The following is a 128,692-nucleotide window of genomic DNA, read 5'->3' as shown; positions in this document are numbered from 1 at the left end:
TTTTTTTCTATTTTTAGAAATTGCGTCATTTGTTGCTATTTTTAGAAATTGCGTCATTTTTTCTATTTTTAGAAATTGCGTCATTTTTTTCTGTTTTTAAAGAAATTGCGGCATTGTTGCTATTTTTAGAAATTGCGTCATTTTTTTTCTATTTTTAGAAATTGCGTCATTGTTGCTATTTTTAGAAATTGCGTCATTTTTTTCTATTTTTAGAAATTGCGTCATTGTTGCTATTTTTAGAAATTGCGTCATTTTTTTCTATTTTTAGAAATTGCGTCATTGTTGCTATTTTTAGAAATTGCGTCATTTTTTCTATTTTTAGAAAATTGCGTCATTGTTGCTATTTTAGAAATTGCGTCATTTTTTTTCCATTTTAGAAATTGCGTCATTTTTTCTATTTTTAGAAATTGTGTCATTTTTTTCTATTTTTTAGAAATTGCGTCATTGTTGCTATTTTTAGAAATTGCGTCATTTTTTTCTATTTTTAGAAATTGCGTCATGTTGCTATTTTAAGAAATTGCGTACTGTTGCTATTTTTAGAAAAATGCTTAATGTTTCTATTCATATATATACAAAATATATAAACAAAACTAATGTGACAAGACAGACCAACTAAATTTATAAAAAGGAAACGTCAATATATGTTCAAACCTTTCTATGTTTGCGTTTAGAAAAAGTAAAAAGTCGAGCGTTGCCCCCGCCCGGCGGTGGCTCTTGTTTTGACATCTTACGACTCTTTGGGTTTATATAAGTTCCCGAATTCTCTTAGAAGTCCCGTTGATGACAACTTTATTACAATACCAATAAGATAGGCACTGGCCAACTATAATAGATATATTTATCTCTTTAATGCGGTGATGTATGAATCCATGAAGGCATTTCTCAAATTCGCTACAATTTTGTCTAAGACATATTCTTTTATGTATGAGAAGTATGACTGCTACCGTGTATACAGCCTAAAAATCAAAGAGTTGGACCTAATTTTAGTTTTAATTAACATTAAAAATCCGATTGATTAAACATTAATTGAATGTTTGCAAACTTACCTGTCTTTGTAGTTTTACATCAAAGCTATGCACGTGCGCTTAGATAAAGATCATTAAAATTTTACGTAAAAAAGACGTTATTTTATTGATATTTCGATATCAATCAAATTCATTATTAATTTTACATAAAAGAACTATTAAAAGACATTGGTTTACAACATAATAGTGACGAATAGATCGAAAGTAGGGGACGTGTTGACCATATTAGGGACAAGTTGACTCTTTGAGGACGAGTTGACCAAAAGTAGGGGACGAGTTGACCAAAAAGGTGACGAGTTGACCAGAGGACGAGTTGACCAGGGGACGAGTTGACCAGATTGCAATGAAGACACAGATAGGTGAAATAAAAAATACTTAATACAATAACACTCAGTGAAAAAGATTTAAATGAGCACATATGTAAAATTTATGAAGAAAAACTAAAATTAAAAGTGTTCTTTGCAAGGCAAATTTGAAAAGACTGTTGTAACAAAATAATCTAAATAACTTACTATTATTCCATTGAAATGGTAAGTTTGCAAGCTTGCAGAATTCTGTACGAAACTACTGGCAAGCATAAATAGCCATTGTAAGCTTGTGACAAGCTTGCAGCAAGCTTGCCGCAAGCTTTCCTTTTGGTTTGGGTTCAAACTTAAAATATATGTTTCTTACCATCACCAACATCATATGCGGCAAGTGTTCATAATTCTAGCACCTATGTTAATTTATCAGAATTATCGTCCTTGAAATTTGTCATGAAAAAATCTTGTTTTCTATAACGTCTTTCTTTCTGAAGGTATGTACTTCAAACTTCAAGTATATTTTTCTTATTATCACTGAAATCATATGTGAGAAGATTCAATACTCTAGCTTGAGCCTTGACTATTTCCAAAATTATGCCACCCTTGAACTTACATTCATGTCTTCCACAATAGTATAATTGATTGACCATGGCCCTTCAGAATGTTGTTGGTGTTCTAACAGGATGGGGACTTTTGTATTGCTTGCAATAGTTATACTTAGATAATTGCTTGTTACTTTTGTGTTGGAAGTACTACGTCTTATTTACCTAATGATCAGAATATTGACCTTGAGAGAACATTGACCTGAGCACCTGTATCAATTTTCATATTCAGTATGTTTAACAGACTGTACATTCGTGTCATCATCAGAGGGTAGATACCAATCTATAGCATTTGTGTTAAAATGTGTTACCTCATTTAATATTCGCTTCCAAAATCTCTTTCTCTTTCAATCCTACATACTTCTGCAGAATACAAAATGATTGAATTGTGTACAGTAGTTTAACACGTTTGATCCCATACTAGCGAGTAACTTGCTTGATAGTAATAGTAGTTGAAGTAGTAGTTGACTGATTCTAGTGGCATATTTGTTGCAGTATATCATCGAAACTGCTTAAATTGTGGTGGTGCTGCTGCTAAAATCAAACAAATATCTCTTGAAGATTCAAAATATCAGCAATGCAATTGTGGGCATTAAATGACTAATCTGTAAACATATTAATTGTGACACGCTTTTAGACTCCACGTCCGGTCTTCTACATTATACAAAACTATCAAACTACAATGTTCCCAAAACTCGTGAATTATATGACCAGGGAGGATTAACTAAATATTTTGCAGTCTACATGTTTTCTGTTTGTTTGTTTTGTTGTTTGTTACAGGAAAATGATGTCAACGGAAGTGAAAGTATAAATACATGACGAATATCACATGGGAATGTCGTCATCATCACAATTTAATTCGAAATCAAGTGCGACTAGATAAAATTTCAAATTCATGTTTGTTTGTTGTTTTTTCTTGAAAACGCATAGATCTCAAATAATTTTTTTTATTATAAACAACTTCAAAGAACACAAGCCCATTTATATGGAATTGCTAAAACTTGGTTAGTTACCGTTAAATTATTGCGGACATGGGGAAACGAGATGACAATGATGATATGATAATAGTTGCTCTTGTTCATTGTTTTCATCCGAGCTATTTTTCTTTCCTCAGTCTTTCAAAAAATACGTTTGTCCTTATATTCTGGAAAGATATTGTTAGTGTATTGTGATACTTTCCCACTATATCGATACATCGGGAGGTGAAATATGTATTGCATCGCAATATATTGGAATTTGTAATTTCATTACGATGCAGACATCGAGGACAGGGCAGATCGCGATGAAGCGTTACACCTCTACCTGTGACCCAGAACTTTGAACTAGTGACCCAAAATCAATAGGGGTCATCTAATAGTTATGACCAATCAATATTAGAAATATGAAGACTTTGTGATAAAAAATCTTAAAGATTTTATGTGGAAACCATTCTGACACTTAAGGCCCCTGTGACCTTGACCTTTGATCTAGTGACCCCAAAAGCAATATGGATCATCTGTTGTTTATGACCAATCACTTTATGAAATATGAAGACTTTGTGATAATTATCTTTCAAGATAATGAGCTGAAACCATTCTACCATTTAACATACCTGTGACCTTGACCTTTGACCTGGTGACCCCAAAATTTATAGGGGTCATCTACTAGTTATGACCAATTAATATGTGAAATACATGGCTTTGTGACTCACATAATTGGTAATTTTGTTGTAGAAACTTGCGTTAAATGGGTACATGGGAGTGTTCAATTATGGAAAAAAGAAAAATAATGAAGACTTTGTGATAAATAGTTTTCAAGATTATGAGACATTTAAGGCCCCTGTGACCTAGAACATTGACCTAGTGACCCCAAAATATCAGGGGTCATCTACTAGTTTTGACCAATCAATATGTGAAATATGAAGACTTTGCCATGAATTGTTACCAAGATAATGAGCAGACACCATTCTGACATTTGAGGCCCCTGTGACTTTGACCTTGTGACCCCAAAATCAATAGTGGTCATCTACTTGTTTTGACCAATCAATATTATAAACTATTCTTGAACATATAGTAGTGTCACAAATAATGAACCATCTTGATCTCAAAGTATTTTACATGAAAATCAGCACGGATTTCGCTCAAAAAGATCTTGTGAATCACAACTATTAATGATGAACGATGACATCATAAAAACACTAAATTCCAGTACACAAGTAGACTTTTCTAAAACATTTGATAAAGTTTCTCTTGGTCGTTTATCTCACAAACTAGAGTATTACGGTATTTCCGGCAATACTAGGCATTGGATTGATTCCTTTATATCTAATAGAACAAGCAAGTAGTTAAGTGGACAACACATCATCTGATTTAGCTTCTGTAATATCTGGTGTTTCCTCAAGGAACCAACACTCTTTTTGTGTCGCCTCTACGGAGTAGTGGCGACATATAGGGATCACTTCTCCGTCGTCTGTCCGTCCGTCTGTCCATCACAAAACTTGTCCGGACTACTCCTCATAAACTACTAGTGCAATTTCATCCAAACTTTACAGGAATGATCAGTACCAAGTCTAGTTGTGCATATTGTCAGCATTTTCCGGTTCAATGATTTTTAGCTCACCTGTCACAAAGTGACAGGATGAGCTTTTGTGATCGCTTTTCGTCTGGCGACTCCGTCCGTCCGTCCGTCGCATGCAGAACTCTGGTTGCCATGGCAACCGAAAGAAAAAACTTTAAATATCTTCTTTTAAAAAACCATAAGAGCTAGAGCTTAGATATTTGGCATGAAACATCTTCTAGTGAGTGTCTACCAAGTTTGTTCAAATAAAAGCCCTGGGGTCAAAATTGGCCCCGCCCCGGGGGGGGTCATTGATTTTCCCTATATGCATATAGTAAAAACTTAAAAAATCTTCTTTTAAAGAACCCAAAGAGCTAGAGCTTAAGATATTTAGCATGAAACATGTTGTAATGGGTGTCTACCAAGTTTGTTCAAATAAAAGCCCAGGGGTCAAAATTGGCGCCCCGGGGGGTCATTGATTTTCCCTATATGCATATAGTAAAAACTTAAAAAATCTTCTTTTAAAGAACTCAAAGAGCTATGGCTAAGATATTGAGCTTTAAACATGTTCTAATAGGTCGTCGCTTGAAAACTGTAATGTTCTATCTCCAAATTTTCCAAAATCAAGTTAAATACACAATTTTGTCCGTAATGGACTGTTCTATCTCCTTGGCATGTTATATTAGTGCTTCACAGCTTCATAAATAAATTATAACGAAACCATCCTGTTCTATCTCCACAAATTTACTATTTCTTGATAAATAGACTGTTCTAACTTAGTGGACTAATCATATCATCGATAAATATCACGTGACCTGTGGGATATATGCAACATACTGTTCTAATCCAAAATTATCGTATCAAAACATAGCATCAAATCACGTGATAGCAGGACACCCGCCATGTTGTACGAAACATTTGAGTTAGATGGTTTGTTGTTTATTTAATATATTAATACTAAATATAAGTATTGAATGATATTATGTATTTATTTATTTCCTCCAATCATTGACATTTTAGTATTAAGTCCTGTAAATTCACTGCATGTAATTAAACAACAAGCAAAACTGATCATGATTTGAAAGTAATTTCGGATGTGTTTTTTCGGATAGAAACAACTGTGATTATACAATTTCATCAAACAAATTCGTAAAAAAGAAAATGTGTTATATGTTCTAACGTTTCTTTAACATAAGGTACATTCTGTCTCAGAAACCAATTATTTATCTTTATAACACACACATATTAGTTAAAAAAATTGACTGTACTCATTGCCAATATGAAACAAAAGCATAAGATGGTTTAGGTTACTGACCAATGTGGAATATTTTGGAAACCATAACAGAACTCCAAATACAAGGCTTTGGAGAGATTAAGATTAAAGCATTTCTGGGACAAAAAAGGCCTTTAAGAAAATTTATAGATATTATACGTTTACATATAATACTAAGTATATGTTTTCGAATGCGTTAATGTTATATAACTTACAGATTGCTTTAAAGTAAACACATTTTATACCAAAGACAGAAGGAAGAAAAATATTCTTATACGTATATTTTGTTTGTCTTGTAATTTGACTTTGAATTTCTAAATGAATTATGTTTGTTGTAATGTTTTTGTACACGAACAATCTTTGAATAAGACATTTTTCAAATGTAAGACATGCCTGCTTCACCTTTAAGGTATTTTCTATTAGATATGTTTTCATTGCCTATTTAAGTTATAGAAACATTTTTTTAACATACCTTCAATTATGAGAACTTCTTACCAACACAAACAGAATGTGTAAAGAGCATAACAAAATAATTACTATTATTTCATACTTTTGGAAGGAATTTGAATTTGACCATCTTTTGAATTTTCATTAAAAAAAATCTTGAAAGATTTTCCCAGCATTCTAGAAAATTTGAAAGTTTTCTTTTCCCGTTTGCGGCTATAACTTTCTTTTCACTTTGAATGTGGCCAAAGTTATAAAAATAGATAAAATGTCTACAAAAATTATGTGGGTATTTTATCTTTATTTGTTTAAATTATCTGTTTAAATGTCATTTAATAATGTAATGGATTTAGGGATTTTAATAAGATTTCGAATGTCATAGTTCATGAAGTTAGATACATATGGTCTAAGAAATAGTGTAGTGTCAAAGGGATAATAATATTATTAGCCGAGAGCATTTTTGGTAGCCTTTTAAAGATAAAACATACTGTTTTATATGATATAAATCAATTTAACTTAAAAGACATAATGTTCTAAGTCACATTGAACACTCTGGTTTTAACAATTTTTGAAAAAAGTTACAAGGACTGTTCAGCAAGGAAATATTAAAATCCACATATCTTTAACGATATTGAGATGTTCTCTCGACATCACGTTTAGTAGTTTTTAAATTTTCAAAATCCGACATTAAATAAAAAAGTTATGCAATACTAAATCTTTACATGCTTTTTTCTCAAAAACAACAAATTGGCACTTAGAACAAAACGTTTTTCAAGCGACGAGGTGTCTACCAAGTTTGTTCAAATAAAAGCCCTGGAATCAAAATTGGCCCCGCCCCAGGGGGTCATTGATTTTCCCTATATGCATATAGTAAAAACTTAAAAAATCTTCTTTTAAAGAACCAAAAGAGTTAGAGCTAAGATATTTAGCATGAAACATGTTCTAATAAGTGTCTACCAAGTTTGTTCAAATTAAAGCCCTTGGGTCAAAATTGGCCCCGCCCCGGGGGGTCATTGATTTTCCCTATATGCATATAGTAAAAACTTAAAAAATCTTCTTTTAAAGAACTCAAAGAGCTATAGCTAAGATATTTAGCATCAAACATGTTCTAATGGGTGTCTACCAAGTTTGTTCAAATAAAAGACCTGGGGTCAAAATTGGCCCCGCCCCGGGGGTCATTGAATTTCTTTATATATGTATAGCAAAAACTTAAAATCTTCTTTGAAAAAACCCAAATAGCTAGAGTTTAGATATTAAGCATGAAACATCTTCTAGTAAGTGTCTACAAAGTTTGTTCAAATAAAAGCCCTGGGGTCAAAACTGGCCCGGCCCCAGGGGTGTCATTGTTTTTAACTATATGTGTATAGTACAGTAAAAACTTTAAAAAAATCTTCTTTTAAAAAGCCCAATGAGCTAGAGCTTAGATGTTTAGCATGAAACATCTTCTTATGGGTGTCTACCAAGTTTGTGCAAATAAAAGCCCTTGGGTTAAATTGGCCCTGCAACGTTGGGGGTTGGGGGGGGGGGCCTTTATACAGGTGAGCGACCTCAGGGCCATCATTGCCCTCTTGTTTATGCTATAGAATGATATCTGCCATGTGTTGTAGTTCAGATAGAAATTTCTGGCATATCAGACGGGATTTTCTGTCATTTACACCAGCGCTAGAAAACCCTGACTTACACCCCCATGTAAGGCAATTCTCATGGTTTAAATGACATCATTGCTGTGCGCCTTTTATGAATGAATTGCGCTCTTAGGATGACGTCATTTTATTGTTATGAATGAAGTTGTAAGATTATATGCTACTTTAAGAAAAAAAGTGCGTAATGAATATCAGTTTTCGTAATTTCTGTCCTGAAAATAATTGATATGTAATATTATGGTTAGCGGAAACTCAAAAGAGCCTCATTACCGCCTTAAACATTACCCTCAAGCTAGATATTCCAGTCTGTACCGGCAGCCAGTGATTCTTCCATCCCTTGTGTACCCTCAAACATGTCAGATATTTTTACAGGGGGGTAAAATGCTTAATCGGCCATCAAATAATCTGTATATACAGATGTGAATTTTGTCATTAGGGCATGCAATTACTAAGAAGAAAAATATGGGACCATATACAGCCTGCGATATTTAAATAGTTTCGATTTTCTCGGCGTTCGTGTTTTTTTTTGTTTGTTTTTTTTTCAGCTTTCACTGTTTATGTATAAAAATAATCCTGACCTACCTACCCTCTTGAACATAATTTATATTTTTTGTCCTGTGCTTCTACATGGTTGCATAATATGATGTACATAGGGTCATCTTTCACCAGAAGAGATAGAAAGTTACAATGTGACGATCCCAACCAAATTAATAACCTTATCCATGTTTGTAATTCTGTATTAAATATTCTGCAGCAATGGGTAACTTCCCTCCACAGATGGCTTCTAACAAACAACAACAGGTAGGCATGAGCTTAATGTTGGCTGTATATGCACATATAGTTTTGATAAACCCTAGTCAAAATATTGTCCTTAATTATATATATAAGGACTGAATATTTCAAGAAATGAAGTTGGTTATTTTGTTGTTTTTTTAGGTCACCTGTCACAAAGTGACATGGTGAGCTTTTGTGATGGCTTTTCGTCCGGCATCCATCCGTCCATAAACTTTTCTTTAAAAGACATCTCATAAACGGCTAAGCCAATTTCATCCAAAATTCACAGGAAGGTTTCTTTGGTAGTGAACTTTAAAAATTGTTCAAAGAATTTAATTCCATGCAGAACTCTGGTTGCCATGGCAACCGAGAGAAAGAACTTAAAAAATCTTCTTTAAAAAAGCGAAAGAGCTAGAGCTTAAATATTTGGCATAAAACCTCATCTTGTCAGAGTCTACCAAGTTTGTTCAAATAATAGCCCAGGGGTCAAAATTGGCCCCGCCCCAGGGGTCATTGATTTCCTTATTTGTATATAGTAAAAACTTAAAAAATCTTCTGTTAAAAAATTCAAATAGCTATAGCTTAGATTTTTGGCATGAAACATCTTTTGGTGGGTGTCTGCCAAGTTTGTTCAAATAAAAGCCCTTTTTTTTAAAAACCCCAAATAGCTAGAGCTTAGATAATAAGCATGAAACATCTTCTGGTGGGTGTCTACCAAGTTTGTTCAAATAAAAGCCCTACAGTCAAAATTGGCCCCGCCCCAGGGGTCATTGTTTCCCCTATATGTATATAATGAAAACTTAAAAAATCCTCTTTTAAAAAACCTAAATAGCTAGACATTAGATATTAAGCATGAAACATCTTCTTGTGGGTGTCTACCAAGTTTGTTCAAATAAAAGCCCTAGGGTCAAAATTGGCCCGGCCTGGGAGGGTGGATTATTGTTTTTCCCTATATGTGTATAGTAAAAACTTAAAAAATCTTTTAAAATCCTCAAAGCGCTGGAGCTTAGATATTTATCATGAAAAATCTTCTTATTGGTGTCTACCAAAATTGTTCAAATAAAAGCCCATGGGTTAAAATGGGCCATACCCCAGGGGCCTATATATAGGTGAGCGTTTTCAGGGCCATCATGGCCCTCTTGTTGTCAGAGTTTTGGCCCTTTAATAATTTTTATTTTTAAAGTTTGTCCGGACTACTTCTCTTATACCACTGATGCAATTTCAGTGAAACTTTACAGGATTGATCTGTAGCTCAAGTCCTTGCGCATATTGCACGGGTTTTCCGGTTGAATGATTTTTGGCTGAGTTATGGCCCTTTGATAAAAAAGGTGTTTTTTTCTGTGTGTTGCCAGATACACAAAAGCTTGTCCGGACTACTCCTCATAAACTACTGGTGCAATTTCATCCAAACTTTACAGGAATGATCAGTACCAAGTCTTGTTGTGCATGTTGTCAGAATTTTCCGGTTCAATGATTTTTGTAAGAGTTATGGCCCTTTAATAATTTTTATTTTTAAAGTTTGTCCGGACTACTTCTCTTATACCACTAATGCAATTTCAATGAAACTTTACAGGATTGATCTGTAGCTCAAGTCCTTGCGCATATTGCACGGGTTTTCCGGTTGAATGATTTGTGGCTGAGTTATGGCCCTTTGATAAAAAGGTGTTTTTTTTCTGTGTGTTGCCAGATACACAAAAGCTTGTCCCCACTATTTCTCATAAACTACTGGTGCAATTTCATCCAAACTTTACAGGAATGATCAGTACCAAATCTAGTTGTGCACTGTCCGTCTGTCTGTCACAAAACTTGTCCCAACATGAAATTGGCCATTATGAGGCGACACATGTGATCACTGATCGCTCTTGTTAATCTATATAAATGACATCGCAGATAATAATCAAATATACCTTTATTCGCTGATGATAAATGTGTGATAGGCCAATAAGTAATCATGACAACTTAGCTCTGAAAAAATGTGAAAAAATGCGTAATTATGCAATTTTCATCTTCTCCACATAAAAAGAAGTATGTCTACAAAATGAAAGGCTAAAGCTTGGAAATAGTCAAACGGCATTCGTATAGATTTAGGAGTTGAATTCAGTGATAATTTGAAATTCAACGACCATATTTAAACATCACAAACATTTTTCCCTCAATCATCATCAAACTTTGTCAGGAAGTTTGTCTAGGTAATTGCTCGAATGAGTTAGAACATGGGTCATCTTGGAGGAGCTAAAAATAGATAAATCTTTTTAACACTGTAGTTTCTACTGTTTTGATCCAAATATCATGGAAATTGGTCTGAAAGTACGTTTTTATGATTTCTAGCTCAAGATTGAATATGGGTCACCTGGGGTCAAAAATAAGGTCCCACTGCCAAAATATGGAAAAACCATGTTAACACTAGTGGTCACATTTTGACTCAATTGTCACCAAACTTGGTCAGGATGCTTGTCTAGTTAAATGCTCTAATAAGTTCCAACAATGGTCATCTTGGATGAAAAACTAAGTCACAGAAGCTAAAAAAGAAATATCTTGTTAACACTCTAGTGGCTACTGCTTTAATCCAAATATCCTGGATATTGGTCTGCAAGTATGTGTCAATGATTTTTAGGTCAAGATTGAATATGGGTTACCTGGGGTCAACACTAGGTCACACTTAACCCAAATATGAAAAAAACCTTGTTAACGCTCTTATGGTCACATTTTTGAATCAGTTGTCATCAAACATGGTCAGGATGCTTGTCTAAGTAATTGCTCAGATGAGATGGGTCAGGTGAGCAATCTAGAACCATCTTGGCCCTCTTTTTGTTTCTCCCATCTACCCATGGATGCCCTGTTTGTTCTTAGCTCACCTGAGCTAGCTCAGCGTGAGCTTTTAGGATTGTTGAATGTATGTAGTCTGTCGTCCGTCCACACTTGTTCGTTAACACTCTAGCTGTCACATTTTTGCCTCAATCATCATCAAACTTTATCAGGATGCTATATAGGTAATAGCTCGGATGAGTTCGAACATGGGTAATCTCGGATGATAAACTAGGTCACAGGAGCTAAAAATAGAAAAACCTTGTTAACACTCTAGCAGTCACATTTTTGCCTCAATTGTCATGAAACTTTGTCAGGATGCTTGTCTTGGTAAAAGCTCGGATGGGTTCGAACATGGGTCATCTCAGATGAAAAACTAGGTCACAGGAGCTAAAAATAGAGAAACCTTGTTAACACTCTAGTAGTCACATTTGACTCAATCATCATCAAACTTGGTCAGGATGCTTGTCTAGGTAATTGCTTGGATGAGTTCGAACATGTGTCATCTCGGATGAAAAACAAGGTCACAGGAGCTAAAAATACCTTGTTAATACTCTAGTGGTCACATTTTTGACTCAATTAATACACTTAATGCTAATTATCTTAGATGATCTGTAGCATTGCCGGTTTTCCTTATATCCTTTAGACACCTTGTCAAATACTCAAGGTGAGCTTTTTTCATCACAATTTGTCCATCCTCTGAGTCAGTAAATGGATTGTCAACTTTTTTTTACAAACAACTTCTTATCAGAAACCATGGGACAAATTTAATGAAATTTACCTGAGTTGTTCCTAGCATGAAGCTCTACTAAAATTGTTCAAATGGTTCTGCTCCATTGGACATGTGGGACAAAAGGCCTTAGAAATAATTTTTTGAAATGAAATCTTTAAAACTCTTTTTTTGAAAGTGCAAGGACACCGCGCTAAGATATTTTGTGTATAGCATCATCTAATGAAACTACAAAAATTATTCAAATTATAGCCCTGGGGTCATTGATTTTCCTTATAAGTATATAGTAAAAACTTAAAAAATCATCTTTTTTGAATTGTCAGAGGTTAGACATGAAACAGTGTGTAGTAGACTTCTACCAACATTGTTCAAATTACATTCCTGGGGTCAAAATTGGCCCCAATCTGGGGGGTCATTGATTTTCACTATAAACATAGTGAAAACTTAAAAATTCTTCTTTTCAGAAGATATAAGGCTTAGAACTTTGATATTTGGAAGATGGTATCATCTATATGTCCTCAAAACTTGTTCAAAGTTTCCACTAGTCTCAAAATTGGCCCTTACACAAATATAGTCTTTTTTCAGGTGAGCGCTTTTGAGCCAATGGCCCTTTGTTTACAAATAGTTAAGGTGGCGGGTGTGGATTTGAATCACCTTCAAAGGTGACCTTGACATTTTACTGACATTGAATGTAAATGTCAAATATGAAATTTGAGTTATATTTTGTACAAGAAAATGATACGTATTCTTACTCTGATGACAATTTGTTTGGCTATAGAAATATGAAAAAGTAGAACCAGAAGTAGGGCCCCACTAGGCGATGGCTCTTATTGTAATTGTTAAATTCACTTAAACTTGATAATTTCATAAATTTTTATGTATTATTTTACATTTTCAGGTAAAAAGAACTTACAGCAACATAATAAAGACTTGTAATGCATAAAGAAAAAGGAAACCCATGCATTAGAATGTTAGATAATTCTGTGACAAGATTTTTGCTGTCTTTCTTTATTTGTTTTGCTCTCCGTTGTGGACAATACACCAGTTTCATAAACTTTTCAATATAAAGTACATTCTTTAAGTCATGGATAAAACTGGAAAGACTTGTGAAATGAATTCGAGTGATGAGAGTGAAAATAAGAACCCTAAAGAAGTTGAGGAAAGTAAAACTACACCAGAGCAGCAAACTGAAAGACCTCTTAATCATTTAGAAAGTTCAAATTTACCGGAATGCAGTGGTGAAAGTAAGATAAATGAAAAAAAAGAGGAGTTGGATGCAACAGGTGTTTGCCCTCATAGTCAGTCAAAGCAACAGGAAGAGACTGGTCATGTATCTAGGAACTTGGAACATTCTGAAGGTATTCCATCATTTCAATGCTGTCAGCCTGTATGTTCCATATTGAAGGGTGAGAATGACAGCCAGACAGAGCAAATGAATGACAATGTGGAAGAACCCGAAATGGATGTTCAGAAAGGTGAAGATTCAGATGAAGTTTTTGATCTTACTGATAATGAGCCTGAAAATGAGTCAGATCTGGGAGCTTTTTATGAACAAGATCAGAGTGTTTTAAGTATAAATGAGGTAGATGCAGATGACAGCAAAGGGAATATTGAAAATCTGAAAAACACTGAAATAAGAAGTGATGAAGTTTTAGTTAGACAGCCGAAGGTAAACATATATGATATAATTTTTGATATTTGTATAAGATTTCATATGTTTTTATTTTTCAAAAAGAACACTAAATGTTTAGAGAAAAGTGACACATTTGCATCTATTTATAAATGCTCCCAACCAACACAAACGATATATGATCTTTGGGCAGTAAGAATAAGTGTTTCATTCATACCAGCAGGAGCAAGGGAAGAAGCTTACAGATTTGGTACATTCTGCTTGAGAGTTGATCTAGAAAGAGGTATCAGTATTTTATTGGCCAGAGAAGGGTTTTTCTGTAACAATAATTCAGATATAATTTGTGCTTTCTGTGGACGCTCATTACAGCAGTATCATCTACGTCTTGGAGACAGACATTTGAATGTCTTCCTGGAAAGGCATAGACATATCTGTAATTTAGCTCATAACATTTCAATGGCTATCTATGGAATTAACCTTGCACATCATGTGCAAGTTATGCAAGGAAACCATGATAGTTTATGTGTCTCAGGAAGCCATTACCAACAGCAGGGAGTATGTTCATTTGCTCAACAGATGCGTGGACTTTTTCCAAATACATGTATTGTTCCTTCCGGAACAACTTACAATGAAGCTCAACGATTCCTTCCATGGCCAAACCTAGTTGAGCATCACAGAATGGATGGAAACAACAGCATACCAAGAAATGTAAATGATATGCAAATGGAAAATCAAGAGTCTAATCCACATCAGGACCCTCCAAGAGAAAATCAATCAACAACAGAACACTTGGCAAAGGTAAATATAGCAAGTCACTAGTGTAATTCAGTGTCTATTCTAGGAATTCAAAAATAGGGGTGATTTTCCCCCCTCTATTTCAAAAAAGGGGGCGATTTTCAAAATCAAGGGGTGCCAATATAAACTGCCAATGTTAAATCGTCTGCATTAAGTTTACACTGAGGCGTTCAACCGATGAAATATTTAAAACGAAAATATTCATTTAAGGCAGCAGAAGTTGTCCTCCCTTAATTTATGAACGAAAACAAATTATTATAGAACTGTCGCGATTGATTATCAAGGGATTGACAATACAAACAATCGACCTATCTTTTACGTCTAGATCGTAGCCAAGCTAGGATTTCTTGATTATTTACTACACTAAAATGGCGCCCAACTGTCAGACCTAGCACACTAGTTCCGGTAGGTGCGAAACATTCCGTTAATTTCCGTCAACTCACGTAACCAGTACCATACGGTACTAAATTATTATAATTAGCTTACAGTTACCTCCCTTCAGTTTCCAGTGTAAATGTAAACAAAACAACCAAATAAAATGCGAGATGGAATTATGCTTGCTAGGGATCACTTTATTTCCAGAATTTTTTACGATTTTATTAACTTTTTTTAGATGCGCGATTTTCACTCACATGATTTTGAATTGTGCGCAATCTTTGAAATATTAGCGTGAATCGCGCAATCGCGCGTCCTAGAATAGACACTGGTAATTACTGTCTTGGCAACATAATAAAAGCATTAACTATTTAATATTACCACCTAATTTTGATAGCCTGTCAAGCTGTCTTTAAAATTCACTGCCTGATTTTTTAGTGCCTATGATACATATTGTATATTGTGTAATTGATGCATAATTAGCTAACAGAAAGTTGTTAAATTAGTACCATTTTTCTGTCGTGGTAGACCTGTATTGTGTATGAATTTGATATGTTTACAGAATAGGATCCTGATTGATTATAAGTTAAAATTGTTACTGAGCTTTTAATATATAATTTTTTTTTCAGACAACAAAATCTGGTGCTCCAGCCACTACTGTTCAAAGATCAGCAACATTACAGGCAGATTGTTGTAAATATTCTACTTATGCTCTATAAATTTCTTTACTTACAAAAATGTTAAAAGTTGGCTATTCTTTTGATATTTGCCATGGGCCAGAATTTTATAAGCTACTTTATAGTGTGTTAACAAATTTAAGTGAAGATATTCGCTTGAAGCTTAATGTACAGCGATTTAAGATCATAGAGGTAAAGGTCAAAGAACACTAGCATAGTCATTGACTGAATTATAGCCCTTTTTTAGCTCACCTGAGCATATGCTCAGGGTGAGCTATTAGGATCACTCTTCGTCCGTCGCCTGTCGTCCGTCGTATGTCGTACGTCGTCCATTGTCCGTTCACACTTTTCAAACGACATCTCCTCTGAAACCATAAGGCAGATCATAATGAAACTTTACAGGGATGTTCCTTGTGTGAAGCCTTAACAAAGTTGTTCAAAGAATTCCATTCCATGCAGAACTCTAAAGAAAAAACTTTAAACATCTTCTTCTAAAAAACCCAAAGAGCTAGAGCTTAGATATTTGGCATGAAACATCTTCTAGTGAGTGTCTACCAAATAAATGCCCTGGGGTCAAAATTGGCCCCGCCCCAGGGGGTCATTGATTTTCCCTATATGCATATAGTAAAAACTTAAAAAATCTTCTTCTAAAAACCCAAAGAGCAAGAGCTTAGATATTTGGCATGAAACATGTTCTAATGGATGTCTACCAAGTTTGTTCAAATAAAAGTCCTAGGGTCAAAATTGGCCCCGCCCCAGGGGGTCATTGATTTTCCCTATATGCATATAGTAAAAACTTAAAAAAAATTCTCTTAAAGAACCCAAAGAGCTAGAGCTAAGATATTTAGCATGAAACATCTTCTAATCAGTGTCTACCAAGTTTGTTCAAATAAAAGCCCTGGGGTCAAAATTGGATCCGCCACAGGGGGTCTTTGATTTTCCCTATATGCATATAGTAAAAACTTAAAAAAATCTTCTTTTAAAGAACCCAAAGAGCTAGACCTAAGATATTAAGCATGAAACATCTTCTAATGAGTGTCTACCAAGTAAAAGCCCTGGGGTCAAAATTGGCCCCGCCCCAGGGGGTCATTGATTTTCCCTATATGCATATAGTAAAAACTTAAAAAATCTTCTTTTAAAAAACCAAAAGAGCTAGAGCTTAGATATTTGGCATAAAACATGTTCTAATGGATGTCTACCAAGTTTGTTCAAATAAAAGCCCTTGGGTCAAAATTGGCCCTGCCCCAGGGGGTCATTGATTTTCCCTAAATGCGTATATTAAAAACTTAAAAAATTTTCTCTTAAAGAACCCAAAGAGCTAGAGCTAAGATATTAAGCATGAAACATCTAATCAGTGTCTACCAAGTTTGTTCAAATAAAAGCCCTGGGGTCGAAATTGGCCCCGCCCCAGGGGGTCATTGATTTTCCCGATATGCATATAGTAAAAACTTAAAAATCTTCTGTTAAAGAACCCAAAGAGCTAGAGCTAAGATATTTAGCATGACACATCTTCTAATGGGTGTCTACCAAATTTGTTCAAATAAAAGCCCTGGGGTCAAAATTGGCACCGCTCCAGGGGTAATTGATTTTCAGTAAAAACTTAAAAATTTTCTTTTAAAGAACCCAAAGAGCTAGAGCTAAGATATTTAGCATGAAACATGTTCTAATGGATGTTTACCAAGTTTGTTCAAATAAAAGCCCTTGGGTCAAAATTGGCCCCGCCCTAGGGGGTCATTGATTTTCCCTATATTGCATATAGTAATTAAAAACTTAAAAATCTTCTTTTAAAGAACCCAAAGAGCTAGAGCTAAGATATTTAGCATGAAACATGTTCTAATGGGTGTCTACCAAGTTTGTTCAAATAAAAGCCCTTGGGTTAAATTGGCCCTGCCAGGGGGAGGGGGGCCAAAGTCATTGTTTTTCATTATTTGTGTATAGTAAAAACTTAACATCATGAAACATCTTCTAATGGGTGTCTTCCAAGTTTGTTCAAATAAAAGCCCTTTGGTTTAAACTAGCCCCGCCCTGGGGGCCTATGTACAGGTGAGCGACCCAAGGGCCATCATGGCCCTCTTGTAATTCAGAAAATTCTTGGATCAAGTCTTGCTGAAGGTATTGAAACTTAATACAAGTCTTTGGGGTCACTATCCAAAGCCTATAATTCTGACAGGAATTTTGACTTAATAATGGCCATTTTTGAATTAAGAAAATTTCTGGTTCATTTTTTTACCGGCAACATCAATCTTATTCACATAAAATTTACTATCTTTAGGATTCTAAGTGGAGGTCATTATTCAAAGATGATTCTGATTTGTCTGGTTTATAGCCCTTTGTGAATTACGAATCTTTTGTATCATACATGTATACTTATCTATGAATAAACATACTTATCTTCTCTTTAGTTTAACCTAATATAACCTAAAATTTTGTTTTTATCATGTACAAATGTAGTTTTTGGCTGCTAGTACTAAAATAAATAATTTACAACGATTAGACAGTTGTATTGCAAATCAGGCCTATTCTAATTCTTATTTGATAAAAAGTCAACGGAGTTATAAACGGCTATTAAAATAATTTTACTTTCTTTATACTTTAGTTATGACAGGAGCTACTGGTACTTCAGCTGATCTATCAAGAAGGTCTCATAATGAAAGGAATAGAGTTAGAAGAGAAAGCCGAAGATGCGTTAGATATGTTGACTTAGAACATGCTGATATGAATAGACGAATCGCATCTTTTAATGATCATAATGAATTCAGACAAAGACCGAGAGACATGGCCCTGGCTGGATTATATCACTCTGGTATGGACCTTGAATTTAGAATCTAATTGTATTTTTATGCCACCACATACTTTTCTCCTGTTCATTTTGGGATCTTGTTAAAGCTAGGTTTGATGCTTGTATTTATGGAGTAATTTGGTCAATACAATATTAAGTGATTGAGGCATAAATGATTTGAACACAGTGTATGTATTTCTTTTATTGAAGTATTCTGTTCTCATACTTAGTAACTTGCAGTGCTGGACAATGAATTGAAAACTCTAAATATAATAAATAAAACAAATATATTTTCTTGTTTAGCTGATAATTGTTCTCTTTTTTTTTCTAATAACTAATAGTACAATACTGCATGCTCATTTGCTATGTTCAGGTTAATAGCTAATAGCATAATACTACATGCTCATTTATTATGTTCAGTTAAATAGCAAATAGTACAATACTACATGCTCATTTGCTATGTTCAGGTTAATAGCTAATAGTACAATACTACATGCTCATTTGCTATGTTCAGGTTAATAGCTAATAGCATAATACTACATGCTCATTTGTTATGTTCAGGTTAATAGCTAATAGCACAATACTACATGCTCATTTGTTATGTTCAGGCGTTAATGGAAGCTAATAGCACAATAGCTACATGCTCATTTGTTATGTTCAGGTTAATAGCTAATAGTACAATACTATATGCTCATTTGTTATGTTCAGGTTAATAGCTAATAGTACAATACTACATGCTCATTTGTTATGTTCAGGTTAATAGCTAATAGTACAATATTACATGCTCATTTGTTATGTTCAGGTTAATAGCTAATAGTACAATACTACATGCTCATTTGTTATGTTCAGGTTAATAGCTAATAGTACAATACTACATGCTCATTTGTTATGTTCAGGTTAATAGCTAATAGTACAATACTATATGCTCATTTGTTATGTTCAGGTTAATAGCTAATAGTACAATACTACATGCTCATTTATTATGTTCAGGTTAATAGCTAATAGTACAATACTACATGCTCATTTGTTATGTTCAGGTTAAAAGCTAATAGTACAATACTACATGCTCATTAGTTATGTCCAGGTTAATAGCTAATAGTACAATACTACATGCTCATTTGTAATGTTCAAGTTAATAGCTAATTGCACACACTCATTTGTAATGTTCAAGTTTATAGCTAATTGCCCTTGTTGAATATTCGAACTTTCTAAAAATTTTGACCAGTGTAACATTTACTGCCACATGACAACTTGCATCTAGATTAGTAATAAGTCAATTTTAGAGATGATTAGTATAAAATATGTTATGTATTATACAACATGATATGGAGTTTTATTAATTTCTTCTTTTTCTTAAAGGTACACATGGGAATGTGAGATGTTTTAGCTGTGGTGTTGTACTTGGGGAGTGGAAAGATGGTAATATAAATTGTTTTCATTGATGTCTAATTTAAAGCTCACCTGAAAAAAACAAACAGTTTTGTGCTAATTGGATGAAACTGTTTGTGAGCATTGGACACAATTGCAGCTTCTCAGTCCTTTCCGTCAAATTTCGGATAAGGACCTCTCACTCAATAGTAAGAATACATAGGATGGTACTTACTCTAAGAAACTAAACATGTAAACATATAGTTATTTAATGCTAGGAGTTGATGACTAAGTTTATTGCAATATATCGGGGTAAAAGTCTGCCTAAATTTAGTAAATGTATTGATGTAAAAGTTACAAATTTTATATACTTAACGTTATTATATTTGTAGAAACTGAAAGTATAAAATGTCTACCCATTGACAATAATTCAGATTTGTTATAATTGTACATGAGCTGGCATTCTTAAATTGATTATGATTAATAATTATTATATGCATAATTATAATTGCTCGAACCAAAGTTTCATAATTATGTAGGGAATAAATTATTTGTTTACTTATCTAAAGGCTTGCAGTTTCCTACATTTTAATGTAAGGAATTTACAAACATGAAGACAGTAAGTCTATAAACAGATTGTATCAAAGAAAGGGCCTACAGTTTTATGCTTTAAACCCATTTTTTTGACATAAGGTGGCGGGCGGGGGTGAGGGGTTTAAAAGTCTAAATAGAAAATCCAGGATTACGGGCCAGGGTTTTTTTACACCCTTTATGGGGAAAGCATTGTTTTTTTGAGCAATAAATTTAACACACATTTCAGTTAGTTAAATTTTCCGGGAATTTAAATTTAGAGTTTGTCTAAATCTTATAGCCTTCAACAACAACAAAATAAAACGAACAATTCAACTAATTTCGTGAATTATTTTATTGAAATCATTCCTTTGTAGATGATGTTCCTCTCTTAGAGCATATTAGAGAGCAACCAGAATGTGATTTTATTCAGGAGCATGTTTTAGAGTTCATTAGAGATCATCCTCATTCTGTAAGTTATAATATCTGTGTACTACTTCTTAAACAAAATTGTATTGACAAAATCTTAAATTTGACTTCTATGTCAGAAAAACAAAGAATCTAACTCTGAAACTACTGCAAGTTTTTAGCTAGACCTTTTTTAGTCCCCTACCGGTTTAACCGGAGGGGACGTTATGTTTACCCTCCGTCCGTCCGTCTGTTAGTCCGTCCGTCCACAAAACTGGATCCCGCGATAACTTGAAAAGTACTGAAAATATTTTAATGAAACTTGATATATGGATAGATGGCAGTATGGAGATTATGCACGTCTTTTTTTTAACCAGGTTTTCCGAAGGAAAAAACTGGTTATTAGATTGAGGTATGTCGGCGGGCGGGCGGGCGGATGGGCGGGCGGGCGTAAACAATTTCTTTCTGTGCGCAAGCTCCTCCTACATTTCTCAACGGATTTGACCAAAGCTTTCACAGAAAAGCTTACTGTGCTCATCAAGTCTCGCCCTGGGCATATTGTCGGGGTTTTTAGCGATTGAGGATAATATTCTGACCTAATTATGGCCCTTTGTTTTTTTTCGTACTTATATAGAATATATAGTGAACAATTTCTTCTGTGCGCAACTCCTCCTACATTTCTCAACGGATTTTGACCAAACTTTCACAGAAGCTTTGTCATCAAGTGCCCTGGCACATATTGTCGGGGTTTTGCGATAGTAATATTTGACCCTAATTATGGCCCTTTGTTTTTTTCCTTATATAGAATATATAGTGAACAATTTCTTCTGTGCACAACTCCTCCTACATTTCTCAACGGATTTTGACCCAACTTTCTCAGAAAGCTTTGTCATCAGTGCCCTGACACATATTGTCAGGGTTTTTGCAATTGGTAATATTGGACCTAATTATGGGCCCTTGTTTTTTTCATTATAAAGAGAATATTATAGTGAACAATTTCTTCTGTGCGCAACTCCTCCTACATTTCCTCAACCGAGATTTTGACCAAACTTTCCTTAGAAGCCTTTGTTATCAAAGTGCCTGGCACATATTGTGGGGGTTTTGTGATTGGATAATATTTTACCGAATTATGGCCCTTTGTGTATTTTTTTCCTTATACAAGAATATAATAGTGAACAATTTTTCTACAGTGGCGCAACTTCTCCTACATTTCTCAAAAGGATTTTGACCAAACTTTCACAGAAGCTTGTTCATCAAGTGGCCATAGCAAACATATTCGGGGTTTTGTGATTAGATAATTTTTTACCTAATTATGGCCCTTTTTTTTTTTCCTAAATACAGAATATATATAGTGAACATTCTTCTCTGCGCAATTCTGTGCGCAACTCCTAATTCTCTAGGGATTTTTTTGACAAAACTCTCGCAGAAGCTTTGTCATCAATCTTTGCTGCATGTTGTCAGGGTTAATGAGATTTGATAATGTTTGACCTAATTTATTGCCATTTATTTTTTTTCCCTTTATACAGAAATATATTGTTTTTGTTCCATATATAGAATATAAAGTGAACAAATTCTTATTTGCACACCTCTTCCTACAAAACTATTTTGACAAACTTTCACAGAAAGCTTTCTCAATCAAGAGTCCTTGTGCATATCATCGGGTTTTGTGATTTTGGGGGGGGCGGGCGGGGATTTTGTGATTTTGGGTGGGCGGGCGGGGTGTTCACTTTAAAACAAATGCCCTGCATGACGAAGCTTCTGTGAAATATTTTGCTGAAAAAACCTGGTTGCATCGCATTGCGATGTTCCTTGTTTCTTCCTATGTTGAAAATTCTGGTTGCTATGGCAACAAATAGTCTGAAAATATGGCAAATTTAACACATAAACTGGATCCAGTGATAATAGCCTGAATTTCAAAATTTCTGAATTAAATTTTTCAGCTTTGTCACTATAAGTTCTTTATTTAGGTGTTTACTTCAAACTTTAAATATAAGTTTCTGGTCTTCAACCACATCATATGTGACAAGGTTTACAACTCTAGCACAAAAATTATCAGTATTACCCCCCTTGAATTTAGAATTTTTATGAAAAAAAAATATCTTTCAGGGTGTCCGTTTGACCCTTGAAATGACTCTTTGACCCTTCAAATTTCCAAAAGGCCTGATTTGACACTCAAAATTTTAACTGGAGGGTCAAATTTTGTTAAGTTCATGGGGATTTGGCCTTGTAGTCGGTTAAACTTAGTCAAATGACCCTCATGATTTCATGGCTAGTGAACACCCTGTCTTTTTTAAATAACTTCTTTATTTCCTAATGTATCTACTTCAAACTTCATATATATGTTTTTTATTATCACTCAACATTTTTGAGTGGGTTAAATACTCTAGCAAGACTATTTCCAGAATTATGTCCCCCTTGAACTTAGATTTTTTTTCGAGAAATTGGTATTTTTCACTCGCCAACGTCTTCATTTCCTTATAGGATTTACTTTAAAATCCCACATCGTAATAGTATGACAAGTTGTATAAACATAATTTCCTTACAAGGGCAGGGAAACTTCACACATTACTGTGATATAGACAAACTTAGAACTCAAAAGATTTAAGTTCATTCATGTTATTCATTCACTGGTTAAATTGAATGGCCAATGGCCCATCAGAATGTTGCTGGGGTTCTAACCGGTAGGGGACTTATGGATTGCTTGCAATACTATGATAATTGCTTGTTTTGCATGTTTTCACTAGAGCTGAATTTAAAATTGCATGTATAATTTTAGATACTAAGTTTCTTTTCTCAAGTGTGAATGCTTCTATTTGTAAATATTGTTCCTATTTTATACTGTTCAAATTTAGCTACTAAATGGGTACAAATGTTAAAATCATAATGTTGGAAAATGCCTTGATTATTGAAAAACACCTTATTGAACAAAAATCCCTTGAAATTTATTTTTATTTCTCATTTCTTTCAAGTCCTCGCGATTTGACAATTGTGAATTGACATTAAAAACTATATTGTTAAAATAGATCCTTTCTGTGTGAAAACAGACACTAATTCCACTCATATTCTGATGTGCAATAAGCTTCAATCGAACAACTTGTATCATGCCAGTATTCATATATTTGTTTCTATCAAGTTTGTTAGCTTTACTTTCCTAAAAAAAGGGCGGAGCTATTGTTAACCCTTGCATTAGTGTCAGCGTTGGTTGGCCTTTTTGTTGAAGTCTGTTTTTCTCAGAAACTATAGAAACTATTTATAAACTTGGTATACAAATATGAAAATTAAAATACCATTCAAAGGGGCAGATAATTCTTAAATTCATTTTACTATGTTAATTGCTTTATACTTTGAGCGTTTGTTCAATTTTTAGCTCACCTGTCACAAAGTGACAGGGTGAGCTTTTGTGATCGCTTTTCGTCCGGCGTCCGTCCGGCGTCCGTCCGTAAACTTTTACTTTAAATGACATCTCCTCATAAACCACTAAGCCAATTTCATCCAAACTTCACAGGAATGTTCCTTTGGTGGTCACCTTTAAAAATTGTTCAAAGAATTTAATTCCATGCAGAACTCTGGTTGCTCAGGCAACCGAAAAAAAAAACTTTAAATATCTTCTTTTAAAAAACCATAAGAGCTAGAGCTTTTTAATATTTGGCATGAAGCATCTTCTAGTGAGTGTCTACCCAAGAGTTTGTTCAAATAAAAGCCCTGGGGTCAAAATTGGCCCCCCGCCTCGGGGGGCATTGATTTTCCCCTATATGCAATATAGTAAAAAATTTGAAAAATCTTCTTTAAGACCCAAAGAGCTAGAGCTAAGATATTTTAGGCATAAAACATGTCTAAAAGGTGTCTACCAAGTTTGTTCAAATAAAAGCCCTGGGTCAAATTGCCCCGCCCCCAGGGGTCATTGATTTTTCCTATGGTGCATATAGTAAAAACTTAAAAAATCTTCTTTTTAAACGAACCAAAAGAGTTAGAGCTAAGATATTAAGCATGAAACATGTTCTAATAAGTGTCTACCAAGTTTTGGTTCAAATAAAAGCCCTTGGGTCAAAATTGGCCCCCCCCGGGGTCATTGATTTTCCCTATATGCATATAGTAAATACTAAAAAAATCTTTTTTAAAGAACTCAAAGAGCTATGGCTAAGATATTGAGATCAAACATGTTCTAAATAGGTGTCTACCAAGTTTGTTCAAATAAAAGCCCTGGGGTCAAATTGGCCCCGCCCCAGGAGGGTTCATTGATTTCCCCTATGCTGCATATATTAAAAACTTAAAAAATTCTTCTTTTAAAGAACCAAAAGAGTTAGAGCTAAGATAATTTAGCATGAAACATGTTCTAATAAGTGTCTACCAATTTGTTCAAATAAAAGCCCCTGGGGTCAAAATTGGCCCCGCCCCGGGGGGTCATTGATTTTCCCTATATGCAATATAGTAAAAAACTTAAAAATCTTCTTTTAAAGAACTCAAAGAGAGCTATGGCATAGATATTTGAGCATCAAACATGTTCTAATAGGTGTCTACCAAGTTGTTCAAATAAAAGCCCTGGGTCAAAATTGGCACCGTCCTGGGGGTCATTGATTTTCCCTTAATATGTGGTATAGCAAAACTTAAAAAATCTTCTTTGAAAAAACCCAAAATAGCTAGAGTTAAGATATTAAGCATGAAACATCTTTTAGTGAGTGTCTACAAAGTTTGTTCAAATAAAAGACCAGGGGTCAAAATTGCCCCGCCCCGGGGGTCCATTGATTTTCTTTATATGTGTATAGCAAAAATTAAAATCTTCTTTGGAAAAACCCAAATAGCTAGAAGTTTAGATATTAAGCATGAAACATCTTCTAGTAAGTGTCTACAAAGTTTGTTCAAATAAAAAGCCCTGGGTCAAAACTGGCCCGGCCCTCAGGGTGTCCATTGTTTTTAAAACTTATATGTGTATAGTAAAAACTAAAAAAAAAAAACTTTTTTTAAAAAGCCCAATGAGCTAGAGCTTAGATATTTAGCATGAAACATCTTCTTATGGGTGTCTACCAAGTTTGTGCAAATAAAAGCCCATGGGGTAAATTGGCCCTGCAACGTTTTGGGGGTTGGGGGGGCCTATATACAGGTGAGCGACCTCAGGGCCATCATGGCCCTCTTGTTTAAATTGGAATGCAATTCTAAATGGCATATACACATGTATTTTTATAATTTAGATTTTCTTAGTTATGTCTTTTCACAGGCATGTCTTGTTTTTATTTTTGTTTTTAATGTACTTATATTGGAATTAATGTGGTATAAATTAAGTTGTTCTTTACTGTAAATGTAAAATTTGTAAAATACTTCATGTAAATGTATATGGTCAGCAATGGAAATTTTTTTAGCCTACAACTTTAGTAAAGCATGCATAATTTTCAATTTGAACAATTGAGCAACCAATAAGATTTCTTTTTTGACTATTTTGATATTACCACAATCGTATTTTTACACAACAACATCTAAGTGAAGGTCTGTATTTATTAATTGTATTATTTTAGATGTTGTTTTTATATTACAGGTTGATGGTATTGTACAAGCTTTTGTAGGCTCTAGTATCGGGACAACGGTTATTGGTCGTGGATTTACAAGAGGAGATGTTGTAGATGGTATACGGAGACTACTTAGAAATGGAGGTAAATCATTTTTATTGTGTGTCAACATTAAAAAGTGCCTTTGTTACATACCAATATTTAACAGGGAGTCATTGGTTTTCCTATTATGTTATATACTGAAACATAATCTGAAAAAACTCTACCAAGAATGTTCAAATCAGGCCGATCATGGGGGGGGGGGGGCCCCGTCAAAAAAAAACAAAAAAAAATTGGGGGGATAAAAAAAAAAAAAAAAACATTAATCTTTTGGGCCAGAGTTGCTGAAATTACGGCCTTTGAAGTCAAAATTACATGGTCTTCCTTATTAAATTTGTATACTTATGTTGAAATGTTTGTATAAAGTTGAAATCACATGTGTAGGTATTTTACCGAAAAAAATGCGAGTTATGTAAAATCAAGCTCTTGAAGGTTAAAAAATTGGTCCCATTTTTTTCGGGAACAAAATTTACATAAACTTACAGCAAAAAAAACAACAACAAAAACAAATACAGCAAGAACAATTTTTAACCCCTTCCCTTTGTTCAATTTCCTGCAATGGCTTCAGCTGCCGTCATCTTACATCTCTGGCATGTTTTGCAATGCTAATAAAGAAATCTTTACACTGGCTGCTTGTTGGCCCGCCAGCAGAAGCTGGAATATCTAGCTTGAGGGTAAGCGTAACGAGGTTTCCCAAAATTTTCCGAAAAATTTTTTACCTGATAGCTAGATTTTCCCGGTCTGAAAAAAAAACAGCCAGTTTTTGTTTTTTTGGCCTTTTTGGCAGGGGCGGGGGGGGAAAAATATTTTCCAAACAGTTTCTCAAAATACTTATAAACACCCTCTTGATTTTTTGGGGTTTATAAGCAATAAACTGGTCCCTACCGGGGGAATTCAAGTTCAGGCCCGGTCGTCATCATTCCTTTTTATTGCCCTTATTTTAAATTTTTTGGGCTTTTAAAGGTGATGGAAAGGAAATTTGGGGATTTTTTGGGTTTACAGATTAAGAAGGGAAACAAAAGGTGGTTTCAATTTCGGGTCTTTTAAACCACCCACTTTATGTTTTAAAAATGATGACTAATTAACCTACTATTTTAATTCAAAGTATGTTCCATTTTAAATTTTTCAGTGTTTGAAATTAAATTTTTGCATCCATTGAATGGGAACATTTTGTTTCCCTTCTTGTTAAAGTAATAGCCTTTTTAATATACTTGCTTTGGCAGACACTTTTTGTAAATATTGAGGCATACAAAATGAAAAAACAGATGTAAGTTTTTTATATTTACAGAAAGATTAACCCGTCAACAATGTCATGTGTCCCATTTAAGGAGGATGTTAAACATGGTGTCCCTATGTTGAGGCCAATCTTTAAGACCTGGTGCTTACATAGATGTTTAAAAAATAGTGTAATAACCGTAATGGTTTTAACTGCCCTTGTTCGAGTAGGGCATGGATTTTTTACCTTTGTTATTTTACGGATAAAAATGTAAAAATAAAAAAGGAATTTTTAGTGACCATTTTGTTGATATTTGGGAACTATCTCTTTAATATAATCTCCATGCCAGCCGAAAAGAACAAAACAAAAAAAAAAAATAGTGGAAAAAGAAACGCAAGTTATTTTGCCTTTTTCCGGATTACATGTAATACACCATGTGTAAGTAACAGCTGAAATAAGAAGTCACGTTTGAAAGTAAACCCAAACCGTTTTTTTTGAACGGGTACTTAGCTCCAGCAAGATATCAACTTAGGTAAAAAGGGGGGGTCAAAGGATAAGTTCTGTTCCCCGAGTAATTTTTAACATTTGAAAGTTTCGCACACAGTTAAATATCAGCCCTGCAATGATTGATTTTAATGGTCAACAATACGAGCAGAACATCGGGCCAAGGGCCCTTTATGCAGGCTATGAGACGCCTTATTCCATCGCCCGCCAGACACAATTTTTAACAGCCGGTTTCCAATAAAAAATATACCCATTCCCCCCGGCAACCTCCATTAATGGAACGGAAACGTCAAAACATGGAATAATCTGCTTAAAATATCTGTGGCTAAAATTTTGGAATAAATGTCGAAAAAACAGTAAACTCTATTAATTATAAAGCTCACTGAAATTGGGAAATTAAAAGTTTGAAAAATATTTGAATGAAAGGGTGACGGACGTTTTGAAAAATCAACAAAGTTTGTAAGCAATAATTTGATTGAAAAAAGCCCAATAGACCATAAAAAATGCCAACAAGAATTAGAGTCGGCAGTTTAAAAAAATTTGTGAGAAAATGGAAAGTGATATTAAAAAGAATTGATGAAAAACAAAAAATGAAATTTATAAAATTTTGTTGATCTGGAAAATAGGTATGCCAAGAAATTCTCATTTTCTCTATGTATCCCCCAAAAGGACATTTCGAAAAAATCTGAAAGCAAAAAAATCGCATGATTTGGATACTGGACATTGCCCAAACAGAAGTGGAAATTGAAGCTGGTAGGTGAAAGCGTTTATAGAGGAAAAAATTTACAAATTGATTTGCAAATTAATAATCCTTTTTGACAGAAGCTCACCTGAAATTTGGAAATCCATTACAAATAAAAAAAAACCTTGCCCACATAATTGTCCAAATTTCATAGTTTATGTTGAAACGTAAACGTGTTTTGTACAGCAGCAATTAATTTAAAAATGAGCTTAAAAACAAAAAATTCTCGGGGTTGGGAGTTCAAGATTCCTGGAATGGCGTGAATGCCGCGTAAACCATTATATTTCGGACAGAAATGTGAAGGTTTTTGGATTAGCAAAATTAATCGATTTAGAAAACAAATTTCAAATATTTTTTACAGAGACATATGTAAGATAAAATCCCTTAGATTGTTACAAGGCCCAAACGGACTTAAATTGAAATTTTTATGCAAAACAACTCGCTTAGTGGGTTTTCCCGGAAACACAGGTTAAAAAATCCTACCGGCAAATTATTTGCAGGGAAAAAAGAAATGGGTTTTAATAAATAATGTTATAACGCGCGTAAAGCTGCCCTAAGAGCTAATGCAAATGGAAATTTTTTTTAAGAAAATAAGTCCCTGTTTTTGAAAATAAAAATGAGTTTTTTGAAAAAAAAAACGAAAGTCATATAAAAATAAAAGAACAAATGTAAACCCAAATATTTCAAAGCGCCGCATAAGGAAAACATAATCCTTTAAATTTATCAAAATCGAACCCAAAAGCAATTTTGAAAAAAAATATAAAATCGCAGTAAAAAAGATTCAAAAAGGAACAAAAAAATTATCAATTGAATCATTATTTACTCATTTTCAATAATCTTTTCGGCAAAAAACGAAGCCGGCCACTGACAAACAAACCCTCGCATTTTTAATTAGTTTTGTATATGATTAAAGAATTAGATTGCCTTTTTTTTTCTGAATTAGAAGTTTTTAAAAAAATGCATTTTTTGCTCAAAATAAATTCAAAAAGTCCGGGGGCAAAAACCGGATAGCCAAAATTTTTTTAAAAAACATCATTTGACAAAATTTCCCCATTTTTTTGTTAAGTTTTTTAAAATAAAATTTTAACAGGGAATTTTCCAAAGAAATTTGGGGACCCCAAGGCAAAAAAATCTTTTTCCCTTTAATTCCCAAGGGGGCAACCCCGGAACCCAAAAATTTTTAAAAGGAAATTTTTTTAAACCCCTTTTTAAACTTTATATAACCCCTTTTAACCCCTTTTTTTCCCCCCCCCCCCCCCTCTAATTTTTTTTGTCAAAAGGGGAAAAAAATGCTTATTTTAAGGCCCGCAAACTTTTTTTTTGTTGTTGTTTAAAAAAATGACCTTTTTTTCGGCGCGGCCCCAAACCAAAAAGTTACTCAGGGGGTTGCCAGAACGGGGAAAACCATCCCCCTTCCGTTTTCGGGGTTTTTTGAAGGGGGGCGGAGTCCCCTCATCGCCAAGAAAATTTTGGAAACCTTTGGAGAGGCTAACTTAAATAACCCGGATTGGGATCATTTGGTAACCCGTGTAACCCAACGCTGAAAAAGCATTTGACCTTATCTCAACCTTTTGAAAGTTGCCCAGCACTTTGAAATCATTTTTGGATGGAAAAAATCAAACAAAATAGTGAATTTTTTGGCAATTTTTGAGAATGTCCCCTCGTTGCCATGGTAACAGAAAAATTTAAGCCTGACATGTTTTGTTTGCAAGGGCAATGGCCGTCAATATTTTGCCAAGTTTGAAATTAGTGTTGAAGCATTTTTTTATATTTTATAACAATTTTGAACTTGTAACGGGAGACCTTTTTCAATGAAAAATCCATTTTTTCACAAAATGCCTCAATGAAGAAGGGTTAAATTAACATTATTTTCAAAAATATATCAAAACTAATTATAAACTCGACGCTTAAAATTTGGGGGCGATTTAGAAAAGAAAAGTTAATTGAGGCAAAAATTTTGGTTTATAAAAAGAATAAATTTCAACGATTGACTGGTATTTATATTTTACAAAGGCGCTGCTTTATTTCAAAAAATTCTTGCGAAAAGAAAAAAAATTTATATGCCAGCCCTTTCTGATTGGGAAGAAAAATGAATTTGACAGAAGATTGAATAGACCTTTATTGTGGCAAAAACTAATGAAAGCAAATGTTAGTAAACAAAATTTGTATTTGGCTATAAAGTCAATGTAAATCTCAACGGTTAAATCGTTTTGGTAAAGGGTATAATTCGACTAACTCTAACTTTATTCAAACATTGGAGTGAAGCAAGGTGACCCCGCCAGCAGCATTTTGTGTCTTTATTTTTTTAAACGATATTGTTAAAATGTAAAAGCAGATATTAATGGAATAATGAACATTGGCGACATTCAATTATTTTTATTACTTTTTTGGCCGATGACGCAGTTTTATTTGCTCACGATCCAAACTCCCTACAGTCCATGTTGAACGACATTGAAGAATATAGCAATACATGGGGCTTACGTCTTTAATGCCAGCAAAACAAAAACCATGATTTTTGAAAAAGGCTGACATACCAAATTTGATTTTTATCTTTATAACAATCATATAGAACTTAGTAGATTCTTTTAAATATTTGGGCGTTCATTTATATAAAAATGGCAATTGGAACCGAACACAAAAGCGAATAGCCCAGCACGGCTCGTACTCATTACACAATTTGTTTATTGTTTTTAACCAACTTGATTTAACCGTGTCCAAACAATGTGACTTATTCGATTCATTGGTAGCTTCTACGTTAAATTACGCGGCTGAAATCTGGGGTCATCATGTGGGACCTGATGTTGAACTCATTCACTCCAAATTCTGTAGAAAAGTATTATCTGTCAAAAGCTCTACAAATTTAGACACTCTTTACTGCGAATTAGCTAGAATCCCGATGAGCATTCGTAGGCAATTAATAATGGTAAAATATTGGATAAAATTATTGACATGTAAAAAAGAATCTCTTCTTTTTAGAACCTATAACATGCTTAAAGTCGATGTTGAAGGAAATAACACATAAAATAAATGTAATTGGGCTTATCAAATTAAAATTTTACTTGATATATTCGGACTTTCGTATATTTGGCAAAACCAATATAGCATGTTAATTGACTACAATATTATTGAACGACGCATATTAGATATTTATTATCAAAGTTGGTATTGTTCTATCAATAATTCTAGCCGTCTAGATACATACAGTTCTATAAAATATAAATTTGAATTTGAAAGTCATCTTGATTATATTAAGGACAAAATATTTCGAGTCGCGCTTACAAAATTTCGCACATCATCTCACGACTTGTTTATTGAAAAGGGAAGATATACCAACGTTTTCCCCAGCTCTTACATTTATAGAATGATAATTTGTCAAATAAGTGTCCTTTCTGTATTTCTAATGTTTATAGAGTTAAATGCCCTAGTATATTTTTATATTAGATGCTATGTTCTTGTTATTTTAACGTATACAAAGGTATGCAACTATTAGGCCTACATTGTAAGATATGATTACTAGGCCTACATTGTAAGATATGATTACTAGGCCTACATTGTAAGATATAATAACTAGGCCTACATTGTAAGATATGATTACTAGGCCTACATTGTAAGATAGGATCATAATTCTCATTGTATAGGAAAAATGCAAATGGTGCTAACAACAAAGCTTTTATTATTTCTTATATTCCATAGGATATTTTTGTTGTGTCAAAGGAAGAATGTTTAACATGAATAGTTATATATAGGTATAATGCAGTGATAAGTATTTATAAAACAAAGCATTTTAGTAAAACATATCTGAAAGTCATTATAATGTTCATTGTTAGAGGCCTTGTTTTAATTTAGCAGACATATCTGAAAGTCATAAAATGACTATAATAATGTACATATCATTGTTTATACAATCATGAATGTCCCATACAGATGGAAATATTATATATGTACTATAATATGTGAATTTTAATTCTCCATTATGTAAGTATAATGATTTTACTTGTAATTATGAACATATACAAAGTCTCTTATAACTCTCTAGAGAGTGACAATGTGTCTTCTTTTTAGTCCCCTACCGGTTTACCGGAGGGGACTTTAGGTTAACCCTCTGTCCGTCTGTCTGTCAGTCTGTCAGTCCGTCCGTCCACAAAACTGGATCCCGCGATAACTTGAAAAGTACTGAAAATATTTTTATGAAACTTGGTATATGGATAGATGGCAGTATGGAGATTATGCACGTCTTTTTCTTTTCTTCCTATGTTGAAAATTCTGGTTGCTATGGCAACAAATAGGATGAAATATGGCAAATTTTACACATAAACTGGATCCAGTGATAACGCAAAAAGTACTGGAAATATTATTATGAAACTTGACATATGGGTAGATGGCAGTCTTGGGATTATGCACGTCTTTTTCTTTTCTTCCTATGTTGAAAATTCTGGTTGCTATGGCAACAAATAGGCTGAAAATATGGCAAATTTTACACATAACTGGATCCAGTGATAAAGCAAAAAGTACTGGAAATATTTTTATGAAACTTGACATATGGGTAGATGGCAGTCTTGAGATTATGAACGTCTTTTTCTTTTCTTCCTATGTTGAGAATTCTGGTTGCTATGGCAACACATAGACTGAAAATATGGCAAATTTTACACATAAACTGAATCCAGTGATAACTCAAAAAGTACTGGAAATATTTTTATGAAACTTGACATAGGGTAGATAGCAGTCTTGAGATTATGCATGTCTTATCTGTTTTTCCTATTTTGAAAAAATATCGGTTGCCTTGGCAACAAATAGGCTTAAAACATGGCAAATATAACAATATTTGTGATTAGTCAAAAAGAGCTGAAAATTTTTATGAAATTGCATCTTTAATTCAAGAGTTATCTCCTCTTTAAGAATTTTGCTATTAAAATGTTATATTTTGGTAACAGGGATGTTTCAAATATTAACTTTAGAGTGTCCTTCAGTCCGTCTGTCTGTCTGTTCATAAAAACTGTTTCCTGTGATCACTTTTAAAGAACATTTCCAACAAGTTTTCTTAAAATAGAGAAAAATTGAAACATTAGTGAATGGCCAATGGCCCTTCAGAATGTTGATGGGGTTCTAACCGGTAGGGGACTTATGGATTGCTTGCAATACTATGATAATTGCTTGTTAATTATCCTTTTTATTTATGATATGTTGTATATACTGTATCAAATTGATGAGACTATAATAAAGAATAAAATAAATTGTTAAAGACGTGGTTTTAATTTAGCAGTCATAAGATGACTTTAGTTTTTGTTTTGAGTTTACATCATCTGAAGCACCACATGCTCAAGTTTAGCGATAATTGTCACTATCAATCTTTTCAAAGAAAACATTCCGAATTTCTTTTTATCAAAAACTGCTAGATCATCTTCAAAAATTTGGGGCTAGAGGGAGTGGTTTGCTTTCTCCTATAAATTTTGAGAATCAGTCAGTTAAAAATTATATGATTCTTAGATTCCTAAAGTTATATTGTCAAAAATAGCCAGTGATTTTTTTTGTTGGCTATTACTTTCCTCATTAAAACATGTTGTTGTTTTTTTCAGCTGAGCAATTTAATACCATCAAAAACCTTTACTTCATTCAGGCTATTGGTAAAAAATTTTGATCACTGACAAAAATCTGTAATTCTTTAAGACTCTTGTTTGTCAATCAAGTATGATAAGACACCTGTCTAACCCCTTGTTGCATTTAACATTTTTTGGATTGGAAAATATGCATTTTGACTTTCCTGATAACTTTATTGTTCAAAATTTGTGATGTCAAAAAAAATCAATTGTAACATTCCTTTATTATTATCTGCTTTTTTTTTTATAAAGTTATGTTTAATATACAGGTCAGGACTGTTCATTTTTATACAATGTATTTTTATGTAAAATATAAATGTTTTCATATACAAGCATTTTCTGTGATGACCATATTGTTATCTTTTTTGTTTGAGTTTAAAATCAAAATTAAAAAAAAAGAAATAAGGTTATAACAATAAGAATGTTGAAATATATGTTGTTGGTATATTAGCTTGTCTGTTTCAAAGAAAAAGTTGAGTTGAGGTGCTTCACGACAAAACCAACATAATGCGTTTGCGACCAGCATGGATCCAGACCAGCCTGCGCATCCGCGCAGTCTGATCAGGATCCATGCTGTTTGCTTACAAACCCTATTACAAGTGGAGAAACTGACAGCGAACAGCATGGATCCTGATCAGACTGCGCGGAGGCGCAGGCTGGTCTGGATCCATGCTGGTCGCAAACACACTATGTTGGTTTTGTCATGGCACGGCTCAGTTGTATTTTGTTTCTTTGTTTTAAATGACCCTAGTCATGTGAGGTAAATGGTAGAATATATATATTGTTTTAGAAGATTTGTTATAATTTATAGTTCTATAGATAAATAGTTGTAGAAATAAACAAAACATTGATTTGATATGAATTATACTCATACATCTTGATGATTATTAGTATATAGATTGTGTATAGGTTATATAACCCAGTATAGATTGCTGCTGTAAGCTTATTTCAGCTGAGACTTCAGGAAAATGTTATATAACAAGTGTTCATTTAACCATATAACCAATCAAAAGTCAACAACTTGATAGTACTGCATTTGTCCTTGCTTTAATTAGAAAAGAAAATTATGCTTTAATTTGTAGTAGGTGTGTATAGGCCCTTTGCATGTTATTGTTATGAAATCTATTAATAGTAACAAATTGCTGATAAGAGATACAGGTAACTTTCGGATGGTTGGCAAAAAATATGGTGGCTGATAAAATGCAAAATATAGTAATTTTATATTTATAATAAAAAACTTATTTTTCATGAAACAGCTTAGTATTTTATATCATTAGAAATTTCATTTTACTCATATTTTATATATTAAAAAATAAATTAACAAAGCGTTTTCATTTTTTCTTGGTAAGGAGTTAAACTTGGTGCTAGAAAACTATTGAAATAACAGTTGAAAAATAGCTGAGCTTTCTTTTTGAAAAGCAAAAAATGAAAATCCGCTTATATTTCAAAAATATGAATTTAAAGAACTTTCAAATGTATAAAAATCTAAAAAAATCGATCCACAAATAAAAAAGTTATTAGAATTGAAAAATTCTGCTGCTATAAAATGTTTATAAATATTGGTTCTTCTTGCCAACCGGTAAATCTGCTAAATTCTGGTAGCAGGTGCTTGTGATGTCATTGTGCAATGGGTCTATATAAGTAATAAAAACATCTGGGTTATCCAATGAAAACTGATGTAACATACATGTATGGGAAGTATTTTATCAATTCATTAATGACTGATGATTGCTGATGTTATTAGATTTGCAGTTGTGATCAGGTTTTATATAGAGGGTCTGACATGAGTTGTCATTTGATATTAGCTTATATGAAGCTAGTTTTCAGCAAATACTCTAGCAAGCTTGATAGCATTTTGTTTGGATGAGATTCATAAAGATTCATTTTAAATGACACCAAAGATCAGATATCTTTATTACATGATTAAATCTAACCAAACATTCCATTTACAACTTTATTTTCATTTATACAAAAGTCTTGTTGTATTACATGTGTGTAATATTTAAACAAATAGATGATACTTATATTACATAGAAAACAAGGGCAGTGTATATATGACACTATACAACTCTATGCAATAACTTTAATTCAGTGCAATAAGTTTTTATGCACGATTTTTTTTGTTTTTATTTGTTCTGCATATATGTTTTTAACCAGCACACTTTTGTATAACTTGTCTTTGTTTATTTATTTCAAAACCAATGAACATTTCAAAATAGGAAATTCCAAATTACAATATTTTATAAAAAGTTAAATTATTAGAGGGTATATTGGTTACGAAATTATTCAAAATTTACATCTTATTTCAGTCTATTCACTTCAAAGGAAATTTTGTTTATAGTTTGAAATATTCCTTGTTCCTAGTCATGGAGAGTTTTTTTAGCTCACCTGTCACAAAGTGACAGGGTGAGCTTTTGTGATCGCTTTTCGTCCGGCGTCCGTCCGTCCGTAAACTTTTACATTAAATGACATCTCCTTATAAACCACTAAGCCAATTTCATCCAAACTTCACAGGAATGTTTCTTTGGTGGTCACCTTTAAAAATTGTTCAAAGAATTTAATTCCATGCAGAACTCTGGTTGCCATGGCAACCGAAAGAAAAAACTTTAAATATCTTCTTTTAAAAAACCATAAGAGTTAGAGCTTAGATATTTGGCATGAAACATCTTCTAGTGAGTGTCTACCAAGTTTGTTAAAATAATAGCCCTGGGGCCAAAATTGGCCCCGCCCCGGGGGGTCATTGATTTTCCCTATATGCATATAGTAAAAACTTTAAAAATCTTCTTTTGAAGAACCCAAAGAGCTAGAGCTAAGATATTTAGCATGAAACATGTTCTAATGGATGTCTACCAAGTTTGTTCAAATAAAAGCCCTGGGGTCAAAATTGGTCCCGCCCCGGGGGGGTCATTGATTTTCCCTATATGCATATAGTAAAAACTTAAAAATTCTTCTTTTAAAGAACCAAAAGAGCTAGAGCTAAGATATTTAGCATGAAACATGTTCTAATGGATGTCTACCAAGTTTGTTCAAATAAAAGCCCGGGGGTCAAAATTGGCCCCGCCCCGGGGGGTCATTGATTTTCCCTATATGCATATAGTAAAAACTTAAAAAATCTTCTTTTAAAGAACTCAAAGAGCTATGGCTAAGATATTGAGCATCAAACATGTTCTAATGGGTGTCTACCAAGTTTGTTCAAATAAAAGCCCTGGGGTCAAAATTGGCCCGGCCCCAGGGGGTCATTGATTTTCCCTATATGCATATAGTAAAAACTTAAAAAATCTTCTTTTAAAGAACCAAAAGAGTTAGAGCTAAGATATTTAGCATGAAACATGTTCTAATAAGTGTCTACCAACATTGTTCAAATAAAAGCCCTGGGGTCAAAATTGGCCCCACCCCAGGGGGTCATTGATTTTCCCTACATGCATATAGTAAAAACTTAAAAAATCTTCTTTTAAAGAACTCAAAGAGCTATGGCTAAGATATTGAGCATCAAACATGTTCTAATAGGTGTCTACCAAGTTTGTTCAAATAAAAGCCCTGGGGTCAAAATTGGCACCGCCCCGGGGGTCATTGATTTTCCTTATATGTGAATAGCAAAAACTTAAAAAATCTTCTTTGAAAAAACCCAAATAGCTAGAGTTAAGATTTTAAGCATGAGACATCTTTTAGTGAGTGTCTACAAAGTTTGTTCAAATAAAAGATCTGGGGTCAAAATTGGCCCCGCCCCGGGGGTCATTGATTTTCTTTATATGTGTATAGCAAAAACTTAAAATCTTCTTTGAAAAAACCCAAATAGCTAGAGTTTAGATATTAAGCATGAAACATCTTCTAGTAAGTGTCTACAAAGTTTGTTCAAATAAAAGACCTGGGGTCAAAACTGGCCCGGCCCCAGGGGTGTCATTGTTTTTAACTATATGTGTATAAAATCTTCTTTTAAAAAGCCCAATGAGCTAGAGCTTAGATGTTTAGCATGAAACATCTTCTTATGGGTGTCTACCAAGTTTGTGCAAATAAAAGCCCTTGGGTTAAATTGACCCTGCAATGTGGGGGGGGGTGGTTGGGGGGCCTATATACAGGTGAGCGACCTCAGGGCCATCATGGCCCTCTTGTTTATTCAGGTGAGTGATTTCAAGACCATCATGACCCTCTTGTTTAAAGATTTGTCACAGATTGAAATAACATGGTCTGTTTAATGGCAAATTTACTTGAGATTGTATTAGTATTAAGAGATTCTTATTTTTTTTATCTCTGGAAAAACTTATTATTTAGATACTCTATTACAAGTAGAGAATTTGATAGCGAACAGCATGGATCCTGATCAGACTGCGCTGCATGCTGGTCGCAAACCCACTATGTTGGTTTTGTCATGACGCGGCTCATATTATTTTAGTAAAGGAGTTTAATTTATTTTTTTCATCATTATGGAGCAAGTGTCAAATAGAAATTGAAATATGTTTCTTTTGTAAAAATATCTATTTTCATTGAAATAAGAAAAAGTGGGTATTAACTCTTTATTTTAAAGTTTTCCAGTGTAAATAAAGAAAGTTAAATAGAGTTCATTCTTTCATGGTTTCAGAAAATTATTTTTATGTTGTTTATCTAATATAAGAAAAAAATCATGAAAAACTGTTTTCTTGTTAAGTTTAATGATATAGATAGATCTAGTCCCATACTTGTTAATATATTTATATTAATTATAAATCAATGGTCAACAGTTAAATAATGAAAAAATTTTGTGAACATGAAAAGTGCCATAATACTTGTATTTATTAACAAGCCTTTATATCTTATAGCGGGTATTTGTTATTTCGTTGTTTTTTGTTTTGTTTTTTTTTTTGCATGTAAGATTGTAATGTATTTCAGAGTGAACCCCAGATGTGTGTGAAAATATAAGAGTTGGTGTTAATGAGTGAAATATGGTTTGATTACACATTCAAAACAAACAAATTTTTTATTTGTTTCATGTGTTTTAGACATTTTTACTGATTTTGTAGCATAAATCATGGCAACACAATATGTATAATTCTGTAAAATTTTACGAATTTTGTTACCTTGTTATATTGATATAATTATGCTAATTTTACTCATGATGGAGTGTATTTCTGACAATATTTCCACTTATGTAAGATTTATTCTTTTCATCCATATTCAGATCTGACTGTGAAATTATCAAAATCAATATCACCAAAAAGCATGTAATAAACAAGCTTTCTTAATTTTGGGGAACTCATTATTTGAATGAGAGAAAGAAACATTATTGAACGATTAAACAAAAGGTGACAATTTTTCAGGAGATTATTTTAAGGTATCAATGTTAAGACAATTTATATAGTTATATTTATATACATTTATATGTTTGTACATTTGTATATAAGAATGTTAATTCTTTGCAGCTACACAAGATGGAAACAACACTTAATATTTCAAATGTCCAAACCATCATTAATTTTGTATTACACAAAAGAAATTTTTTCATTTGAATTCATGAAGTTATTCCAAGGTTTAAACTAAAACATTTATTGTATGAGTTTATGAAACACTTGGTTGTGACTTGGAATATTTCCAAGATTGTGAGAAAGGATGACTATTTAGTTAATGTTGGTGTATTTAAATAATGTATTATTTGTGCTTACACTAGTTTGTGTTGGAAAAATTATACACTTCATTTCTGTTTGGAAGGCGGTGTCATCGTGTCCAATTGTATAGGCTATCCATACATTATACTTTGATTTTAATATGGTTGTTAAGGACATTATTACATTATGCAAATGGTAGTGAGTTGCATTCATTACATATTTTGTTTTTAGATATGCATACAATCATTGAAGAGACCAAAGAATAAAAAAACCTGTTAATGCCATAATGTATTTATATTTTTGAATTGTGTTACATGTACTAAAAATATTATTTTGATGTGTATTTGTATGCATGACTGATGGAAGAATAAAACATAAAATGAGTATTTGAATCTTGTTTTTCTTGACTTTATGAATCACATATAGACAGCAATCCTCACTTCAGTGTCCTCGTTTAGATTTCTGGTTAAAAATTTTGTGCAGTAAAACATTTTTAAAATCATAATTGAAAATACTGATATTTTCATAATTGTGGTATCCCTATGCTCTTCAAATTAAATTCCCTTTTTCTTGCTTTGAAAAAAAATGAATGGTTCACCTTTAGCAAGTACATGCTGCCTTTCAATAAACATAAAGTAGTATAACTTAGTGTACTAATAAAGGGAATTAACCGTTGCTAGGAGTGGGCGCATATCCGATTTTCCAATATTTACACAATCGGGCATGTCATTTCTACACCGAAGAATTAAAGGAAGATCACAGCGAGGAGATTGAAAACTAAGATGATCTTGTCATGGATTGCAGCTTGTTAAATTTTTGTGTCGCTTACGGAGTAGGGGTGACGATAAGTAACACTACTCAGGAAGCTCAACCCAAAGAAGGCAGCAGGCCCAGACATGATCTCTGCGCGCATCCTTAAGGAGATGGCTGAACAGTGTTCATCATACCTGGTCGTCATCTACAAAAAGTGCCTCTCTTCTGGCAGCATACCTGAGGTGTGGATAACAGCCAACGTGTCAGCCATATTTAAGAAAGGGGAGCGCTTCAAAGCCAGCAACTATCGACCGGTATCCCTCACCTGCATAGCCTGCAAGATGCTGGAGCACATCATCGTTACTAACATAATGAATCATCTTGATAGTCACAAGATACTCACCGACAGCCAGCATGGATTTAGAAGAAGGCGGAGCTGCGAAACCCAGCTACTAACGCTGACAGACGAGCTCATCAAGTCCATGGACAGGCGTAAACAACATGACCTCGCTGTGCTGGACTTCAGCAAAGCCTTCGACCGCGTCCCACACAGTCGCTTGCTTGTCAAGCTCCATCATTATGGCATCAGAAACCATACCTTGAAGTGGATTGAGGCATTTCTCACCGGCCGCACTCAGCGCGTAGTTGTTGATGGAGCAACGTCCGACCCAGCACCCGTTATCAGCGGAGTCCCCCAGGGAAGTGTGCTCGGACCCATACTCTTCCTGGTCTTCATCAATGACCTGCCACTTCATGTCACGTCCAAAGCCAGACTCTTTGCTGACGACTGTGTGGTATACCGGGAAATCAACACTGAAGAGGACTGCCACGTTTTGCAGGATGACCTGAAGAAGTTGGCATTGTGGGAGAAACGCTGGGGCATGAGTTTTCACCCAGAGAAATGCAGTATAATCAGGGTCCACAGGAAGAGGAACCCCATCATATACCCATACTCCTTGAAGGGCCACACACTCGAGATAGACTCGATAACCAAGTACCTCGGAGTCCATATGTCTGGAAACCTCTCCTGGAATCAACATGTTGACAAGATCGTAAAGAAGGGCAACAGCACACTCGGCTTCCTTCGACGCAACCTGCGCATCAGCAATGAACAGGTCAAGAGCGCAGCCTACATGTCACTCGTGCGACCAGGCCTTGAATATTGCTCCACCATCTGGAACCCTTATACCAAGGACCTTACACGCAAGCTCGAGATGGTCCAGAGGAGAGCTGCAAGATATGTGACGAACCGTTACCACAACACAAGCAGCGTATCCTCAATGATCCAACACTTGGAGTGGGAGACATTAGAGTCACGACGGACCAAAGCCCAGCTGACCATGATGTTCAAGATCACCAATGACCTTGTGGACATACCAGTCAGCGATTATCTCACCCCTGCCCCGAGCCGCACTAGAAGTGACCACTCCAAGAAGTTCCATCTACCATCAACATCTACATCGTACTACAAGAACTCCTTCTTCCCTCGTACAGCCACGATATGGAACAGCTTACCTGCCTCCGTTGCAGAGGCTCCTGACTTGGTATCCTTCAAGCAGGGGCTATCAGCCCTCACATTCTAAGTCGCCTTAGGGGCCCAGCTACAAGTACCCACTAGTGATATCCAAGGCTGTGCCGGCAGCGGCCACCGTAACCGGAGAGGTTTGGGTTGAAGAGGCGAAATATAGCTGGCCATACTTTTTGTCTATATCTCTATCTTTGTACTATCCAACCTCTTCTTACTTTCTATCATTTCTTGTATATTTCTTTTTCTTGACCTAGCACCACCCGTCGCGTCATAATCAAGTGTGATTGCGCCGACGTACAATGTAGATGTAGATGTAACACTTCTCCGTTGTCTGTCCATCCGCCCACACTACCAAACAATTACGAAGCAACAGAAGAAGATATCATTCTGTAACAACAGAATAAGAGGCTAATAGCCCACTACTTGACAAAAGAAATGGCACCTCATCCTATTTTCAGTCGCCTGTCCATCTGTCACAAAACTTGTCCAGACTTGTCCTCAAATCTGTTGCAATTTCATCTAAAGTTTACAGGAATGTTCAGTACCAAGTCTAGTTGTGCATTTTTAGCTCACCAGAGCCGAAGGCTCAGGGTGAGCTATTAGTATCAAAGAGGGATGCTCCGGTGTCCGTCCTCCGTCGTCGTGCGTCAACAATCGTCTTCTTCTCTGAAATTCCTCGGCAGATTTACTTCAAATTTGGTCTGTAGCATCCTTGTGACAGTCACACTTGAATTTGCTCATGTCATTCCAATTGGCCCCTTTTAGGGGTCAGCAGAGCTAAAAATAGAAAAACCTTTAAACATCTTCTTCTACAGAACTAATGGATGGATGATCACCAAACTTTGTCTGTAGCATTCTTGGGAAGTGTTTTATCAAGTTTGCTCATATTAATTTGATTGGCCCCTTTTAGGGGTCTCTAGGGCTAAAAATAGAAAAACCTTTAAACATCTTCTCCTACAGAACTAATCGATGGATGATCACCAAACTTTGTCTGTAGCATTCTTGGGTAGTCTTTTATCAAGTTTGCTCATATTAATTTGATTGGCCCCTTGTAGGGCCTGCTAAAGCTAAAAATAGAAATACTGTTAAATGTCTATTTCTAGAGAACTAATTGATGGATGATCGTCAGACTTTGTCTGTAGCATTCTTGGGTAGTCTTTTATCAAGTTTGCTTATATTATTTTGATTGGCCCCTTTTAGGGGTCTCTAGGGCTAAAAATAGAAAAACCTTTAAACATCTTCTTTTACAGAACTAATTGATGGATGATCACCAAAATTAGTCGGTAGCATGCTCGGGTAGTGTTTTATCAAGTTTGCTCATATTAAATTTGACTGGCCCCTTTCAGGGGCCGCAAAAGCTAAAAATAGAAATACCTTTAAATGTCTATTTCTAGAGAACTTATTGATGGATGATCACCAAACTTTGTCTGTAGCATTCTTTGGTAGCCTTTTATCAAGTTTGCTCATATTAATTTGATTAGCCCCTTTTCGGGGTCTATAGCTCAAAATAGAAATACCGTTAAATGTCTATTTCTAGAGAACTAATTGATGAATGATCACCAAACTTTGTCTGCAGTATTCTTGGGTAGTCTTTTATCAAGTTTGCTCATATGAATTTGATAAGCCCCTTTTAGTGGCCGCTTAAGCTAAAAATAGAAATACCTTTAAATGTCTATTTCTACAGAACTAATGGATGGATGATCCCCAAACTTCGTCTGGAGCATTGTTGGTTAGTCTTTTATCAAGTTTGCTCATATTATTTTGATTGGCCCCTTTTAGGGGCTGCTAAAATTTAAAAAAAGATATACATTTAAACGTCTATTGCTACAGAATTAGTTGATGGATGATCACCAAACTTTGTCTGTTGCATTATTGGGTTGTCTTTTATTAAGTTTGCTCATATTAATTAGATTAGTCCCTTTTTTTGGGGGGGGGGGCGCTAAAATTAAAAATAGAAATACATTTAAACATCTTTTCCTACAGAACTAATCAATGGATGATCACCAAACTTTGTCTGTATCATTTTTGTGTAATCTTTTATCAAGTTTGCTTATATTAATTTGATTGGCCCCTTTCAGGGGCTGCTAAAGCTAAAAATAGAAAAACCTTTAAACATCTTCTTCTTCAGAACCAATTGATGGATGATCACCAAACTTTGTCTGTAGCATTCTTGGGTAGTGTTTTATCAAGTTTGCTTATATTAAATTTGATTGGCCCCTTTTAGGGGCCGCTAAAGCTGAAAATAGAAAAAAACCTTCAAACATCTTTTCTAACTGAAATAATTGAAAGATGATCACCAAACTTTGTAGTATTCTTAGATAGTCTTTTTTGCTCATATTGATTTGATAGCCCCGTTCAAGCTAAAGCTTAAATACCCCAGGTCATGGCATTTCTTCAAATTATTGTTTAAACATATTCTATGCTCGAATTTAATATTAGAATATATTGACATTCCAACACTGAAAAGCAGTGGTGACCGACTCAGGGCCATCATGGCCCTCTTGTTAATAATTTTCAATTAGGTTTGTCATAGTTATGGCACTTTTTGTGTTGCCTCTGCAGAGTAGTGGCGACATATAGAAATCGCTTCTCTGTCGTCTGTCTGTCCGTTCTTCACAGAACTTGTCTGAACTACTCCTAAAGAAATACTGGTGCAATTTCATCATACATTTAAAGACTGACCAGTGGCAATAAAAATCTGGAAACAAAGTGATCCCTCGGAAGCATTAATCACAACAAAATTACAAAAGAATTGCACACACGGTATGATTGAGTCTGTACATGAGGGATAATGAATAAGTGCAACATCCCTCACGCCCCCCTAGCACCGGCTTGAGCGGTACTCAATTCTCAACACTTAATAGTGCTGGCATCAATGATCCCGAAGGACCAGAAAAATATAACAACACTGAAGTGAAGTACGGGGCAACTTTTTACGGCTGTCTAGTAAAAGTCTTGTTTTTGTGTCGCCTTGAAAAAGGCAACATATAGGGGTTACTTTTGTCGTTGTCGGCTTCGTTGTCGATGTCGGTGTCCCCTTTAGGTTGTCCGGAGCATAAGTCAGTCATTATAAGTCAGATTGACTTCAAACTTGGTATGCATGCTTCTTATACTGACAGTACACAAGAACCGGTACTCTGCACTTCTAAATTTTAGAGTTATTGCCCTTTGTTAATTTTCATACTTTTATTTTTGTCTGGGCCATTTCTCCTAATGTATAAAAGCTATGGACTTGAAACTTCATAGGATGATAGGTCTCATTAAGAAGAAGTGCAGTGCACAAGAACCATTGCTATGTACTTCTTAATTTTTGAGTTAATGCCCTTTGTTAATTTTCATACTTTATTTTTGTCTGGGCCATTTCTCCTAATATATAAAAGCTATGGTCTTTAAACTTCATAAGATGATATATCTCATTATGAAAAAGTGCAGTGTACAAGAACCTATACTCTGCACTTCTATTTTTTTGTTATTACTCTTTATCAATTTTCATATTTCATTTTTGTCCAGGCAATTTCTCATAAATTATAAAAGCTATAGACCTGAAACTTCAAAGGATGATAGATCTTATTGATAAGAAGTGCAGTGCACAGAATCTGCTGCTCTGTACTTCTTATTTTTTTGAGTTATTGCCCTTTGTTAATTTTCATATTTCATTTTGGTCCTGGCCATTTCTCCTAAACTATATTGTTCAAAAGGCGACACATCCGACTCGCGGAGTTCGAGTTTATGTCATTGGCATTTTCCAGTTCATTGCTTTTTGTCAGAGTTCTGGTCCTTTAATAATTTTCATTTTATGCCCCCCTTAGAATTATATTCTTTTAGAATGTCGGTCGGTCTGTCTGCCTGTCGGTAGACCACATGGTTTCGGCTGATTATCTTGAAAACTATTTATCACAAAGTATTTATATTTCACATAGTGATTGGTCATAACAAGAAAGTGATCCCTATTGATTTTGGGGTCACTAAGTCAAAGGTCATGGTCAAAGGATTCTTGAATATTTGTATGGATTCCGCTCATCATAACTAGTAAATGACCCCAATTGATTTTGGGGTCACTAGACAGGGGTCAAGATCACAGGAAACTTAATTTTGATAATGGTTTCTGCTGTTTATCTTGAAAAGTATGCATCACATAGGCTTCATATTTCATTTAGTGATTGGTCCTAACAAGTAGATGACCCCTGTTGATATTGAGGTCAAAGGTCAAGGTCACAGGGGCCTTAAATGTCAGAATGGTTTCCGCTCATTATATTGACAAGTATTTATCAAAAAGTCTTTATATTTCTCACAGTGATTAGTCATAACTAGTAAATGACCCCTATCGATTTTGGAGTCACTAAGTCAAAGGTCAAGGTCACAGTGGCCTTGAATGGTAGTATGATTTCCGCTTATTATCTTGGTTACTATTTATCAAAAAGATTTTTATATTTCACATATTGATTGGTCATAAGTAGTATATGACCTCTATTGAATTTGGGGTCACCAGGTCAAAGGTTTAGGTCACTGGGTCATTGAATGGTATTATGATTTCAGCTCATTATCTTGAAAGATAATTATCACAAAGTCTTCATTTTTCACATAGTGATTGGTTTTATTCAGCAGATGACTCGTATTGCTTTTAGGCTCATAAGTTCAAAGGTCACGGTCACAGGGGCCTTAAATGTTAAAATGGTTACCGCTTATTATTTTGAAAACTATTTATCATAAAGTCTTCATATTTCACAAAGTGATTGGTCATAACAAGAAAGTGATCCCTAAGTCAAAGGTCACGGTCACAGGATTCTTGAATATTTGTCACTAGTTCAATGGTCAAGATCACAGGGACCTTAAATGTCAGCATGTTTTCCACTCATTATCTTGAAAACTGTTTATCACAAAGTCTTAATTATTTATTAAATACTTCCATGTACCCATTTATGACAAGTTTCTATAACAAAATTACCAATAATTGTGAGTCAAGGGCTAGAAAGGGGGGGGGGGCACATGTGTCGTTCGACATTTCTTGTTTAAGTTTGTACGGACTACTCCTCTTAAACTTGAGCATATCTCATGCGTTTTCCAGTTGAATGATATTTGGCCAAGTTAAATAAAAAGTTGAATAAAAGAGGTGTTTTTTGTGTGTTGTCAGCTTCACACCAGTTGGTCTGGACCACTCAGAAACTACTGGTGCTTTTTATCCAAACTTTACAGGAATGGTAAGTACTTAGTCTGGTTGTGCATATCATCAACTTATCAACTTTTTATGGTTCAATGATTTTTGTCAGAGTTATGTCACTTTAATTTTTTCAAGTTTGTCCGGATACCACTAAAATGTAGTTTCACTGGAACTTTTCGGTATTGATCTGTTGGTCAAGTACTTGTGCATATTACATGGGTTTTCTAGTTGAATGATTTTAGGCCGACTATCTATGAAGTTGCTGCCTCTTCAGCATCAAATTATAAAATTTGTTTTTGTGACATCTAATATGATCTTTGGCAATTCGAAAACATGGCCAGAAATCAAATGCTGTATTATAATGTCAATGTCGCCATTTTTTGCAAGCATTGCTTTTAAACGGCATGCACGGTAAAACAAGTCTTTTTATAGGGGGGGGGGGGGCAAACTTAAAACAAACAGCAAAGAAACACACTGGCAGTAACAAATGTTATCATTGGAACTCCAGGACATATTTTTAGTTATCACAAGAACTCCGTGACATTTGAAAAGTCCGGTATGATTTTATTTTCCTGGGATTTATGTTTGCAACTCTCCATTATAATTAGGTAATTAAGTATAGCAACGATGAAGATCACAACTGAAAAAGTCAATATGTACGAATGAGCAAGTAATTTGGAAATTTTACTCAAAACTTCACCTTTTTTTAAAATTCGATGAAAAATGGACTAAAAGGTTTGTCTGAAACATAATACAATATGTAGGGCAAGCTTGATTCTCAAAGTTTAATTTAGCACCTCAAACACCCCATTTAAAGATAAAAATGACCATTTTTCACATGAGTTCTCCAAGTATATAGAAAAGTTTTCCACAGAAATCCTTAACGTTTACCAGGAACTCCGTGACAGTTATCATAAGAACTACAAACAAGTTATCATAAGAACTCCAAACAAGTTATCATAAGAACTCCATCCTTCGTGTAACAGTTCCTCCCCGTGCATGTACCATAAAACTTTTTTTATTTACAATCGATTTTTTGTAACAGAATTTGTTCTTGTGCGAACTTCAAACTGATGTTATAAGCAACAAATCTCATGCTACAAAATCTAGATATCTTTTTTCTTGATACCATGCGCTCGGTACTTACTACCTCATCTCTATAAACATATATGAGGCCTAAACAAGACAAACGATCACTCTCTATCGATTTTCAGAAGTAGGTTTTAGTTCAGCTGTTGCCGTTGACATTGGCATGACCATTGAAAAGGGTCAAACAATGACTAACGCTTGGACTGTAAGGAAATTGTTTCCTTCGGAGAAAATGGGGCCGCTGAGTTTGAATAAGTCCATCACATACGCCACAGACTATAATATATAAAAACCACGATCAACAAGGAAGGGTGACGTTCAATAAACGTAACCCCCACAAGGCCCAGCAACACAGGACCAAACAAAATAGGACAGTGCACAAGGCACAGGCGGACGGGATAATTACTTGAATTACAGACTTGCAGACTAAGATGACTTTATCCACATTCAACGTTATGTTAGAGGTGAGATACAATGTCCCATGATCTCGGGAAAGGTCGTCATTCTGCACCTGCATAATCTAGCAACTGTTATAATAATATATTACGAATGATAATGGTGTAAAAATTATGTTTAGGTTCAGTGATGTTTTGGCACCCCCTCGTATTAAGTTATATATTTCATTACATTACAATATATTAATCACCGCGTTATATTATACGCAAATATCTCCTGTATAACAATGTAGATTATGTGACTGGAGTTAAATATAAAATTCACTTGAATTTATTTAAGCAGCATACCTCCAGATTCATGTTAATTTTCATGAAAATTTTGATAATGTATTTGAAAGTAAAATATTGTGAGGTGAACAAATAAAGTTATTTACACGTTGCACTCGGCACTTACAATCCATGCAAATAACCAAAATATGCAAAGCAGCCCTTACTGTGTTAGTAACGCAGTAGAAATATGGTGATAAAATACTGCAAAATCGGTCTTAAATCGAAAAAAACATGTAAACTATAACATGAATCTGGAATGTTCTTACCTTTCTTAAAATATTAATACATTTTTCTCAATTTTTATTTTCTTGAACTATTTAAAATTGTGCTCATCTGAAAGCGTGCAGCTTTAAAGCATTCATTTAAGATCTTTTGTGAAAAGGGTTATGATTAAGGAAATGCATTGAACGATATACGAGTATACGACTATATTACCTTTAATAGTGATGCAACAGGGCATGGAACTGGCTTGATGACTTATCGCAATGTTTTGCTGACCATAAACACTGATAAAGAATAATTATAAAAGAATCTGGCGATTCTTTTGAATAAGTGCATAGAATCGAGATGAAGTTGTTCATTGAAAATTATTCTCGAAAGAGTATAAACATAGTATATAGGTTATTTTAGTTTTGGAGTGATATATGTGGATATATTACCTGTCAAGATTTTATATCACCCGAGCCGTTAGGCGAGGGTGATATTTTATCTTGGCAGGTAATATATCCACATATATCACTCCAAAACCAAAATAATATTTTTATTACCCTTCCCCTGCCGAGTTAAGACGATTTTAATATAAATCATTGCTACTTCAAATGAAACGTCGTCGGAATAATATTCCCTTTAGGATACCCCTTCACCACAACATGACGTCACATAAATACATGACATATTTTCTTTCAAACCTAACGAATGTAAACAAGAGAAAAGGAGTAGTCTGTTGAACGCACTTTTTTGGAATTAATATCAAGCTTTCACAAGGTCATATTTGTTTTCAATACTGATGAGAATATGTATCATTACTCTATTTTGGTAAATATTTATCATTTTACAGTTAAAAAGTGCTTGTAAATCGGAATTTACATCGCGAAAAATCAAACCGTACGCGCATCACCACAACGCATGTTGTTTACACCGTGGGGTACCCAACGGGGAAATTTAGTGTGTATATTACCCGTCTGGCTCGGTAATATCAATTTCTTTCGGGTGACCAATATCCAATCAAAAAGGCGTAAAAATCTGGAAGGGTAATAAAATGTTTTACAGTCATGTGAAGATTTTACGTAAGCAGAATGAATTACTATAACGTTACTGCTATTTAAATATAACATAATTGTATTTGATAAAGTTAAGGTGATTCCGCTTTGTCAGCCATGTTTGTTTTCACAAAGTCTGTCCAAAGTGAAAGTAGGCCAAAATTCTTATAACAAAAAAGCTCACATTGTTATATGATAAGCCATTTGCAAGTACACTTCCAATTCTATGTTTAAAAGACTATTTTAAACAAAAATAAAAATGATAACAATAAGAAAATTTACCTTGAATGGGTTAAATTTCCGAAGACCAAAAATATGAATTTTGGCCTACTTTCACTTTGGACAGACTTTAGTGCTGACAAAGTTGGAATCACCTTAACTAATAAACTTTATACTGGATGGTAGATCATTGCGTAACTCTAGACGCTTTCAAAATATAAAATTATTGTGAGTATGATTAAACAAGGGTCTGAACAATCTTATATTGTCGATTATCCTGTCACTTGTATCAATTTCGGTCCGATAACAAGGTGCCGTATATTTTCACGGATCTACGGCACTTGATCACGTGGTATGCATGAATGGGCACCTGTTTGCCGGACTACTTTTCAAGAAAAAATATAATTTGAAATAGAGCTGGAAAGGTGATAGTAAAACGGCATCGCATCGTATGAATGATACTTTCACAAATTAACCCTAGTTTGGAAATTATTATTGCCTGTTTATAAAATTAATGAAAAAAATGTTTTCAACGCAGCCGTTGGATTCGATTGCAACGCAGTTCGATGGGCACGATACCATTTATGCATATTTTGAGGGTTTATCTTGACGAGACGCACTTTTCAATTGCGTACAACCTTTTTTTTTACTTTGACATCTGAGAAACGTGTCTATTTCATGTTTACAACGATTTTAATTATTATATATACGCTCGTACAAATAGATGTCCGAGTTCCGCTTCCATGTTCCTTCCATAACCGTAATTATCATAGAATAATCCACGTTCAACTTTGCAAATTGGATATAAAAAAACCCGTAAGTTCCGTGTTCAACAATTTTTTTTGTCATACAGAAATATAAAAGAGATAGTCGTAAAGATAAACAGAACATGCTTCTGAATACGAAAAACAATCTCGGCTTTGAATGCCACTGTGTTATATTATCATATACTGAGAACACCAATTTACATTAATTTCATTTTTACAGCGTAAGAGTTATTTCAGGAAAAGTTTTCTCTGTTACGTTTTGTAAAGACCTGCGCGTTATATATAGCTTTTGTTTTTCTTCATTTTCTTAAAAAGTGACCTTTCTCGAAGAATATGGTATATTTATTTAAAGAATTTTAAGGATGAAATGAAATAAAAAAAGGTAAAATAAATATTTTATGGAATTAAGTCTTACTTTGAAAATGTCCACAAATATAGTGAAGAACATGAAAAGTGGAAAAAGGGAATTTTCAGGCTATATCTAAATTATCTGTCCAGGAAATAACCCCAGATAAGGAAAATTTCAAATTTACGCACAGGAAATGAGATCGGTGACCTCTCCTGCTCGAAATGTTTATGTTATCATATTTTAGCATCATGCCAAATTTAATAGAAAGAGCATCGAAACATCGAGACTATCTGATTTGTACGAGGGAGCATAGCCCCCGAGTATTAATCAGATTGCCGAGTGTTTTGATGTTTTTCTCTTTTGTATCATAGTAACACATAAAAACATGTTCCCTCTTGTCACAATATGAAACCCCAGCAACGAGCATCTGAATATGATATTTCTATCGGCCCTCAAAATAAGTAAACCCCAGCAAAAATGATCCAATCAATGGGTATGCTCTGGAGTGCGGGTAACTAATACCTGCATGCAATCCAGTAAACGCACTGTGCATGTAGATCTATATGCATACGATGTAACTGTGACACATTTTCAACAGAGAGGTCCTCAACCTATGATATAAGATTTTATTTAATTTTACCCATGAAATATGGTGCTTTATCAGTCAAATATATTTCATATTTTTTAAAAAATAAATATTTCGTTTCGTTCAAGGCTTTGATAATGGCCGTGTTGTCACTCAGGTATTTATAAATATGAAATATAAATATCAAAGGGGCGGTGTCAAAACTCATATTTATTTTAAGGGACATCTTTCTCCATTTGTTTGAAAAATCTGATAAATTACAAAACAACTTTTTGCTGAATTTTGTTTTGAAAATTATCTAGAATGATAGAAAATGGTCTAACAAAGAAAATAAGTCCGAACACCAATATCTTTAATTCAGTTATTAACGCTGTACAGACGTTTAAACAGTTGTTTACGTGACGTCACAATGTAGCGCCAAATATCGCGTGCAAAACAAGACGCAATAATATATTACTGCGCGCTGTACAATTGCAGTTGCATAGCCACTTACAAACTTGCTTGCATGATTTCAGTCGGCCATTTTCCCTAGCCATGTAAGGTAACTCCCTGTTTCCCTGTCTAAAATTCCACCAAATTATTCCCCTTTCAAATGAACTCAAAAAAGGGACATTTTAAAAAGACTTTGTATTTATTTATTCGATTTTTTGTTCAGTAACGGACAATTTTTTCTTTACCTTTGTTTAATTTGCTTTCTATCTATATATGGTTCCTATTGTAAACATATGAGTTTTGATGGTAAACAAATGAATTTTCTGAACCGAAAGTAATCTAACACACAGCGTTGCTGTCATCACATGTAAACAATACATTAAATCGGTAAGAATATTGAGATATTTGTTTGACTATCAGTTTCAAATGGAAAATATTAATATGAAAAACAGCTATGTGTAGTTTATGTGTGTTGTTTTAATGTGTTTGTCTGATATTTTAGTTGTAAAAGCCATGTACACTTAGTGTCGCTTCATAGCAACCGAGTTTAAAACGGTCGCTTCATAGCAACCGAGTTTAAAACGTGAGCGGTAACTGAACGAGATATGGCAAAGCGCATGCTCGCGCACTGACTTCCGCTCTATCGAAATACTGCATATACGTATAGCGAAAATTCGTAAGTGATAGCAAGCAATAGGCTTCGTAACAATTTGTCTTTGATAATTAAATTAAATAAAAAGGATATTTTTTTCGTTTTCCGTGAAATATGGTATATATTTTCACTCAACATGATAAAAAGCCACATATTTTCACTCGTCGTCCCGGCTCGCGAAAATATGTGGCATTTTACCATGTCTCGTGAAAATATATTCCATATTTCACTCAAACGAAAAAATATCCTCTTAATATTGAACCACCTTAATTTTAATTTTACAGAATTATATTTCAAAATTGGTGATAAGACGTCATAATGTGATGACGTCATAAAAGAGAATGCGCGTCGTTACGCTGTAAAATCAGTAAAAAATAATTAAAATCACTTATAAAGCATGAAATAAAAAGAAAATTTATTTGTTTATATATAAGATAGAATATATTTCAATCATGAACACAAGATATTCTATTTTCACTCGTGGCTATGCGACTCAGTGAAATATATTTAAATCTTACATGCAAAACAAACAAATATCCTCTTTATCTTACTTTTTTCGAAAAAAAAAAGCTTAATATAATTATATGAATTCGTTATAAATAAATACGACAGGTTATATGGTCGTATATAAACGGTTGTTTGCAATATTAATAGCTATCGAAATTAGTTTTAACAATATTTTATTTCTATTTGTACAACATAAAGCAGTAAGCATATACAATCATACTGATATATTTCGTGGCTTGGAAAACAAGTCAAATGTGATTTGTGTGAATTCCTTTCCACACATAAGGTACTTGCAATAAAAATATGCATATATTTGGTTAGAATAATACAGAAAAAAGGAAATCAGATAAATAATTAAAATGAATAAATTTGTTAGAACATTATTATCTAGAGTGGTATAATAAGAAAACTTCTGTTTCAAGATTATTTCATAATATTGGGAGATTACTCCAAACAATTTCTATTACAAAGTAAAATATTGTTTTTACCTGGTATTCAATTTAATTAAAAAAATTCAGATGATTTTGTTTAGAATGTTTCGAAGAAAAAGAGACAAAAATATTTAAATAAAGTTTTGAATTAAGATAAAGAATAAAGAATATATATGTCTGCACACAATATTATCGGGAAGTGATGGACAGAAAATAGTTGATACTAGTTAGTAAAACGTTTGGAAGCTAAGATAAACTGTTGAACTTTAAGAATGATTTTTTCGTTCGTGTTAAAGCTCAGGCGCTCGTCTCCGTACAAGAGTTTGTGAAGTGTCAGGGGACATGGGAGGGGACGTCAATACATGCTTCTGATGATATCATAACGAGGGCATGAAAAGAATATATATGATACGTATATGGGGGTTCTACGAAATAACTCATTTTTTATGCCCCAAATGGAGCACAGCCAACAATAAAATCGTTGAAACAGCAAAAACTGAAATAACCCCCAAACATTACTGCAATACATATATATCGTAGTATCAAGGGTTTGTGTAAAAATAACCATTCACTCATATATGTGTATCCTATTCAGTCTTGCAATCTCTTGCCTCCAAGGTTTAATCACGTCTACGTATTTATGTTTCAACCTAACTTTTGCCCACCACATGGGACGCAGATTTGATATTTGGATGATGTGCCTTTGCCGCAGTGCAGACATGAGACTGTTTTGCTTTTGTTGTGTTTCATGATGTAGTTATGAACTTTGCAGTAGATAGAATTTTTTACTGGCTTATTTTTGCATGGTTCATTTGAACCTCGCGGTAACATAGCACATCGGAATTCCATGTTATTGTTTTTATATACTATTTTTATTTTTATATTTAAAAAAAACATGTGGTATATAAAAAAGAAACAAAATGAGTGCCTATGTAGAGAAACTATAAAAATTACATAGTGAAGGGGCATTGATGATACGGCTTTGTACAAAGCCCTGAATGCTTTGAACGAACCAGAGAAAAAACCTGAGTCGTCTAAAGCCTTAGAAAGTCTTAGAATGAGACGTAGAGAAAAGAAGAAGAGGAAGGGAGATGTGAAAGATAAAGTGATTGGGTTAAAACTGATTGATAAACCATTGTGCAACTACTTCAAAACATGCGAGGAGGATGCACGAAAATACAAAGACCCTAGCATCTTGTTTAATGATCAAAAGTCCATAATGATGAAACAAATCCGGAAAAATATTAAAAAGTACAATGGCATCAAGTTCTCTATAGGTTTGTCTATAAAATTTTATCACGATGAACTTGATGGTAAACGAAAAGAAGTCATAGGTCAAAAACACGGAGACCAGAGTGCTGTCTTAGATGATGCTTAAATGAATGAATTCTATGATGAACAAGGAGCATATCTACAAACGTGGATTGAGAAGTTCACCAATACAGCTTCTGGTTTGGAGGTTGACCATTGCATCAAGCTTTATCTGAATATCGCAAAGTACGAACCACTGAAAGGTTCATCTTACATACCATTATATGACGCTCTTGCTAAAAAGAAAGCTATAATAATTGTGAAGAATAAAGATGATAGATGCTTGGAATGGGCATTAAGATCAGCCCTATATCCAGCCAAAACCAACATGAATAACATATACTGTTACACCAAATGCCCAGATTTGAACATGACAGGAATATATTTTCCCACACCCATCTCACAAATATCAAAGGTGGAACGACAAAACAATCTTGCAAGTATACACTATTAAAGAAATTACAAAAACTAACCGTGTTGCCATACTTCATATCAGAACAACCAAAAGAACTACAAAGAATTAATCTACTCCTTATATCAGAGGACGTGGAAGTTGATGAAGATGCTGAAGCTGATAATGATGAAGAAATTATTGAAGACAACTATGAATCAGACCAATCAAAGAGAGAAACAGAATACCATTACTGTTGGATAAAGAACCTGAACAGACTGCTGTACGACCAAAACAAACACAAAGAGAAAACACACTTTTGTGACCGGTGTCTTTATGGCTTCTCACGTGAAGAACTCCTAATCAAACACAAAGAAGACTGTGAAGGCATTAATAAATCTTCAATGCGAATAGAAATGCCATCAAAAGGCAGAGACCATGTCAAGTTTAAAAACTATCAAAATCAAATGCCTGTCCCATTTGTAATCTATGCTGATTTTGAAAGCATAATCAAACCCACAACAGAACAAAAAGGAGACAAAACGGAAATAACGAGCGAACATGAAGCTTGTGGATTTGGTTATCAAGTTGTAAGATATGACGGTAAAGCGGAAAACCCTGTAATCTACAGAGGTGAAGATGTTGCTGAAGTATTCTTAAACCATTTAGAATGTGAAGTGGAAAACATCAACAACGTCTTTAAACATCCTAAACCACTAACAATGACAGAACAAAACATACAAGATTATGAAAAGGCTACCCACTGTTCGATATGTAAACAAGAAATAAATAAAGAAAAAGTTAGAGACCACTGCCATTTCACCGGTGAATACAGAGGTGCAGCACACAAATCCTGCAATGTCAAGCTTGCCATCAAACCAAATAAAACTAAGATTCCAGTTGTCTTTCACAATCTGAAAGGATACGACGGTCATATTATCATGCAGAAGATACATAAAGCAAGCGGCAACATTACATGTATTGCAAATAATGCAGAGAAATACGAGGGTTGTCCCAATATTCTGTGACAAGATTGATGAAAAGCTAAATAAAACAGGTACGAACTTGATATTTTGATATGTTATAAACCCATATAATTTAAACATTTTCACAAATTTTCATACATAAATATCAACAAACAACAAGATTATGCCATAAACACCATGGCAACTAACTGAATCGCGGCGCACGTCCAACGTCAAAGACGGCGTTAAATCTATTTAAGGCGCCTTTCTCAAATACTCTCAATGGCTTTCAACGCAATAATGGTATCCATAAATCGTCAATTTCTGACTTAAATCATGTGGTTGTTAATGTCTGTTGAATGTTAGGATGACAAACATTAATTCTTCGCTATACGCGAACTTCCGGTCTCGTTACTCCTGTTTTTAGCTGTAGGAAATAGGCGACGAAGATCGGTCTTCCTATCTGTGTTTTCATTATTTTCGCTTTTTGTAGCGCAAAACTCTGGTTCCGTTCATGCCTTTTGTACACAAATGCTCAGAATATGTTGCTAAACTGATATATTTGGTATATTTGTTGAAAATCGTTACGTATGTCATCTCGAAATAGTCATGAAACCTGAGTGACATGTTCACTGCGCCGCAAATTCTTCGAACGTCGCCATTTTAACTTTCCTATTTTATATGAGATATTTTCATTTATTCGTATCTTTTTCGTTTTTTAAGTTATTTAACTAAAATTTTCAGAGATGATTTAAACATAGCAGCAGAGGAAGTCAACGTGACAGTGTGCAGACACATCATCAGATATTTGAAATATACGTAATAAATTTCAGCCTCTTCATAACAAACTGTAAATTATTTGACGTGCGCCGGCAACTCAAACCAATGTCGTTAATACTGAAAATTTCTAAGTAACTAGGGTAAATTTTTTGTAAATGATTTGTTGTAATGTTAAATAATAAACTCAACGGTTATATGTGTGAATTATTTTCTATTGGCGTTACAAATGAACCGGCTATATAATTTGTCACGGACTTTTGGGACAACCCTCGTACATCTCATTCAGCATAGGCCAACTGAAATTCTTAGACAGTTTTCAGGTCATGGCTTCATCATTAGAGAAATAAGTTGATGCAACAGACAAGTCTGATTTCAAACTAACAAGAGAAGTGTTTGGTTACAAAACCGATACCATCATACGCAAAGGTGTCTATCCATATGAATATATAGACAGTCAAGAAAGATTGATGAAACACAATTACCTCATATAGAACAAAATTTACAGCAGTTTAACAGATGAAAGCATTACACAAAAAGACTATGAACATGCTCAAACTGTGTGGAAAACCTTCAACTGTAAAACACTTGGTGATTATCATGACTTATACCTAAAAACAGATGTTCTCTTGCTTACAGATGTCTTTCAAACATTCAGAAAACATGTATGAACATATATAAACTGGACCCTCTACACTATTACACCGCAAATGGTCTGTCATGGGATGCCCTTCTGAAATACACTCAAATAGACTTAGAACTTCTAACAGATCTGGACATGCATCTCTTCATTGAGAAAGGAATGAGAGGTGGAATCAGTATGGTATCAAAAAGATATGCCAAAGCGAACAACCCACACATTGGTGATTATGACCCCGACAAAGATGACATTTACATCATGTATTTAGACGCAAACAACCAATATGGTCATGCAATGAGTCAACCGCTTCCATACGGTGGATTTAAATGGCTAACCAATAAAGACTTGATAAATGGCAAACTTCCACCATTACAAAAAGGCAAAGGAAGAATATATGAAGTAGATTTAGAATATCCAAAACATTTACATAAACTGCACAATGATTATTCACTTGCACCTGAAAAACTTGCAGTTAAAAAAGAATGGTTATCTAATTATCAAAATGAACTGCTTGATAACAACGGCATGTTGAACGTAAAAACCTTGTTCCCAATCTAATGGATAAGAAAAAATATGTGGTTCATAACAAGAACTTGAGACTTTATAAACAACTTGGCATGAAAGTAAAAAAATAAAAAAAATATACAGAGTATAAGAATTTGATGAAAAACCTTGGATGGAGCCTTACATACATTTGAATACAGAATTACGTAAAAAAGCAATGTCTTCATTTGAAAAAGATTTCTTTAAGCTTATGAACAACTCACTGAACTCAGTATTTGGTAAAACAATGGAAAACATACGTAAAAGAGTGGATATTAAATTAGTCAAAACAGATGGCAGTGAAAATGAAAAGCTCCGTAAAATGATAGCCAAACCAAATTTCAACAGACGTGTTAAGTTCTCTGATGAACTATTAGCAATACACGTTCATAAAACAAAATAAAATAGTGAAAAACAGAGTCCCTAAAGAAAGCCCAACACGGCAAAATTGTAAAATGTTGCAGGCTCGGTTTGATTGAGCCTGTTCATGGACCCTCTTTTGGTGGTGCAGTCCGGGTTTCAAAAATAATACACCTTCTATACCTTGCCGTAATAATATGAATAATCAATCCTGGTCTGTTTTCTCGCTTCCTACTTCCGGGCCTTTCTTGTTCACCTGGTTTTTGATACAAATTACCTCACACTAGGTTTGGTAGGACAAAATTGGGGGGGCAATTCAACTTTTTCTTTTTTTTAACAGGGGGAGGATTTTTCCGTTTCCTCCTTATTTAACGCATTAACAACAATCTATCAACCCCTTTACCCATTCTCTTGTTTTCTTTTTTGTGTTTCTATCTCTTTTGCATACTGATAACCAAAACAACCCTTTCTTGCTAAAAAGTTCTGTTAAACCTTTTTTCAACCACACCTTTGATCTTATTGTATAATACCCCTTCTACCTTTGTCTTATTTGCACTTTATGTTTCTTCTCCAAACAGCTGTGTGACTGGCAAACCCATGAATTCTCTCCCTGGGTCAACTTGTAATAGCTTTGGGATTATTTCCAAAATATCTTCCCTTATAAATCTTCTTCAAATGCTTTTATGCTACTTCTTTTACTATCTTTTGGATGTAAGTGGCTCTGCCTTCTTTATAAACCTAGACCACACATCAAAAACTAACGTCAAGAAGCATATTTGTAATTTTTGTTTTCTAACTTTGTCATGTGGTAAAAACAGTAAATCTGCCTGATTTACTTCATTCTGGACAGACACAGTAAACCGTGGTCTGAAGTAATCTTCTTGGCCCAGGTAAATAAACAACCTGGTCACACGCTTGCTTCTTCAAAAACCTCTAAAATGCTTGTTTATTAACTAACTTTAGCCTCTTTTGCCTTACTTATTTACAGCTGAGTGTCCTTCCAGAAACCTTTTGGACTATAGTAAACTTTTCCATTATCTATATTTAAGGATTTTTTTTTATAAGTAGTAAAAAAAAACAATGTCACAAAAAGCAAACAAAATATTAAAGAAAATCACAAAATTGATGAATTTGCAGAAACTGGCCTAAAAGAACAAAGTGAATACGAAACACAGAGATGGACTAAAATAGATAAATACAGAATCCCTAAAGAAAGCCCAACACGGCAAAATTGAAAATGTTGCAGGCTCGGTTTGATTGAGCCTGTTCATGGACGGTACTGGAAAGTGCAAGTTACCGTCCACGCCCCTAGCACCGGCTTAAGCAGAATTCAACATTTAAACATGAAATAGTAAAATTTTGAATTTAGTAACATCCGCAGATGCGTTCATACGGCGGTTATCATGGAACCTTCAATGTGACACAGTAGTGCCATTCCATGAAAAGCGGCGTATGGTCCCCAAGTAATAAAAAGCGTGTGCCCTAAACAATGGGCGGAACTAAATAAAATGGAATTTTGAAAGGGGAGCAGAGGTTATGAAGCCTGCGTATCACAGATAACACGTCAAAAGACAAATTTAAAAAGCAGGCAACATATCCTAAGGGTGTTCATTCAACATTATTCAAAGTAGGAATATTGGAACCACCCAATTAGAAAATGCCGAAAAGTTGAAACTGAAAATACCACAAGCACAGCAATAATGTCGTGCTGAACGATCTTCAAGGATCGGAAATATAACATCATTGATTAAATGTACGGGGAGACTTTTTACAGCCGCCACACGGCACAAATAACACGGATGTGATCATAAAATAGATAAATACAGAATCCCTAAAGAAAGCCCAACACGGCAAAATTGTAAATGTTGCAGGCTCGGTTTGATTGAGCCTGTTCATGGACGGTACTGGAAAGTGCAAGTTACCGTCCACGCCCCCTAGCACCGGCTTAAGCAGAATTCAACATTTAAACATGAAATAGTAAAATTTTGAATTTAGTAACATCCGCAGATGCGTTCATACGGCGGTTATCATGGAACCTTCAATGTGACACAGTAGTGCCATTCCATGAAAAGCGGCGTATGGTCCCCAAGTAATAAAAAGCGTGTGCCCTAAACAAGAAAACAATGGGCGGAACTAAATAAAATGGAATTTTGAAAGGGGAGCAGAGGTTATGAAGCCTGCGTATCACAGATAACACATCAAAAGACAAATTTAAAAAGCAGGCAACATATCCTTAGGGTGATTCAACATTATTCAAAGTAGGAATATTGGAACCACCCAATTAGAAAATGCCGAAAAGTTGAAACTGAAAATACCACAAGCACAGCAATAATGTCGTGCTGAACGATCTTCAAGGATCGAAAATATAACATATAAAAAAAACACCTTTTTACATTAGACCTCTTGGTCTTAAGCCTTGCAAGAAAAACAAGAAAAATAAGTATCTTGCGTATGATTAGGTATTTCCAAAGAATACAGCAAACTATATACATAAAGATTATGTTAAAAACCGAATGCTATTTTTTTAGCAAACAAAATTACAACAAAAACAATTCTCTATTCTGCTGTCGGGGAGGTTTATAAAAAATCATAAAATTTTGGGTTTAGGAGGTTAAAGGGAAAAACTACTGTTTTCCCAGTCAAAAATTTACTTTTTCATTGCTTGGTCAACATCATCAAACGTCTTCTCTGCATGATGCTCTTTTTGCATCTGTTCATTTATGAAATACAACCTCTCTGTTCTTTTTTTATTCCAAGCAACTTGCGCTGCTTCCAACTGTTCCACTGCTTTATCATGTCTTTCCCTTTCTTCATCACTATGACTCCCCATCTTTGAAAATAAATAATTGATTCTTGAGAATGCTTATGCATTTACTAACGCACCACCAACCATCATTGTTACTGCACTTGCCATTTTTAAAAAATCTGGGGAACAAAGTGATCCCTGGGAAGCATTAATCACAACAAAATTACAATGAGAATTGCAGACTCGGTTTTGATTGAGTCTGTACAATGAGGGATTATGAATACGTGCAACATCCCTCACGCCCCTAGCAACCGGCTTGAGCGGTACTCAATTCTCAAACACTTAATAGTGCTGGCACCAATGATCCCGAAGGACCAGAAAAATATAACAACACTGAAGTGAAGTACGGGACAACTTTTTACAGCTGCCACACAGCACTTGACACCTGCTGTTGTGAAGTATAAAAATCTGGGAACAAAGTGATCCCTCGGAAGCATTAATCACAACAAAATTACAAGAGAATTGCAGACTCGGTTTGATTGAGTCTGTACATGAGGGATTATGAATACGTGCAACATCCCTCACGCCCCCTAGCACCGGCTTGAGCGGTACTCAATTCTCAACACTTAATAGTGCTGGCACCAATGATCCCGAAGGACCAGAAAAATATAACAACACTGAAGTGAAGTACGACAAATATAAGACGACAAAAAATAATTACTTCATAATATCAGCAGGAATAATACCCTGTTTAATCAACATGTCCAGTGTTGCCATTGCAATCAATATATCCAACGGCAACATTCCAATATCACCCATATTAAAATCAACTTTAGGTGCTGGTCTCCTAAATACCTTTCTACCAAGTTCTGAATATCCAATTGTTAATATAGTTTCCATTCCTGCGTGGTATAGCATGTTAGCGATTTGTTTTCCGTCTATTGATGTCATTTTTATTGATTTTCATAAAAAAATATTTTTTAAAATTCAAAAGGATCATAGTGTTCTTGTTTTGTATCAGTTTCAACAGCTTCATTAACCTGTTGAACAGGTTTGTTTCTATACATATACAGCGCTGCAATTCCAATCACGACTACGGCAGCTGGTAAATATGTTTTATACACATTTATCTTGATTGGGTTTTCTACTGGGTTTTCTCGTGTGGTATTTTCAGGTTTTGTTACTTCCATGACAGGCTGTTGCATCTGTTTTAACTTTCTTGCTTCTGCACCCTTCTTTCCTGCTGCAACACGTTTAGGATTCTTTATTTTAACTTCAGGTTTAATAGTTATTTCAGGTTGACTGTCTTCTGATTTAACTTGTTCAGCTTCACTCATCTTCTTTTATAGTATGGTCTAAATTTTCTTTTTTATTAAAATCAATATGCCTTGCTGTTGTCAGCATAGCAGTGAAAGGAGCTAAATACATCCCATATTTATAATACATCTCACAACAAACATTAGTCAAAGCGTGATTGATAAACGGGTCTTCTTCTAAATCTTCTATTAGCTTTGGAGGGTCAACAACATTGAAATATTTAGATACACCCATCACATACAAGCTGATGAAAGAATTCCCCAATGTCTTCGTCATACTAGCACCCAACCGTGCTTCATATCTGCAGTAAAGCTTGTTGATTTGCTCAGCAGACATGTCATCTATGTCGGAGAGTTGTAATTCACGACCTAAATATTGTTTACTACCAACCCCAGCAACAATGGCTGATAACCTTTCTCGTTTTGTGTCTTGTTCGATGTCTTTCTGTTCACATGTAACATTTTGTAATAGTTCTTCAGCGTTCATTTTTATAGTATTGAATATTTTTTTAACTTGAAATAATAAAATAATATCAAGCATCCAACAGGGATATTTACAATTGCTATTAGTTCAATTAGCATTGCTGCTTTTTATCTATAAGCATTACTAATTTTTGTAAGCATTGCTAACAGCATTGCTAGATTTGCTAACAGCATTACTAATTTTTCTTGATATTTTTCACAGATTTTGCTCAACAGCATTGCTACATTGCTTCTAGCATTCCTATTAACGATGCTAATCAACATGCCAATACCCAGTAGGCTGGTCTGTTATCTCAATATTAACTTACGATGCTTAACTTTTGACAAAATCTTCTTTTATTCTCTGCCCCTCTTCCAGTGTCGGAATGACATCATTTTCTCGTAGACAGTTTTCAAAAATATCTCTGTCTTTAGTGTAGAACATGCACAACCACTTAGTCTGCTCTCTCAAGTCCTTCAACACAGAATTATATCTCTCTGTGAAATCACCCACACTGATTGTTCCGCGTGTCTCCCAGAGAAAGCCAACTCTGACAGTATGTCTTTTTTTCTTTCTGTCTTGTTAATTCTTTTGTAGCGCTGCAATCATCAATGATGTATAGAGTTGGGGAACCAGCATATTTATTGAAAAACATTCTTAATAGTTCTTGTAATTTCTCTTCACCATTGATTACTGGATTTACGATTATAACATTCTTGTTTTTTGGTTTCCTAACATCACCTATCCATTCACGGTTTTTATATGCTCTATTCCATTGTATAGTGGGGCAGAGAATAACAATATGTTCAAACACACCTCTATATTCACCTTCAAGCAAGTCCACCCTTAAATTTATTTTTTTACCGGAAACCCATTTTGGGCCCAAAGATGATTGAAACAGTGGGGAAATTTTTTGGAAATTTCCCTTTTTTTATGGTTAAAATTAATATAATATTTCCTTAAATCGGGCCATCTTAAAAATTAAAATCTGTGCATCTTGAAATGACAAAAAAAACACATTGTTACTTCTTTGGCCCCTTTTTTCCCTTGGGGTTATTTGAACCCGTGATGCCCTTTTGATGCATTCTCTACCTTCCAGAACCGTGGAGTGGGGTTACGTCTGTCGTTCGAAAATAAAGGGCCCAATGCATGGGTTGTCTTTTAAAGTTTATTTTTTCTAATATGTAAAATGTTGAAGAAATAATTTTTTTGCAATCTTATCTGTTTCCTTGTTTCTGTTTGATGAGAGAGCAAAGTATTTGTTAATCTCTTTCCCCCCCCTGCTGATATGTTCTAAATTCCTTAAATTTTAAAGCTGAATTTGGGAAACCCCCTTCTTTTTTGCCCATTTTCTATTTTTTTCCTTTTTTTCGGGTTGAAACGTTTCAGTGTTTGGGTTCCCTTTTGGGGGTCTTAAAATAGCATCGGGAAAATACCTTTCAATTTCGTGCGGGGAACTTTCAAGTTGATGTTCCATAAGGGTTTAGTTTTTAAGGATTTTCTGTGTCGTAATATGCGGTCGTAGAAGAATGTAATTTTCCCATCATATTGTTGTCTTATTTGTCTGACAAGTTCTGCATTAGAAACCATATCAAATTCCAAACATATATTCTTAATGATGTATGAAGCTGATGCATCACTTGATTTAATCACTTTGTCATAATTATTGAAAGTAAGTTCATATTCAAGTCTGTCACCAAGACCTGCTTGATAGAATGGCATATGTGTTTCTAACAGTTCAAAATCAAGTGGGATGCAAAATCTGTTTTTATATGCATTTGCTATGGCCTCGTCTTCTTTGTCTGAGGAAGCATTACCAAAACCAACACTGTGTTTCAACATGTTATCTTTACCAATACCTTGATATGCCATATTAATACGTTTAGAGGTAGACATCCATAAATAGCAATGGTATATATCACTATCATCAATTGACATCACTTCATTACCTGATATTCTTATTGTTGTTTTCTTGACGACGGCTCTTCCAAGGTTTTGGTACACTGTCGCATTAACATCTGTGCTTTTTAATTCAATTTCAAAAGCAAGACGTGCAGACCTGGGTACAATAACATCGTTATTACTGAGATTGGGAAATCTGACCAACAGCTGTTGGTTCTGGTCTATAGTGCTGGGGTTGTTGGTAATTACAACACTCTGACGAATTCCTTTCACACCTCGTGGTTCTCTAAGTTTTCTGTAAGGGTTAAGTTTATCTCCGTATGATGACATTTTTTCTTTTTAGGCAATTTTTTTTTTCATAAATAAATAAATAATGGCTGAAGGTGGAATGGACTTTCACAACCCTGAATATGACAGAGATGATTATGATAAAGACGAAGCAGAAACTTCTTTTACTGATGAAAATCAGTTTCAAAGTACATTAAATACTCAATATAAAGCATTAGATAATCTAACAGGTTCTGATAAGGAAAAAGCAGAAAATTCTTTACTGAAACAGATGACAAAAAGATTTTATGATAGAAATCAAGAACCATTGGCTAATGATGCTGATGAGTTTATTTGGGTTTTAAAAAAAAAGGCTAAACTGGGGGAGACCTTTGTTTGGTGGTGGAAGGGGTATTTTGAACACGAAAAATAAATGATTACCTTTAATCTATTACAAGACAAACAAAGTTGGATGGCCCTAACATTGCATTTTATTCAAGTTCGAACACTCTTAAAAAATGGTGTTGATTTTGTTAGAGAAAATTTTGGGGAATAAACGGATTATTAAAACCTCATGCTGGTCGGGTAAAGCAAGGAAGAAAGAAGTTAGCACATTTTTTGAGACAAGGAGAACAAAAATTGAAAGCAGAGAAAATTCCTATGGCAAGACATTTCTTTCACAACAAGAAAAGAGTACAAGATTTAACAACACAGTTGATGAGTTGAAACTGCAGTTAAAACTCTTCAAACATCTTTTTGGGATGTAGAGGAACGCAGTGATGTCCAAACTCAAACAGACATGACAAAACAAGAAATGGATGGTATATTAAAAGCAATGACTTCTGTGAAAGAGGAACTCGCTAATGAGTTGGCAAAACTTACTGAAACAAATAAGGAGTTAGCACAGGAAAAGGAAAAGCTTACAAGTACAGAGGATGAGGATACAAGGAAACAGATTCAGTCTAGAATATCTGATTTAGAATCAGAGAGAAGTGCAAGGTTGGAAGTGATAAATGTTAACAAAGAAAAACTGAGAAGTCAGGTGAATAGAATTAAGGACACCATACATAAGATTTTAAAAGAAGACACCACAATTGGTTAGAGATTGAGAACATTATTCAGAGAACAAGGTATTACCATTGTCAGTATTTTGACTGCTATTGGTATGGTTATTGGTTTTATCGTTGAGGCAGTTCTTCCATCTGGTGGTGGTGCAACAACGCCGCCACCTCCAAGTAAAACAGGTGAAAGTGCAAAGGACTGGGTGAAAAAACAACTGTCGAACCTTGGAAAACTATTGGCTAATCTTGCTGGGAAAGCTGCAACTGCTTTACCAGGTGTGATTGGTTCTATTGTGTCATGGTTGTTATCAACGACTGGAAAGTTTGTCAACTGGTTTGGTGAACATTTATGGGCGTTAGGTGTTCTTGTTGTTGGGTTATTGTATGCAGCTGCTAAGGAGTATATTAGTAAATCTCATAGATGAGTAAAGCGGCAAGACCTACTACTATGCTACCGACGATTTATGCTGTTTTGTTATCTTCATGTTGGATTGCTATTTTTTCTGTTTGTACCGGTGATGTATCTTTTGATGGTGCTGTATCGTTTGATAAAACCCATGATGGTGTTATGTATATATAGAATGAGTATCTTTGGAATCAAAACACATAAAAGAAACGAAGACCTTGAAGTCCTAACACAGCATGTTTGTGATTTACATAAGCGAGTGAGACCAATTACAGATGTAGAGCAGATAATTTCAGAGTTTCAGCAGCGTGTTCATGATAGTAGAAACGTTTTGTTTCAACAAATTAATGCACAGGTAGACAGGCATAACCAACTTCAAGACCGTGTTAAGGAAGTGACAATAAAAAAACCGTTTATTTTCAAAATAGGCATTGGCAATATGAAAAAACAAGTTGGGAAATTTTAAAATTGAAAAAAAGTAAAGGGGCCCCTTGAGGAAAATGAAGTGTTTCTTTTTGGAATGGGTGGTAGAGAAGACGGTGCTGGTTATGTTGTGATGCGCCGTGGGCAGAGATTTTAGAATGGGTTTTTCAAGTAAAAGAAAGAGTGGTGAAGTGTCGGGGGGGTATTACTGTAGATGAAAAAGAATATTGCCAGGTTGTGAAATAACAAAATTAACACTACTCCGAGAAAACATGACAATTTTGATAAACCTTTTATTTGTTAATGCTGGAAGTGTGATTAATTTTGTTTGCAAGACGGGTAATGCAACAAACGGAGAATACAGTTTGCTTTCATTGTTAATTGAATTGTTTTAATTTTTTTGCTGTACTAATAAAAAATGAAACAACCGACAGCGCCGAGTTTGTATCCTGAGATGGGCAAAATTATAGATTACAGAAAATATTCAGAGATAGAGCAAATGTTAATTAAGGAAAGAGACAATAGGCAGTCATTGTATAAAAAATATAAAAGGAGTATAAATGCCACAGATGGAGTTGATACAACTCTCATTTCTAGGAGTATGATTATGGGTGGCATTGGAATTACAATGCATATAATGTTGCCATTAGAAATTGCAGCAATAGTGTGTGGTGTAGCGGGGGTATGTGTAAAGTTTATTAGAAGGCGACTACATTCGAAAGCGAAGAAGCATGATGACATAAAAATGATTGCAGAGAGTAAGTTAAACAGTGTAAAGGATATTGTGTCTAAAGCTTTGCAAGATGGACAGATAAGTGAGGGTGAATTCAAGACACATTTAGATGAAATGGAAAAATATAATAACTTGAAACAAGAAATCAGACGAGCAAAAAACTCAGAAATAAGCGAAAAAAAGAAGAAGCATTAATAGAGCAAGGGAGGACAGAAGCTAGGAACACGATACAAAACAAATTAAAAGCTGTGTGACTTATTGTTTTACTAATGTGTATGAATATGAAAAAAAAACTCCGTATCAGTAGAGCATTTTAGCTTTTTTGCACTCTTGTTTAAGTCCAGTCATTTCTGCCCCTTAACACTTTTTCAATTTTACTTCTTTTAGAAACTAACAGTGACATTTAAATGGTTGTATTTAACAGTTTTGGAAAATTTTTGATAAGATGAAAAAAAGATAAATATCTTTGAATCTGGCGTCTTTTTAAATTAATTTCTTTAGTAATCCAGTTAAGCCATCCATTTTTATACGTGTCTTTAGAAATAAACAACCAAGAAGCAAAGGCAAACTTGTTTTGCTTGTCTTTGATGGAACATGTATTTAGAATGTTGATAAATTGATTTAATTGTCTTACAATATCAGCTGATGACAGTTTGTTATGTTTATTGCTTGGTTGTTTTATTTTTGTTACTTTTTCAATCTTGTCAGTAACACTTTCTTCCAACCATTTTAAAGTTTTGTCCGGGATGTTTTGGTCATCTCTTAGATGGTTGTAACGCTGAGTTAGTGAATCATCAGAATCGTCATCGTCTGAAGGAGTGCTAGTAGGTGGATTCGGAAGTGTAAGGTTCCCCCGGTTACCCCCCTTCCCCCGGTCTTCTGTCCCCTTCCCCTTTGTGGGCCTATTATTATTTTCTTTGAATTCCTAATCAGTTACAAATTATTTATCATTTAATGATTAACGTGTCGTTGCCCTGTCCTTTTTATGTTTGGGGTCCGCCTGGGCTCCTTGCCATTGGTTCTTGTTGCTGGGTCGTGTGGGGGTTGCGTTCATTGAACGCCGCCTTTCCTTGTTGATCTTGTTTTTCATATTTTAATAAACGATGCTGTATTTCATCGTCGATTGAATTGCTTGGCTGTTGTTAACGGTCTGCAATACTTTGGTCTGTTTTAGTTGTTTCCGAAGTATCGTTTAGCAGACGATTCATTTTCGGCAGAACTTTCATCATTTTTTCTTTCATATCTTTTTATCAAAGCTCCAAGGGTACTTTCCAAGGCCCTCTGGAGGGACACTGTCAATGTATTTCTCTATTGTCTCATGTAATATTGATATATAATCAATAAAGTTTTTATGTTGACAAATACTATAAACCTCCTCTTTTGTAATTACTTGTCAATTGTTTTTATTTGTCAAGTAAGAATGTTTCTAATTTTGTTCTATATTCTGTTAAATTAAAATCCATAGTGTATATGTAAATATAATTTTAATCAACTCGCTACATATATACCTATAAACATATGAATGATATCACCAACACCTTTATTTATAATTGTCATATGATAAGATAGCGTCAAGAAGAGGTAGACACCAGGTGATAAAATGTAGACATGTATACAACTTTAACTTGTTGTGTCATAGCTTATCACATGTTCCTAAAAGACACATGTGTCGTAGGACATGTTTAATAGTAAGACATGTGTCTTAAAAGACACATGTGTCGTAGGACATGTGTCATAGTAAGACATGTGTCTTAATTCTTATTGTATCAAAATTTACACAAACCCCGGATACTACGATATATATGTTTTGTAGTATTGTCTGTGAGATATTTCAGTGTTTGCTGTTTTAACAATTTTTGTTGTCTGTGCTCCTTTTGGGGCATAAAATATGATTTATATCGTAGAACCCCCATATATCATATATATAAAGAAAAAGTGATGCACTGTCTCTATTTCGCCACATAAACATAATATAGACTGGATAATAGACTTTCCATGAAGGCCAAAGTTCAGGAAGCTACAATCTAAACGAAGACGTGCGAGCAATCTTTGGCCTATACGAAAGAAAGAAATTATGATGGAGAAATAAGTTGAAACATTACCTTGAGTGAACTCGACGTAAACCTTTTTACTTTCGTTTTCGGAGTTTTGAGTAGCTATACCCGGTGGACGCTGTACAACAGTGAGTACTTTCGTATCTACGAGTATCACATTCCCATTCTATTTTTAGTGTACATTAGAAAAACCACGATATATAAATAGATTTCAAAAAGTGTATATATTCAGCCAGTCAGTGACTTTATAATCATATTGTGATTGCGCCGACGTACAATGGACGTTGTTGAAATTTGAGTAAATATTTCCGATTTATTGCCGATTTATTGCCGATTTATTATTATGGAATGATTTGATTTAAAATATCAGCGGTTATTAAGGTAAAATTTTGTATAGTGTACTAGTTTGCTGAAATTGATTTTCAAGGCGTGTAATTAGATAAAATGTGTATCGAGTGTACAAAAGGCGTTGCATTCCTTGTGATTATTTATATATATGTTTTTGCGGTTAGGTCAGATGTCATTTCTGTACTATTACTCCATTCCATTTGTTGTATTTTGATAATCAACCTTTTTGATTGGTTTTTGTATACAGTGCTTGCAATGGAGAGTTATAGCTGTATTTCAGAAATTAATAGGGTAAAATGCTTTGCTGAACAACATCCATTTCCGGATGAAACCTCGATAAAAGTAGATCCTCATTTTGCAGGATTGTGACATTAAGATCACTTTTTATTAAAATATTGTTTGCATAGTGGTCAATAAGCTTTGAAAGTTCAAAACTATGCACTTTCAGTTTAAAGAAACATTTCTAAACATGAAAGCTAAAAATATGAAAATTACTATTTCATTGATAAAAGCATTGTGTAAACCTACGCTTCAAACTTCGTATCCACGCATGCGCGTGAAATAAAAATGAATTACGACAGACGCTGTATAAAAATATGCCCAACATCCAAAATAAATATTAAATCAAACAAGTAAACCTTATTTACTCTTAAATTTACACTTGCATAGTTTTTTCTATTTCAAACTGTTTTACAAAACGAGCATATACAGATATATGTCTTATTTAGTAGTATGTAACATTGTAATGGAATAAAAGTTAACGTTCTGAAAACGTATTCACGAATTCGAAAACCTGGCTAAACGCCGTTTTCCGGTACCTTCTGTACATAGCTCTGGGGAATTCATCTAGTGGAGTGTAATAGTGAACTCGATGTTTTCGGCCTTTTTTAAATTAAATTGAAATAAAACAATTATTTCTTTATATGAAAATAATTAAATATCATTGTATGAATAATTCCATGCAAAAAAATAAAGTAAATACACAAGTTTACGCAGAAAAAAACCTTATTTATTACGTTAGATTCCACTGCGTCTGTTTAAATTTTATTGATTTTCATTATAAACAATTTATTTTTTGAAAAATTTGCAATAGATATTAAAGGAATATTGATCATTTTCAAATACATCAAGTTTTTCCAGTCCTGAAACGGTAAAATAATGATAGAAAAACAGAAATATCATGTTAGAGTGTTATGTACTTCATTACGTGTAATTCCCCAGAGCTAAATCCGTAACGTACCGGAAACAGAGTTTAGCTAGGTTTTCGAAAAGGTCAATTGTCATATAATTGCATATAATAGAACCCTATCAACATAGTGGCATCGGAGGAATATGCAATTATTTGTTGAACACCTGCAGTGTGAAGTATTTCTGCCACTTAAGTGAAATATTTCGCCCAAAAGCCATTTTCGGGAAGGGGAAGATTCGTACTCAATATTATTCGATTTGAACAGACGAACTCAATATTATTCGAAATAAGGATTCGTACTCAATATTATTCGAACTTAGCCTTCGTAATCGGTATTATTCGAACTGACAATCATGGCAGATACGTTTAGATCCCCTGGACATTTAGATGTTGAAAATGGTAACATATCACATAACTTTATCAAATGGAAGCGCCAAAAGGAAATTTACTTGACTGCCAGTGGAAATGATGAGAAAGATGAAAAGATACAAGTAAATATCCTATTACACTGTGCTGGACCTAAAGTTATAGAGATTTATGATCAATTTACATGGACAAATGCAGAACATAAACTAAAAGTGGACAAAGTATTTGACAAAATAGAAAGCTATTGCAATCCAAGAAAAAATAAGTGCTAGAATCACACAGATTTTGGGTATCAAATCCAGATGAATATACACCATTTGACAGTTGTCTTACAGAGTTTGAAAGAATGTTGAGTCTTGTAATTTTGATACACAGAAAGAAAGAATGCTTAGATATAAAATTGTGTTTTACTTTAGCAGCAACGGAAAACAACAAGAACTGCTGTTAAATGAAGAAAATCTGGACTTTGAAAAGGCAATCAAAATATGCCAGACTTACGAACAATCGAATAAGCATGTGAAAGAAGTTCGCAATACAAATGATCAAACAGTCCACAAGGTTGAGCAGACATATTCATCTAATTCTCATTCCGGCACCCGTCCCAAACAACAGTTGAATCTTCCTAGTCAACCGCGTCAGTATAAACCACCAGTGGTAAAGAAACAACAACGTCCACATCAGAATCGATCACAATGTAAATATTGTGGATACAATCACGATTTTAGAAAAGAAAAATTTCCGGCATGGGGTAAATTATGTGAGGGATGTGGCGGCAGACATCATTTTATATAACAGATGTAAGAAAATACACAAAATTGAAATTGAATCATCAAGTGAAGATGAATTTTGGTTACAATGTGTCGACATAGGCCAAAAATCCAAAATAAAAGCAAAAATGATTGTGAAGTTGGTTTTCAAATTCAACAGAAAATATGTAAAGAAAAGTCAAAGAAAGAAAATTTTCTCTAAACTTAAAATGTGGAATAGGTCAACAGTAAGTTCACTTGGTGAAGTATACTGACTAACAAAAATCAAGGTGGTATCACGGCTTTGATTGTAACTTACTGTAAATCAGTATATCTACGTGTTAAAACAATTTAATACATTTAATTTATATGCAGAAAAATGCTTATCTGTAAATACATATATGCAGACAGTCACTTCTAATTCTATTTTTTTTATTAACATATTAATATTGAAATGTCTCAGCATGTAAGGGACTCGAACATCTAGCTGATTCTCGGAATACCGTTCTTCCAACTGAGCTATCCGGCCGGTTACACATAATTATCTCCCCTAAGTAGTAATCAGTTTTATTTATGCATGTACATGTACATATCTTTGGACAGATAAGAAAATATAATGGTGGCAGATTTGTGCCTTGGCATTTATTTGTTTCGCAAGGCAAAAACACAAAAATACAACAAATTAACCACTTTGTCATACCTTCCTGTTTTCGCCTGGCACACAGCTAACATTTTAGTATTTTGCCTGGCGGGTTAGCTCTTTCCGAAACCTGGTGGTTCAGACCCGTGTGCCTACATTAAAAAATAAGACGGGAGATGTCCTTTACAAACTATAGAAACATATTAGAATTAATAAAATATGAATTCAGTATTTGATATTTTTGAGACCTGATATTTTTTCTAGACCTTTTCTTCCCTTTATTTAAGGACCTGTATAATGGTGTTGTAGTTAAGATATCTGTTTGCTGCCCTGTGTGTATAAAATTCCATCATGGGCCCTGTCACCATTAGAAATGTACACCAATTTAACCTTATTACTGGATAGGTCTGTCACAAGTTCAGAAATATATTTTGAAATATATTATTTACAATCAGGGCTGAGCCACCCATAACATTTTTTTTCCATGACTTTAGACTATTGATATATATAGGTTAAATTATTAGCCACAAATGAGCTTATGATTGCATGGGCAGTCAAAGCCATTAGTAAAAAAGGGTTGACCTGGGATAACCCCATGGAAGAGTGAAATATGACACTCAACACCTAAAGGTACATTCTAAATACATGTATTTAGTTTGGTGTTTATGATCAGTTTTAGCACACATAGTAATTTAATTACCCCTGATACCACAAATATGAATTTATTTAGAGTCCTGAAGATCATTTTATGATGAAATCTTAACTGAAAAACCAGGTTTAAAGTTCTGAATAATTATAAAATTCCTTCCCACAATAACTAGAAGGTACATAAAGCCAGTCAAAACAATATTTCTATCCATAATTATTCATCATTCATGGACCTCCATCCATTTGATAAATTTCTCCAACTGGTAAATTTTTTATCTTATTATGTTCTGTTTGTTAATATATTTTTTTATGTTTATATACAGCTAGAATAGTCTGTAATGACTAAGATAGACAGATAAGAACAAACTATTTAGTAAACATGAGTTACCGGTACATCCCTTCAAATGGAGAAAAAGATGAAACCCATAAGAAATTGCCATGTCTGACAGACAGCAAAATTATAAAAATCTGCAGGCTAAGTTTGATTAGGCCGATTAGGGGGTAGTGGTAATAATTGTGGGTCAAATTTTAAATGATATCAAGGGATGTTTCTGATATGATTTACTTTAAATAATGGGTCATTATCAATGAATGTTTCTTTCAGACTTCTATGTCCATGTATAATAGATTATTGACATTGCCAGCTAGATAGCTCAGCTGAGTGAGTCAGTACAGCCCACATACATATATAACGTCGCCTTAATTCCAGAGTGTCGTAACTCCAATTTTGAAAAAATGAGTGTTTGGTATCAAAATGTTCGTAATTTTTTGCTCTATCTAATGGTAAGAACAACATCACTCTGGTTCTTGTCTGTAACGATATATTGAATGGGTCAGAGTGCTGTAAGTCCAGAAATTGTGATAAAAATAACGTCCATAATATCGCAACTTCTGAACCAATAGTTTGTTAAGCAGATTTTTCAAGGTATCAGGAATGACATTTTACGTTTTATATTTCTTGATAACATGTAAGTGTTTTGCTTTAAATGTTATCTAATTATCTATAGATTATTATTTTAATGAACTGTTTCAAACCTTAGAAAGAAATAATAATTACTCTAAAACCCTTGAGCTAAATTCAAAGCACCATGCTGTATTATGAAATTCGGATAGCATGGAAATCGGATAAATTGATACAAACTTTCAATATTCACAAGGATCAGGGTGTCATTTTATCAACGGTCGTACGCCCGGTCGTAGCTAAGATTTGGTCGTACGACCGATCTTACGGCTACGTCGCGTTTTATCATCATGGTCGTAGCTAAGACGTCGTAAATTTACGTCGTAACTTTAAGGCTGCTTCAGACCAGTCGTAAGTAGTCTAAAGATCTTAAAAATGGCGGCCATTTTTGCATAATTCCCGATAGGAACTTTCAAACACAAATATTTGAACAATTGAAGTTTACAACTAACGTAGGTTTTCCGCGTACATGTTAATGTACAGTGCTGATCCTATTTTAACATCCCAGGAACGCAACTATCACTTCCAGTTTAAATCTCTGGATAAATTCCACGAAGAAGCTATGGTTAGTTATATTACTTTTGTTTTAGTATAGTACAACCGACGTTTAATATAACTCCTGTCACATCTGTAGTCTGATTAGCAAATAATTCTTACAAAACTGTACGGTATTCTATACCGTTCTATACTTTTCATTTCGAAATATTTTAGTACAGATATTTCGGACAGTGCAGATTTCGGACAGAACATAGATCTAACAATTGTCAATAATAATTGTGTAATTGTCAAGCTATAAAACCAATTTGATTGTTATAATTAGTCAAGTATCTTCTTTTGTAGACCTTTCAATGAAGTTGCTACAGTATCTAGGTGAAAGACATGTGTTAATAATGTGAAATCAACATGGCAACATTATGTTAACCTACAGTACAGTGCTGTTATGGGAATGCATATGAAACTGGGGCACTGTTGTTTGGTAAAGCATGTACATGAATGCGAAATGAGCATTTTAGATCCAATTTGGTGTATCACATGAAAAGAGGATTGTAAACAAAGGACAAGTAACTTGTGCAGACAGGTGAGTTTGAAATATAGACAGTTTTAGAGTTCACTTCACCCCTCTTTCTATGAAATCTGATTAAAGCACTACACCTCACTTTTTGTTATGTGTTGTTATGTGCTTTACACAAATTAAGGTGGAACATGTGAAATGCAATCAATTATGGTGATTAAAATATTCATTGTTTTAATACATTTCTTTTTATATAATAAGTTTGGACCAAATCAAAATACTTTAGAGATATTACTTTTCCCCTAATATATTTATATGGTATAATGATAATCTGTGAAGTACATTATTATTTTTTTTCTAAAATAAAATTATCACTGTAAAATTTCAAAATAAGTTTGACTATTTAAAATAACTTACTTTGTATTAGTCATTTAAAGTGGGTGACCTACTAACTTAGATATGAGATATCTCTTTCACCCCTCATTTGTTCTAACATTGATACTGGGAAATACATGTATGTCCCAGTTTGACAGTACATTGATAGTTGTGTTGAAAATCACACATAAAATTTTTTATCAACAATTATATAGCAGATTTTTCTTTATTTTTATGTCACATTGATACTTGAAAATTGTCTTTCATGTAATGTTTCAGAAAATGGTGTAATATATATCAAAGTTCCATGTTGCAAGTTAACTTGTCAGTGTTAAAAATATTGAAAATTGCATTGAGTTAAACATTTTATAAAAAAAATACTAAAAAAAGAAAATTAACAAACAAAAGGTTTATTTGTTGATGAAATATTTATTCTAGAAAGGGATGATGGGTGAAGTGTCTTAATGATTTTGGGATGTGAAGTGTCTTCAGAGGTTAAGAGTCTTGTTTCCACATTTAAACAAATACTATTGTAATATATTGTAGTAATGTTAGATTTGTGGAAATAATTATCATATTTACTCATAGGTTTATTAAAGTTTATGTAGATATTATCCTAGTAGGCTTCTTTTCAGGTATCACTTGATTTTCTTTTATACGAGGGATGATCAAAAATTAACCGGACTTTGTAAATGATTCTTAACCTGTTAAATGAATTTACATAACAATACACGGAAAATAAATCGGAATCTATCCCCTAAATGATACAAAAAATACCATCAAGATATATTAGCAAAGAAAAAAGTTATGCTGTTATTTGCATGCACATGTAAAGCAATGCGGCGCACGGTATTATTTTAAAATTGACGTTAACGACGTCACAAGCGTATTGTCCTTAACGGAGCAGATTTTTACTCATTCACGGACTAGGCCAATATGTGGTACAGTCATGTTACTGATGCAGCGGATCCACTGCCTATATATATTTCTGTACAAGTGGGTATCATTTTGTATTTTAATAGAATGAATGATGATAAAGAGCTCCTGTAATGACGCAAACTTCCGTTATTTCCTTCTGTAACTTGATTATTGAAAAAATCGCACATGCAATTAACTGTATTATGTATTACAAATAATGTAAACTAATGTTGCTGAATGATAATGTATCAAACATACGAAAAAATAACAGAGTAATACAACTATGATCAAAATTGTCATTATTTTAAAATAAATAAAACGCATAGCCAATTTGAACAGTGACTGTTAAATTCTTGACACAATTTCTCCATAAGACTACTGCGTAAAATAAGAAAATAATTGATACAATTGCAAACCAAGAATACAATATATGTAAATAATGCATTAATTATTATCATTTTAAGATCCTCAGAGTTGACTGCACCGTCCCGTAGTTACTTTCGAACATCGTTGACAATGTCCGCAGTCAATCGACTGTCATTTTTCAACGTCTTGGCGATTGACGTCACCAACGTCCTTGAAAATGTTTTTTTCTGTCTCTCCTTTACTTGTTTTCTATTTCTCTATTATCCTTTCTTAATCCTTTAAGCTAATCAAAAAATATGCTGTGGCTTTATGGAACTTTTCCCTTGATAACCATAATCTTTTTCTACGTTTTAAACAGTTTCTCGTCTTACATTTGACAAATTTTTCCTATTGATCGATTTTCGAGACATTCCGACGACTTAGTTTTAACGCGAGTATTTGTTTAACATGTGACGTTTGAATTGTGATTGTAAATATAAATATGGTTTAAATGAAGTCATTTTTACTGACAACGTCAAAGATATGGTACATGACGTTTTGGCGTATTTTAAAATATAAATGTGCCATATTGTAAAATACACGCAGCATAAAGCGCCTGATGTCAAGGGGAATTTACGCGATGCGCCGGTGTCCATTACCATGGTTTTTGAATTCGCTGTTACGGACAAGATATTTGCGTTATCAGATTAGATATAGTATCAGTTTACAGGTATTGTTTTCCGATTAAGTGTGATATATAACAATAAGTGATAGGATGAAAATTCTTCAATTGCCAGTCACAGTCCGGTTTATTTTTGATCATCCCTGGTACATGTACATGCTATATAGAGTCTATGAAATTGTAGCTGAATTTTTATCTGATTTTCCTTACAGATATAAGGCAGCATGAATAGTTTGTACTTGGTGCATCTGCTGTAAAAGAGGACATTAACAATGATGAGGCTGTTTACCACCAGGGTCAGTAGTGACAAACTTATTTTAGAAACAGTAATATAAAAATAAAATTACCTTACACTGTCAGAAAACTGACAGTTATAGAGGAATATAAAAAAAATTCAACAGTAAGAACCTATTTAAAAGCTCAATGACTGTGACTGACAAATATTATTACAAAGACATACAAAATAATTGAATAAAAACTATTGACATTTAGTTTATAAGGATTTCACTTGAATTATACATTTTCATATTTATCTGTTCATGACATTTCATATGAGATAGTTTGTAAAAAAATATTGTATCAAATTACAATGTTAATTATTTGATTTTAAGTCAGATTATTCTCTGTAATGTTTCAGAATACTGCTGAATTCTGGAAGATTTACAGATAAACAATCCTATGGTTGGAATCAATATCCAAGGACAGCTCTCCCTTAAAGGGGCCAATTGTTGTGACCTTGTTATATGGCCAACAAAGGACATAAAAGTCCTAAAGATAGTTAAGAAGAAAGTTATATAGACTATTAAACATTTTATCAATTTAAATTGAATAAAGTACATTATGTATAATTTAATAATTCCATAATAACTTTGTTTCTACATGCACATGAATAAAAATAACACTTAAGTATGGTCACAAAGGGACAGTCAGTGCTCTACAATTATTACCCTGAATGCATGTAAGAAGCTTTATGTGAATGCTTTTTTTATTAATGATTAATGAAAACATATACATAGGTTAAGGTCTTTAAGTTGTTTCTGAATGTACATGTTTGTACTGACTGTATATTCACTTGTCTTAAATGTCAAAACTATAGCTATTAATGTATGTCAAAATCAAATAATTATATTTCTTGAAGTGATAACTTTACTGAATTATTCTCTTGAATAACATTATGAAATGTTTGATTCATGTTCAAAACTTGAAAGGAATACACAGCAAAATGATGTTTTTCTCTGTATTCAATATGATTAAAGTGACTTTACAAAAACAAAGATTTATGTGTTACAATTCATCTGAAAGTAAAATGACATGAGATAAATCAATGTAACATATGTGTTTATATTGATATTTATTTATTTATTGTTACTTTAATGCATTAAAAATTGTTGGGATGAATATTAAAAACACAAAGAAAATAACACAAAAGGGACAATAATGACAATAAACAATCTTAATGTAAAGCTGTGAAACTTTGGAAGTGACATTTTATATTTAATGTGCTAAATTTATTCTTTGTCTTAACTGCTCTTGTCTGAATAGTACCCTGTGTCTGTTAAAACATATTGTTTTATATTGTTATCTAGTTTCAAGATTGTTTTCTAGCAGAAATGTACATGAATTCTAAACAGGTATTATCAAAAATTAATAAGAATTAGAAAAAGTTGTAACATGTCATTTCAATGTCATAATTTTCTGTGCAATATGTATTCATTTTCATACTGGAATAATAGTAAAAGACTTTGTAACATTCTAACACTTACTGTTCTGTAAATACTTTTACAAATAAGCCAGCCATATTGTTTTCAACTTTTCCTTAATCTTAGCTGAAACTGCTGAGAAAGACTCTTCTAATGTTTGCAGATGTTGTTTAGCATTTAACCTCAGAGCCCTGTACAATTTATTTTATTCAAGCTGTGGCTCCTGTAACTTATTCAATGTCTTGAACGCACATACAGTTTGAACCTTGATGGGTGTCTCTGTATTCAAGCATCAACAGCGCTTTGTTCGAAGAATAACCAGAGTGACGCTACCGCTTTTATAAGAAATAATGTGCCTAACATGCTGAAGGGATTTAAAAATTTCGTCTATATAACATGTTTTGTAGACGGATTTATGTCCTCCTTTGTGATGCATCTCTTTATTTTGATCCACAAATAAGAATCTATTCGTCTTTATCAATGATTTACTGTTTTTTGTTATGTAATAAAGATCAATATGCAATGTATCCAATGTATTTTTTTAAAATTTTCTATAAGAAAAGAAATCACATTCTCACACAAAAAGACTTCTCGTTTTTTTGTACTTTATTTAGTTAATTTGGAAAACAAAGTAACACCTCGGAAGCATTAATCACAACATAATTGCAGACTCGGTTTGATTGAGTCTGCACATGAGGGATAATGAATCCGTGCAACATCCCTCACGCCCTTAAACGTATTTAAATGTCCTTTTTGATCCTCCCCCATGCTTTGCCGTTATTAAAGCTACTTTGACGAGGCATACACGGTATTAAGTTTATGCATAAGTTTTTAGCTCACCTGAGCATGCTCCGGGTGAGCTTTTAGGATCGATGATTGTCCGTCGTCCGTTCACATTTTGTTGTTAACACTCTAGCGGTCGCATTTTTGCCTCAATCATCATCACAACTTGGTCAGGATGCTTATCTAGTTGATAGCTCGGATGAGTTCGAACATGGGTCATCTCGGATGAAAAACTAGGTCACAAGAGCTAAAAATAGAAAAACCTTGTTAACACTCTAGAGGTCACATTTTTGCCTCAATCATCATCAAACTTGGTCAGGATGTTTGTCTAGGTGATAGCTCGGATGAGTTCGAACATGGGTCATCTCGGATGAAAAAGTAGGTCACCGGAGCTAAAAATAGAAAAACCTTGTTAACACTAGCGGTCACATTTTTGCATCAATCATCATTAAACTTGGTCAGGATGCTTGTCTAGGTGATAGCTCTGATGAGTTCGAACATGGGTCATCTCGGATGAAAAACTAGGTCACAAGAGCTAAAAATAGAAAAACCTTGTTAACACTCTAGAGGTCACAATTTTGCCTCAATCATCATCAAACTTGGTCAGGATGTTTGTCTAGGTGATAGCTTGGATGAGTTCGAACATGGGTCATCTCGGATGAAAAAGTAGGTCACCGGAGCTAAAAATAGAAAAACCTTGTTAACACTCTAGCGGTCACATTTTGGCATCAATCATCATCAAACTTTGTCAGGAAGCTTGTCTAGGTGATAGCTCGGATGAGTTTGAACATGGGTCATCTCGGATGAAAAAGTAGGTCACTGGAGCTAAAAATAGAAAAACCTTGTTAACACTCTAGCGGTCACATTTTTGCATCAATCATCATCAAACTTGGTCAAGATGCTTGTCTAGGTGATAGCTTGGATGAGTTCGAACATGGGTAATCCTGGATGAAAAAATAGGTCACCTGAGCTAAAAATAGAAAAACCTTGTTAACACTCTAGAGGTCACATTTTTGCATCTATCATCATCAAACTTGTTCAAGATGCTTGTCTAGGTGATAGCTTGGATGAGTTCGAACATGGGTAATCCTGGATGAAAAAATAGGTCACCTGAGCTAAAAATAGAAAAACCTTGTTAACACTCTAGCGGTCACATTATTTGCCTCAATCATCATCAAACTTGGTCAGGATGCTTATCTAGGTGATAGCTTGCATGAGTTCGAACATGGGTCATCTCAGATGAAAAACTAGGTCACCGGAGCTAAAAATAGAAAAACCTTGTTAACACTCCAGCGGTCACATTTTTGCCTCAATCATCATCAAACTTGGTCAGGATGCTTATCTAGTTAATAACTCGGATCTGTTCGAACATGGGTCATCTCGGATGAAAAACTAGGTCACAAGAGCTAAAAATAGAACAACCTTGTTAACACTAGCGGTCACAATTTTGCCTCAATTATCATCAAACTTGGTCAGGATGCTTGTCTAGGTAATTGCTCGGATGAGTTCGAAATCGCATGTGAAACTAGGTCACAGGAGCTAAAAATAGAAAAACCTTGTTAACACTCTAGTTGCTACTGTTTTGATCCAAGTATCCTTGAAATTAATCTGAAAGTTTGTTTTGATGATTTCTAGGTCAAGTTTGAATATGGGTCACCAGGGTAAAAAACTAGGTCACACTGCTCAAATATGGATAATCCTTGTTAACACTGTAGTGGTCACATTTTTGACTCACCTGTCATGAGACGTGGTCAGAATGCTTGTCTAGGTAATTGTTTGGATGAGTTTCAGGTGAGCGATCTAGGGCCATCATGGCCCTCTTGTTTTATAGTATATATATGGGATTTTTAAAAAATCGTTATTTCTTTGTTTTGGATAGAATTTCGGGGTCCTGTGGTTTATCATCTTTATGCAGTCGTGTTTACATTGACAGGTGCGCGGGAAATCACGTGACCCGGAAACGTACTTTCGACTGTATGGTTACTGTTTATACGGTCGTACGACCGAAAATGGTCTTAGCTGCGACTGAGGGCGTACGACCGTGTTCATAAAACGGTCATGAGGAAATCGTAAGCTCGGTCGTAAGTATCGGTCGTAAGATAAGATCGCAGTTACGACCGTCTTTGTTGATAAAACGGCACCCAACTGTTTATAACTTGATATGTGATTGATTATATGATTGATTGATCAATGTTACCTTGTACATATTCAGATTAAATACGTAATAAGGTTTTGCATAAGATTGTTTATACATTTAACTTAAAAACAAAACTCATAAAATGGGAAACATACTACTGCCATTGTTACATTTTGTACAATGTTTTTCTTTAACTATGTAAGGCAAATTATCGTACTGGTGCTAAGTAATTTGAATACAATTTACACATATAACTTAATTTGCCACTCATAACTGATGTTAAATTAGGTGGTGTTTACTTCATGTTTATTTCATGATTTCATAATTTTCATAATTTCAAAATTCTGCACTTTCATATAACTATAACGATAAGTTAAGTATAAGTGATATAAATATCAAAAGTTTTGCTGTCCAAGGCATTATGCAATCCACAGAGGTTAACAATACCCACTGTCATTTTGAAAGAAAGACAAAACACTTAAAATGGCAGAAGTGTTCAGTCCAATATCACTCGTTTGTGTTCTTAAAACAGTACGTCCAAACGTCAAAGACAATATGGTGGGTTAAAGTTGACTATATCCCTATAACAAAAGTTTAAAAGTTGAGAGTTGTCTCAGATGCACCATTTAGCGTTAAATAAGAGACGTCATTTGCACAACAAATACTTATTAAACAAAATGCCACCCTGTTGACCTACTCAGCTATTTTGCATAAATCAACAGGGTGTCTATACCTTTTTGTCAACATAATCATTTTCAGTCTTATGCTCAAATTTATTATGTAATTGGAACATGCAAAGCAAAATTAATCTAAGTTTCTAAGTTAAAAATAATTCCTGTACATCTACTTCCAACTCGTAAGGTAATACCACCTGTAATTATAAAGTGATTTGAACCTTTGAACTGAAAAGTATCCATTGCCAAAACTATTTTTTAAAAAGAAAAAAAAATATGTTTGGTTAAACATTTTCATTCGATTGAAACGTAGAAAACATGATTTTGTGAAGAAATGTTACAAAGTCTAAAGACCATATAAAAACATTAAGGAATCTTTAAATTGTCATATTGTTTCATCAAAAGTTTGTTGAAGTAAAATAGAATTAATATTTGACTGAAACTCTTAGATATTGAGAATTGCTTTTATACGAATGAGTTATTGATGTAAACAATTCAGTTAAAAACATTAAAAGCAAACGTATACTTAATTGTTATTGTATGTTAGAAATTGTTTGAAAAGAAGTTGTATGCCACTTTATATATAAATACATGTAGTAATTGAAGTACAGTAGTTCATTGAAACACCATAACCAGATCTGTAGCATCTTTGAAAATTTGTGAGCTTTGAGTTGCGTTTCATATTTTTCATTTTTTTAAACAAAACATTAAGTAATGCTGTTCTTAGAAAAGGAAAATACATAGGTTTATTCTTTTTTATGTTACAGAGAAAGGAATTCGTTGTTGATGTTGTTTTTTTTTCAAAGTTTAAGCAGTTACATCTTTCAAGCATTTTTGTGTGTTTTGTAAGTCAAATAATGTTCAACATGCTGTTTGTTTGCAAGCTACAGGTATTCAAAATTGAATTTGGAATTAATTAATGATATAATAAACGAAACCAAAAGTAAATCTGAATTCCAAATATTTTATAGTGTACAATCTTAATGTGAAAATAGCATATCATATGATAAAAGTTTTGCTATTTAATATGGTAAATATCAATACAATGACGATGTTTCTGAATTTTGTTTTCGTTTTGTTTAAATCAATGTGATACATTTTCAAGATCAGTAATATTTTGTTGTTGTTTTTTTGTTCATTTGCAAGGCTCACTATTTCATGTAAATGGTCATAGGATAATGAAGCCCGAGTTCAATTTCAACCTTAAAATGCCTGTTCGTGGCTATTAGCACTTCACCGCATTGTCTTGATTTCTATTATTGACTTTTAAGACTAAATTTACTGTTTTGATCCTGATCACATTCCATGCTCTGTGGTGCCTAAATAAATGTGGATCCAGACTATTCGTTAAAGCACTCAATTTCTAGTTACGTTTAAATGTAATATAATTTCAGTATAAAACAGTAAAATAGTCATTATTTCACACTGTTGTAACTCCTAAATGTAATGATATTTTAGGGTCACATTGCTGTAACTTATTGCAGCACTCTGGTTCTTGTATTGTTTTCAATAAAATATATTCTTCAGTGATTTTTCATGTTTTTATTTTCAAAAAAAAAAAAACTATCTACAGGAACTTCTTTGTAATTAAAAGTGTAAAAGTTAAAATAATTCTGCACACTATGATATATTTTATATTATAATTGGTTAAGTAAGTGTGAAGATATAGACTGTTAAAACTTTGAAGTCGATTTTCTCAAAATTGTGAAAATTCGACTTATATCATTATGGAATTAAGGCGACGATAATATTCTGATTCAGGTTTGATTCCGGTCAAACTGCACATTTTTCTCAACCTGTGATATTTTCACCCTGCTACTTTAAGGGTCCAATATAAGTCTCTGATGGTACATAACTCAATCATAAGTCAATTCACTTTGTTACTTAAGTGTTCCAATGAAAAAGGACAAATTTCAATATGCTGGGGTTATGTCAATGCATAGAACTATGAGACTGAAAATGTTTAAGCTGTAGAGCTGCTGTATGGTATTCCAAGGGTTCTGGTTTTTGTATTTTCTGATCGCAAGATCAGTAAATACATAGCTAACATCCACGGTCTAACACAAAATTTCCTAACAGTCCTAACAACGCAAAGTAGTTCTCACTCAAAACTGCTTAAAAACCAGCAATTTAAAAGAAAGAATAATTTTTAATGTAATTTTAAGGAATTACTGTGCATTGAAAGTTCAGATTAGTCAAAAGAAATATGAGGCTACAATCACAAATTTCGCGGATGAATATCATTTTAATCAATGAAAATGCTATTTTTAGCTATGTCGATTACTGAATACTCCAGTAGTACACAAATAAATCTGACTGCCGAGTAGTGGAATATATACATGTCGGACTGTTTTGGCGAGAAGATTTTCGCTAAATTATTTTTATCAGTGTTAAACAGGTTTATCGTGAACAAAATACCTCGAAATTGATAAGGATTACAAACACGAAATGGAAATTCTCAATTTAGAATTACAATGTATTTGTTTTTATTCAGGCTACATATTACGTATTAATTCACCGTGGTGCAGGGGTATCGCGCTCGTATCGCGCTCGTTTAGGGTGTGAGAGGCCTAAGGTTCAAATCCTAGTCGAGGCAACTTTGTTTTTGAAGTGTCTTTTTTAAGGAAGTAGCCACGATATGCAAGGATAAAGTGTGGCTGTCATAATAAATGAAAAATGATTTTTGATGCAACTCTAGTCATGCAAAATTCCATATGTATCAATCTTAAACTGTTATAGAAAAACGCAGTCGCTGCGTAAGATGAATTATAGTATATAAAAATAAACTTATATAGGAAAATACATACAGATAGTCAGTATGATTTAGATTGCAAAGATCAGAAAATACCACAGAGCTTGCAGCCCTTTGATTTTGGTAGTGCTGAGGTATGGTATTCTGAGTGTCCCTGGTTTGAGTTTTAGTCAGGCTGCATTTTATTTTCTCACTCTTTGATATTGATAACTATTTTCAGCTCATTATTGGCTGGACTGCATATATTAATGATTTATTTGTATTGAATAAATATCGTTAAATATTTAATTATTGTCTTTATATGTGACGTTATTTTTGATAAGGCATTGTAACAGTACTACTTCTTAATTTTACCTTTTTGTATGAGGGGGGAGAAGCCCTTAATTAACTCCTTACCAGTAGATTTTATTTTGCACGATGATGATAGCTTGAAAGGATCTAGATTAATAAAATACTACATCAATCATTTTGTCCTATTGGATTGTAAAATATTTATGGATTGTCAAAAAACTATATGGAGTTCTCCTCGGTGACATTAAACAGTCCCAATTGGCCATGCATGTAGGAACAAGCAGACCATGAGACAGGGTGGTCTGTACCAAGACAGACCCGATATCGAGACAGGGTGATCTGGACAGGCAGTGATGTTCAGATCACTCACTCAGAAAGGAAGTACACTCAAGGTCCTGGTCTTCAATTACTTCATTTGCTTACTTGGAGTAAAGGTGCCAGAAACAATAGTATGGTATCATAAAAAGCACAGACTGTAATAAAAGTCAATCCAAAAAATAAACTATAAACTGAATTCAAAGATTATACAAAAGAAATTTATTAATTCTTTATGGTAAACATAGAAATAAAGATATTAGGTATTTAATTTTGATATATAGCATATTAACACATATAAAGTGCATTATGCAATATAAATTTCAACTTAGTGCTTAAATGCACTCAGTAAATCCACATACTTTAAACATGATTTACTAATCTTAGGATTTCCACATTCTTCCCCACCTAGCTCCGATGAGATCCACTAGGTTGACCATACCATATACCTTACCTCATATTGTTTGATTACAGTTTGGAACGAAAAAATGAAAGTTTATTCTAAATATTGTAAAGCTTTTATTAAATTTCACAAGGCTTTCAAGAGTGGACACATCAACAATGCAATTGTCATTTTATTTTTTTGAAAATGTGTTGGACTGCCGGTCTAATGCATGTAGATGCTGCGTGGGCATATAGCGATTCCCCTCTTTGTGTGTGTGTGTGCATGCGTGCGTGAGTGTGTGTTTTATACATAATATAGTAAACATCTTTTGAAAAACATCTTGTCCAATTTCAACCAAACTTGGCAGGGTTGTTTCATGAGTGAAGGGCTTCCAAAGTTGTTCAAAGACTTAAATAATGCCCAGAGCATAGATATTTTGCATAAGGCATTGTCTGGTAGACATTCACAAGATTTTCACATTATACCCCGGGGGTCAAATAAGCGCTAGGGTTCATAGATTTTCCTGATATGTATGTAGTTAAAACTTAAAATCTTCTCTGAATTGACAAAGGTTAGATATTTGTCATGAAACATTGGGTAGTGAGCCTCTACCAAGATTATTCACGTTACAGCCCAAGGGTCAAAATTAGCCACACCCCTGGGGTCATATATTAAGTTTTTCCTTATATGTATATAGCAAAAACTTTTTAAAAAGTCTTCTTATCAGAAGGCTTAAGGCTTAGAGCTTAGATACTTGGTAAATAATTTCAAATGTTGCCCCTAGTGAAATAGCACCATGGTGTCATAGGTTTTCCTTAAATGTATAAACATGTATAGAAAAAAACTTAAAAAATATTCTCCTCTGAATTGACAAAGACTAGAGGTAAGATATTTGGCATGAAACATTATGTAGTAGACCTCTACCAAGATTGTTTTAATTTTAGCCCTGTGATAAAATTTGCCTTGTGCGAGGGTTGAGGGAGGGAGTCATTAATTTCCGTTATGTACTTGTAGTAAAAAAAATTAAGAATGTACAAGGCTAGAGCTTAGGGCTTTGATGCCTTAATTTTGTCAAGTACAAATACTTTTATTTCGAATCAATTATTGCACTATGGCGTTCATTTTTTTCTAGTGAATGTGTTTTGAATGTAAACGAATATGTTCAAATAACTTAAAGTCTTGCTGAATGATTCAATTCCACATTTTATAGACTACAAACCTGCATGTTAGTCTTGTTTTTAAAGTAATAGATATAAACACTGAATACTCTATTTTACTATTTCAGTATTGTATACTGCAGATAATAAACAGGTCTTTGCAAACTGATTTCTGTATTGCTCTTCAGTTTCGCAAACCATATAGTCTTGCCTGGAAAAACAAAGCACTAGTCTGTAGGAACAACACCACTTTCTTGTCCTATTAATAACTTTAGAAGAAATAAGCCTAGATTTGTGTTCTGAATTGACTGTAACCAGAAGAGGACTTCTATTGAGGGCAGTAGATTAAAATCACATGGTCTTGATAACATAAATAGAGACCGTATTGTCAAGCAATGTATACCTCAGTGCTTGCAGCGCTTTGATTTCATCAGTTAGGTCAAGGTTCACTTTTGTATCATTGCGCCAAACTGTATTTAGGTTCGATTTTGGCGCCTTTTAGTTACAGTTTTTGTCAAGACACGTACACAGTCGGTTGTTTCTTCAAATTGTTTTTGGAAAGGGTTTTACTGTGCCCGAGTTTCACCTCGAGAAGTTTTTCTTTGGTTTTCATTTTTCATACACGATGTAGACTAGCAAACTATTTGATCTTCAGTTGTTCAGAGACTAGCCTGTTTGTGTGTATTTAACTGTTGAAGGACAGGTATTTTTTTATTGTTTTTGAAATTTGTTCAATATGAGTGACCGGAGATCAGCTAGAAACAAAGATGTTCCTGACTACAAAGCTATGAATGGGGGGAATGATTTTGCTCCTAATCGTAAGAAGCAATTAATTGAACCTGTTCCGGCTTCTCCCCTCCATGTGTTTAATTTGACTGAGGAAGATTCTACTGTGACACCGCCTGAGGTACTTCCGGAATCACATCCAAGTTCAGATTTCGAAAGAAGGCGTGGCTTTGACCATTTTCTTAAATTTACTTATTATATCATAACGTAAGGACCTTTGGTCAGGAAAACCAGGTATATTAATGCCTTTTATATCAACGCATTGAATGAAGGCTTTTCTGTTTAGTGTCTTAAACGTTTAACTATTGATTTTGCTGCAACGTTTAGAATATGTTTATTCATAATTCAGGTTTACTGAAGTGTTTTGTTGTTAAACGATTAACTGTTGTTATGTTCAAGATTGGACTATTAAGATTGATTGTTGAGTATGTTTATCACAATTAATCAGGCTGGTGAAAATGCCTGATTGGGCTTATGACTGTGGTGCTCACGGACCTTGATACGAGATAGGTTGAGTACGTGAGTATATGTTTGATAACCTTGATTGGCAGTAACCCCTTACGGCAAAGGGACCATTGAGATTCTGGGGGATTCCTCTAGAAGCAGCCATTGGTGCTGCTGGCAACATTGACTAGGTGAAACTAATCCGTTCATTAGACACATTGACCTTTTCGAAAACCTAGCTAAACACCGTTTTCCGGTACGTTACGGTTTTATTTCTGTGGAATTACACTAAATGAAGTACATAACACAGTTACACGATATTTCTATTTCTATCATTATTTTACCGTTTAAGGTGAAAAAATTGATGCAAATTATCAATATTCCTTTAATATCTATCGCAAATTTTTTAACAAATAAATTGTTTATAATGAAAATCAATAAAATTAAAACAGACAGTGGAATCTTCCATAATAAATAAGGTTATTTTCTGCGTAAACTTGTGTATTAACTTTATTTTTTGTATGGAATTAATCATACAATGATATTTAATTATTTTCTTATAAAGAAATAACTGTTCTATTTCAATTTAATTTAAAAAAGGCCAAAAACATCGATCCGCTATTACACTCCTTTAGGTGAATTCCCCAGAGCTATGTACAGAAAGTACCGGAAAACGGCGTTTAGCTAGGTTTTCGAATTCGTGAATAGTACACAGACATTAGATAGGTAAGTCATTTCATTTATTTATCTTATTGAAGGTTCTACAATGGTGGCAGCGGTAACTTGAGTACCAGTTTTACCAGTACCAATCGCTACCTGCAAAACTGCAGATTTTAGGTGAGGAAATTTTTTTGTAACCTAAAATAATCGAACCTTGTGTCTGTTTACGGGTGTAATTGGTCTAAAGACATATGCTTTAATTTCATAAGGCACTTTTACGTGTAATTTTCGGGTTATTGATTTATTACTCGAATTTGGCGGGTTTTCTTTCGCGCATACAACAGGATATACACCGAGTCCAATCGTTCACTATGTTTCCCAGGCGGAGAACGCATGAAGAGATCAATTTTACAGGTGGAAAACCGATACTGTGGTAAGAAAATTGTCTTCAATTTCTTTGAAAATGCATATTTCACAAAACTTTATAGCCTATTCAGATCTCGTATGATTACTTTATCCGACAGGCATCTCAAACTCGCCAAATCTTTGTTAACTTATTCGATCATTATCGACAACTGCACAAGAAAAGTCACAAAATTGGTAAAATCGCTCTTTGATAGCCAATAACTTGACATCCAAGCAAACTTCTAAACATTTGTATCGCTCTAAAGGTTCTTTATTAACATATCCTCATCCACCAAAAGCCTGTTCTATTTCTATTCCGTATTTTTGGAGTATAATATCGTTTAAGCGAATTTTCAAAATGAACGCATGAGCCGAACTTTTCATGTGGTTTCATAGGTTTGCAAAGTGAACGCATGAGCAGGTGGTATTTTAAAAAACTCCAGTTTTTCCTAATTATCTAACAAATTTAACATTTTCAAACTTTAAAAACCTCTCATATGTGCCCTCAAAGCACGACATATGCTTTTATTTGCGTTAATCGTTAAGTATGTATGTAATATTTCTTACTTTTATGTAAATATTACATACTTAGCGATTAACGCAAATAAAAACATATGTCGTGCTTTGAGGGTACCTATGTGTTAAAAAATGAGAGGGTACCTGTGATATAAAACTTCAAATGAAGAGAGGTAGTTTTTTTATGAATTTTTTCATTTATTTTTGACAATATATTGCCATTTGTCCGAAGATGATATGTATATGAACATATTAAATATGTATGATGCATATATAATCAAGCCATAGGTTTATTTCAGCCCGAAAAATATGTCGAGGTGATGGGCGAGGCAAGACATGTCGATTTTTTGTAGCTTATTGTGAAGTTGCAGTACATGAAAAACGGGCACATGACAAATCAGCACATCAATAAAACATTATAGTGTTCCGTGGTATACATCTGTTCTACGTGTCATACCGCCTTTCCTTATTACAATGACATTTTACTGGATTGTTATCCATCGCTGGTTTGTTTTTAGCAGAGAATGACCTGTGCATGTTCAAAGAGGGTACCGTTTGAGCAGATTTCGCAAAGAGGGTACCGATATGGATATGCACCGAGCATTGATAACTCTTATGCGAAATTTATTTAGCATGTCGTCATGCTTATGATTTGGTAAGAAATATATAATAATAATTGCACTGTGCAAATTCTCTTGTACATAATAAATACGGAATTGCTGTTGTACTTGTTAAACAGATAAAAAAAATTGCGTAGAAGAGAGCTGATCCATTTCACCTGAGAACACAAAAATTATCACTTAGAATGAAGTGTATTTTTATCAATATTAATATCAATGATTGTTTTACAAAATAGGTACTTTGATAATTAAATCATGAATCCTGAATAATAGTATACAATTACTATCATACATGCATACTATTAAACAACAAATACAACAAAGGACAAATGACAAATAATAGCGTATGTATACTCTTTTAAAGTCCCTGTACCTCAAAACTTTAATAGTGTAATATGATAAATCTGATACTCAAATAAAGAATTACCAATATTACAAATATTACATAGATATTATCGAATTTAACAAGTTCTGTAAATAAAGGGAGGTAATTAGAAACACATTTTGATAAATACTTTGCCTATTCTTCATTAAAATAAAAAGTGTATTATTTCTAAAAGAAAAACTCATAATGAACCTAAAAAAATATGTGTTATTTCAACATTTTCTTGTATGTTCATTTTGTTGTAAGGAAGGTGTTATATATATTCTTGCTTAAAGATCTTGTATGTTATAATTAAGGATGTAACATCCTTGCGAAAGTTGTATATAAAGTCAGTTCTTATGAAAAACATGTACTTAAGAAGCTGACATTATTAAACACATTATATAATATTTCTTGAGGGAAAAAGGTTGTGAAATTTTTATTTGAATGCAAAACTGATTTTATTACCAAAAACAGATTTTTAATTATCTCCTTTTATTATCGGAAATTTTAAATTTTGGCAATATCCTTATAAAAAGGTTTTCTGTAACTTTTAACATTGTTAATTCTTTTTTTAAGCCAAAGATTTTTCATATAAGAACATAAAATTTTGAGTCACAGGATCTTTAAGTGTATGTTACATCTTTAATTATAACATACAGGAAATTTAAGTCCCATCAACCAATGATGTTGTATTTTGCAAATATTTTACTCAAAGTTTTAGCAATGAGGATTTATTATATTTTCACAGAACCGAACAGACCTTCATCTATTGCTTATAAGCAATTCGTCATATTAAGGTATGAAAATAGGGACTTCTGTTTGCTCAAACATTTGGAACGAAAATTTTGGAATTTAAAGGTTCAGTGATCGATAACATGTGAGATATCCATGAAAACTGGAGTAACCAAAAAATCCGCCTGCTCACGCGTTCATTTTGCAATCTGATGAAACCACATGAAAAGTTCGGCTCATGCGTTCATTTTGAAAATTCGCTTAAACGATATTATACTCCAAAAATACGGAATAGAAATAGAACAGGCTTTTGGTGGATGAGGATATGTTAATAAAGAACCTTTAGAGCGATACAAATGTTTAGAAGTTTGCTTGGATGTCAAGTTATTGGCTATCAAAGAGCGATTTTACCAATTTTGTGACCTTTCTTGTGCAGTTGTCGATAATGATCTAATAAGTTAACAAAGATTTGGCGAGTTTGAGATGCCTATCGGATAAAGTAATCATAGGAGATCAGAATAGGCTATAAAGTTTTGTGAAATATACATATTCAAAGAAATTGAAGACAATTTTCTTACCACAGTATCGGTTTTCCACCTGTAAAATTGATCTCTTCATGCGTTCTCCGCCTGGGAAACATAGTGAACGATTGGACTCGGTGATATAGCCTACCGGTGTGGAGTGTAAAATCGCCTAGTCGATTTGTGCACTTTGTCTGCCATTGTATTTTATTGAATTTTGCGTTAATTTTATGGAATAAATTTATTTATTTTTTGTAATTGATAGATTTTGTTGTAGTTTGTATTTTACCCGTTTAATTTTAATTATTGAACCATGTCTCAGCAAAATGACTCAATATCCATGGCGGACTCTGCATCAATTAAGGATGAGCCCGCTGCAGGGTCCCATAGACCTTTAGCGGTCAATTTTGGTGATATTGACAAGCTGATGCTAATTCCGGGAATCAGTAAAAAGTTAGCTATAGCCCTGGTATCGGTGAGGGAAAATAGTGGCAATATCACGCCCGAGATTTTGTCGGTCATTAAAGTGTCGGAAAACTTTTTTTCGGATGAGCTAGCACTTATTGATTTTACGTCGAATAAGTGTTGGTCTGTTGAAGAGAAAGTAGCGTTGACAGAAGCCAGTTAAGGGCTTGCCCAACAGAGAAGAGTGGATGTAGCTTCTCGACTTATAGTAAAAGGTCCTCAAAAGGATAGTCGAGGTCGGGAACCTACATCAGGTGAGGGTGCGCCCTATGGGGATCTATACCTTAGTATGAGGCCACCCCCAAGGAATGTTGACAATGATTTCCCTCCTGAGAGGGAACAAAATCTAAGGCTCCGGCTAGAGGACCAATATACCCCCATGGGTTGTCATGGTGATGCCGAAATAGGTAATCAAGCAAACATAAGGGGGTATAGGGCTAAACATGAACGATGTCGGCCCAGCTTGTTAATGAATACTTTGAATTCATTACCAAGGTATCTGACATTTGATGAGATAGACTCCTGGAAAGCTTTCATTTTGAAGTTTAACAGGTTTGCCGAGGCCTCTCATTGGTCAGAGGGAGATAAGTTAGATGGTCTTTGCTGGTGTTTGACTGGGAAGGCCATGGAGTACTTTGTCATTTTGAATGACAATGAAAAGGTAGACTCATTTAGGAGTCTATGCTTATTGCTGGAAGCGCGGTATGGGCAACATGATTTACATGCTGCGTTTCAAGCACAATTCAAGTAGGCTTGTCAAAACCCTGATGAGTCTTTGGAAGATTTTGGAGAACGACTGTTGATTCTGGCGGTAAAAACATTCAAGGACTTGCCAGTCTCATTTATTGATGAGCAAGTTATTGGTCGTTTCTGCCAAGGACTGTTTGACAAAGGTGCAGGGCATCATGTTTGTATGCAGTCACAGTCTAGTATTCAAGGGGCAATTCAAGTTGTCAGAAAATACCAACAGGTGTACAAGGCCATGCATGGTCAAGGTAGAAAGTATACTAGGCAATATGATGGGGAAACCTGCAGTGTATACGCAGTCGAAGCTACATCGGTTAGCTCATCTTCCACCCTGGATAACCTAACTGTAATGAGGGCAATCCAACAGTTGGAACAGAAGTTTGATAACGTTATTGGTTTAGGAAACCATAAGAAAGGACCTTATGTGTGTTTCAATTGTGGGAAGGAGGGGCATTTTAGAAGAAATTGTCCTGATCTAGGGTCTGGGAAATAGACTGTTTGTGGTACGGAATGACCATTCAATTTTGAGGTGGCTTATGGGATTCCGGGAGCCACAAGGGCAATTGGGGAGGTCGTTGAAGGAGCTGTCTCGGTATAATAACGTGTTGCAACACTGTTCAGGTTGTGATCATGGGAAAGGGGTGCAGTGGCCACAAGTCCGGACGTAGGTTATTGTATCGAGTACCATGTGGGAACACATCTGGATGAATTGCCTTGTGGTAGGTGTATATATTAATAACAGGGCCCAGGATAACTGGGGGTTCTTTTTGAGGAGGTAGATAATAATGTGCATCAAGTGAAGGAATACGGACCAGAAATTGACATTAAATCATATTCTGGGGGGACTAGGCGAAGCACAACTGCCTAAGTGTCTGAAGGTTGAACGCCATCTGACACCAATGATGGGAATGGCAAGTGAGACCTTGCAACAAAAGACTGGTTATCGCGCAGAGGCTGTGCATGAGGGGAGGCTGTTGCTCTCAGTGGACAGGTCTGAGTAAGCCATAGGTGCTTACTTGGGATCAATGGTAAGAGGCCTCGAAACATCTTAGATTTAAATGTTTCATTGGTATAGGATCTGTGATCTGCAAATTGTGGTTATTGGTAGAATAGGCACCTTAATCACAAGGGAGGAGTATCGTAACTTATAGAGCTAATTGAAAAAAGCAAGTAGTTGCAATACCAGTACTGGTTAGAACCAGAAAAGTCATCCTAGAAATAAGAGCCTGTTTGGTTAGGTCGTCAGGGTTGACCAACACCTTCAAATAGGATGGGGAGGAGTGTGGTGCTCATAGACCTTGGTACGAGATAGGTTGAGTACGTGAGTATATGTTTGATAACCTTGATTGGCTGTAACCCCTGACGGCAAAGGGCCCATTGGGATTCTGGGGGATTCCTCTAGAAGCAGCCATTGGTGCTGCAGGCAACATTAACTAGGTGAAACTAATCCGTTCATTAGACAGGTATATTAGTGCATCCAGACCTGGTACACAGACATCTAGATAGGTAAGTCATGTACTTATCTTATTGATGGTTCTACATGACATAAAAAATCATATTTCTAGAAAAATAATAAAGATATTTCTTTTAAACTTTGTTTGTTTATTGAGCATATTATAGTACTCCCCGCGGGTACCACGTCCTTGCCCTTTCCGATGTAATCAGAAAATTTGTTTCTTTACACATTGAATGCCACCAAATACTGTTTCCACCATTAAAGTGAAAGAGGAAGTGTTGCTTTTTTGTGAATTTGGTTAGAAATTGTTAGAATTGTTTTCATTTCAAATAAATTATGTCATTGATAGGAAAATCCAAAGCTGCCGGTGAGTGTTAAAAATACTTAGTTATTTTACCTCATATTTAACGGTTAAACTTATTATAATTTCATCTTCCGACAAGTGAAAGTCGTCTGGTGAAACTGTAGTAACATCATATTTTGTTATAAAAAATTATACTGAATTCCAAAAGGGCCATAATTAACATACCACGGTACCATAGTGCTCTCCGTTTAAGCTCCCATTCAAAACATGGCTGACTGACCATAGATGTTTCTTATTTAAATCATGGAGTTATTCTATGAATGACATGTGCATTTTAATGTCAAGATGCGACAGCAAAACACAATTCAATAAAATAGTAAATGCAAGTTCTTTTTATTTGTACAATTTGCTGGAAATAATAAGAACAGTGGTACCATATGGGACCATCCTATATGACATAAACAGAAAGAAAAATAATTTGTTACAGTCACTTTTGTAGGAATTATTTCCCCTTTTTCATGTTTATATGACACATAATTTTTGAAGTCCTTAAAAAATATGCTGCAATGTAAAATTCTTAACAGAAATGTGTCCAACATTTTCATTTTGCTCAAAATTATTGCGCCAGTGCAATTATTCTATGTATTTGTATTTAATATTCTGTTTCTGGCATAAATATTTTGACACTGAACATTATACTTTGAAGTTTCCTTTGAAAACTGAATGAAATGTATGCTGCTAGGTTTTGGCGCATTGAATTGGATCATAAAGATGTTATTTAATTTGTTTTGTTTTATACTTTGTTTATGTTACATGTTTTTTAAGGACTTGGAAAATTATGTGATATATAAGCATGCAAAAGGGAATTAATTCTCGCAAAAGTGACAGTCACTAAATATTTTTCCTTCTGTTTATGTTATACATTATGCTCAATAAACAAAGGTGGGGTGCAGGGGGGTGGGGGAATCTCAGGATCCGGGACGTCCGGGATCGTATTAGATATATAGGGAAAACTAATAAACTATATTTGTTGTGTTGATTATTGTCGTAATGAAAGGCGATTAAACGTTAACTATTTATTTCTTATTGTATGTAATGAACAATTAATTAATTTAACTTAAGATCTAAATATATTTACAGTTATTTATGAACAAACTTTAAATGCGGAAATCACAATACTTGTAATTATATGCCTCATTGGAAAAATCAAAGTTTTTGTTAATACAATATTTGGCTAAATAAAGAACATCATTAAAATTGTCAACAAGTATATCACATGCATATCTTTGACAAAATTCATGAGATAATCGATAATTTATCGATGACACCGATAACAGTTGGTCAATTCCCGGGATTACTATATGTTTAATACGATCCCGGATCCCGGCTTTTCTATAGGCGATCCCGGGATTTCCCCCCCACCATAAACAAACAAACTTTAAAAGAAATCTCTTCATTTGTTTTCTAGAACTATGATTTTTTATGTCATAAGCCCAATCGGGCATTTTCACCAGGCTGTTAAAGGGATATTTCGCATTGATTGTGTATGTTTACCAACTGACTGAATATTGTTTACCAACTGACTGAATATTGAGCCTTAAAGTTGTTTAAAATTTATTTTTTTTCTGGTGTATTCATGTCGATTTATTGTCAATTTCAGTTTTTACGGTCTTCGTGTAAATAAAGTTACGAAATACCAGTCACAGACCAAGGGCGCATTACATCCCTGACCTTTATTGGTTCCAATTAAATTATCGGCTTTTATTGTTATCTTCGACTTGCCATTCGAAAAGTTGCGAAAGTTTTCAAAACATCAATATCTAGCAGGTACTCTCGTTATCATAAAGCTCGCTATGCAAGCAGGCCCTTTTGGTCAGCTCTTCGAGCTTGCTAATAGGCCTACAAAGCTCTAGCAACTGGGAGACTTGGGCGATTAAGTCGCCTAAAGTAAATGAACTTCGCTGATTTAGAACATCAAAGCAAAATCGACTTCGCCACGCTTTATTACTTACTGCATAGACAGTTCTTTACGTAACACACAACGCTTGACAATAAATTTAATCCTCGCCTCTGGGCGTAAGTAAATGACATGTGCCACTTTTTTAATCAGGGAGTAAAAAAAGTTACACTCTGAATCGGTCCAACCATATTTGGCAGTAACTACATGCAACGTCACACCAACTGTAAATTTACTTGCATATAAATTAATACACAATAGGAGCACAAGGAAATGGCTCGATACAGTTATCTTTGTGGTCCGCGGCATTTTCTGTGTTCTTTGAATAGCAGTCGCAAAATACAGATTGACGGTCGATAAATTCATTAAAAATTCATTAAAACTTGGCCATGTAAACACCTGTTAAAATGCGATGAAAGAACAGGCCTTTCCCCAGGAATCCTGCCAGGTACAGGGGCAAGTTTGTGCCAAAAAGGGGGTGGGTGGATTCCCCGTCCCACGTTCGATTTTTTTTTGCTATTTTGATACATCAAAATCTGCTGTAAGAGTCTTCGTAAACAAAAAGATACCAGATAAATGTAACATTTTAACAACATAATACACTATATAATCATAAAATTAAGAGAACAACACAATGACAAAATATCATTTTATAAACAATACATGCAATGCATTAACTGTCTTCAAAGTCACTTATCATTGTTAAAAGCTGATAGTCTTTCTTTAAATTAGTGTGAACATCAATGTAGAAACAAAACAAGATGTTGACCCATTGAAATAAACAGGGGTCTCACTAGGATTTTTAAAAAGAAGTCCTGATACCCGAGATTCCCAAGCCAGAAAAAGTAGGAGTCCCAAATAATGTTGACAAAGCTTAGCCATCTTTGCTGCAATTATGTATATATTTTGACTAGCATTTATGCATTTGATGTTTATGATGAATAAACAGAATAATTGGTTAGCAAGTTATGGAGTTTGAACAGAAAAAAGCTTATTTTAGGAAAATCGTAATATGACCCAAATGGGAAACACTTTATCATAAAAAAGTGATTGAAAGTATCTGATTTATAATTTCTAATACCCTACATCATCAGACCATTCTGCTGTTTTCTTCCTGATTAACTCCACACTGCCCCTCCCATAAGTATGAGCTACTGGCAAATATCTCCACCTCAACTAATGTAAACAATACCTTAATTCATAAACTATATTTTAAGTGTCATTTTGGTTACCTTTTTAACCAGGTTTCCCGTAGTAAAAAACTGGCTATTAGATTGAGGTATGTTTGCGGGCGGATGGGCAGGCGGGCAGGCGTAAACAATTTCTTCTGTGCGTAACTCCTCCTACATTTCTCAAGGGATTTTGACTAAACTTTCACAGAAGCTTTGTCATCAAGTACCCTGGCGCATATTGTTGGGGTTTTGTGATTGGATAATATTTGACCTAATTATGGCCCTTTGTTTTTTTTCCTTATAAAGAATATATAGTGAACAATTTCTTCTGTGTGCAACTCTTCCTACATTTCCAAACGGATTTTGACCAAATTTTCACAGACGCTTTGTCATTAAGCGCCCATGCGAATGTTGTTGGGATTTTGTGATTGGATAATATTTTAACCAAATTATGACCCTATTTTCCCCTTATATAGAATATATAGTGAACAATTCTTTTATGCGCAACTCCTCCTACATTTCTCAAAGGATTTTGTTCAAACTTTCACAGAAGCTTTTTCATTAAGTGTCCTGATGCATATTGTTGGGGTTTTGTGATTGGATAATTTTTTACCTAATTATGGCCCTTTCTTTCCTTTTTTATACAGACTTATGATATAGTGAACAATTTCTTCTGTGTGCAACTCCTACATTTCTCAAGGGATTTTGTTCAAACTTTCACAGAAGCTTTTTCATCATGTGCCCTGATGCATACTGTTGGGGTTTTGTGATTGGATAAGTTTTGACCTGATTATGGCCGTTTTTTTCTTATATTCAGTATGTAGTGAACAATTTCATCTGTTGCGCAACTCTTTCTACATTTCTCAAGGGATTTTGTTCAAACTTTCACAGACTAGCTTTGTCTGCAAGTGCCCTGATGCATATTGTCGGAGTTTTGTGATTGGATAAGTTTTTACCTAATTATGGCCCTTTGTTTTTTCCATAAAATCTAATTATTTGTGTAATATATCCTTTTTATCACAACAAACTTTATTTAGTTATAAAACAGAAACTCTCTAGGTTGTTGCATGCCTGTCAACTTATCTGCCTGCTTTTGGGTCCTGTATAGTCAAGGTCAAGGTCATTGCTGCTAAAATTGAATCAGGTCACTGCTACTGAAAATAGAAAATAGGTTTCCAGTCAATAACTAGTTTGGAATAAGATATTTTTTAATGAAATTTGGTGTAAAGAAAGTTTTTATAAAGATATCACTTGGAATGGCTTTTTGGCTCCCTAGGGTCAAGGTTACAGTTACTAAAATAGAAAATTCATTATTCATGATTTACATTGCACATAGTTACATTGTTTGTATTTGTATTTCAACTACAGCATATTTAGCTACAATGGTGATAATTGAAAACCTGGTTTCATGGCATTGCCATGTTTCTTAATTATAAAAAGGGGGTTTGCGAAAATATCTGACAAATGAAATTTTGTCTGTTTCCTGCAAAAAATATTCACAATTCTAGTTGTTGTTGATTTTTATTATATTAGATTAAATATTTTTGATCAATTTAAGATTGTTATTCATTGGCTTTTTCAAGAGGCATCGTAAAACTAAATTTTAAAATTTGACCTGATGTAACTTTTTGAATACAAGTTCTTTAACAAATTTCTCCGTGTCATGGGAACTTATTATCAAATAGGTAATTGATATTTTTAGCTTCTTGAAATTTCATTCGAACACCCTATGTCTTCAAACTTCTCCCTGATAGGAGCTCCAGAAGTTTTGGCCCTTTACCAAATCGGCTCCATTCAGCATTTAATAGCATAGATAGCCTTCAAATAAATTAATGAATCAATTGATTTAATCATGATTTTGTAAAAGAATGAGGCTATAATAGTAGGGAATAGTATGGGAAAAGTAATCAGTACAAAAAGAACAGCTAGATCATAATCTTTATATAGCAGGCCTCAATGAATTTTTTTCGGGCCACTTGCCCTGCAGTGACCTTCCAAATTTACTGGCCCTTCTTAAAATGCACTCGCCCTGGATTTTGACAGACAAAAATTGTAAAAATCAAACAAAAAAACGCAAATTTATTAATTACGGGCTGTATTGGTATAACTGGCTTTATTCAATTACATATTGTTCAATAATGTTTATATTACTTTTATTTTTTAGCTCACCTGAGCTAGCTCAGGGTGAGCTTTTTAGGATCGTTGAATGTCCGTCGTCCATCCACACTTGTTCGTTTACACTCTAGCGGTCACATCTTTGCCTCAATCATCATCAAACTTGGTCAGGATGCTTGTCTAGGTGATAGCTCGGATGAGGTCGAACATTCCTTATAAGTATATAGTAAAATCTTTAAAAATCATCTTTTCTGAATTGACAGAGGCTAGACATGAAACCTTGTGGGGTAGACTTCTACCAAGATTGTTCAAATTAGTCCTGGGGTCAAAATTGGCCCCACCCTGGGGGGTAATTGATTTTCATTCACTATATAAAGTTTACCCTAATGTCAAAATTGAACCTTAGACAAATAACAGGCTGTCATCACGGGAGCGATTTTGAGCTATTGGCCCTTTGTTTACAAATTGTTAAGGTGGCGGGTGTGGGTTTGAATCACTTTCAAAGGTGACCTTGACATTTTATTGATTTTGACTGTAAATGTCAAATATGAAATCGGAGTTATATTTTGTACTAAAAATGAGGATTCTTCTTTTTCTGATGACATGTTTGGTTATAGAAATATAAAAAACTTGAACTAGAAGTAGGGCCCCACTAGGCGGTGGCTCTTATTGTATTTGTTAAATTCACATGAACTATATAATTTCATATATTTTTATGTATTCATTTATATTTTCAGGTAAAAAGAACTTACAATATATAACAAAGCAATATACAGAAAGACTTATAATGCATAAAGGAAAGGGAAACCAATGCATCAGAATGTTAAATGATTCTGTGACAAGATTTTTGCTGTCTTTCTTTATTTGTCTTGCTCTCCGTTTTGGAAAATACATCAGTTTCATATACTCTTCAGTATAAGATACATTTCCTATAATTAGTCATGGATAAAACTGGAATGTCTAGGGAAATGAATTTAGGTAATGAGGGCCAAAACAGGAACCCTAAAGAACTTGAGGAAAGTAAAATTACATCAGAGCAGCAAACTGAAAGACCTCTTAATCATTTAGAAAGTTCAAGTGTAACAGAATGCAGTGGTGAAAGTGATATAATTAATGGTGATATCAAAGCTTTAGGGGTCCACCAGGTTGAGTTCGGTGCAACAGGTGTTTGTCCTCGTAGCCAGTCCAAGCAACAGGAAAAGACTGGTCATGTATCTAGGAACTTGGAACATTCTGAAGGTAATCCCTCAATTCAATGCCCTGAAAAAAGACAGCCTGCATGTTCCTTATTGAAGGGTGGCAATAAAAGCCAAAAAGAGCAAATGAATGGCAATGTGGAAGAACCTGAAATGGATGTTCAGAAAGGTGAAGGTTCAGATGAAGTTTCTGATCTTACTGTAAATGAGTCTGACATTGAGTCAGATCTGGGGGCTTTTCATGAACAAGATCGAGGTGTTTCAAGTGACCATGAGGTAGATGCAGATGACAGCAAAGGGAATATTGAAAATCTGAAAAGCACCGAAATAAGAAGTGATGAAGTTTTAGATAAACAGGAGATAAATATACATGTATATGATTCAAAGTATCATAAATACGTTTATTTAAGAATGAGATATTTAATGTTTTCGTTTTTCAAAGAGAACACCAAGTGTTTAGAGAGGGGTAACACAAGTGCATCTATTTTTTATGGATACGTCAATCCAACAAAACCTATCATCGATCTTTGGGCAGTAAGAAGAAGTGTTTCAGTTATACCAGTAGAAGCAAGGGAAGAAGCTTACAGGTTTGGTACATTCCGCTTGAGAGTTGATCTAGAAAGAGGTATCAGTATTTTATTAGCCAGAGAAGGCTTTTTCTGTAACAATAATTCAGACATCATTTGTGCTTTCTGTAGACGCTCATTACAGCAGTATCATCTACGTCTTGGAGACAGGCATTTGAACGGCTTCCTGGAAAGGCATAGACATATCTGTAATTTAGCTCATAACATTTCAATGGCTTACTATGGAATTAACCTTGCACATCATGTGCAAGTTATGCAAGGAAACCATGATAGTTTATGTGTCTCAGGAAGCCATTACCAACAGCAGGGAGTATGTACATTTGCTCAACAGATGCGTAGACTTTTTCCAAATATTGTTCCCTCTGGAACAATTTACAATGAAACTCAACAATTCCTTCCATGGCCAAACCTAGTTGAGCATCAAAGAATGGATGGAAACAATAGCATACCAAGAAATGTAAATGATGTGCAAATGGAAAATCAAGAGTTTAATCCATGTCAGGACGCTCCAAGAGAAAATCGATTAACAACAGAACACTTGGCAAAGGTAAAAATAGGAAGTTTCTAGTGTAATTACTGTCTTGGCAACTTAATAAAAGCATTAACTATTAAATATTACCACTTAATTATACCCTCACCGCAAAATGTGGGGGGGGGGGGGGCTATAATGGATTCGCTTTGTCGAGTTGGTGCGTTCGTCCGTCTCCATTTTCGTGTCCGCTCTACAGATTCTATACCAATTGAAGGATTTTATTCAAACTTTGCTCACATATTCACCTCAACAAGGGGATGTGCAGAACCCATGTTGCCCATGTGTCAGCTCAAGGTCAAGGTCACAACTGAAGGTCAAATATCAAACACAATCAAATATTAGACAGTATGTTGTGTCCACTCTGTAAGTCTTACACTAATTGAAAGATTTTCTTCAAACTTGACTCAGATGTTCACCTCAACAATGGGATGTGCAGAACCCATGTTGGCCATGTGTCAGTTCAAGGTCAAGGTCACAATTGAAGGTCAAATATCAAACAATCAAATATTAGACAGTATGTCGTGTCCGCTCTGTAAGTCCTACACTTAATAAAAGATTTTCTTCAATCTTAGCTCAAATGTTCACCTCAACAAGGGAATGTGCAGAACCCATGTTGGCCAAGTGTCAGCTCAAGGTCACAATTGAAGGTCAAATATCAAACAATCAAATATTAGACAGTATGTTGTTTGAAGGTCAAATATCAAACAATCAAATATTAGACAGTATGTTGTGTCCGCTCTGTAAGTCCTACACTATTTGAAAAAAAATTTTCAATCTTGGCTCAAATGTTCACCTCAACATGGTAATGTTCAGAACCCATGTCACCCTTTTGCCGTCTTAAGGTCAAGGTCACAATTGAAGGTCAAATATCAAACGATCAAATATTAGACAGTATGTCGTGTCCGCTCTGTAAGTCCTACACTTAATAAAAGATTTTCTTCAATCTAAGCTCAAATGTTCACCTCAACAAGGGAATGTGCAGAACCCATGTTGGCCAAGTGTCAGCTCAAGGTCACAATTGAAGGTCAAATATCAAACAATTCAAATATTAGACAGTATGTTTAGTTTGAAGGTCAAATATCAAAACAATCAAATATTAGACAGTATGTTGTGTCCGCCCTGTAAGTCCTACACTATTTTGAAAGATTTTTTTTTAATCTTGGCTCAAATGTTCACCTCAACATGGTAATGTTCAGAACCCATGTCACCCTTTTGCCGTCTTAAGGTCAAGTTCACACTTGAAGGTCAAAAATTGAAATATTCTTAAATTTTAACATGTATTTGAATATTTCTAAACTAGAAAAGGTATTTGCTTGAAACTTGAAATATATATGAAGTGTCACAATTAAGATTTGCTGGTTAAGTTTCATAACTCTGTATTGCATTTTAAAGACGTTTTCGGTAGTTTTCTGTGCGCATCGTTATGCGCTTCCAAGAAAGATAATCACGGATAATTACTCTTCAAATGAAGATCAAGTTGAATAGTATTCGGATAAATGTTTAAATTTCGGCTATAAGCAAATAATGAGTAAATAATTACAAAATAGATATTTCTAAAAATGTTTCAAAAGGAGATCGGTTCAAAAGAATAAGAGGTCGTTTTAAGGAACAACATCACATTAAAGGATTTCTCCAAGAATAAGTAAACGACAGAATTTTTATGATAATTCTGTTTTCGCGCGTTACCCCACCCACTTGTGGTATAGTGACGAAAGTGCCCGTCGCGACTAGATTACTCGCAGACAACTGGGCAAAGAAGTTTAAAAATGATATATTTTAAAAGTGTTGAAAAAAAAAAACAAAATTAATATTCTAAGAAATGTTCCGAATTTCATTATTTTCTTTGTAAAATTTCTGAATACTTGCTTACTGTTCGGGTATGTTAGTCGAGTGAAAAAAATAATATGGCCCTAGATATGTTTAAAAAGATATTCAGTATCATTTACTTAATATAACATCAAAAAAAAAAAATTTTTATTACAACATGTTTTTGTGTATATTTGACAATACATTTAGTATAACACTGATATTTCTTAGAAAGCGTGGTAATTTTTGACAGTTGGGGCATATGCGGTAACAATGGAAACTGCCCGTTTTACAAAAAACTAAACACGTCAACTATATAATTTTATTTCTATTTTTGAATCCACCCATCAAATTGTTACTTGATATATCAATAATGTAGAAAATTCTATGAAAGAAATTTCTTGATAGCTTTAATTTTTTACAGAATTCATGTTTATTTTCTCATTTTTTTTGTTTAGTTAAAAAGCATGAAAACTTTTTTTTTTTTAAAGAAATATGTTACAATTATCGTTTGTTTTATACACAGAACCCCCCCCTAAGATAAAGCAAGCTTTTGTATAAAATTATGTTTATTGTGAGTGTAATAAGCTATTTTATACATTATTATAACACAGTTTGGCTATTTTGACAATTTTGAGATATACGGTTACCATGGAAACTGCCATTTTTCAAAAAATCCAACACGCCAACATATATTTTTATTTTTTATTTTTGAATTTGTCATTAAATTTTACACAACATACAAAAAAATTAGAACAGAACAGAACAGAACAGAACAACACTTTATTAACTCTAGTTACATATAGCAACACAAGAGTGTACAATACATGGTATATCAATATATGATATAATAAGTGACATGGCAACGGAGCATCTGAAAAAAGGTACCATCGATATTTTTATTATTTGAACATCTTATTATTAAAAGAAGATTGGATTCGGGGGATAGAATGTCCATACATGTTGAAGAATGTTTAACAATATTGGTCAATTTTGAAACAGATTATAGGTATAGAGGCGTGGGCGGATCGATGATGTTTGTAAATAAACTCACGCTATGTTGGTCACATGACCAACTGTGTAAAATTACACGTGTTTTGCCGATGGGTACATTTGTAAATAAAGTAGTAAGGTAATAGCTGATAAAAAGAGAAAATTACTGAAAAGAAATGGACGGAATGTGAAATATATTTGATTAATTCAGGTATCATCAGTTTTTCAAATACCAATATATTCATTATAACAATATTGATAGTACCTTGCACAAATAATTAATTATACATGTACGACTGTTTGACAAAATAAAACGTAGTTATAAATTTACATGTTTTCTTAAGTTGTATGACTGAATTACTTGTGAGTAGCTGCCTGAATTTTAAGATATTAGGTCTATTATAATAATACCTATTAATATATTTTTTACGTTCATCATCAAAAAAAGAGCATTGTAACAGATAGTGAAATTCGTCTGCTACGTCATTAGAATCACAGACTAAACATTTACGTTCATGTATATCCTGACCCAACCCATCGTCCTGTTTCAACAGGAAAACGATGGTTCCCTGTTCTAAATTTTCAAAAGATTTCAAGTATTCCGTTTATTAAGTTTAAGAAGGTAAATTTTCAAAGTTTTATAGAGTCTTTAATATAGAATAGTTTCGTCCTTTATTAGAATTGTTAAGAGATGAGTGCCAAATTTGCAGGTTTTGATCTAACAAAACTTGTTTACAGTATTTTTTAATGGTTTGGTTATTTATGTCTCCTTGCCTGAGCCATAAATCAAATCTGCCTACTTCGTTCAGAATTTCTTTTATCTTAAGTATCCATTTAGATTCAAAATTTTGGTTTATTTTTCATATTAACTGGTATAGTTTAAAAGTAAAGTTTATTTTTGGTTTCCGGTGACGAGACTGTCCAATAACTAATCATCCTACATTTTATAGTTAAATCAATAGGATGTCTGCCAGTTTCTGCATACAACATGTATAATTGGTGTAGATTTTCTTAAAAATGTAATATTTTTCTTAAGAATTCACAATGAATTTTTTCGAAGCATTGTTGAGCTTTCATATCCCCATACCTCAGCGGAGTACAGCAAAATAGGCAAGACTGTATGATCAAATAGCTTGAGAACGAGGTCAATTGGTAAAAAAGAGATTGTAGGTTCTCTGATAAACTAAGTGTAATGCCTTTCTTGCTTGTTCGGCCAAGTGTTTCCTCATACTTAAAAAACTACCCGATTTAGTGAAATATGTCCCAAGGTACTTATATGAGTCTACTATCTCTAAAGGTGTATCACCAATTTTAAAAAATTAAAATTATTATATTTCTTGACCCAATTACAAGAACATTAGTTTTACTTATATTAATATTTAAAGAATTCCAAATATTACAATATTGAACAAAATCATTAAGACATTCCTGTAATTTTACAGGATCTTCAGATATTAAGACCGTATCATCAAGCATAAAGTAAAAGTAGTATTTTCAAGAACACGTCGAAATCATTATTTGTGTCAAAAAAATTCTATACCATTATGACCCTTACTGTCTAAATATTGTTCTAGATCATTAAGAAATAATGCGAAAAGTACAGGTGAAAGATTTTCCCTTGTCTAACCCCACAGTTTTACACTCGAAAAAAATGAAGAATATTTACCATTTTTGATAAACACATGACTTAATATTCGAATACATATTTTTAACTTTTCTAAAAAATTTACCATTTATATTATTGTCCATCATTTTTTTCCATAAGCCAACACCTCCAAACAGAGTCAAACGCTTTAGAGAAATCTATAAACAGACAGAATATTTTTTTTTAGATTTTCGTAAAATCTCTATAATTGAATTTTAAAGTGAATATATGATCTATAGTGGAATAATGTTTGCGAAAGCCTGCTTGATTTTCTTTAAGTATTGAGTGCTCCTCAAATAAATTGATTTAACCTGTTGTTTAATACTGAAGTAAATAATTTGCTTACACAACTTAATAAGGTTTATAGGCCTGCAATTTTCTGGTAGGCGGGTATCACCCTTATTCTTATATATTGGTAAAATTGAACCAATAGACCATTGTGTTGGTATAACACCAGTTTCTAGAACAAGATTGAACAAAGCCTCATATAGAGATATAAGTTTCTCAGATGATGACTTAATATATTCATTTAAGATACCATCAATGCCTGGTGCTTTACCATTTTTTAATGTTTTGATACATTTTTTTATTTCCTTCACTAGTTATATAGGAGTTTAAAACAGAATCATTTGTTAAATCTATATTATTTATGATATCATTATCATTAACATCATGATATAAATTATTATTGGCCTCTTTAAAGTAATCATACATGGAATCTAATGTTGGCATGTCTATAGATTTTTTAGTTTTAATTTTGTTTAAATATTTCCAGTAATCTTTAGGATTTTTACTTTGCATTTCTCTCAATTTAACTTCGTTATTTTTATAATATTTATTCATATATTTATTCATTACCTTTTTTTATATTTCTTACTTGCATTATTTAAAAGTATTCTATTTTTCTTCAGTGGGGATGCTTGCTATATTTTTTCTAAATTTATTATTTTTTTTTTTCTTCTTTTTTGCACTCATAACCATACCATTTTTTACCATTTTCTTTTATTGGTTTATGCCTTCGTGTTATAGATTTAAATGTTTCATTAGCACTATTTTATAAATATTTTTTTTAAACTTTTCAGTTATACTGTCAATTTGATTTTGAGTTGGGTTCTGTTTGAGTAGCATTAATTAAAGGGAAAAATTTCATTTATACTAGTATCAGATATATTAACAACACAAACTCATGTGACAGACTTTGTCCCACCTGGGCTGGTTATATTTGGTTGATCATTTTTTATCAAATTATTTTTTTTAATATTTATTTAACAATCCAATAAAGAATGTCCATCCGAATATAGGGAATCTAAATCAATTATACAAAAGTCTTTAACTAACGTGTACCCTACCAATGATGTCAATGCATAATCAATAACCGATACATTTCCTAAATGTCATTTTACCAATATTATCATTTCTACACCTTTACCATTAAGAGTAACAAGGTTATTATTTTTACAAATATCTAACAATTTAAAACCCATGATTGTTAGTTTTTCTTGTCCTGCGATTTTCTATAAACAGGTATACCATAAAATTCCATACGAGCTTTTTGGTTAATAAATTGAATTCCTTCATTATCTATTTCAAAAAGATCCATCAAAAAATCGTCACTTATAATAAATTCTGGCAGCTCAGATATTTGTGCATTATAATCGCCAAATATATATACATATTCAAATTTGATACACATATCACATATTTCTTGCTCAAAAATTTCGAACTCATCATTTTTGTAAAAACGAGACTGTATAGGTGGTACATAAACTGTTCCAAGAATAATGTCATTTGTCAAACCTGTAAATCTAGAACTTAGCTTTAACCAAAACAAATAGTCACAATGCGTATGTATTACTTCAATAAACGGAAATATTTCATTTTTTATAAATGCACCAAGACCACCAGATAGAAAATCCTATGAAACACTTTTTTCAATATCTTTAATTATTCTCAGAATTCATGTTTATTTTTCTCATTTTTTGTTCGGTTGAGGAACATGGAGAACTCATTTATTAAAGAAATATGTTCAGATTATCATTTGTTTCATACAGAATCATAAGATAAGTTTATCTTTGCATAAAACAATGCTCGTTGTGTGTTTTAAGCTATCTTATACATTTTCTATTCGTTATAACACAGTTAGGCTATTTTGACAGTTTTTAGATATACGGTTACCATGGAAGCTGCCATTTTACAAGAAATCCAACACGTCAACATATATTTTTCTTTTTCTTTTTAAATTCGTCATTAAATTTTACTCATCATACAAAAAATTTAAAAAAATCTATGAAAGGATTAATTTTTCATATAACTGTAGAAAATGTCTTTAACAAAGTTATATCCCTTTTTAAGTCTTCAAATTTACATACAATCAAATATTAGACAATATATTCTGCCCGCTCTATAAATCCTATACTTATGCAAGAATTTTGTTCAAACTTTACTCAAATGTTCACCTCAACAAGGTTATGTGCAGAATCCATGTCACCTTTGTGCTGGCTAAAGGGCAAGGTCACACTTGAAGGTCAAAAATTGACTTAGAAAATTATAAATCTCTCATCATCATCATCATCAACAACAACAACAACATTATAGAATTGCGTGTTTTTATTTATAGAATTGCGTGTTTCTATCTATAAAATTGCGTGTTTCTATTTATAGAATTGCGTGTTTCTATTTTTTAAAATGCGTGTTTCTATTTATAGAATAACGTGTTTCTATTTTTTGAAATTGCGAGTGTTTCTATTTTTAAAATTGTGTGTTTCTATTATTAGAATTGCGCGTGTTTCTATTTTTAGAATTGCGTGTTTCTACATTTAGAATTGTGTGTTTCTATTTATAGAATTGCGTGTTTCTATTTTTAGAATTGCGTGTTTCTTTTTATAGAATTTGTTTATATTTATAGAATTGCGGGTTTCTATTTTTAGAATTGCGTGTTTCTATTTGTAGAATTTTTATTGATAGAATTGCGTGTTTCTTTTATTAGAATTGGGTGTTTTATTTCTAGAATTGCGTGTTTCTATTTTTAGAATTGCGTGTTTCTATTTTTAGAATTGAGTGTTTCTTTATATAGAATTGCAGGTTTCTATTTATAGAATTGCGTGTTTCTATTAATAGAATTGCGTGTTTCTTTTTTTAGAATTGCGTGTTTATATTTTTAGAATTGTGTGTTTCTATTTATAGAATTGTGTGTTTAAATGAGTATATTTATTTATACAAAATATATAGACAAAACTAATGTGACAAGACAGACCGATTTAATTTATAAAAAGGAAATGTGAAGATTTGTTCAAACCTTTTTTTGTTTGCTTTTAGAAAAGTAAAAAGTTGAGCGTTGCCCCCGCCCGGCGATGGCTCTTGTTAATTTAGAATGCTATTCTAAAGGGCATGTAACTTCATAATAATTAAGTTTTTAAGTGATATCTATTTTTGGCTTTGTCCACAGGCGGGTCATGTTTTTATTTTTGTTTTTAATGTATTAATATTGGACTAAACGTGGTACAAATTGACTTGTTCTTTACTATAAATGTAATGTATTTAAGTATCTTTAAAACTGCATGTATTCAACAATAAAAAAAATAGATTAATTTAAGCATTTATCAATTTCGTGAACAATTGAACAACCAATATTGAATAAGATTTCTCTTTTTCGACTTATTTGCAGAGCTGTGACAAGGTGAGCTTTTGTGATCACTTTTCATCCATCATCTGTCACCCATAAACCTTTACTTTAAACAACATCTCCTCATAAAACGCTAAGCCAATTACATGAAAACTTCACAGGAATGTCACCTTTGAAAATTGTTCAAAGAATTTAATTCCATGCAGAACTCTGGTTGCCATGGCAGCCAAAAGAAAAAACTTTAAATAACTTCTTTAAAAAACCTACCAAGTTTGTTCAAATAAAAGTCATTGGGTTGAAATTGCCACCACCCCCTCCCCCGGTAGTCATTGATTTTCCTTAAATGTATAAGGTAAGGTAAAAACTTTTAAAATCTTCTTTTGAATAACCCAAAGAGCTAGAGCTTAGATATTTAGCATAAATCATCTTCTAGTTGGGGTCGGACAAGTTTGTTCAAATAAAACCCTGGGGCCAAAATTGGCGCCCTCTAGGGGGTTATTGATTTTCCTAATATGTACACTGGTTGGAGAGATAACTCCAACACTATCTCACACATTTTTTGCAATATCTTAATTATATTCCTGTATATTTTAAATAATGAACCACCTAAACAAAGTTCAGTTCAAGGACTTTACATTACGCTTCAAAAATTATGTATGAAAATGGAATCTGGTACTTCTTTAAGGTCTTGAAGTATACAACACATGGTATTTTACCCCACAACAGTAGATGAAGTCAACACTTAAATTTTTAAATAAAAAATGACTGGAAAATCAGCATCAATAATTTATTTTTACATCTTATATGGTTTATCTATTTTTATTGATATTAAAACAATTTTTTACAAATCTTTCCCAAGTCAGTGGCCTGTGGTCAATACAATTCTAACTACCTTATTGTAATCTAGTAAAAAAACATTTTGAAGCAGTTTTTGCCTACGAAAAGTTTAGGTTATTTGAGAAACAGTAAAAAGTTTACCAAATTATAAAAAATCATCACATTATGTCCTTCTCATATACTATTAGGTGACCATGTGCTTGTTTGTCGAAAAAGAAAGTTATTATAACAATTATAAAAGCAGGCCGTTCCCCGGGGGCTTTAATGGTAGAGTGACTATGACCTGAAAAGTCTGATAAAAGATAGGGTAGGTGGGACAGTCATTGCAACTAGCAATGCTATATACCAAAATGTTCGTTAAAGTTTGTAGTTTATGAAACCACCAGCATAAATTGGCATAAATGATGGCATTCAGAGAAATCCAAGATGCCAGGTCGCTTTTGATACTGAACTTCACTCCTAACTTTACATGGCTAAAATTTTGCATATAATCGGATACATTTTTTTATATTTATTACATATTCAAGTCACTGTAGTGACTGTGCAAAGTTAAACATATCATTTAAAACAAATTTGCATGCATGATTTGTATTTTCTGATATAAACTTATTCATAAAAAGTTTTCGCATGAAGTTTGCTTTAAGAAGTGGGTTAACAATAAATTTTCTGCAGGAATTTCATGTTATCCTACCAATTGAAGATTTTTGGATATGAATTAAAGCTCACCTTTAATATTTTTGTTATAATCGACTTATAACGTTGTTTTTTTCTTTCGTGGAACATGATAGAATATAAAAAACGCATGTTGGTATTTTCATGGCATATATTTTTTCCAGCTAAGTAAAGAAAAGTTTGTTTAATTTTCAAAGATATCAATTCTTTTGGATCATTTTAGAATGCATAATTTATGAAAAGAAATATTCAGTTTATCAACTCTTTTCTATATTGACCTTTTGTCTATATTTTAGCAGATTTATTGCATGTGTACCCGTGCCCCCCGATAAAATGTAGCAAAGGCTAATCACGGGTACACTGAACGTATGATATAGTCTTTTATATATTAAAAAGAACCTATCATTTCATTATAGGTAACCAAGTAATTTTATTAGCAAATTTGGGAAATCATATTTTTATGCCCCCACTTCAAAGAAGAGGGGGTATATTGCTTTTCATTTGTCTGTCTTTCGGTCCGTCGGTCCGTAGACCAAATGGTTTCCGAGTGATAACTAAAGAACCCTTAGGCCTAGGAACTTCAAACTTGGTATGGTAATTGGTCATTACTAGTAAATGACCTCTATTGATTTTGGGGTCAAGGGGTCAAAGGTCAAGGTCACATTGACCTTGTAAATAAAAACGGTTTCCGATCAATAACTAAAGAACGCTTAGGCCTAGGAACTTCAAACTTAGTATGGTGATTGGTCATGACCAGTAGATGACCCCTATTGACTACGAAGTCAAGGGGTCAAAGGTCAAGGTCACATTGACCTTGTAGGTAAAAACGTTTTCCGATCAATAACTAAAAAACCCTTAGGCCTAGGAACTTCAAACTTGGTATGGTAATTGGTCATGACCAATAGATGACCCTATTGATTATGGGGTCAAGGGTCAAAGGTCAAGGTCCCATTGACCTTGTAGGCAAAAACGGTTTCTGATCAATAACTAAAGAACACTTAGGCCTAGGAACTTCACACTTGGTATGGTGATTGGTCATGACCAGTAGATGACCTCTATTGATTTTGGGGTCAATGGGTCAAAGGTCAATGTCACAAGGACCTTGTATATAAAAATGTTTTTTTTCCGATCAATAACTAAAGAACGCTTAGGTCTAGGAACTTTAAACTTGGTATGGTCATTGGTCATGACAAGTGGATGACCCCTATTGATTTTTGGGTCAAAGGTCAAGATCACATTGACCTTGTAGGTAAAAACGGTTTCCGATCAGTAACTTAAGAACGCTTAGGCCTAGGAACTTCAAACTTGGTATCATGATTGGTCATGACCAGCAGATGAACCCTATTGATGTTGGGGTCAAGGGGTCAAAGGTCAAGGTCACATTTACTTGAAGTTAAAAACGGTTTCCACTCTATACCTAAAAGACGCTTAGGCCTAGGAACTTCAAACTTGGTATGATGATTGGTCATGACCAGTAGATGACTCCTATTGATTTTGGGGTCAAAGGTCAAGATCACATTGACCTTGTAAGTAAAAACGGTTTCCGATCAATAGCTTAAGAACGCTTAGGTCTAGGAACTTCAAACGTTATATGATGATTGGTCATGACCAGTAGATTACCCCTATTGATTTTGGGGTCAAGGTCACATTGACATTGTAAGTAAAAACGGTTTTCGATCAATAACTAAAGAACGCTTAGGCCTAGGAACTTCAAACTTTATATGATGATTGGTCATGACCAGTAGATGACCCCTATTGATTTTGGGGTCATGGGGTCAGTGTCAAATTGACCTTGTACTTTTAGATGGTTTCTGACCAATAACTCAACAACTCAAGTTACCTTGGTTGATATATTTATGTTAAACTAAAAATGCTTTTGGTATACACATTTGAAGGTCTTATGTAATATAACAACTTGGCTGTCATTAATGAGGCCTACATGATTCATAAAATTTATGCATATTTTATTTTGTAAGATTTGTAATAACTCAAATTGCTGCACACAACCTATGGGGTCACAATAATTATTACCTTGTGACTAGTCATGACCAGTAGATAACCCTTATTAATTTTTTGTTCACTGGGTCAGAAGTCATGCATAATAACCTGATCACATGACTAATTGGCTGCCAATAGGGGGGCAATCATGTTTTACAAACATATCTTGTTTATTTTGTTCTGAATAAGTTGTTTATGTAAGGAGTAGTTTAATCACTGTCTTAGATTACTTGTAACGGGTTTCCTTACAAATTTAACATTATTTGGCATCTTCAATGCATGGGTTATGGCAAGCAAATCAGTATACAGCATCAATACTTTTGCCCTTCTTGTTTTCTTCCGTTATTCAGGCCTATTTGCTGTTAGAGACTAACAGATTTACAGTTGAGTTAGATGCTTTGGTAGTTTAGCGCAGAGGAAGGTAGTCTAGTACTGGTGTAACTCTCCAGGAACGATGGTTAGGAAACAACCCGCCTATATGACTGAAATACTGTTGGAAAAAGGCGTAAAATGAAACAAACAAACAAACAAACAGTTGAGTTAAGAAGGCAAGTTTGTTGCTAAATTAAGCACTGGGTGTTTTTATGCCCCCACAAAGTGGGAGCATATAGCGTTGCACTTGTCCGTCCGTCTGTCCGTCCGTCTTTCCGTACGTACGTCTGTCTGTCCGTACGTCCCGAAATCTTGTGAACGCAACTCCTCTTAAACCGGATGGCAGATTTTGCTTAAACTTACAGGGATGAACAAACCTTAATGTGTAGATGGTAGTAAAGGAAGGAATTTTCCCTGCGACCAAATTTAACAGAATTATGGCCCTTTGTTGATTTTTTCACTTTATACTATGTAGAAATTTTGTGAACGCAACTCCTCTTAAACCAGATGGCAGATTTTGCTTAAACTTACAGGGAAGAACAACCTTAATGTGTAGATGGCAGTAAAGGAAGGAATTTTTGCTGCGACCAAATTTAACAGAATTATGGCCCTTTGTTGATTTTTTCACTATATACCATATAGAAATTTTGTGAACGCAACACCTCTTAAACCGGATGGCAGATTTTGCATAAACTTCCAGGGATGAACAACCTTAATGTGTAGATGGAAGTAAAGGAAGGAATTTTTGCTGCCACCAATTTTAACAGAATTATGGCCCTTTGTTGATTTTTTCACTATATACTATGTAGATTTTGTGAACGCAACTCCTCTTAAACCGGATGGCAGATTTTGCTTAAACTTCCAGGGATGAACAACCTTAATGTGTAGATGGTAGTAAAGGAAGGAATTTTTGCTGCGACCAATTTAACAGTATTATGGCCCTTTGTTGATTTTTAGTTTTCAACTTGTGGCACATGTAGTCCAAAAAATATTTGAGTCATAAGATTGACAGAACAGTGGCATGTGGGGACATCCGTGTCCTATGGACACATTTCTAGTTATTCTGTATAGTTTGACTATATCCTTGAAGTCACGGAAAATAAAGCACTGGAATCCTCTGGAGGCATTATAGGTCTAACCCATAGTAATGACTGTGCTCTCTCTCTCTCACTGGTTTCTTGCAAGGCCATTAATTACTAAGTATGTCATGACTTACACATCTGACAATAATTCTTGCTCAAACAAACATCACACAGACACACCTTTCCATACACAGTCAAAAAGATGTTGAGCGTATTTGAAAGTGACAACTTTATCGATGCATTTCCATCTTCTCAACTTTTAAACATTGCAAATGGTGTTGAACTTCCATTAGAAAGGAACCTACTAAATTGTCTAAAAACAGGCCAACAAAATATTGTTAGATTTTGTGTGAGACTGTTTTGTTGCACAGAAACTTGGGTGGTGAGCTCAAAATGCGTTAAAATTGAAACAAATTGTATAGTTGTCAATCCCAGCGCATACTCTTGTCATGTGTATCAATAAAACGTAATTAAAGCTGTTTTGAAAAAGAAAATCATAGTTCAACGTCTATTATTATAGACGTTCAAATATGAATTTTGTTCAAAACAGCTTAAGTTTTATAAATACATATGACAAGTATATGTGCTAGGATTGACAATTATACTTTTTCTTTATTTAAACGCATTTTGAGCTCCACACCCAAAGTGTATGTGGTTTGTTGTAGATAATTGTAAACCTCCCACAAAGAGATTCTTTGATCCTATGCCAAAAATTTAAGTCCTTTAAAGGAGGTCAGTAATGTCCAAAGGCAGGTTTAGATTGAACACTGTCCCTATTGACGGTGAAGAGATGTATTTTAGACTTGTCGCAATAAATTCATTTAAGAAAGTGCCTTTTAATTTTTTACAGGGTTCTTTCCTTTGGGAATGCCCCCGTTCCTTTGACTTTGTTCACAGATGATGTCAACACAGAAATCTGATTTCCTTGAAAACTTGAAAATCTAATAACATTTAACAATGATGATTTAAATGCACATTCTTCGAGTATAGCTGAGCTGTTTTATTTTTGATGCGACTGCAGAATGGCCGTTGTTCAGATGCAGCCTCAGTCTAGGAAAAAGACAACATATCAGATGTAGGCTTTATCGTTCTGGAAAATTGTAGACATTTTGTCACATAGTCAAAGTGCACTGCACATAACTGAGTTATTGACAGGTATATTTTAGATAGCCTTAAAACCAAACACGCATAAATCGAGGTGATAATATTTCCGCTTTCCAGCCAGTTGTAATTCAGCCAAATATCCAGTACAACAAGTAACAAGAATTTGTAACAGAATTACCAACGTTCCCCGCCTCAGGGAAGTTTTATTTAATTGTGCCATTTCAAAAAATTTAGGTATGGATGTCAGGACTTTCAGTCCAAAATTATGATCCATGTCAGATCTGCAAATGCAACAATAAATTTATTAAAGAAATAAAATGAAACATGAAATTTAAAAATCTATCATGTTAAGCTTTGACCTCTAAGTGTAACCTTGACCTTGGAGGTAGGGATGCATGTGTTCTGCATGTTATATCGTCTTATTATTGTTACTATTTGTGCCAAGTATTTTTAAAATCCCTTGAACAATGAAGAAGTTATAGATCGGACACAAAATATACCCTATGACAGACTACGTTAATTTTTGACCTCTAAGTGTGACCTGGAAGGTAGGGACCCATGTTTTGCGCCTGACACAGGTGTTACGCATGGCATATCATCTTATCATTGAGACTAATAGTGCCAAGTATTTTTAAAACCCTTGATCTATGAAGAAGTTTTGGACGGGACACGAAATATACAATATAACATACTCTGTTAATTTTTTACCTCTAAATGTGACCTTGACCTTGGAGGTAGGTGAATGGTTTTTGCGCATAACACATCGTCTCATTATTGTAAACAATTGTGGCAAGTGTTTACAAAATCCCTTCAAAGATAAGAAAGTTATGGACCGGACACGACATATACCTTCAAATAGACAATGTTGACCTTGAATGAGCAAGTACGACCATGACCCTGGAGGTAGGGGTCTGGTTGTTGGGCATGACACATCGTCTTATTATAAAAATCATATGTGCCAAGCTTGATAAATGACAAAGTTATTGACCGGACACGAAAGTGTGACGAATGGACAGACGGACGGAGCCTATTTCTGTATCCCCCTTTTTTCTCCGAAATATTGGGGACAAAAATGCACCTACAAAGTTCTTTACTAGATATCTCGCTGAAAACTGTCATGACTTTCTTGTCCTGATGAGAGAACCACTAATTATACAGCAGAATGATTAGATGAACAGTTTTAAAAATCACTCGTTCATGCGTGGAGTATGTTCCAATATGGTTCAAATGATGAAGAAGTTGATAGCAGGATAATACTGCATGTTGACTTTGCTTCCTCATTAGGTGTAAAGCAAGCTGTTGTTTTTAGTCCTGATTTGATTTATTTGTACTTCTTATAAATCATTTCTCGGAGCTTAATATAAAAGTATTTACTTAAACTGGTAGAAAAGGTATGCACGAAGACCTGACAAGATATATTCCAGTACAGAGAGTAAAACATTCAGTGTTCTGCCTTCACAGCAGCAGTGAAGTATCATACTTTCTGTGGTTATGATACCTGTTCTTCCTTCCGTAGCATAGGAAAGAGGAAGGCTTTTCAGGTAATGAGTAAGCCTGTTAATAATCTTAAAAATCTTACTGACCTAGGGAAAGATCTGGTACATCCAATTCATGCTAACACTGCTGCATTTAAGTTTGTTGGTCTGTTGTAAAGACATCATTGCACCTCCCTCAATGTTCTTTGATCATCCCGTTTCTTTGCAAAAAGGGGGTCATATCAAGGAAATGACAACCAACAAATGTACAATCCACAGTTTATGACACAACCTTCAGCCGTACCTGAACTTTTGAGTAACCATGTATATACTTGTTCTAACCTTTGCAGTTATGATCGTGTTTGTTAGGGCAATGAACAGCCATGTACCATAAAAGCCTGGTCTTGCAAAGGGGTTTTACAAGGGCAAATCCATTTACCATGTTGGCAAATGTTGAGACAAATGATATTCGTGATGATGGTTAACCATAGTGAAATTGAAAAAAAAAACACTTAAGTGTTACATTGACTGTGGCTTGACAATAATTACAATATCTTCTTTAAATGACTGTGTCATGTACGTATAGAAAGTTACTGTAGAAAATAAAATTGAAAACCCTTTAAATTTTATCAAATTGAACCACTGATTTTTGTTTTGGTTTTGCTGAATTTTTACATTTATATAAACAAATGTATCAATGTTTATATACAATATACACGTAAAAGAAATTAGTTAACAAATAATGTTACTGCTTGTTTTTACACTCTTATATGCATGTACATGTTTGAACTTTCATAATGCTTTTATAGGTTTTGAAATAAGATATTGATTCATTCAAAAAGAATGTAAAAAAATCCTAGTAAAGCATCTCTTTTAATTAAAATAATAAATACAATTAGTGTCAATTGATACATTTTTTGACTGTATCTTCTACGATTTTTCACATTATCATTAAATTTGACGCTGCTTTGATTCAGAAAAGTAGTAAAATAAGTTTTAAATTATGCAAGCTTCCTTAAAATAATGTTAAAGGGCTGATACCATTTGTTAAATTCAAAATTTGCAAAAGTATAGCTTAAAGAATATTTCTTGAAATATTTCCATGATGGCGGCCATCTTGGTGGCCATCTTGGATTTCTTTGATCGCCATCATTTTTGCCAATTTATACCGGTGGTTTCATATACTACAGACACTAATGAACATTTTGGTAATATAATATCATTGTTGCAATGACTGTCCAGGTTCATCATTTTCTAGGTCCCGATTGTCACCCTACCATAAGCACCGTGGTCCTGCTGTGCTTTAATTTCCAAATCTCACTGCTGTGCCTTAAAAATCACCTCAGTGCTTGTTTTTAGCTCACCTGTCACAAAGTGACAAGGTGAGCTCTTGTTATTATCACAATTCGTCCAGCATCAGTTCTTCAGTTGTCCGTCCGTAAACTTTTACTTTAAACAAGATCTCCTCATAGACCACAAAGCCAACTTCACAGGTGGTCACCTTTAAAAATTGTTCAAAGAATTTGATCCATGCAGAACTCTGGTTGCCATGGCAACCGAAAGAAAAACTTAAATAATCTCCTTTTAAAAAATCCAAAGTGCTAGAGCTTAGACATTTGGCATGAGACATCTTCAAGTAGATGTCTACTAATGTTGTTCAAATAAAAGCCATGGGGTCAAAATTGGCCCTGTCCTAGGGTGTCGTTTGTTTTCCATATATGTAGATAGGAAAAACTTCAATGATCTTTTAAAGAATGCAAATAGCTAGAGCTTAGATATATTGCATGAAACATCTTCTAGTGAGTGCCTACCAAGTTTGTTCAAATAAAAGTCCTTGTGTCAAAATTGCGGGCCGGAGGGGGGACGAGTGTATAACTGGTTATTTCTGCGGGTGCAAATATTTGCGTTTTGGGACTGAAAATGGGTATATTAATTTTGTGAATTAAATTTCTGTGTTTTTCATCAAATTCGTTTATAAAATTTAATTTCTGTGTTTTTCTATTAAATTTTTGGGAGTGGGTTCTTTGAAGAGAAAGGTAAAGTGTCAAGTATAAAAAGTTTGTATTTCATATGATAAAATATATCCATATAGCGCATCTAAAAATACAAGTTAAAAGCAGAATGTTTAAAATATATAGTAAAATTATAAATTTGTTGCCCAGACTTTAGGCAAAAATTAACTTTCGGTCTCCTTTAATGTCCATGTGTACCTCATGTATCCACTGTGTCCCCGAGGTTCTCATGTCAACAGGCTTGAGACTGTCGAATGCGCAGTCAGCTTTAGCCAGTTTCTTAGAAATACATTAGCATACCGATTTAAGCTTATCTTTAACAATAATTTTACACAGATAAATTCATGGGCTGAAGCTTGTCAGTGAAATTTGGTGGAACATAAAGAATTTCAATTTGATTTGTGTATTGAATAATTCAACAGGTAAATTTAGGTGACATTTAACAGGGTAAATTGAATATAAAACTACAAAATATTTGCGAATTTAATTTTTGCGGTTGGAAGGGACCCGTTAAATATTGCAGAAATGAGCTATCTGCAGAAATAACCAGTAATACGGTATATAGGAAAAACTTAGAAAAATCTTCTTTTAAAAAATCCAAATAGCTAGAGCTTAGATATTAAAGTGACATTATGCCCATTCAAGGGTATATAGTGAGTGAACGGGTGAAGATCAAAATAAGTTTTCAGTTATCATTTTGCCATAAATCCTTTCAATTTAAAAATTAAGTTCGCATAAACACACAGATCCAAATGAAATTTCTGTAAAGATCCATTAGAATTTACCTGTAATGCTTAGTTTATAAAAAGAGTGGGACAGTCTTTTTAAATTTAGGCAGATTTATAATTTTATCCTAACATTTTCCAATAAAACACCATTTTGACAGTCAATCTTTTGAAATATAAAGTCAATTCAGCTCAACATGACTATGAAAATATGAGCATAATGTCTCTTTAAGCATGAAACATTTTCTAGTGAGTGTCTAATAAGTTTGTTCAAATAAAACCAGGGGTGGGTCGGGGGGGGGGGGGGTCATTGGTTTTCCTTATATGTTTGTAGGAAAAACTTTACAAAAATTTCTTTTAAAATATCCAATTAGCTAGAGCTTTGATATAAAGCATGAAACATCTTGTAGTGATTGTCTACAAAATTTGTTCAAGTAAAAGCCCTGGGGTCAAAATTGGCCTTGCCCTAGGGGTCATTGATTTTCCTTATGTTATATTAAGTATAAACTTAATAATCTTACAATCTTCTTTTAAAAATCCCAAGGAGCTAGAGCTTTGATATTAAGCATGAAACATCTTTTCATGGGTGTCCACCAAGATTGTTCAAATAAAAGCCCTGGGGTCAAAATTGGCCCTGTCTGGGTGGGGGGTCATTGATTTTTCTTATATGTATATAGTAAAATTTTTAAAAATCTTCTTTTAAAAAACTTAAAGAGTTAGAGCTTAGCTATTAGGGATGAAACATTTTCTAGTGATTGTCTACCAAATTTGTTCAAATAAAAGCCCTAGTGTCAAAATTGGCGGGGCCCGGGGGTTATTGGTTTTCCTTGTATGTATATAGGAAAAATATCTTCTTTTAAAAAACCCAAATAGCTAGTGCCTAGATATTAAGCATGAAATATCTTCTTATGGGTGTCTACCAAGTTTGATCAAATAAAAGTTCTGGGGTCAAAATTGGCCCCCTGTGGTTCATTGAATTTCCTGATATGTAAACATCTTTTGGTACTGCTGTTTCCCTTAGCAATAGCAATAAGTAATGTTTTTACACATGCACTATTTAAAATACAAATATGAACTTTGTGATATCATGTTAAATTTAGATTTAATATCTCCTTTTGTTTATAGTTTACAATATTACTTGTTCCTTGTCCTTGGGAGTTTTTATTTCAGCTGAGCAATTTCAGGGCCATCATGGCCCTCTTGTTAAACATTTCCACAACTTTTATTATATTTTTATTTAACAACATCTAAATGAATAACTGCATTTATTTATTGTATCCTTTTAGATGTTGTTTTTACATTACAGGTTGGTGATATTGTACAAGATATTGTAGACTCTAGTATTGGGTCAACAGTTATTGGTCGTGGATTTACAAGATTAGTTGTTGAAGATGTCATACGGAGACTACTCAGAACTGGAAGTAAATCATTTCTATTGTGTGTCAAACATAAATAAGTGCCTTGGTTACATACCAATATTAAACAGGGAGTAATTTGGTTTTCCTGATATGTAATTGTAAACCTTTAAAAACCTCTTTTTTAGACTCCATGGGCAATTGATTATTGTCCTGAAACATCATCAGATAAATCTCTACCAAGAATGTTCAAATCATGTCCCAACAAAATTGGCATGAAACATTATCTTGTGGGCCAAGGTTTTGCTGAAATTACGGCCTTTGAAGTCAAAATTACCCTGCCCTGGAAAACATGGTTTTCCTTATAAGCTTTTTATATTTTTAATGGAAATGTATGCATGAGGTTGAAATTGCATGTGTAGGTAGTTTACCAAAAAATGCAAGTTATATCAAGCTCTTTAGGATAAAAAATTGGTCCCATCTTTGGGGTCACAAAATTTACATAAACTTACAGCTAAAAAAACAACAACAAAAAACAGCAAGAACAATTTTAAACCTTCTTGTTCATTACTGCATGGCCTTCAGCTGCCTCATCTTACATTTCTGGCATGTTGCATGCTATAAGAATCTTACACTAACGATATCTATCTTGAGAGTAAGCGGTAACGAGTTTCCGCTAAACAGTTACCTGATAGTTAGATATTCCCGTCTGTATTAATAGCCAGTGTTTGATTTTTGGCCTGGTTGCACCGGCGGGCGGGGAAAATATTTTCTTAACAGTTTTCTCAGCAACTATCACAGCCTCTTGATATTTGGTATACAGCATTAAGACATGGTCCCTAACAGTGGGATTCAAATTCAGGTATGTTGTTCATCAACTTTCTATTTACTGACCTAGTTAAATTTAGACATTAATGGTGAATGATAGGAAATTGATATTTGATATACAGCATTAAGACCTGATCCTATACGGTGGGATTCAATTTCAGGTCTGTCAGTCATCCACTTTGTGTTCACAATAATGACCAATGATTATTATCCTACTATCTTAGATTCAGTCTTTCAAATATGTTCCATTTGTAAATTTCAGTGTTTGAAATCTAAATTTTGCATTCATTGCATGGAACATTGTTGTCCTTTTGTTAGAGTAATAGCTCTTTATATACATTGCTTTGGAGAAACATTTGTAATTTTAAGGCATTGTAATAAAAAAATTGATTTGTATATTTACAGAACGAGTTACTGCTGACAGTATCATTTGCGAGATTAACAAAGAGAATGTAAACATTGGCGTCCAATTTTCATGAGGAAATATTTTAACACCTGTGCTTAGAGATCATGATAAAAAACAGTGTATAAACATTAAAAAGTAACATAGGACAAGGTGGGAATACATTACTGGGAAAAAGATAGAGATTCATCAATTTAGTAACAGATACATTAAAATACAGACAAATATCAGTGATATATGGATATATCGATATATACTCCTAATTTCTTGTGTATAATTCACTTTCATATATGTTCTGTTCATACAAATGTGTTTTGTCCTGTTCATTAATGTCCTTTGCAGGATATTTTCTTACCATTTTTTTGTCATCACTGCTATGAAATGTGTCCATTATGTAACAACAGCTAAGTGTTAGACATGGCCACCTGCTTTTGTTTTGGGTGAATTCAATTATCATAATTCATGGACATTTAAATAATGTTTAACAATTATCGATTTTTTCAAAGGTGGGGGCGTCCGTGGCCGAGTGGTTAAGGTCGTTGACTTCAAATCACTTGCCCCTCACCGCTGTGGGTTCGAATCCCAACAGGGACTTTGGATTCTTTCATGTGAGGAAGCTATCCAGCTAGCTTACAGAACGTCGGTGGTTCTACTCGGGTGCCCGTTCGTGCCTGAAATATGCACGGAAGGGCACCTGAGGTCTTCCTCCACCAGTAAAAGCTGGAACGTCGCGATATGACCTATACTGTGACGTAAAACCCAAAACAAAACAACAAAATTTTAAAAGGTGTATCAATTGTTGATCAACAGAAAAATATCAATGATATAACAATATTGTTTCTATCGTTGACGGCTCTAAATTAGAATATACTCACATAGACTAGGTCCAAAAGTTGGAAGTCAGAGACTGCAAAATGTCTTACACTGGAAGTCACATTATATAGGTAAAGAAGGAATTTGGTTATATTTTGGAAGTACCAGGTCAAAATCAGAAGTTAATGACTCCCAAACTTTCTGGAATGGATGCCCTGTAGAGACACTGAAATGAAAAGATGATTTTAATTTTTGGTATTTTCGACTGATTTGATATACTTACTATATAATACTCTGTTCTTCACAGTTCAGGACCCCATTGGAAATAAGCACACCAGCTTAATGGGCTATCCTTGTAACCATAGATCACTTTTAAACAAAACCTTTGTATTGAAATTTTATTGAAATTCTTTTATTTCTTTTATGTCATGTTTATCAGTAACTTTAAACAATATTCTGTGATAATTATGATTCTGACTGTTGTAGTCTTAATCTGAAATGTGATTTTATTAATTTATTTATTTACTTTTTTTTGTAAAATACATTCTTTCAATGCCTCATCTGATTTCAGTCATTAACTAAATTTGTTTTATTTATTATTAATATGAAATGATATTTTAATTTGGATAAACTGTTATTTTATATATATATATATATATATATATATATATATATATATATATATATATATATATATATATATATATATATATATATATATATCTTATTATGTAACTGTGATCTATGTTGTTGCTAAAATAAAATAAATAAATAAATAAAAATCACAGATAAGTATTATTAGAAATCCTCTAGTTTCATCTAGTAAATCTACTTTCAGGATTTTCCTGATTTATTGGTAATATGTGAAAAGACAGTTCTAAATAATGGCTTAATTCATTCAATCAAATAAATAAAAATAGCAAGTTTATAGAATGATAATTTGTCAAATAAATGTCATTTCTGTATTTCGAATGTTTATAGAGTGAAATGCCCTAGTATATTTATATTAGATACTATGTTCTTGTTAATTTAACGTATACAAAGGTATGCAACTATTAGGCCTACATTGCAAGATATGATCATCTAATTGTATAGTAAAGATGCAAATGATGCTGTCTTTCAAATTGTTTTAACTATTCTTATATTCTATAGATATTTTTGTAGTGTATAAGTTAGGAAGAATGTCTAACATGAATTGTTTGTTTATAGAGTTAACATCATAGATATAATGCAGAAATATATATTTATAAAATAATTGTAGCATTTCAGTAAGACGATATCTGATAGTTATATAATGGGTATAATAATGTGTTATATAATATGTATAATAATATTCATATCATTGTTAAAGACCTCGTTGTAATTAGCAGACATATCTGAAAGTCATTTAATGACTATAATTATGAACATTGTTAGAGGCCTTGTACTAATTTAGCAGTCATATCGGACAGTTATATAATGACTATAATAATGAACATTGTTAGAGGCCTTGTACTAATTTAGCAGTCATATCGGACAGTTATATAATGACTATAATAATGAACATTGTTAGAGGCCTTGTACTAATTTAGCAGTCATATCGGACAGTTATATAATGACTATAATAATGAACATTGTTAGAGGCCTTGTACTAATTTAGCAGACATATCGGACAGTTATATAATGACTATAATAATGAACATTGTTAGAGGCCTTTGTACTAATTTAGCAGACATATCGGACAGTTATATAATGACTATAATAATGAACATTGTTAGAGGCCTTGTACTAATTTAGCAGACATATCGGACAGTTATATAATGACTATAATAATGAACATTGTTAGAGGCCTTGTACTAATTTAGCAGTCATATCGGACAGTTATATAATGACTATAATAATGAACATTGTTAGAGGCCTTGTACTAATTTAGCAGTCATATCGGACAGTTATATAATGACTATAATAATGAACATTGTTAGAGGCCTTGTTACTAATTTAGCAGTCATATCGGACAGTTATATAATGACTATAATAATGAACATTGTTAGAGGCCTTGTACTAATTTAGCAGTCATATCGGACAGTTATATAATGACTATAATAATGTACATTGTTAGAGGCCTTGTTCTAATTTAGCAGTCATATCTGACAGTTATATAATGACTATAATAATGAACATTGTTAGA

At 33.8% G+C, this 128,692-nt stretch overlaps 1 protein-coding gene and 1 long non-coding RNA gene across 2 annotated transcripts; both read left to right on the top strand.

Annotated features, from left to right (window-relative positions):
- The first annotated feature begins 13,217 nt into the window (after positions 1-13,217).
- On the top strand, positions 13,218-126,105 carry LOC132729482 (uncharacterized). Its single transcript, XM_060715257.1, has 8 exons — positions 13,218-13,802; positions 13,869-14,561; positions 15,563-15,626; positions 18,207-18,413; positions 19,749-19,808; positions 20,705-20,799; positions 26,263-26,377; positions 125,715-126,105. Exons 1-8 carry the CDS (start codon positions 13,218-13,220, stop codon positions 125,786-125,788), a joined length of 1,893 nt encoding a protein of 630 aa, XP_060571240.1. The 3' UTR covers positions 125,789-126,105.
- LOC132729484 (uncharacterized) lies at positions 75,880-81,010 on the top strand. The gene is made up of 4 exons (XR_009625629.1): positions 75,880-76,240; positions 76,516-76,753; positions 79,220-79,303; positions 79,645-81,010. It is a non-coding gene; the product is annotated as an uncharacterized LOC132729484 (long non-coding RNA).
- Positions 126,106-128,692: the final 2,587 nt, after the last annotated feature.

Source organism: Ruditapes philippinarum, unplaced genomic scaffold (genome assembly GCF_026571515.1).
Source record: "Ruditapes philippinarum isolate M1 unplaced genomic scaffold, ASM2657151v2 ctg1273_1_1_1_1, whole genome shotgun sequence".
Lineage (NCBI taxonomy): Eukaryota > Metazoa > Mollusca > Bivalvia > Venerida > Veneridae > Ruditapes > Ruditapes philippinarum.
The sequence above is the reverse complement of the archived record's forward strand: the minus strand, read 5'-3'. Positions and strand labels throughout refer to the sequence as shown.

Coding starts and splice junctions, on each gene's coding strand:
- LOC132729482 (XM_060715257.1), top strand. CDS start 13,218: ATGGATAAAACTGGAAAGACTTGTGAAATGAATTCGAGTGATGAGAGT. Junction 14,562..15,562: donor CAACAGAACACTTGGCAAAG/GTAAATATAGCA, acceptor TTTTTTTTTCAG/ACAACAAAATCTGGTGCTCC. Junction 20,800..26,262: donor TTAGAGATCATCCTCATTCT/GTAAGTTATAAT, acceptor TTTATATTACAG/GTTGATGGTATTGTACAAGC.